Consider the following 144,179-nt stretch of genomic DNA (forward strand, 5'->3'; position numbering starts at 1 on the left):
ATCAGGCAAAAATAAGAATTAAATAACATAACCCTAACCTAACCCGAATCCTAACCCTAAAACCGAAATAAAGTAACCAAAAACTGGAAAAAAACGAACCCAACCCGCCCAGAACCGCACAAAAATTTCGCGCGCGCGTGCATGCTGCCATACCCTAGCTTTTGCTGAACTGACGCCACTGCTTAAGTTGCAATAAAACTTGTCACATTCATACAACTCAATGTTGTCATGTTTGCTCTGAACCTGAACTGCAACTCTCTCTCTCATACACACATCCAGGTTGCAGTTTCAGTTTGATGGCATCTGGAGTGCGCGAGTCGGCCGTACCTCTGGCACCGCAATAGAGATGGAGCTGCGTGATGGGGAGGCCATTGTTCAGGTTTCTGGGAAATGGAATACCAGAAACTACATCTATCAGGTCAGAACTACATCAGTTACTACATCTATCAGAGCAGAACCACATCAGTCTAGCTATAGCCTGACACTCAGCCTGAATATTCATTTTGTTTGACTCCACTATTCAGTCTGAAAGCCCTCTCAGTGCAGCCGTTTTCTGAGATTGGGGCGTGGCCAAAGTGGGATTATCGCGATCCCGATTGGGTTGTTTAGTTTTGCAAACGAGAATATCCCGCCTTCTACAGTGTCACCAGACCCTGAATTCAAGGCTAGCGATCTCAGGGGCTGGAGCCAGGCTAACATCAGTCACTACATCTATCAGAGCAGAACAACATCAGTCACTACATCTATCAATGCCACTCACACTGTGTAGTGTACAGTCCAAACACATTGCTATGGGTAACCCTACCCAATCTATTTCATGACACTGACTAGCTCTTTTCCTTTGTCACAAAATACTTAACAAACTACTATTTATTTCCCATGAAGGTAATTTGCTGTATTTCAACTTCTTCTAATGTGATGTACTGTAACTAGTTTTCAAAATAGCTTCCCCAACACAAGAAAAAAATACAAAGAAACAGCAATGAAGTGTATATGATGGTAATTTTAAAGTTTATGATTATGTCACAGAAACTGTGTAGCCTATTATGATTGTTTCTGTTTGCATGGTATACGTAATATATCGTCTCTGTCAGGTGGAAACCTCATATGTCCAAAACTATTATTTTTCAGGATTCAAATTCAAAAGCAGCAAATATAGCAGATCTACAAGCTCAAAGCGCGTTTCAAGCTGGCAGAACTGCTACTTTTGATGCTTTTGTGTGACGCTGTAGTATGGTCATTAATTTTCGGGAAAATACAAAAAGTTAAGAGGTTTCTGCCCGACAGCAAAGATATTCATATCTGTTAAGTTTTTATGCCTGGTAGATTTTAGAATTAAATAACCAATCCACTCCAGTCTGTCCATTCCGACACATTCCAAAGAAAGCAGCTCAGTTTGTCTGTCGACAACCTGTCCTCACTTTCTCCCTTCTGGGAAATCTGCTGCTTGACGTAATAACCTTCCGGTGGTTTACAGAGGAATTTAAAAGCAAAACCAAAGTCAAATTAACTTCATGAATATACTGGTTCACAGCACTGGAGCCTACACCAGTTCAATATACTGAGTTAACCCTTTAATTCCTGTTTCTTTTGCAGGTGCAATTTGTGACCAACAGGGGGCGCATCTTGACAGCTGGTCAGCCCACTGGCTATTCCTTCAACTTCTACCCAGATCACCCTGACGCTCAACTGCTGTTGGTCAGTGGACGCTACAGTGGTTCAATAACCTCCATCGGAGCTCACTGGGGCGTGATTTGCTCTGACTCCAAGAAGTAGTCCTAGATGTTGAATCACTGAATCAAACCGTCCACATCAACTTGTCTCATTTAACTTATTCATCACAACACCCATTTTCAAGTTTCTCTAGTTTTCATTTACAAGACTGTTCCATGTTCATATTATGTGCGAACTTTAAAACATTCTGACTGTGATGGTTCCCTTGTTATTGTTACTTTTTAAAATTAAACATATTTTCAGCGGGACATGTTTGATGTGTGTATCTTTCTGTTTCTATGTTTTTGTTAAAGACATTTTAAAAAGAAATGGCATGTTATGTTGGACTATGTTGTCCAATATAAAAAACATTAAAAAATGCGATGCTTTTACATTGGATGACATAATGTAGTGTAGCATCATGCTACACTACATTATGTCATCCAATGTAAAAAACTTTTTTTTTTTAAACGCCATGCTACACTATGTCGTCCAATGTGAAAACCATGAAAACATTCCATGCTACAATGTGTTGTCAAGCAGTGAGACAAAATGAGGATCTAAAGGGCGTTGCAGTTAACGGTACGGAGCATAAGATATGCTTTTTGCCGATTTGAGCAGCCAAATAATTCAATTTCTTATTTGGAAAAAATATTATAATGTTAGAATGAAGTGGAATGAACCCCCCACTGATGTCAGGACAGTCACTGCCCATCTTTTGCTGCAGGCTGAAAACCCATCTCTTCAGGAAACACTACCCTGACCCTTCCTCATAGCCTTGCCTACCTGTTGTCAATTATTTGTCCGAGCTCTTGTTTTATTGGATCTTGTTTATTTGAAACACTTATTTGTTTTAGCTCTTGCTTATTTGATTTTCCTATTTGTCTCATCTGTTTAAGAAAGTAGGTAGCTGATATATTGCACTTTTATATGTACCACTGGCCCTTTAAGGAAAGTGCATAAAGAGGGGTGGCCAGGTTTGTGGCCTCCTGTCTAGCCAGAAGCCTGGCTTGAGTGTTTGTGAGAGAGACCTGGAGGCATGAGGGGTACAGACTAATTCTCGGTAAGACTATCTGAAACAAATGACAAGGTTTTAATTTTTATAACTCATTGTAGCAATAGTATATATACTGTATAAGAGTTTAGATAGGCTGACAATATTAGGCCTGTTGTTAATTATACTAATATATATCTGTATTTCCAGAAGCCTCCAGGTCCTTTGAGCAGCAGTACCCTGTGGCTGTGCAGGCCTATATCAATGGGAGCCATGAGCATATATTGACTCATTGGGTATGTTTGTTATTTTGCTGTATTTTGTCATCTTGCTATAGGGGCCTAATGTCTGGGATGAATTGTTGGAGGGTTGGTCTAATGGTTTATTATTTGATTTTTTTGTAGGAGCTGAACTATTGTCCCACCGTGCCATATACAGTATACTATTTAGACTGGGTTTTTGCTAGCCCCTTTCGGGACCCTGTTTACCTTTTTTGTATTTGGGAAGACGGTAACCAGGGTCCCTTGACGCTCAAAGCACTCTCTCTCATATTCGCGGGTACCACTGTCTCGTCTCGGGCTAATAGCTCGTCGCTTGGAAGTTGCAGAGATTTCTCAAAGGTACCAAAAAGAGCAATACTAAACCGCGGTTAATCTGCATTAATGCGCTCGGATCGGCGCTGCCGTTTAACATTTTTAATCATTTAGTAAAGCTAAATTTCCTCTCTCACACTCTGCTCCACTTCCCATGTCCCGCCTCCCCGCGTTGTGATTGTCATGCAAGCATGTAGGAGCTCGCCAATCAGAGGCAGTACCGTAGGACCATAGAGGTATGCGTAGGACGCGCAGCTTGTCAGTCACCGCGGGGAGGCGGGACATGGGAAGTGGAGCATTGTTTGAGAGAGGAAATTTAGCTTTACTAAATGATTAAAAATGTTAAACGGCAGCGCCGATCCGAGCGCATTAATGCAGATTAACCGCGGTTTAGTATTGCTCTTTTTGGTACCTTTGAGAAATCTCTGCAACTTCCAAGCGACGAGCTATTAGCCCGAGACGACACAGTGGTACCCGCGAATATGAGAGAGAGTGCTTTGAGCGTCAAGGGACCCTGGTTACCGTCTTCCCAAATACAAAAAAGGTAAACGGGGTCCCGAAAGGGGCTAGGTTTTTGCTATTGGACTGTGTGCAATAGGGTTGACTGAGGACAGAGCTATACTGGGCCATTAAGTAGCATTGCATGATTTTGGTTTTGCGTATTTGTATTGTTTTGATTTGCTTATTTACTTTATTTGCTTTTGGTTTTGCATTATTTGGATTTGATTTGTTTAATTTCGGTATATTTAGTTTAGAGGCCCAAGAAGGCCCGGAAGCCCTTACCCTTATTGCTCCTTTGCCTCTTGAGTTTAGTCCCTTTTGCAGAACTCCCAGTAATACTAACCGCTTTCTTCCTTTCTGTATTTTAACCTGACTATTTTTTATACCAACTGTTTGAATAAACTTGACACATTTGATACATCAGCCTCTGGTTCTGTTCATTCTGAACCCGTACCTTTCTGGGTACCTTGTTCAGTCGTGTGTGTGTGTGTGTGTGTGTGTGTGTGTGTGTGTGTGTGTGTGTGTGTGTGTGTGTGTGTGTGTGTGTGTGTGTGTGTGTGTGTGTGTGTGTGTGTGTGTGTGTGTGTGTGTGTGTGTGTGTGTGTGTGTGTGTGTGTGTGTGTGTGTGTGTGCCCAGCCTGTTAGTGGGAGCCAATGGAAATGATCATGGTGAGAGGCACAGAATGCCATCAACCACGACTTAAGTCCTGTTTTATCGTTTGACTATTGAAGAAGCAGATCTACAAGCTTGTTGTGAGCTCATTAATAATGTCTGATGTTGTTAACGTGTATTAGACGTCTAATTAAAACTGTATAATAAAGTCTCAAGATGACAATCTGTCAGAGTTTACATTTGGAAGTCACTGTAATGTCCACACACATTGTGAGAGGCCTGAGATTGCAGGAATGCCCAGGCCAAGAGCGAAGGCGTTGGTTAAATGTTGTTAATGTTGGGGTAATTGGCAAATAATTGGCTTATAATAGATACCTGTATGGAGGAGGCGATGCTTCCTGTATGATGCGTGAACCGAGACGGAAAACTTAAGTTGTTGAGATTGCCAAACTTGTGCCTTAACTATTGTTTGTGTTCAAGAATGTATTGTTAAATGTGAACACAAATAAAGCTATCAAATGTGTGTGTGGGTGTAACACCGAAACGGGATACCATACCATTTACCTGTACGGAAGTTTATCAGTAGTATCTGTTCCACCAGTATGACACACCTGTCATTCCACTAAGACCAATCTGTCACACTTTGAGATGGAGAGAAAGATAGGAATAAGGATGTGATGCAAAATTAAAAAAACGTCATTGCACACACGCACGCACGCACATAGCTGTGTGTGTGTGTGTGTGTGTGTGTGTGTGTGTGTGTGTGTGTGTGTGTGTGTGTGTGTGTGTAATTCAGGGTAGAGGACACAGTAAAGCAACGTGCGGACCGAAAGGTCCACTCTTATTTCACTTTATCCAAAAGCCTCCATATTTTATGAAAGTGAATACAAACGTTGTTTGTGCTGGACTATTACGCTGGCCTCTCACACCTGGCTCAATCTTTGGGTCAAGAGTGCAAACCATTGCAAATCAATGGCTATTGTCTGTAGTTAACCAGCCTATCCAGTCTGTCCATTCCAAGTAACACATTCCAAAGAAACCAGGACACATTGTCTTTCGAAAAACCTGTCCTCTGTTCCTTTGTTCTGGGAAATGTACTGCTTGACATACTGTAACCTTACCGGTGGTTTACAGGGGAATTTTAAAAGCAAAGCCAAAGTCATATTAACTTCATGAATATACTGATTCACGAGAGGGTTGGGTGGGAGGGTTTGTGTTTGTCTTGTGCGTTTTTTTTTTTTTTTTTAGAAAACCTGAAGAGTTTCTTTATCACTGTTTATCCTTTTCGGTAAAGCTGTGACAATTCTTCAACAAAAATTATGTTAAAATAAAATGAATATACTGGTTCACAGCACTGGAGCCTACACCAGTTCAATATACTGAGTTAACCCTTTAATTTGTGTTTCTTTTGCAGTTGCAATTTGTGATCAATGGGGGCCGCTTCGTATCAGTAGGCCAGCCCAGTGGCTATTCCTTCAACTTCTGCCCAAAGCACCCTGACGCTAAACTGCTGTTCATCAGCGGACGCCACAACGGCAGCGGAATAACCTCCATCGGAGCTCACTGGGGCGTGAACGGCTCTGACTCCAAAAAGAAGTTCTAGATGTTGTATGATGTCAGTATCGTGTCAGCATCGTGGCAGTATCGTGGTCAGTATCATGGCAGAGGACCATGATGTAACTATTTTTAATCATCCTTTTTAGCAATCTACGCTCTTGCAAGGGCCCATGGTTCAGTTGCTTATGTCCTTCTCGGACCACAAACGGTTCATGTCCTGAATGGTTCATGTCTGTGAAGACTACAGGAATGAAACTGTTAAATCAGCTGAGGGCAGTGTGGATGGGGCATCAAGGCCACTGTGGCCTCAGGGCAGATCATTTGAAGGACAGAAGGCCAAACTGTGGGAAAACGGCGGCCATGGCCTTCATTGGCTATGAACTGAATACCAAGGACCTCAATGGAAATTGGAAACAAGACCGCAAGGACTTTTTTGGACGGACCTTTTAGACAAAGTATTATAAATTTAATTGTGATGTTTACATTTTTTGCTTAATAAAAGCAGTCCTTCTTTGCCTGTCATACCCTGAAGACCTTTTATTGTCAAAACGTTGGTAAAATAAAATAAATTGCATCGTGGCTACGAGCTGTGCGACCTTTCTTTGCAATAGTATCATGTCAGTATCGTGGACAGTATCATGTGAACAGTATCCAAGAAATGTACTTGAATAAAAGCTAAATATGTGTCTTGGAAATGTACTCAAGTAAAATACGTATAAAAAAAAGTACAGATCCTCAGAATCTGTACTTATGTACATTTACTCCGTTACTGTCCACCACTGAAAGTATTCAATCAAGTCATGGTCAGTACTGTGGTTAGTATCATGTCAGTGTCATGTCAATATCGTATCATCCTCAATTAACACATTAACAGGGTTTTACTGGGCATGTAATGCTGTCATCATAAAACACTTTAATTACAGCTATGACTACATATTTTGATGTGTCTCAAAAACATAAAGGAAAACCGCATGGCAGAAAAAGACTCACTCACGCATAAACTTTAAAGGAAGACTTCCTTCATACAGTAGTTTATGCAGCGAGCAAGTCTTTTTCTGCCAGTTTTACATATTTTATCGACCAGGCTATGCACCACAGCAGTAATTCATTGCCATCTTGACATTTGAAACCAGCTCTGTTAAAAACAGGTCTGTTAAAAAAAACAGTCCTGTTTCTTCCTTATGAGAAATACCCCTTGTCTTTTAAACGCCTACCAGGAAATGTCAGCACATAACATAGCATATATAAAGACAAGTGATTTCTGGTAGGATCAGTTACAGCACAAACTGAGGTCACAGGACTGACTTTGAATTTTCACAGACTGGCTGCAGACAGGTAAGCATGCAGGGAACAATATAGAATACAATAGAATAAAATGTAATAGTCACAGCTGTTTATTCACATGACATTAACAAGCAAGGTATACAACCCACACACACACGTACATGTGTGTGTGCTTGCGCTTATTAGTTTGTTTGCAAGAGACCTCTTCTCAGCTTGGCTGCTATAAATTACATTTGCATTGATGTTTCATAACTGCATTGTGTTCTTACAGTGGACAAACACTGAAATACATTGATGTGACATGTTTTACTGACTATCTGACTATCTCAGTGGATACATACTCTTTGTACATTGACTGACTGTATTGTATAGTGTACATTTTAGAATATTTAGAATTAGAATATTTGTGACACATTTGAGTGAAATCAGACAGATTTAACTGTAAACTGATTTTAAGGTAATGCACTATACTTTTTTTCCTATATTATAGGAAAAAAATATTTTTAGTTTTCTATATCCATTCCAAATATTCAGAGTCACATATATACACTACATGACTGTCAACACAGAGAGTTTGAGAGGTTTTGGTTCAAATTTAGGTTAAATCTTGTTAATTGCGTGCAACCTTGTTACAATCGAAACAATCGATATAATCACAATATACCACAGCCTCTTGTGTGTATGCACTATATATAGTGAAAATGTAATGTGTTAATAACTGGATAATTTTATCTTCTTTTTCCAGTGTCATTAACTCAGCAACAGCATGGCTCTGGGTCCACTGACTGTGATTGTGATTGTGTTGCTGTCTTCAGCATGGGCCAAACGTGAGTAGTAACTGTGTGTGTGTGTGTGTGTGTGTGTGTGTGTGTGTGTGTGTGTGTGTGTGTGTGTGTGTGTGTGTGTGTGTGTGTGTGTGTGTGTGTGTGTGTGTGTGTGTGTGTGTGTGTGTGTGTGAGAGAGAGAGAGAGAGAGTGCAATTAATTAAATCCTAGACAAATATTTATAATAATCTATTATAAATTCAAAGTCAAACTAGCTTTATTGACATGGCATACATGTGCACTTACTGTCAAAACAGAAATGAAAAAAAAAAAAGAATCATGTAAAACACAATACAGATATATATGTGTGTAAATGTAATGTACGCATATCGTCACCGCACGGCGCCGTCAAGGCCAAGGTTGCCAAGGTATTTAACCAGGTCTGAAATCAAGGGCAGTTGTTGCTGATGGGAGGTAAACAGTTATTTTGACTGTGTTTAAGAGGGCTGTTGATTTAGCCACCATACGTTTAACTGTTAGTTTAATTGTATTAATTATTTGTATGCTGGAGTGATTGGCACGAAAGCTACTAAGAATAAAGCGTTTATTTATTAACTTTACGGACGGTTTGGACTACAGTCTTTTTAGTACGTCGAAGCAACCCTGGCCGTCGACAACCAGTAGTGCCAGAAGTACAGGACTTTAGACACCAAAATAAGTGGCTCAGGGGTAGAGTGTCCGGGGTAGAGTGAACTGGAAACCGCAAGGTTCCCAGTTCGATCCCGGGTCAGAGTTAGTGTCGGAGTGTCCTTGAGCAAGACACTGAACCCCTAATTGCTCCCGATGAGCAGGTTGGTGCCTTGCATGGTTTCCTCTGCCATCGGTGTATGAATGTGAATGTAATGCACAATCTATGTAAAGCGCTATACAAATGCCCCATTTTATCAGCAACACCTGCCCTTGATTTCAGACCTGGATGAATACCTTGGCAACCTTGGCCGTCATCAAATAGAAAACAAGTCAAATGGCTCTTACATCAAAATATGACAGGTATGTCGGTGACTGGTGGATGTTAATATCAATCTCTCTCTCTCTCTCTCTCTCTCTCTCTCTCTCTCTCTCTCTCTCTCGCTCTCTCTCTCTCTCACTTTGTTTCTCCAGCAACCAACGGGACATACAGCTACTCTCTAGCAGTGGGTAAAGGGACAGGTACCTCCTACCAGACCAAGGGGGAGGGACACATCACAGCCATCAGGGTCTGGGAGGCCCATGCCGCCTACATCCATGGGTATGTACAGTTCACTTGTCAATAGTAGAAACAAATTATGTATGTATTGAGACGATGTAGGCATTTAGCAGACAGAACGCTGAACAGTCCTCCAGCTTGGCAAGGCGTCCCAGTGAACACAATTGGGTTCGCTGGAGAGTAGCCGGTGCCGTTCACAAGCTCACAACACACTGCAATACATTTCTGTAGTTCTGCTATTTTCTGCATGACATCCAGTAAATTAGGCAATACCCAGACTAACAGGTTGTTAGTTAGAAGATATATATATATATATACTGTATATAGATAAGAATGAGCACTAAAGTTCCATTAGGTTTCGTGGTATGTTGATCAGGAACAAAGACAACACAAAGTTATGAAGATGAGTGACTCACACGGAAGTAGAGTCTAGACAAGTTGTAAATTATCTTATCTCTTAATCTCTCTCAACACACACACACACACACACACACACACACACACACACACACACACACACATACACACACACACACACACACACACACACACACACACACACACACACACACACACACACACACACACACACACACACATACACACACACCTCTAGGATTCAGTTTCAGTTTGATGGCATCTGGAGTCCAATAGTCGGCGTAAAATCTGGCACCACAATAGAGATGGAGCTGCGTGATGGGGAGACCATCGTTCAGATCTCTGGGAAATATCACACCAGCAACTACATCTATCAGGTCAGAACTACATCAGTTACTACATCTATCAATACCACTCACACTGTGTGTACAGTCCAAACACATTGCTATGAATAAACCTACCCAATCAATTTCATGACACTAACTAGCTCTTTTCCTTTCACAAAATACTACTATTAACTACTATCTAAGTGGCTTTAGTTTATCGTCACACTATTTCCCTTGAGGGTGGATTGCTGTAGTTCAACTTCTTCCAAAGTGAAATAATTGATGTTATCAAAACAGCTTCCCCAACACTAGATACATCTGCATATTTAGCCCCATTAAAACCTCTCCCTGCTATGTAGCTCCGAGATGAGGTCCTACGGTGCCGTTTGAGCAGAACATTTTTCTTACCCCTTTCTGCACATCGTATCCAAAAAGTAAAGGTTTTCTGAAATGCTTTCAGATGTTTTAACTTTTAGCATGCAATAAAATCTATCCAACGATTTGGAAAAAAAAGTGTTTAAATAGCTTCTCTCCTCAGCCGGTTCCATAATATTATGCATTAGAAGATGCAATTGAACATTTGACCAGTAGAGGAATCAGTAATGTTGCCTCTGCAGGCGCAACGTCCGGGTATGTCTTAAAAACATTTAGGAGAGAAGCTATTTAACGTTGGATAGATTTATTGCGCGCTAGAACTTAAAACATGTGAGAGCATTTCAGAAAACCTTTACTTTTTGGATACGATGTGCAGAAAGGGGTAAGAAACATGTGAAGTGGAAAATATTCGAAAATGTCCTGCTCAAACGGCACTGACAAGCGTGGAACCTCACCTCAGAGCTATACAGCGGAGGGAGAGGTTCCGATTGGAGCTACTGTATATTCTAAGTTACGTATTCATATCTGGTCTGGTTTTTATGACTAGTAGATTTTAGAAATTAAAAATGTAATAACCAAATTGTCATTGAACCGTTGATTCCTGTTGCAGGTGATATTTGTGACCAACATGGGCCGCTTCTTGACAGCTGGCCAGCCCACTGGCTATTCCTTCAACTTCTACCCACATCACCCTGACGCTGAACTGCTGATGATCAGTGGACGCTTCAGTGGTTCAACAATAACCGCCATCGGAGCTCACTGGGGCGTGATTGGCTCTGACTCCAAGAAGCACTAGATGTTGAATGACTGAATCAAACCATCCACATCAACTCGTCTCATTTAACCTTGGTGTTGATTAATCACCCATTTTCATTCTCTCGTTTTCAGTCTCCTGGCATAACATTTCTCATAGTGCAAACAAAACAAAAACTGACTCTAATCTTGTTATGTTATGTTTACCACTTTTGCAAATTAAAAATCTTTTTAAAAGGGAGCTATTTGATGTGTGAATCTTCTTGTTTTCGATTCACCTTGTTTCCAAAAACAAGGGACCTGGATATTGAATAGGGAGCCGAGCTGAGAAACACTGATTTAACCAGTTAGCACACCAGAAAGCAGAACTATGCCGCTTTCTGGTGTGCTAACTGCTTCTCTGTAGCGAGTGAACAGTGCAGTCAAAGTGGGGTTTGGGGACCCCCAGGGGTCCTTGAGATGGTCCTCAGTTTAACCCTTTATTCTGTACAGTACATTGGCTATTTGAAAATAGCAGACAAGCTCACAACCAGTAACCAAAATGTAGGTTTAAATTGACCCAAAGTAGTTGTGTATACATATATACTCTATATACGTCTACTTCCAAACCAACCCATTAATAACATTTACCAAATGCTCATGCAAGGGAATCTTGTTGGTTTCATAGCAGCCTCTCTTGCCAGGCGGCATGAAGGCTTCGGTCTTGGAAATGAAGCCAATGCGGAGGTAATAAAAACGCTGCAGTTCTCATTAATGGAACTATGCAAAATAATTTTCATTCCATTGAAGTCAATGGGGATTTGACACGACTTTACACTTGGTTTTAGTAACTTAGTAAAAGTTTTCATAAAGACATGTATAGCGACCAGGATTGTGTTACCTAGTGTTAATTAGCTGGTGAAGTATTTTTTGAAATTCATATCTACAAATGTCTACGACAAGCCATCGAAGTCACATGATTGGACGCCATTGTTTAAGTTAATCAAAGGGTTTAAACTTGATACCTGTTGGTAAAATGTTAAATACATTAAAGCTTTGCTCTGTTGTTGCCTGACAAGAACTGAGAAACGTCACTGAAATACATGCAGTGAGGAATACAGACAGGGAGCATTTCTGTATTGTTGTTGTAATAAGTGGTGTAAAGTAACTAAGTACATTTACTCAAGTACTGTACTTAAGTACAATTTTGAGGTAGCTTTACTCTAATGGAGTATTTCCAATTTTTAGTACTTTTACTTCTACTCTGTACTGTACTTTTACTCCACTACAATTAATAATTATATCAATTATTATAAAACATACATTAACCACTTTAGCCCTATTTTATACCTAGGCTATTTGAAAATAGCCGATCTACAAGCTCACAACGTGTCGCATCGCACGGCATACTTTGTACTTTAGTTTTTTATATTTACCTCACTTTGCATCACAAACCATATTAGGTTGATCAAAGGGAGTTAGTATTTTTTGATATTTCTTTGTTTGTTTTGTTTTCATCACTTCCAACCTGCCAAAAAAATGCACTAATGAGTGTCCAAGATGAGGACACAACTGTATATCTGTTTCTTTAACTCTCTCTCTCTCTCTCTCTCTCTCTCTCTCTCTCTCTCTCTCTCTCTCTCTCTCTCTCTCTCTCTCTCTATCTCTCTCTCTCTCTATCAGAAAACTAGATCTAGACAGGAAAAACTGCTGTTTGTTAATTGTGAAATGCACGTGGACTATGTTTATTGTTATACTCTATCGTTTACCATGTCATGCCGTCTGACTATTTGCTAGTGTATTTCTTCTGTGAAATCCAGGTACAGTACAAGTGGTTTACCAAATAAACCTGCTGATTTTGTTATACAATGAGTGATGTATAACTACATTTTATACTCCTTATTAGATATTATTACAGTGACCTCAGTTAGGGTACATTCACACTAGGCACCTTTAAAAAAAAAAGAAGACACAGTTACGTTAAAACCCTATGAGAAACGACCAAAAGGCGACCGCATAGTGGCCGCGCTTTTCAAAGGCACTAGCCAGCGCCTTTTCTGACCGAGTAGAGTGCTTTTAAAAGTGGAAAAATAGTTTAACGCTTTAAGAAATGTGCTTATGATGTGGACCACTTTTTATCAGCTGTCCAGTCACACCTGTGCACAAACGCAGAGCTGCTCGTCCAAGCTGAATGGTGTCTCTATGCCCTGCTATCGGCCACGGAGGCACCCACACCCGACTACCTCTTCTGCCTTACAAACAAAGCATTATTCAACGTATTTACCTAATATATTGTATTTGCTATATTTTTCATTTAGTTGTATTTACTTAAAGGCAAACCTATTCATTTTATGCTGATTGACCAGCGTCAGCTGCACTGCTCAATACGGAGAAAAGCAGAAGCCCTGCCTGCCAGGAGAGAGGTGTCATCTAACAAGGACAAACTCAGACAAGTCGGTGTTCGCCTATATAAGTCTATAGTCTATATAAGATCGATACATTTAAGGCAAGAGATATGCCATGCAGTTGCTCAATCTTCATTAGTATCACATCGACAAACTCTTGACACATTTAAAACTATTGACAACAAAGTTTAAAACGTTGTTGTCAATATTTGGTACTTTATATATTGAGTTAATATTGACGTCTGTCCATCCCCCTTATTTTCTTTTACCTTATTTCGGTTTCTGCAGAAAAGATGCCGTAGGCAGTGCTTTCACTTCATAAAAGACACCTGAACGCACCTCAAAGCCAGACCGCACCAATGCTATTAGTCGCAACTCCTTGCAACAAAACAGTTTTAAGCCCAGTCCACACCTACGCAACTATTGCAACTGCAACTACTTGCAACCATTATCCCCAAATTGCACCAGTCTGCAACTGGTCAGTCCAGACCGCTGCAATTTCCTGAAAGGATGGCAAGTTGCGACTAGTCGCATTGGTGTAGACTGGGCTTTAGGCCACTTCAGTTATAATTTAGAAGGCACCGTAACACAACAGTATAGTATTTATCTGAACCAGGATTTTATCTGAACCCCCCAGCCCAGCAACAATGGAGGGTGGAACTTCCACCCAACTACCATGTCATGCCGTCTGACTATTTGCTAGTGTATTTCTTCTGTGAAATCCAGGTACAGTACTAGTGGTTTACCAAATCAACCTGCTGATTTTGTTATACAATGAGTGATGTATAACTACATTTTATGCTGGTCAATCAGCATAAAATTAATAGGTTTGCCTTTAAGTAAATACAACTCCACGATAAATATAGCAAATACAATATATTAGGTAAATACGTTTAATAATGCTTTGTTTGTAAGGCAGAAGAGGTAGTTGGGTGGAAGTGTGAGGTGCTCCATCGCGCTATGTAAATCATGTCACTTCCACCGTGGAAGTGACATGATTTACATAGCGCGATGGAGCTCCCTCAGTTGTCTGCAGAGGTCCTCCGCAGAGAACGACGGACATTTTTGAGCCGCATTGACCTCCAATTCCAACTGTGCGATCTCGTAGTTTCTCTGCGGTTTCAGCTTGTCTTTGCTGTATTTGTCCTGCAGCTCTGTGTCCCTCTGCTGAAGTTTGTGCTTTTCCTCCACACTCCACTCCGCACGGCGGTCATCCACGAGCTTCTCGGCGGCCTCGTACTGGCTCTTCTCGGCTTCTACCCTGGTTGCCCTCAGCTCCTCACAGACACTGTCCAACATCTCCCTCAGATGCTCGTTGGTCTCCACCAGATCGCTCTGAGAGCGGGACAACGTCCCCAGCTGGACACCCAGCCTCTGGTTCTGCTGTTCTAGTTCAACTATCTCATGTTCCATCTCTGCCAGGCGGTTCTCCAACCACGTTTTGTAGAACTCCTCCGCGCGGGTGGCCTGCACCTTCCGGATGAGCTCCATGTCTTTCTCAGTCAGCACCTCTTGCTCTCGCTGCAGCCTTTTCGCACTCTCTTTCAGAACCTCCACGTCAGACTGCTGACCGTCAGTTTGCGCCTGCGCCGTATCGCTCTCCCTCTCTGCCTCCGCTTTGGACCGGACACCGGCCGCCTCCAACTTGAGCGTGTGCTTCATGTTCTCCACCTGGCAGGTGAGAGAGTCGACTTCCCTCTCAGCCTCGTGTAGCCGTCCAGCCAGCCGGGTGTTCTGGGCACGGAGCTCGGCCACCTCCGCCTCCAGACCTTTCAGCCGCACGTGAAGCTGGACATTCTCCTCCTTCAGCGGAGCCTCCATGCGTTTCCCATCACGAGACGGGTCGGAGCGCTTGTCCTGGGCCACCGGACCCTCCTTATGCCGCTCCGGACGGGCTGTCTCTGCCTCAAAACGGACCTCCGTCTCTTCCGGTTCTCCTTCACTTTCTTCTTCACTGTCGTCGTCAAACTGGGATTTAAGGGAGATGTTTTCGCACGAAAGTAAGATGTGTTCATACAACAGCTTATTGTACTCTGACCTGTACTTCTCTATCTTCTCTTCCAGCTTGTGGAAGTGCTCTCTGACCGGCCCCTCCATCTCCTGCTGCAACTGGGCCCTGATGAACTCCAGCCGCTGAGGGGTCATCGCCTGTAGCCGCACCTCCTCCAGCTCCGTGGTCTTGTCCTGCAGCTCTCCTCGCAGCTGCAGCAGGAGCTCCAGGCTCTCCTGGTGAGACAGCTTGTCGCGCACCAGCTGCTTCAGTTCCCCTTGCCTCTGCGTCAGCTCGCTCTGCAGCAGACTGGTGTACTCGGCGTGCAAGTCCTTGTAGTTCTTCAGGAGGATCTCGCACCGCAACCGCTCGTCGGTCAGCATTTTCTGAAGCTCCATATCGGAGCCCAGCGGCCGTGTGGGACCCCCCCCCAGCGAGGCCGGAGGCTTCACTGGCCCTGGTCCCAGATTAGGGAGGAGGAGGAGGGGTCCCGGCTTGGACAAGGGGAGAGGGGCCCATTCCACCTCTATTGCAGACATTCACCTTGAGGCACACGGCACAAACACGTTTTGGATTTCTTTTATCTCTGTGTGACTCTGTTGCTCTCTATACAGTATACGGTGTGTCTCTCTCTCTAGGCCATCCTAGGACAAAATAGATCTCTATAGACATCTTAACCTTATATCTTCACTCTATATCTGGTCAGCCTGACATCAGACCCAAGCAAACCGTCATCATGACATCATAACTCAAACTATGATGAAAAATGTTTGTCGACTACCTTTTTTCACTGACAAAAAAATAAACAAAAACTAAACTAGAAAATGTGCTCCCCCGAGCACAGGTCTCCGCCAGTACTGTTCCTGATTAATCCTGTCTTACCTCACTTCAAAAGATATAAATGATCTTTTGAAGTGACATACCGAAATCTCTATTTCATCATGCGTCTCGCTAGCCAATCAAAGCACACCCTTTCAACATATTGTCACGTGTCACGTGAAGCTTGACCAATGTTAGCTTGGTGGACACACGGAAGGACGAGAACGAAAACATAGTCTCCTGGCGGAGACAATAAAAACTAAGCTACAATGACTAAAACTAGAACAATAGTCTGGGCAACCACACTAACTAAGACTAAATATATTGACAATTTCGTCAACAAATAAAAACGAGACTAAAATATTAGACAGGGACTAGTGGAGAAGAGATCCAGTAGAACTAAAAGACAAGTCATTTTATGTTTGGTTGCACATGGGTGTTGCGCTCTGAAAATAGCAGATCTACAAGCTCACTTTCAGCATGAACCAAGTGTAAAACCAGCCAATACGACACCATCAAGGCTCCGCCAAAATACATTCGACTTATAGTCGACTAAATCAACTGTTGATTTAGTCGACTATAATCTTATGATATTAAGTCGACTAAAACTAGACAAAAACTAAAACATTTAAGATGACAAAAATATGACTAAAACCTAATTGGATTTTATTCAAAAGACTATGACTAAAACTAAATCTAAATTTGCTGTCAAAATCAACACTGCTCTGGTCGTTATGGTTATTAGGCTACTGTGAGTCGGTCAGATAGGCGTTGACAGAACCACCATTCTGACCGCTATGCCCATATATGGTCATGTGCATGTATGGGACCGACCGACTTCAAACTCGGTGCGCGCATCGGCAAGGACTCAAGGGAGTGCGGCGCCCGCCATTGAGTAGTTCGGATATGCGGTTGTCCAGAACCGCTGACCCGACCAATATGTCCATATATAGGCATATATGGATAGCCAGTTGTCCAGAACCGCAGATACAACCATAATGCCCATATATGGGCATATACTGATGACATAAGGCATCTCCATATATGGGCATAGAAGGGACAAGCACTGACAGATACATAGATCTCCATATATGGGCACAAAAGGGGGCATGATCATTGCCCATATAGGGCATAGCAGTGGCGGCCATTTTCTGGTTCCACTCAAAAATAGTCCATGCATTTTTCCCATAGAGATTTCCAAAAATATTTATATCAAGCATCATTCCAATCCGTACACAACTCAGACATTGTATGTCTTGATGAATTGAATACATAGGCTTATTGTATAACTGTACCTTTTTGCAAACTGTTAAACCTTCGGGGTCGAGACACCCGTCTTTGACCTTTTAGGATAGTGTAAAAGTTAGAAATGTGTGCAGGAGTCAGGTAGTTAATTATTGTAGTAAATTATTATGGACAGAAGGTGGCGGTGATGCACACATTTCATCTAATAGTATTGGACAAATTTCATTGATTCCAAGGTACTCAATTTAGTTGAATACTTCGGTAACAATTTAATCAGGTCATTCCATGAGATTGTTATTTTACATTGTTATATTCTTATGTTATTTTTGTTTTAAATAAAGCAACCTATTAGATATAACACTTTAAACTTCCCAGAAAACATGGTATGGTTTTTTTCCCTCTACACCAAATCTCTTATGACATGTTGAGGTGTTTTTTTCTTTGCTGGAGTATTTCCAGATTTCAGTACTTTTACTTCTACTCCACTACATCTCAGAGGCAAATATTATACTTTTACTCCACAACAATTATTTGCAAACATTAGTACTTTGTAGATTTTGGTTGTTATTACAAAACATACATTAACCACTTCAGCCCTAACTTCTCAACCTTTTCAGGCAGTGAACCCCCAAAATAATCATATTTGAACTGGGGACCCCCCAGTAAATATTGTGAAATAGCGGATCTACAAGCTCACAGCGAGGCGTTGTGAGCTTGTAGATCGGCTATTTTCAAATGTTTTGCCTCTTTCTTATATTATTTGACAATTTGACAAGCACTACATAATATAATATATAATATATGAGCTCACAATGCAGCAGGCTTGCAAGGGAGGAGAGCCCCACACTACAAACATAATCAATAAATAGCATTTTAAATAGCATACATAGCATTAAAATGACAGTTCCCCCTAACCCAACCCGAGCATTTTGAAAATAAATTAAAAAATGCAAAAATCTTATGAAAAAGAGTTTGAAGATCGGCTATTTTCAAATAGCCAGAGTTTAAATAGGGCTGAAGTGTTTAATGTATGTGTAGCACTGGCCCTTTAAGGAAAGTGCATAAAGAGGGGTGGCCAGGTTAGTGGCCTCCTGTCTAGCCAGAAGCCTGGCTTGAGTGTTTGTGAGAGAGACCTGGAGGCATGAGGGGTACAGACTAATTCTCGGTAAGACAATCTAAAACAAATGACAAGGTTTTTATAACTCATTGTAACAATAGTATATATATAAGAGTTTAGATAGGCTGACAATATTAGACCTGTTGTTAATTATACTAATATATATCTGTATTTCCAGAAGCCTCCAGGTCCTTTGAGCAGCAGTACCCTGTGGCTGTGCAGGCCTATATCAATGGGAGCCATGAGCATATATTGACTCATTGGGTATGTTTGTTATTTTGCTGTATTTTGTCATCTTGCTATAGGGGCCTAATGTCTGGGATGAATTGTTGGAGAGTTGGTCTAATATGCTTTATTATTTGATTTTTGTAGGAGCTGAACTAACCATCACTGTTTTTCCCCACCGTGCCATAGATATACTATTTAGACTGGGTTTTTACTATTGGACTGTGTGCAATAGGGTTGACTTGAGGACAGAGCTATACTGGGCCATTAAGTAGCATTGCATGATTTTGATTTTGGTTTTGCTTATTTGCTGATTTGCTTTTGGTTACTTATTTACTTTATTTTGTTTTGGTTTTACATTATTTGGATTTGATTTGTTTAATTTCTGTATATGTTGTTTAGAGGCCCAAGTAGGCCCGGAAGCCCTTACCCTTTATTGCTCCTTTGCCTCTTGGGTTTAGTCCCTGTGCAGAGCTCCCAGTAATACTAACCGCTTTCTTCCTTTTTGTATTTTAACATGACTATTTCTTATACCAGCTGTTTGAATAAACTTGACACATTTGATACATCAGCCTCTGGTTCTGTTCATTCTGAACCCGTACCTTTCTGGGGAACCTTACCTTGTTCAGTCCTATGTATCTATATATATACAGTATATGGTTAATCTGTGTAAAGGATCCCTCACTCCTATATGTGTGGGTGGCGTAGTCATTGCTTTATATCGCCCTGCTACATGTTTTGTAATAATAATCAAAATCTACAAAGTAACTAAAGTTTTCAAATAATTATAGTGAAGTAAAAAATACAATATTTGTCTCTGAGAAGACTGAGATGTAGTGGAGTAGAAGTAAAAGTATAGAGAATTGGAAATACTCCAGTAAAGTAGAAGTACCTCAAAATTGTACTTAAGTACAGTACTTGAGTACATGTAATTTAACACTTTCCGCCACTGCACCTGTGTGTAAATAACCACCACCACTGATTGACAGTTTGCATGACATCACATGTCAGAGCCATATGGTCACATTAAAGACAACCATTAAAGCCATTAAGCAATTGTTTAAACATGACAGTAACTACTGTCATGTGGGCTACATTTACATAATTAATGGGGATGTTGTGTATTAGCAAGAGTAGTTTACCGTTCACCTCATGTGATGTAAGTTAGATCACATGACGAGGAAGGTTTGCAGTTAGCATGGAGAAGGTGTTAAGTCCAAGCATAGAGTTATAATAGGCATATGAGTTCAAGGCCTTCTGTCTTTAGCCCTGAAACATGACTGTCATGTCATGACAGTCATGGAACCACTTGTTCTTGGTTTTTGAATGGTCTCCATTTACAACCCGTACAACTACTTAAACGTTCAAATTTCAAAAATAAAGTTCTTATCCCAAAGCCACGGATGTAACAAGTTAAAGCGCCCGGGTCTAAGTACCAGTATTCAAAATGTCCTTCATATGCTTTCAAATACGTGACCCTATCGGTTGGGAGGTGTATTGCACTGTGATACATTATAACTCCATGAGAAATTGGCCGTCGATCGGATTAAAATGCTTTTTATTGAACAAAAAGGAAGATACGGGTACCAGGCGCTTTACATTTTTACATACGTGGCTTTGGGATAAACACTTTATATTTGAAATCTGAACCTTGATTTATGTATGGGTTGTAAATAAGCAGTTTTGCAAATACCGCCATCTTTGATATGCCCAACTGCATTGTGGGTATGTGCAAAGCATTATGGGATAAGAAAGGTCCCTACCCGCATCTCTTTGCTTTGATAGTCTTGGGCTGTGGTGCGCTATGATGGCAAGATGACAGACGAGACGATCATTTCAGTCATTTAACTGTTCTTCATGTAACCAGGTAGACATGTTACTATGGCAGCATCAGCCAGGTGCTCCTTGTTTCAAATTAAGGGTGGGGTTTGTTGTCACAGGAGATAAAAGGGCTGGGCTGTTTTCATTCAGGAGATCCCCTAGCTTGCTGTAAGGTTGGTGTACCTGAGGAGGACAAGAGCTGGAAGGCATGGCTTTTCTAAATGTATCGGCATATAGGTAAATTAGTAAGTATGGTACAAAGTATGCCCTTAGTCCATGCTGCTGTGCTCCTTCTCCTCCTCTGTTACGCCAGCCCAATATATGGTATTGTATGTGTTGGTTATTTATGATTGTGGTGTTTTAGTCTAGTGCGTATTTCAAAAGCTTGAATACTTTATGTACATGAAGGAATGTTGGATATTCATGAAGGATGTTTATGAAGGAAAATAATAAACAGCCTTTTTTTTATAAAGTCATTCTATGTCTTATTTCCATGCTCATCCTTGGTTACACAAACCTGTGCATTTCATTGTTAAAGAGGAAAAAAGGTGTCGTGGTCTAGTAGGCATTGTATATTTTATTATTAGTATTCCCTCTAAAAGTCCCCCCTGCTACATTCAGTTAAGACAGGATTTATTAGACCGTGATATTGTTGTTTCAAATGCATTAAAAAAAGGATTTAGTTGCCCGTTGCCGTGCAGGTGTTTTAAATCTCCAACCTAAGGCTACACCAAATTAAAACAATATGATAAAGAAATGGAGAACCACAGGCGGTCCAAATTGTAACTAAGTACATTTACTCAAGTACAATTTGAGGTATCTTTGCTTTACTGGAGTATTTCCAATTTTCAATACTTTCTACTCCACTACATCTCAAAGGCAAATATTGTAGTCTTACTCTACTACAATTACTTGGAAACTTAAGTTACTAGTTAAATTGCAGATACACCTTCAGGAGGCTGCAATTGGAAAATGGCCCCTGTCTAAGTCCTAACCTAACCTACCCCCCTACCCCCTACCCCCTCCCTCTCCTTCTTTTGTACATATTTCTCACTCTTCATACCAGTAACCTGTAAACTGATTGTATGACATTCTATAGTAGTTGTGTATATCTGTCTGTCTCTTAAATGTCATGATTTGTGTGCATGGGGAACTCATTTGAAACAAGCTCAGTGCTTTTGAGTCTTCCAGTTTAGTAGACCTCGTATTGTGAATTTGTACTTCCATGTACTGTTGTTCTCATGTCTCACTAAATAAAGTACATATTGTGAATTTGTACTTCCATGTACTGTTGTTCTCATGTCTCACTAAATAAAGTACATCAATCAATCAATTAATCAATTATTACATTTATAAAACATATATTAACCACTTTAGCATTAACCACCTATTTTATACCTAGGTTATTTGAAATAGCCGATCTACAAGCTCACACGTTGTGAGCTTGTAGATCTGCTATTTTCAAATAGCCTAGGTATAAAATAGGTGGTTAATGCTAAAGTGTTTAATGTAGTAATTTATACCTGCAAAGTAACTAACCAATCAAATAATTGTAGTGGAGTAAGATTACAATCTTTGCCTTTTGAGATGTAGTGGAGTAGAAACTATTGGAAATACTCCAGTAAAGCAAAGATACCTCAAATTGTACTTAAGAACAGTACTTGAGTAAATGTACTTAGTTAGCAATTTGGACCGCCTCTTGTTCTCTATTTCTTTATCATATTGTTTTCATTTGGTGTAGCCTTAGGTTGGAGATTTAAAACACCTGATGCACGGCAACGGGCAACTAAATCCTTTTTTAATGCATTCGAAACAATAATATCACGGTCTAATAAATCCTGTCTTAAAGGTAGGGTAAGTGATATTTTTTGGTTAAAACAAAAAGTATTTTGTTAAAAGGTTAAAATACTATATTCTGATAGTAATCATTGCTATATAGTGTTTTTTCAGTAACAGATGTCTCCCTGTCTCTCCAGCTCTTTAATAAACAGAAAATACATTTTTCGGTAGGTGTCAAAATCTCAGCCAATCTGGAGAAAGTACCCATTTTTAAGCTTAATTTGTATAGTGTTCCAGTTCCAATTTTGTCTGCTCATTTCTTAGTGCCATCACTTCCAATTTCACTTGTTTAATCTGTATCCTGATTGAGTTCTCTGTCCTGTTTGGATAAAATAGGAAATGAAACTGAAACTGAAACGAAAATGCATTTTCTGTTTAATAAAGAGCTGGAGAGACATGGAGACTCCTAATACTGAACAAACACTCTATAGCAATGAGTACTATCAGAATATAGAGCTATTTAACCAAAGCAAATCACTTACCCTACCTTTAACTGAAGAACAGTTAAATTACTGAAATTATCGTCTTGTCTGTCATCTTGCCGTCATAGCGCACTATAGCCCAAGACTATCAAAGCAAAGAGATGCGGGTAGGGACCTTCCTTATCCCATAATGCTTTGCGCATACCCACAATGCAGTTGGGCATATCAAAGATGGCGGTATTTGCAAAACGGCTTATGGAGACCATTCAAAAACCAGGAACAAGTGGTCCATGACTGTCATGATATGACAGTCATGTTCCAGGGCTAAATACAGAAGGCCTTGAACTCATATGCATATTATAACTCTATGCTTGGACTTAACACCTTCTCCATGCTAACTGCAAACCTTTCTCTCATGTGATCTAACTTAGATCACATGATGTGAACTGATGTGATCTAACTTAGATCACATGAGGAGAAAGGTAAACTACTCTTACCAATACACAACATCCCCATTAATTATGTAAATGTAGCCCACATGACAGTAGTAACAGAAATCGTTAAACGGTTGCTTAATGGCTTAATGGTTGTCTTGAACGTGACCCTATGGCTCTGACATGTGATGTCATGTAAACTGTCAATCGGTGGTGGTGGTTGTTTACACACAGGTGCAGTGGTGGAAAGTAATTAAGTACATGTACTCAAGTAGTGTAGTTAAGTACAATTTGGAGGTACTTCTACTTTACTGGAGTATTTCTAATTTTCTATACTTTTACTCATACTCCACTACATCTCAGAGACAAATATTGTACTTTTTACTTCACTATGATTATTTGAAAACTTGAGTTACTTTGTAGATTTGGATTATTATTACAAAACATACATTAAACACTTCAGCCCTATTTAAACTCTGGCTATTTGAAAATAGCCGATCTTCAAACTCTTTTTCATAAGATTTTTTATACATTTAAAAACTTGTGAAACGGGACATTCTGCATAATGAGTTCTTTCTAACCAATTTGACAGCCATTAAAGCCATTAAGCAACCGTTTAACGATTTCTGTTACTACTGTCATGTGGGCTACAATTACATAATTCATGGAGATGTAGTGTATTGGCAAGAGTAGTTTACCTTTCACCTCATGTGATCTAAGTTAGATCACATCAGTTCACATCAGAGCACATCATGTGATTATGTGATCTAAGTTAGATCACATGACGAGAAGGTTTTGCAGTTAGCATGGGGAAGGTGTTAAGTTCAAGCATAGAGTTATAATAGGCATATGAGTTCAAGGCCTTCTGTATTTAGCCCTGAAACATGACTGTCATATCATGACAGTCATGGAACCACTTGTTCTTGGTTTCTGAATGGTCTCCATTTACAACCCGTACAAATACTTAAACGTTCAAATTTCAAAAATAAAGTTCTTATCCCAAAGCCACGGATGTAACAAGTTAAAGCACCTGGGTCTAAGTACCAGTATTCAAAATTTCCTTCATATGCTTTCAAATATGCGACCCTATCGGTTGGGAGGTGTATTGCACTGTGATACATTATAACTCCATGAGAAATTGGCCGTCGATCGGATTAAAATGCTTTTTATTGAACAAAAAGGAAGATACGGGTACCAGCGCTTTACCTTTTTACATCTGTGGCTTTGGGATAAACACTTTATATTTGAAATCTGAACCTTGATGTAGATGTACGGGTTGTAAATGGAGACCATTCAAAAACCAGGAACAAGTGGTTCCATGACTGTCATGATATGACAGTCATGTTCCAGGGCTAAAGACAGAAGGACTTGAACTCATATGCATATTATAACTCTATGCTTGGACTTAACACCTTCTCCATGCTAACTGCAAACCTTTCTCTCATGTGATCTAACTTAGATCACATGATGTGAACTGATGTGAACTGATGTGATCTAACTTAGATCACACGAGGAGAAAGGTAAACTACTCTTACCAATACACAACATCCCCATTAATTATGTAAATGTACCCCACATGACAGTAGTAACAGAAATCGTTAAACAGTTGCTTAATGGCTTTAATGGCTGTCTTGAATGTGACCCTATGGCTCTGACATGTGATGTCATGTAAACTGTCAATCAGTGGTGGTGGTTGTTTACACACAGGTGCAGTGATGGAAAGTAATTAAGTACATGTACTCAAGTACTGTAGTTAAGTACAATTTTGAGGTACTTCTACTTTACTGGAGTATTTCTAATTTTCTATACTTTTACTCCTACTCCACTACATCTCAGAGACAAATATTGTACTTATTATTACAAAACATTCATTAAACACTTCAGCCCTATTTAAACTCTGGCTATTTGAAAATAGCAGATCTTCAAACTCTTTTTCTTAAGATTTTTTATACATTTAAAAACTTGTGAAACGCATATGAGAAATGCATAATGAGTACTTTCTAACCAATTAATTACGTTACGCCACGACATCAACGTCACTAGCGTTTGAACTTTGAACTGAAAGTTGTTTACAAATAAAAGCGGACCAATCAACGACCAGCTGACCAATCAACGACCAGCGACCAGCTGACCAATCAACGACCAGGGAAAGGACAGCCCGTGCAGGGCGCTGCCCCCACCTGCAGGTATAAAAAATTCAGCACGGAACTCAATCTTCAGAATGCTTTGAGACTCGACTGTCACAGCATCATTACTAACGGATCAGCGCTAACAGAGGATACATCGCCACTGAACTACTAGAGGATTCTCTACAGATTGTTGTCATCAGAAGCCAAGGGCTTTTTTTTATCAACGTTTTTCTTGCAGCAGTGTTAATATCTGTTGCTTTTCAACCAGCTTTTTGTTGTAGAAGAGCTTTTTCTTGTTTTGCTCTACAACTGTCAACTGGATGGAGCTGTATTTCATCAAGTTGACCAACGAGTCGTCTTCCTCTGGACGTGGAAGTAAGTTACTCTTTATTATTTGACCAATAATTAATTACTCAAATCAATTTCTGCTGTTTGATTTTTTCAATTTTAAATTTGGAATTTAACGAACATTTCAGCTAAGAAGAACGCTAATAGTAAACTAACATTGTGTTTTCCATTGCAGAGCGTTCCAGAAGGACTACCGGGTTCATTGACGTTCACGTGGACAACCTTAGGAACCGTCCCCTGTCCGATGACGACATGGAGGTCCTCACAGAGTGCATCCCTGAGCTGTACCGTTGCATCGATCAGTCAAGGGACCTTTCCTCGCTCACACTGGTCGACAAGCAGCTGCTGAGACCTCCAAAGGACTTCACAGTGGTGCCTCGTCAGATATACTCGTACTGTCGCTTCAGCAACACCTGGTCATGGCCCCCTCCTGTGAAGCCACCGGGGGTGAATCCCACTGCAGATACTGCTCTCTACCAGGTCTTTCCCGGGTCCCTGGTGACTCCGCCCCACCCCAACACCCTAACATCACCCTTCAATGGGTGGAGGCATGCCCGCAACCAGTACGACCTTGTGGAGGTCTCTGGTCAGCAGCTGCCCAGAGTCACCTCCTGTGTGGAGACCACATGGGAGAAGGGGGGACGGGTGCTCCAGCGCCAGTGGAGGGTGACCGTCTACAGGACAGACGGACAGATGATGCTCTCTGTGTTCTGCAGCTTCCCCGGAGATAAGGTACGGAGGCGTTTCGTGTTCAGCGACGGGGCGCCTTCCCCTTCTACGCGGCGGAAGAGGAAGAGTGATGTCCATGAGACCATTGGCAGAAGTCCCCCTCGAAGCAAGGCACGTCTAAGACTGTAACGCAGACAGACGTGGGATTGTTGAAACACCCATTCAAAGATGGAGGGAAACCAGTTAGAAGTGGAGGTGCATGGGGCACCTGGAAGGGGGCTGGCACCACTTGAAGGAGCGGAGGGACAGGAGGCGCCAGGACTGGAGTCCAGAATGCTGCAGCACGCCCGGTCTTCAACCAGCCAAAAATGTTCATGTCTTGCCCCTTTTCTACTCCCTCCATTGGCTCCCAGTTGCTGCCTGCACAGAGTACAAAACAATGATGTTGGCCTACAAGGCAACCAAAGGCGTGGCACCTCTACACCTTCAAAGCCTGATTCAAACGTACAACCCCTCCTGCTCACTCAGATCAGCGAACGCAAGAAAGCACGTCCCAGACTCTTCTCCCTCCTATGGCTCCGAAACTGTGGAACAAACTCACCATTGCAGTCAGAACTGCAGACTCACTCCCAAAGGTGGGCTAGGAGGTCCATAGCACTTTACTCTCCCTGTACCCATTCCTGTCACCTTCTGCCTCCGTTGATGCTAGGTGGAGGCAGAAAAAACATGAGAACGAATAACCAAGATATGTCTGCAAGGTAGCCCACCTTGCAGATATATCTTGTTTATTCGTTCTCATGTTTTTGTTACTTAGGCTTGTTTTTCTTGACAATGTTAAGAATGTAATTTAGATAGCAGGTTATTTAAACAGATGCTAGGTTCATCGTTCATAGTTTTATTATACAGATTATTTTTTGTTACTATATTTTTTAGACTTATGCTAGGATTACATTTTCAATTTTATTAAAGATCTTGGTTTACCTGTGATCCTAGTTTACTGAGGCACTACTATCTCTGCATTTGTATGTGTTGACCTTATTGTAAATTGCTCTGGATGAGAGCGTCCGCTAAATGCCCAATTAGTCATTGTAATATTGAAGCAATCTAAACCGTGTTTTAACATCTTCTCATGCACTTCTCTCAAGCATCATTTCAATCCGTACACAACTCAGACATTGTATGTCTTGATGAATTGAATACATAGGATTGTGTTATCCTTTTAGCATAACCGTTCACTATACTACCTGTACTGTTAATAATTGTGTTAATAAAGTATTCAGTCCAATTTGTATACAACTCAGACCACCAGAAGTGGGCTTGAGCCCTGTGGGGCTAGCCTTTTCTGGAGTTGAATCAGGAAATGGAATGTCGTGATTGTGCAACCGGTTGTACCAAATATTTAAAGCAGTGTGATATTTTCTTGGTTAAAAGGTGTTGAATAGCTATGTATTCCCATAGCAATCATTATGTTACGGTATGTTTCGATACATTAGTTTGTGAAACAAAAGTAGACAATCATTCTAATAACCAATCAGAAACTATTCATGTGACCACAATTTCATGTTCAAAATAAAGATTTCATTAATTAATTCATTCAATTGATTTGATTTCAACCATAATTTGAGTCCTCTTTTAAACACATTACATTCTGACTAAGGGCGGCCGAGCTTCTAGTATTTAAGAATTGATGAACTTGAGTTATATGGATATTTAGATGTTTAATATTACGAAGTAAATACTTGGCCTATTATTTTGATGATATACCTTAATGTATAATATAATTTAAAGGCCATATTTACGTTTGATATTTTATCTGGCATGATATTATAATTTGTTTCTTTGTCTTTGTTTAGAACCATGGCATCATCATGAAAACCTACTGTCATACAATTCATCAGTATCCGGCTAAATAAACTGGATATTTGATTGCAACCTTGTTTCCTGGTGGTTTGTGGCTCCAGTATGAACTTTAAATCCTAACAATTGCTATAGATTGTCTTTTTGATAACGGTCTCTCCGAATCTTCAGCTCTTTAGTAAAAATACAGTTTGGCACACCAATCCAATCAGGAGAGAGCGCTCATACAGGATAAACAAGAATAAATGACTGACAGTCATATTATTACCAGCTGTATGCTGTATTTGTTCTGTGTGTGGCTTTAGAGTCAGACTGGCCACGCTGTGAGACACCACGTAGCTCCAGCAGCCCATAGTTTCCCCCATAAACTTCACTTGAAAGTTACATTTAAGAAACTTTAATAATTATGACAACAGCAAAAGTTGTAAAGTAACATTGTCCGTCTTGTAGAGGAGCTCCTGTCTCTGCTGCTGTCTGTCCGTGTGCGACATGCAGTTATTAACGGAGCAGAGCTGCTTACAGTACTTAGTAAAATGGACCTGAGTTGCAACTGTACTTGGTATGCTTTTCTCACTCTACACCAAATCTCTTAGGACATGTTGAGCGCTTGTAGATCGGCTATTTTTGGTGTACGTCCCCCCCCCCCCCAGGGGGTTCAACTGGTTAAACTGTTGCCACAAGAAAACATTTAACACTCACAGTAAAACATTAAAAAAACACATGTCTGTAATACATAATTTATTCATATACTGCTTTAATGGGTCGCACTGCATGATGCACATTTTATAGACAGAGGATGAACAAATCATCCATTCAAAGTGAAAGTTAAAAGGCTTTTTTCAAAACCAGTATATACATCATTAAAGCTGCAATGCGTAAGGTTCATGTCCTACCTGGGATTCCAACCAGGGTCTCACACCTAGGAGACCAAACTTCTACCGTTCTTTCAAGAACCTGTCAACCAGCAGGTTGCTAACTCAGCTAGCCGCTCCACCTCAGACACCTTCTGCACCAGCCTATCAGAATGCTCCTATCAAATGCATCCTATCAAATGCAGCGGTGGCCTAGTGGTTAGAGGGGCGGCCTTGATACCGGAAGGTGCCTGGTTCGATTCCCCAATTCATCACATCAATCATGAATCACCGCTGAATAGCCCTTGAGCAAGGCTTCCATGCAGGGTCCGGCTGGAAACAAGCTTCGTGCTTAGTCCGACACCCTGGGTAAACAACCAACTTTGCTTTGCTTTGCTTCCGGCTGTAGTCTTTGGTCCGTCTCTACTGTGTGCTGCAGGGCTTGAAACTCTGCTGCCACCTGGTGAAGAGAGAGAGGGAAAGGCAGGAACATAGTGACCCTATGAGAAATAAAAGACGGTATTTGCTTATTGGTTGGATGGCAATGGTTTGAATTCCTGTAAGTAGCATTGTTTATGTGAGATAACACAGTCATCGTCTTATAAGTCTTGTAATACATACATTTGGATCCAATGTACTTATTTAGTCACAGATCAGCTATTTTCGCTACTTTTGCGCTACACTCTTGTACGATGAAGTAGGGCATTAATTTACGGAAGAAAAAAAATATATATAAAAAGTAGAAATAAGGAGATACAATGTTCCTGCAACGATAAGTATAATATTTAAGTATAATAAGTATAATATTTTGTGCCACATGATTAGTGATGCTGTAGTGCTCAAATTTGAGTTAATCTTCAACCTCTGCTCATGCAGACTCTGCATTGTGCTGCCACGATGACAGAGATGGGCTCAATCCCTCCTATCTGCTGTCTTTCCAAATTCCAGGCTCAAAGGCAAAGGCACACTGGTAATGCCCCCATTTAAGTGAAATCCCACACCTACCTCCTCCTGATGCGACACGGCTTGGCAGAACAACTGGAGTGACATGTAGAACCTCCAACTAGAGCACATGTCCTGCCCCATGCGCTCACAATACTGGCCAATCAGCTCCTCAGGACTGGGGAAGCCCTTCCCGCTCACACCTTGAAGGATGATTGAGGATTAAATGAGCAGTAGTAGTGAACAAAGTACTCAATCCCAGTACTAGAGTCAAAAGTATGGATACTCCTGGTCAAATATCACTCAACTGCAAGTGAAAGTTGCTCTGCCAAATTTGAACTCAATCTGTCAGTACTACTGCCTTGAACATGTTGCTGTTAGTATGAATAAATACAGAAGCACCTGGGAGGAAGTGGACTAAGAAATGGGAGGAGCCAAACCAGAGTTCCTGTTTTACACAAAAAAGGAGGTTGTGCCCTTACCGATAGGTTCCCAGATAGAATTTGTTCTGGAGTGAGTTCTTTTAAAAAAAAAAGTACATGCTTCAAAATGCATCAAAAGTACATTTATTTAGAAATACAAATTACAAAGCACATTTTATATTTAATATCAATGCATTACTCTTTTAAAGGCATTAACCCTCATGTCCCTCTAATACCAGCAGTTATCAGTAACTGGAGTACTGTGGTGGTGTTTACCTGCAACCTTTTGGTTGCAACTTTTTTTTTCTGTTTTGTGAACAAGGATTCAAGGTTTGTCCCAGGTTTGATTCCAGGCCAGGCTAGCAATGTGTCAATGTGTGTCCCTGAGAAAGACTCTTAACCCCTAATTGCTCCCGAGCGCCGAAGAATGGCTGCTCACTGATCCTCGTTGTTATAGGATAGATACAGAGGACAAATATCACATATATGTGAATATATATACATACTGTATACAGTGACAAAAAAATAAACTATCCTTCACTAAGAAGAAACATACTATAAAATAACGTTTGAATACAATTTTAAAAGAGTTAAGAGAATATAAAAGAATATTACTCACAGTGCAGATTGCAGAATGGGGCTTGAAGCACAGTGTGTTACTGCATATTCATCTTCCTCTTCAGAGTGAAGAGTGTCTGCTCCTCTGAGCCCATCACTGCATCAGGGGAGCTATGGGCATAAAACATTAGCACAAAAGAACATTAAGACATTAAACACATCATAAAAGGACATTTGAATACAATAAAAAGTTGTCCTGAAAGAGTTAAGTCAAGAGAATATAAAATTGTGAGTAAAATAATAGTATAGTAAACAAAGAAAATTAGGCACACAGATTGGCTGAGATCAAAGGTGGATTTTGAGATAATGGGCCCCTGGACATCATTTCAATGACCCATAGTTTGGTATTGAATTTGTTTTTGTGACCAAATCTTTATCGTTTTTTATATTCTTTTTTTTTTTACATCAGAGCAACCATTTGTTCAGCAATTTGGCTTGCCGTGTATGTAAGGACATACATACATACTAACATGTGCACGTATACAGCCACCATCACACACATGATTCACACTTATTTCCTTTTTGCTTTGTACAAAGGGCTACTGTGATGTCGATGAGACCAAGCAAGCCACGTCTAAGACTGTAACACAGACAGATGTGGGATGTTGAAACACCCATTCAGAGATGGAGGAAACACTGGAAAGAAACACTGTGGGGCAGGCACCATTTGAAGGGGAGGTGCAGTTTGTGAGTTGATATGATGTTGATATATTATTCTTCACATCATCTGTGAAATCTGCAGGTTCAGGTTCGATAGCAACTGGTACAGGTTGGTTTGGCGTGGATCTGGGAGGGACCCCCCCCCCCCTAAAAAAATAAAATAAAATAAAAGTGTTTGCCTGTCTATCTACACAGACTATTGTTCTCAGGTCTAGGACTACTCATTGTCATCTGTAAAAAAATTAAAAAAAAAATCACACTGGATGTACCAAGGTGACAGAGCATCAGATGACCCCACCCATGGCAGTAATGACAGCATTTTAAAAGTGGTGGTCATGACGTCGTTCCTTAATTTGCCCACAAGAGGGGGTGATTATTTAGGTAACTGCAGAGAAAGTCATACATGGATATAGCATGTGTGCATGCTGTTTTTGTGTATCCAGGTGTAGGCCTAAAGACTATGAAATTGACATCATATTCTATAATTTTGGGTGACCCGATAGCCGAGTGATTAGGTCGTGTTTCCTGTCTCTTTCCACAGAACCCTGTCAGATAAAGAAATCAGAACCCCCTGTCTTGTACTGTAAACTGGTGGAGGTGTGTAATTGATACACTAGTGTGGTAACTTATCTGTTTGAAGTCCAGAGGAAAAAAACAGTCTGCGTTTGTATTTTTAAATGGCTATGATGTACTTTCCTGCCCAGTCTCTCTCTCTCTCTCCGTGTGTGTGTGTGTGTGTGTGTGTGTGTGTGTGTGTGTGTGTGTGTGTGTGTGTGTGTGTGTGTGTGTGTGTGTGCGCGCGCGCGCGCTTGTTGTATATACATCTTGTCAATACATCTTTCAACTAATCATAAACATTTACAAAATGATTTATAGACTGCAAAACTGTAACGCATTAATTATAAAGGACAGGCTTCAAGAAGAATACACAAAGTCTGTCAATGAAAGAAAATCTGTCAATGCTTTCGCTGTCAATGTATTATTGATCCACAGTAGAATTCTTGGAATGAAAATGTCCATACTGTATGGGACAAATTATTCTGATGAAGTAGCATGCATGAAGTAGTGTGGATGAAGTAGTGTTTAGATACATTTGTTCCATTTTCTATTCATTTTGTACCAACAAAAGGCATCTGAGAAGCACCGGTTAGTTCCACCGCACTGGCTGATGTGGTTTGTGGCATATGGATGGATGGATCACCTATATGATGCATGTACATTTTGACTGACAAAATATTATCATTATTACATTTTCTGACTTGGAACAAGAGTGCAGGAGTTACCTCTTTCATTGATGTTACCATTGCACCCATGCATATAATTATTATTCTTCAGCAAGAATATAACATATAACAATATTGCAATTTCTGGTGGGTTGCATATCTGAAAGAGGAGTCATGACAGGGTCTTTCGAAGAGAAACTTTTTTATTTCATTTTTTAAGATGACATCAAACCACCCCTGTCAACCACGGTTGCATTCCCCATGTAAAACGCATTTGGCACATGCAACATGACCCTAGAACATTTATTGCACATAATTCCTCACAATACAGTCCCAGAGCAGAATACACAATAACACAACCATAACACAATCGAGTGTGCATTTCCTGCAGCTACAGCCCGAGGAAGGCCCTGTGTCCAAAGTTTGGTCCAAAGTTTAGACACAACTTGAGAACAAAGGGAGTCTACCAGTGCGCCTCAGCCTAATACGGCCAGTCCGGTGCGTCACAGGGGAGGGACAACAGATGTAGAAGAGATCAACGCTGGAGCAACAGTTTAAGCCTTCTATTGTTTAGGTGCAAGTACAAATAATGACTGACGTTTCGGTCTTACGACCTTCCTCAAAGGGCTCTGAGGCTTAAACTGTCCGTGTTGCTCCAGCGTTGATCTCTTCTTTAGACACAACTTGTTGTATGGATAGTGTGGCCCAGCATATTCTATTACTACTATAACTTCTAATGATATTTTATTTGAATTGCTTTATAAACATTTACAAAAAGATTTATAGACAGTACAACAATAATGGATTAAGACATGTAATGAATTAAGGCTTTGAGGAAAAAATACAAATAATAAAGAAAATAAAGCCATATATAAACAATATGAAAAGGTGTTTCAAAATATTGCAGAGAGATGACCAGTCCAATCTCTTCAGTAGGGTGCTTAAAAGAACAGGTTGATTCTTATTAATGGTCTTTGCTTTCAGTTATTTACTTTTACTAAGTAATAAAAAACATTTACATACGGTAGAATACATGGAATGAAACTGTCCATACTGTACAAATGATTTGTATGAAGTAGCATGGATGAGGTACAGTTGCGTCCAAATAGTTTCAATTTGCACCAATATAAGGAATCTGAGAATCACATGATGGTTCCTCCTCACTGGTTGACACATGTCCTTCCTAGTTTGGTCCATACTGTATCTCCTGATTCTCCTTCTGAGGAAGAGTCCTCAAATCCCATGACGTTCCTTGCTACTCCTTTCAATGTTCTGTTCTCTTCTGTAGGTGTGTTTGTTTTCAATGAGTACTCATTACAGTAGCTGCAGTGAGAGTTCAGTCAGGACAAAGAAAACATATGATCTAAGGACAAGTATTTATACTATTCACGATGTTTGTGAAACCACTAATGGCAGTGTTGGATCCAAATACCATTTAGTGGACACTTTAGTTCATACCTGTATGTATAAATCCTTAGTTCATGCTTTCATTCAGAGCAACGTACAAGAAGATAGCAGGTAGCCTACTGATTTCTCATTTGCTCAAGGGCACTTGGATACATGGCTGTTATTAGACACATATTAGCTGTTGTGGGAATACAACATTCAGAAATAGCCATGGTTTTGTCCCTTTGTCCTCTGTGGTATATTGGCCCTTATCGGCTTATAGTTATGAAACAGTATTCAAGTAAAACATCAGATAGAAATGTAATCTTGCTAAGTAAGAATTATGTATGTGTTGTGAGCCTGGTGTTTGCATAGGTAATCAAGGACTCTGGCTCTGCTAAATGTGAGTGGCATTTACATTCTATTGTTAAACCTGGCGACGTCAGGTCTGGCATTGTCTTCACACCCAAGCTCCCTCACGTACAGTTGCTAATCAGATCGGCCAATTGATCAAAGACATGAAACGGGTTGGGGGCTCTCAATGACCCTCACCCAATTGGAATATTACAGTAAAAAGCGAATTTAGGAGAATAAATTGGAATGTTATGAACAATGGTTAAATTTGATTTGTGCTTCATTCATGGCGGCTTAATTATTTGACTGGTCTTTAATGTATTGTTGTGATGTGCTGACCCTGTTGTGTTGAGATCAAGGTCTTTCTTCGAGAGATTATGACCTGGGTGTGCACGCCTGGTTTCTTTGGCCAAGAAACGGAATCGTTCATGTTCCCGGGGGAAGACTGAGGTTGACCACGACTGGAGTGGCGTGCCACGGCCATATATTGGATCGGTTAAATGGTTCTCTAGATATTGAGGAGACGAATGTGCTCGCGACACAAACGTGCCTTGGTTGATAGACATATTATTCAGTTGAACTAAGCCATGAGTGATGCGCAGATGGAGCTGATTTTAAAATTAAGGGTTTGGTTATAATAGAAGGTTAAAATGCAGAACTTTACTTAGAAGTTTCACAGGCTTTCTGAGTGCAAGGGTTCGGGGGCTTATTCCAAAAAGCATCTGAACTACGTGCGACAGGGAGATTTTTGTGATTCTTATCTTTGCTAAAGTGAATTAGATTTTAGTTTATTAATAGGATATCTTAGGATAGAACCATTGTGGCCTTTGATGGCCAAGAGAAGGTATTACACTTTTTCTTTCAGGTTTTTTTAAAAAACACAGACTTTTCTCTTTTGTGCTAAAATGTAACTGTAAATTTTGCCTTAATCGAGTGACAGCTTGTTGACAGTTCCCAGTCTGAGTCATTTCCCTTTTACATACCACTAATCGAGTAATATATAGAGCTTCGATAGTGGGCTAAAATACCTAATTCAGTGGTTCACCACTGGGGCTAGAAATAGGCTGAAATTTGTTTGTCTAGGGGAACAGAAACATATACAATATCCAAGCATTTAATAGGAGATGTCTGTGCCTTTCTTGAAATTACCACACCTCTAAATCAGTATGGCATTTCTTCTTATGTATCATTGACCAAATTTTCCAAAAATGTCCATATGTGGCAGTTGACCAGTCGTAGCACTAGCAGGTTCATCATCACTTTCATCTGGAGAAACCAATGGTTGCTTGGAAGTATCTCCTTCTTCAGAGTTGAGCCATTCAAATAATCGTCTGAAAGCATGACGAATTTCGTGATATAGTTCTCTGACAAATTTATAAAACATTTCCCAGGCTCTTCTCAGGAATGACTTGTCACCCTTCCCCGCTGATCCGACATCAGTTGTTGTCTCCTCATCAGTTCCTGGTAACCCAAGCGAAAGGTTCCTCGTTTTTTCTTGGCACATTTCTGCCATTCTGAAGATCTCAGAGGTGAAATACTGGCCACCATTATCTGCTACCATCTGATCTACTATATCTAAGAGCTTCCTCCCTTGCTGCTTGACATCTTTTGTCATGTTGTCAAAGCTGCAATATCTACCACCACATTTCTCAACAAATGTAGACACATGACTATCTTTCTTTATAATCTCGTTGAGGGATTCGTTTCCGAGCTTATCCCCGTGGGTGAACAGGACCACTGCATACTTTAGTGCATCTTCGCCAAATATTTTCGGTACAAGGTCAAGTAGTACAGAATCCACTCTGCGCAGTCTGCCTATCGGGACTACAATGACAAAAGCATGTGGCCCTGGTGTAGATTCCTTAACAGACTCTATTATATTATTGAATATGTCCTCTTCAGAGAGTGGAGTGGGTCCTCCAGGGCTCGTATCTTTGATCCCTGGAGTATCTACCACAGTGATTTTCCGTCCTGCCACCTCTGCTGAGTTAGCCTCACACTTGTCGGTGTGATCGCCAAAGCTACAGCTTGTGTTAAACATGTGTGATTCCAGGATGGTGTTGGCTGAAGTACTCTTCCCAACCCCAGCTAGGCCCAGCAGAATTATTCTCCTGTCCTCTCGGCTGTCACAGACGCTGGGAATACCTGGTGAAAAAGAGATAAAGCATTACATGAGTCTACATTTTAATAACCACCAACCTTCCCCACCAAACAACCAGAGGCAACTCATCCAACTTTTTTTTACTTTCTTCTTTGCTTCATGGCTCCAAATAAGTTGTCATACTGTGCATACACCAACCACACCAACATATTGTCAGAAACCTTGTATTGCAAAAATAAATAAATAAATCACGAAATTAAAAAAAGATTTGTCATCTAAAGGAGCCAATGTAGTTATTATTTAGTCACAAGCTGGTGTCACTATTTTGGACATGTTGTGAGCTTATATCATATATCTGTACAGTCATGTTGCATGATGTAGAGACTCATTATTTGAGTTGTTTAGGGAAGGGCACAGAAAAGAAAAGAAAAAAAAAAACACTAGCACCAAAGATGTATTATGTAAATCACGAATTAATAAATATGAATTAAAAACAATTCAGATAATATGAATACAAAAGTTTTGAAAAGCATTTCTTACCAGTTGTGAGATGACTGGATTTCCTCAGTAATTCTTTCACCTGGTCTCGTCCCCCGTTTTTATTGTTGAACACGTGAAATCTTTCTGCAAATATCTCTCTGTCAGAGACCACATCTCGAAGATAGCACGACTCTGGCTCCTCCTCTGCACAGATGAAATCTTTCACTGTTAACTGTTCATTTAAGTCGTCACCCCTCGTGAAGAGCATGTAACTCCGTTTTAAGCCTTCAGGTCCTAGTACATTCATGACGCTCTCAACAGCTTGTTGATCATCTTTTGTGAACCTGTCGATTTTGACTACCACCAAAAACAGACAGGGTATGGAGGACTTAAGCTTCTCTTCACACAATATTTTAATTTCATCCTCGTGCTTGAAGATTCCTGGTGTGTCACATACTGTTATTTGTTTTCCAAAGATGATTGCAGTTTTATCAGTGATTTTTTTGGTCACTGAACTGAAGGTCTTCTTTGATTCAAAAGCATCTTTATCACCCAGTATGGTGTTCCCTGAAGCACTTTTGCCAACCCCTGTTTTCCCCAGCAGGACAATGTTGAGGTCTGACTCTGGATTCATCCTGGAGAGACAAGACAATGGAACAAATACAGTTAGGTTTGTTATCAGGTGTGGGTGTATTTATTATGTATACAGTAAATGAGCATTTGTGTATGGGGTCAGGGTGTACAGTAGAAGAGCTGGAACAATTGTGACATCTTTTTATATATCATAAAACTAGAAAAGGGTGCTCCTTGGAGCACAGGTCTCCGCCAGGCCAGGTTGCCTACCCAGGGCCCGCAAACATAAAAGGCTTGTGAAGCAGTAGAAGAAAAAAAAAAAGTGTTTTGCAACAAAAAAAAAAGCCGGGGGAAAACTTTTGATTGTAGGACCTACGGTTCAAGAGCCAAAACGTGAATCGGTCTGTTATAGCGCCACCATGAGGCTGATTTGAAAGATGGTGGCATTGGAAACTTATACTGTTATACTATTATTCTGTGTTATCATGTCAAATAGACATTTTGAAAACTGAGAACTTCTTCTTTCTTCATTTTAAAACCAAGTAGCCGAATTTTGGATACTTGGTTTAGGCTATAGTAGACTATTTTACAGTTCCATCAATTCGTTTTTCCATTATTGTTCAACATGCATAACACTTTCTCAAGTCAGAATTTATTGCACTGCTGCACACATTAATGTTGGTGATAACGTTGTTTTTTGTAAAGTATTTAAAGTAAACACAAGTTGTCTGGTGATAGCTAAAGCTCTATTGACATGGGACTACTTGGTAACACTTGCTCATAAGGGGCCAATTCATAGATGTAATTAACACTTAATTAATGATTAACTCATACTGATAAATAGAATTTCATCTTTTATTTTCATCATTTGTATGTTTAGAGTGTTACTACAGAATTGTCTCGTCATTAAAGATACAGTTCATAATCTTATTTGAGTTTCCATAGCAGTAACCTTGCATGTGTCTGAAACTGTGTTTATCAACTTACTTAAAGATGATATCATATTGTCTTAACCCTGTGATGGCCAGGTGCCAGGTACAGAAAGATATGGTCAGAGCACAGGCTCTTTTCTCTACAATGATGTACCAAGCTCTCTCTCCCTCCCTTGATGAGAGTGACTTACTGACTGTATGTAAACTGTTGCTTTATCGTATGTCTCAGAGTGCATTCTCTGAATAAACCAATTTATTAAAAAAAAAAAAAAAAAAAACTCTGTATTTTCTTCTCATATTTGGTTCCGCGTCATGGTAACTTTAACTGAGTATTTCAGACTCAAGATTTTCCTAGCTATCAATCACATACATGAATTCATCAATAATTTATCAATTTTATAAATAAATCATAATTTCATGGGCGGGCAGGATTAGTGAGGCTAATCGGTCTCTGGATAGTCATGAAACTGTGCACACACCCTTCCTGGAGGCCAGAGCAGAACATCTGCCTCCTACCGATTTTGTCCAAACATCACCAAAATCGGTACACATTATCTGTATATATATAGTAGGTCATGTGATCAAGACGGATCAAATCTGTCCGATTTTTCAAATTCTATCCTGATTGGATAAGATTGGTTTCCAAAGTTTGCAGGAGTGGCCCGTTTTGAACAAAATGACTCAAATCATGAAAGCAGCTTCTGTGAAACTTTGCACGCATCTTCCCACTATATAGGCACGGAAGAACCTCCACATCGGCCTCATGGTGGCGCTACAACAGCCAACTTTACATTTTGGTCAATAACTCATAGTGACTTAACCATTATTAAACATGAATTATTGATTAATGCATGATGAATTAATTTATGAGACTGAGTTAAACATTAATTAAGCATTAATTACGTCACGTGCATGAATTGGACCCTTGTTATGAGCAAGTTTGTGCGCGACACGTGAATGGAAACACATTTATTGTAAGTCTGTCTTTTTGGTTCTATTTCCCCACCAACATAACAATCAAGACAGATAATAAATAAAAACGTAAAATGTCTAGCGTTAATCTATAGAGATAGCCTAATAAATAAAAACATAGGAGTTCATATTATTTTCAGAGCACAACTAGGCTACTCTACAGTACAGTCTATGCGGAATTACAAATAGAAAATGGCTCTTCTGAGACGCGCACCTGCTTTTGCCACCGGGCTTGGACAGATGGCTGCGATGTTGAAGGACAACAGACGCGCGCTTATGAGAAATAACAAAAATAAAACCTGGCGAAAACATGAAACAAATCCCTCGAACATTGGGTGCATTAGCGCTTATGAGGATAAAGAAATTCAGTCTAAATGTCTACTTTGCTAATTCACAACTATGCTATTAAATACTTTTGTTTTTCTAAATATACATTTTCACGACAGCCTAAGTAGGCTACAAATATAATTTATGAAAAGGCTACTGGCTAATGTGAAGTCGTTATTAGTAGGCCTAAATTATGTTTTACTAATAATGTATTAGGCTACTTAGATATTGGTAGCCTATAGTGAGCAAAACCTTACCTAACTATACTAGCCTACATTGGTTAGCTAAATTAATATATGATAGCCCTATAGGCAGGTTTTTACATTTTTGAGACATTTCGTTATTTTCCTATCTAAGCTGATTTTCATTATTTCCAAAAAGAACACAAACAGTCAATAGCATATTAAAAGTGATGTAGCCTAATCTTGAACCTAAACGACGCAGTGACTATGGGGCGTCGGCGTCGCCAAGTTGAATCAGGTGGAAAGCACTGCAAAGCAGCTCGCGAAACTGATAAAGAAAGACACAACTAATTCACATTATACCAAGTCAGCCTATATCAATAACACAAATGTAGAAATGTGTTACAACTAACCTGAAACCGGACCGGCAATTGTGTGATTCACCTCAGTGCAAAATGCAAATGCTGTTCAGTCCTCTCCTCTCTCCTCTCCTATCCTGTCCCCTCCTGTGACACTCTCTCTCTCTCTCTCTCTCTCTCTCTCTCTCTCTCTCTCTCTCTCTCTCTCCCCCTCTGGTTGATGGAATGGCGTCCAACTTGAAAGCAGGACCCAGTCCCAGTAAGTTTGTTTGTTGTAATTGTTGCTGTTGATGTTTAATGTTTAATTTTACTTTACATGTGCTATATTGTAGTTGACTGCACATTTAGGCTAAGGTAATCAAACAGCTGGAAACGTTTAGCTACTGTTCAGAACTTCAGTCATGCGCGGAGCACTGCGTGCCCTGTGCTTCAGCACCTCAAGGCTGTTGGATAAGCCACCACTGCCAGTACTTTTTAAGGTTTATACCATTTTTAAATGGTATGTCGTTTTATATAATGGCATATAGGCCTACCGTTTTTTTAATGGTGGTATGCCACTATAAACATCATGAATTGTAACTTTTTGTCAACATTGAAATGTTAGTGTCTTTAATTTTACTTTAATAACCCTCCTCCCACCCACTATGTATATTTGTGTGTGTGTCTGTCTCTCGAACAGATCCAAGAAGAAGATGGAGTCTAGACATTCCCCATAATTGTCAGTGAAGTTGTTTATCACCATACTATTTTTTTTGATGCAGTTGCTTGAATAGGCTATGTTGGAACTGAACTGTGTTTTAAATCAACTTTATTTATTTATTTATTTTGAACATTAGTGACATAGGATGCATATCTCTTCTTTTAACTGCAATGATGGGCCTGCATAATTAAGGATATCCCAAACCCAGTGGTGGAAAGTAACTAAGTACATTAAGTACTGTAAATGTTGCACATTTTGCGTAATGAGTACTTCTACTTTCGGTAATTTAAGTATATTTTGATCCCAATACTTTTGTACTTCACTCAAGTCAATTTTTAATTCCGGACTTTTTTTTACTTGTAATGGAGTATTTTGTCTACATTGCAGCATTGATACTTTTACTTAAGCACAATATTTGATTACTTTTTCCTCCACTGCCAAAACCTCACTAAAGAGTGATAGTTAAAATGTGATTATCAGTGTATTATTGTGCTACAAATTAATTAGTGTGAAGACCCAAATTAAAGGTTGGGTTAAGTGATATTTCTTTGGTCATTAATGTTTTTGTTTTTGTGAAAAAGGTTAAAGAACTTTATTCTGATAGTAATCATTGCTACAGAGCGTTTGTTTGGTCACAGGGGTCTCTCCAGCTCTTTAGTAAACAGAAAGTAGTACATTTTCAGGTAGGTGACAAAATGTAAGCCAATCAGGAGAGAGCACTGAAAATGCATTTTCTGTTTAATAAAGAGCTGGAGAGACATGGGAGACTCCTTTTACTGAACAAACACTCTATAGCAATGAGTACTATCAGAATAAAGAGCTATTTAACACATATTTAACCAAAGTAAATCACTTACCCTACCTTCAACTCTATCATCATAATTATCAACATTAGAAATCAATGTTACCATTAAAAATAACCAAGACTAGTGAAAATAGCTGATCTACAAGCTCACAACGCATCACATCATGACACCTTGTGAAGTTGTAGATCTGTTATGAATGATGATTAGGTATGGCTGATCTGCCACTAGACACTAGTATTATTTGTTATAAACAGTGAACAACAGCCCTTAATACAGTGAGTTTTATATGTGAGTTTTAACAAGGTTGGGACATTAACACAGGCCACTTGACATTGTACAGTTCGTAATGGTTGGTGAATTTGTCTGCTGTCCCAGACACTCTAAAAACACACCCACCGGGGTCAACAAACAACACAGTTGTTTCCTGCCTTTGTTACTTTCTTTCAGTGGCGCGGGAAGGGGGGGGCTACGGGGGCTGCAGCCCCCCTGGTGATGGGAAGGGATTTTTTTTTTATTTTTTATTTTTTTATTTATGAGAACGAGAATTAAATAACGTAACCCTAACCCTAACCCTAAAACCGAAATAAAGTAATGGGAAAAAAGTGCCAAAACCCACCCAAACCCGCACATTTTTCGACCCGAAACCGCAAAAAAATCGCGCGCGCGAACGGGACGCATGCACGCGCATGCGTCAAGCGGGTTCCCCCGACGCTCAGCCCCCCTGACTATTAAGTACTTTAGTTACTTTCCAGTTAATGTATTATTCTATTCTATTCTAAATCTTTTCTGGGTGTATAAGTCCGCAACCTCAGGATGGTGTTGGTGGGGAAGACAGGATCAGGGAAGAGCTCCTGTGGAAACACGATACTGGGGACTAATGCTTTCAAATCAGCTGTCAGTCAACACTCAGGTACGATCTTTACAAAACATTGCCAAACCGTGTGTGAACCCGCTGATCTGTATATTAAACCAAGTTTTAAAAACAAATTGACCACCACACACTGTTAATGAACAAAAAGAAATACTCAATTGCCTTTATGCTGTTTTATCTTTGAACATATTGACACAATTGGACTTACTAAAATGTTATGGCCATAGTTTAAAATAAAGCTGCTCAGGAGTTGCATTGCAACTCTTTCACTTCATTTCTTATTCGTAATATTATTATTCGTAATATTATATTCTTCAAAAGTTGGGTTATCATTCATTCATAGCATCATATGGTAGCAATAATTTTCTCTTGCAGTTTTCTTAGCAAAATGTTGTAGTCAGGTAAAGGTTTTTTTGGGGTTAAGATATCAGGGAAAGGGGGTACTGAAGCCAAAAGCGTTTGAGATAGTATATAAATATAGATATTATATTATTTTGTTATAACTTGGATGTAATGTGACTCCTCAGTAACCAGAGAGTGCTCCAAGCAAGAAGGGAATGCGTACGGCTGTGAGGTGACACTTGTTGACACACCAGGCCTCTTTGACACCTTCCTCCCAGAGGAGACCATTGAGAGGGAGATCTCCAAGTGCATCAACATGTCAGCCCCGGGCCCCCACGCCATCCTCATCGTGGTCCAGGCAGGGACTTTCACCACAGAGGAGCGAGATGCTGTGAAGAAGGTGGAGGAGATCTTCGGGAAAGACTGCTGGAGGTACACCATGATGCTCTTCACTCACGGTGATGAGATCGACATGGGGGCTGGTGGCATTGAACAATGTCTGAAAGACGCTGGAGAGGACCTCAAGGACATCCTCAAAACAATGGGAAACAGGTATCATCTTTTCAACAATGCCAACGTCAACCAACGTGAGCAGGTGCTGCAGCTACTGCTGAAGGTGGAGGAGATGGTTGATGAAAATAAAGGGCAGTGTTACTCCAACCCCACCTACCTTGAAACGGTCCAGATGTTGAATGAGAGAGAGGCAAAACTCAGAAAATTGTATGAGAAAAAACTGAAAGAGGAAAAGAAAACCCTCATCGCTGAGTATGAGACAAAGCTGAAAGGGTCAGAGCTAGAGCAAAATAAGCTGAATAAGCTGAATAAAAGACTGGAGATGGAGAAGGAGGAACTGAACAGGTATTATCACGCTTTGGAGAGCGGTGTCCGGTATGTTGTAGAGCAGGTCCCAAGACAGGACTCCTTTGAAGAAACTCTAAAGTTTTATGAGACGCTGAAGCTGAATTGATATTAGAGATCAATTGGTGGTAGACTATGATCATTTCTGGTGCTTAATTTGTCTATACAGTGTCATGTGGTTCAGTGTTGACATGAATAGTGTCAATGCTGTCAATTGAGTAGAGTTATGGAAAATGTTGCAGTCAGGTGACGACCCATATACCTATATAGGTCTTTAATCTGGTAACAACTGTTTAAAAAAATAATTACATCTGTATTGTGTATACTGTAATTGTATTTTTGTACATTGTATATTCTGGCATGTCAATTACCAGTCTTTTCTTCTTTCTTTCTGTCCAAAGTCCAAATAACAAACCCATAATCACAGCATGACATTAAGTGTAAGTTCATCAGCCTTTGAGGGCCAATGTTTGTAATGTGAATATCCAGAAGGCTTCCCTTCTCTTTAATAAAAGGTCAATATCACTGCGTCTAGGTGGCATCTAGATTTGCTCTATCCCATGGAATCTGTAGGATGATATGTCATGTTTCGCATCATTAAAATGAACAGCCACACGTTCCTGCGGACGTGTTCGAGGAAGTGCCGACGTGCCGAAACACGTCCGCTTAGATAGACTGCTGCTGCTGTGAACCTATTAAAAAATAAATGAAGAAATAACTGAGGAGAGTGGGGATAATCCTTTCATTGTATATTTCCTCAAGCATCTGCACCCAGTTAAACTATAAGAGACTATTCCTCAAGACTCCCCTTGAGTAGAGCATGCCTTCTCCTGACGGTATTGATCCAGTAGGAGAGTTTCCTATACAGTATGTACACACACATCCAACAAAATGTGACAAACTTTCTTCATTGTATTTATTTTATTTTAATAAAGTGATAATTTCTGTCCGTGTTTCACAAAATAAATAAAAAACAAAAGTTGCACACAGAAATAAAAGTCAATATTGTTTCATATGGAGCAATTTTATTTACATACCTGGGAATCTTAGAGGTGATCTGTTCTTCACACTCTTATTTTGTCATTCTCAGGGCTCTGTGGATATGAAAGTTGTCTTCATTTGTTCATGTACATCCTTCAATTAACCAGATCAGTCCACGGAGAATAAAGAGCAAACATTTGGTCCATCCCCAAATGTTCAGATGGCCTTGAACCATTGCCCCTAATGAATGCTTGTAGAATAAATCTGAAAGAAATAAAATTAATTAAAAATGAATACAATTTGACTATGAACCAAGTCCAAGGATGAATTGTTTCCTCAGATAGAAGATCTGGTCAGGATGATGTTAATGGCTCCTGTTTCCTCTATACAGGTTAATGTAGTGTCCTGAGAAAACAGAATCCACAATGGCACAAAAAGACTCAACAAGGCTGTTGTCTGCCACTGCCGGTGCATATAATATATATAATACATATACACACACACATACATATACACACATATACAGTATACACACACACACACACACACACACACACACACACACACACACACACACACACGTGTGTGTGTGTGTATATATATATATATATATATATATATATATATATATATATATATATATATATATATATATATATATATATATATATATATATATATATATATATATATATATATATATATATATATATTGTCGCTGAGGGCGAGGTCTGCATCAGTCGAGACCCTCGTCTGAGAGGACCCACTGCTACCAGTGGCCCCCCGTCAAGCATTTTGTCTAAACTGACTGCACATGTAGTGCCTAGCCAGAGGAAGCCCCCAGATGATGCAATGCCCCACCATAGCCAGCTTCAGCGTTCAGTATTGCCTCACATTGACATATTCAGCAGGCCCCAAAGCTCAAGTGCACTGTTGCCCAATATTGACAGGCCAAGGCCAAGTTTAGCAGACAGTATGCCTAGAGCTATGATGCTAACAGATGAGGCCATCAGCACGCTAACAGATGAAGAGCTAGTAGAAAATGTGGTGGCTTCCATGCAGGCTGGAAATGTAATCGCCGCCCTTAATGGAATGTTAGGAGGAATAAGGAGAGATAGAGAGCGTCAGGGGGCAGTGATAGAAATAAGTGTCGATGAAGGAGAGGAGGTAGAGGGGTTGCAGCAGGAGAGAAGCGAGCACAGTGAGGGGGAATTAGAGGAGCAGGGTTCAGATTTGGATGAGATGGACCTGGAATACCTGACCCGTCGACGCCATAGGCTTATGTGCTTTCTATGAGTGAATTGAGGGTTTATAGTTCACTAGGATAGGAAATTACATGTTAGTCAGAGAGCCTATACGGGACGGACGTACCTCCGTAACCATATATATATATATATATATATATATATATACACACACACACACACACACACACACACACACACACACACACACACACACACACACATATATATATATATACAGTATATACAGTGGTGGAGTAAATGTACTTGAGCACTGTACTTAAGTACAGTTTCGTTTCTATTTTCGTTTGTATCTGTTTTTCTGCAGGCTTTGTATAACATAATAACATAGTGGTTCTACGAGCACATGCAGTGCATGTGGTTTCACTTCTCTGAAGCAAGAGTTACAAGATCCTTTAAATTCATTGTGAAAACATTGCAGTTAACGGTTGTGCGTGTGGGTGCATATGAAACTGCAGACAACAGCTTCCTCTTTCCTCTGCTCTCATGAGAGCAGAGGAAATGACAGATGTTGAACCTTCAACCTAGCCACATGCCTTGCAAACAACACATACCTCTCTGCAACCACCATCTCTGCAGGCATGGGTGCCGATTTATGTTTGTTGGGTAGGGTACTCAACGACAAGTCACACACACATCAACCAAGTTTTAACCCCTTAATCAGAAAACCATAATAGGAAATATTAAATTTGTATGTGGTGTCATAATTAAACTTGATAAATTATATGGCACACTGGCTATCAAGAAAATGAAAACATTGCAATTCATGTCAAAAAGGTTGCCGACTCCTGCTGTAGACTGTATGTGTAACACTGTAGTTACTACAGTTACTTAATCCATACACATACTACAGTGTAGTACATCGAACCTATACACTGTATGAAGTAGGCTGTAGCACATAACAACTATACTGTACCAATGAGGTAACACTGTAACACATCAAGACTATACTGTACAAATGAAATACACTGTAACACATGCATCAAGACTATACTGAATGAAGTAACACTGTATTGTACATCAAAAGCATACTGTGAAAAATGAAGTTTTTCTGTGTAGCACATCAAAACCATACTGTTCAAACGAAGTAACACTGTAGCACATCAAAACTATACATGGCAACTAGAATTAAAGAATCCCAACCATTTCCTTTACAAATAGTATTCTCCATGTGGGAAAACATATATTACGTTTATTGAAACATATATGTACTTTCTCCAAATGTTATTTTGATTTAATTGCATATACATTTTCTTAAGTGTACCTCTGAAATATAGAATAGAATAGAATAGAATAGAATAGAATAGATGGTCTCTTCTACATCGTCACTACATACAACCTCACACAGCGAGAAATCATTCAACTTTCTCTTCTTTATGAATTGCTGTTTACTTTTATGTTATATACAAACTTATATGCACTCTACAAACTACACATGATTATCATCTCTTGTTTCATACATCTTCCCCTAGAGGGCACCATTTACTGAAGTTTGTACAGTCACACACTGACAACTGTGCATCAGAGCACACACGCATACACAACACACACAAGTGGGATCCAAAGCTATATCAGAGTCCAGGTAAATTCAGTCTGGAGTTGAATGGAATGTCATGATTGTGCAACCGATTGTAACAAATGATATTTGAAGTTTAAAGCAGTGTGATATTTTCTTGGTTAAAAAGTGTTAAATAGCTATGTATTCCCATAGCAATCATTATGTTACGGTATGTTTAGATACATTAACTTGTGAAACAAAAGTAGACAATCATTCTAATAACCAGTCATAAACTATTCATGTGAGCAGTTGATTTGATTTCAACCATAATTTGAGTCCTCTGTTAAACACATTACCATCTGACTCTAGTTTTAGATCCGTAGGCAAAGAGTTCCAAAGTTTGACCCCCTTTACTGAGAAGGCAGACAGTCCAAATGAGTTCTTGCACATGGGAACAATACATTCAGCATTTGTTGAAGCTTGTGTAGTTGCTCTAGATCCATCAGAATCAGGTTTATTGTCACATCACAGGTTTACAAGGTAAAACAAGTGATCCATCATCATTCATTCATTCATTCATTCAGATCATTGCTATAGATTGACTTTTCAGTAACGGTCTCCTCGACTCTTCAGCTCTTTAGTTAAAATACAGGTTGGGACACCAATACAATCAGGAGAGAGAACTCATACAGGATTTTTAAAAAGTGGAAGTGATGGAACAAAAAATAGGCTGATAATGGTCTTTGTTATTTTGTTTTCTAACAAAATATCACTTAAACCCCTTACTTACTTGCAACTGTACTTTTTCACTCTACACCAAATCTCTCATGACATGTTATGAGCTTGTAGATTGGTTATTTTTGGTGAACGTTCCCCCCCAGGGGGTTCAACTGGTAAAACTGTTGCCACAAGAAAACATTTAACACTCACAGTAAAACGTTAAAAAACACACATGTCTGTAATACATAATTTATTCATATACTGCTTTAATGAGTCGCACTGCATGATGCACATTTTCCAGACAGAGGATGAACAAATGACAAATTATCATCCATTCAAAGGGAAATTAAAAGCTTTTTTCAAAACCAGTATATACATCATTAAAGCTGCATTGGTAAGGTTCATGTCCTACCTGGGATTCCAACCAGGGTCTCACACATGGGAGACCAAACTTCTACCTTTCTTACAAGAATCCCTGTGAGCTTCAGGCAGTACTACCTGTCAACCAGCAGGTTGACAGGTAGGTCTCCATGTCACAGTGGGAGAGTAGAGAGACCACCTCCACCCACTGCAGGTGGGTGGAGTCCCAACAATCCCAGACTTTAGTGCAGTGTTTCTCAAACCTTTTCATTTCAAGAACCCCCAGTTTGATGTGCATTAGGCCACGGACCCCCATTTGATAACATTTTGGGACCCTAATCTACACCCCAATCTACACTGTAGCCCCACCCAGGACCCCTGGGGGTCCCTGGACCCCATTTTGAGAACTTAGTGTGTCTCTATTAAGTGTCAGAGTTAAACAGCCTGAATCCCTCCTGAGTAGCAAAGTCCCATGCTAACTCAGCTAGCCTCTCCACCTCAGACGGTGTTCACTCTCCATTCCGACATCTCACCACTCCGACTAGTGGCTTCCGCGTGCGGTTAGGGTTAGGGTTAGGGTTAGGTATAGGGTTCGTCAACGTCGGAAAGGCGACATGTCGGAAAGGAGAAATGCACCCACCTCAGACACCTTCTGCACCAGCCTATCAGAATGCTCCGGCTGTAGTCTTTGGTCCGTCTCTACTGTGTGCTGCAGGGCTTGAAACTCTGCTGCCACCTGGTGAAGAGAGAGAGAGAGAGAGGGAGAAACATTAGTGACCCTATGAGAAATAAAAGACAGTATTTGCTTATTGGTTGGATGGCAATGGTTTGAATTCCTGTAAGTAGCATTGTACATGTGAGATAACACAGTCATCGTCTTATAAGACTTGTATTATTAGTGATGCTGCGGTCCTCAGATGTGAGTTCATCTTCAACCTCCGCTCATGCAGACTCTGCATAGTGCTGCCATGAGAGATGGAGGTAGTGATGTGTCGTTCATGATCGCTTCGTTCAAAAGAACTAGTTCATTTGCCGTGAACGTGAACGAGCTACGTTCACTTTCTGAAACCGTTACGTTCACGCGGGACGTAAAAAAACCCGCTCCCGCGATGGTGTTTTACACACATTATAAAACATACATTAACCACTTTAGCCCTATTTTATACCTAGGCTATTTGAAAATAGCAGATCACAACGCATCACGATCGGCTATTTTCAAATATGTTAGTACTTTTACTTTTGGTACTTTAAGTATATTTTGATGCCAATACTTTATTACTTTTACTCGAGTACATTTTGAACACTAGAAAATAGCGCTACTGAACGAGAACGTGAACGAATCATCTGAACGAATCATTGCCGTGAACGTGAACGAAATCGTTTGTTCACTGAAATGAACTTTTTTTCCCACCACTAGAGAGATGGGTTCAATCCCTCCAATCAGCTGTCTTGTCTCCAGGCTCTGACCGGGGTCTTCAACTAGCTGTCAGCACAGCTGCTCTCTTGACTATATTTACTGGGTCTTTGCAGAAGAGTTGTGCTTAATTAATGGCCTTGATCAAAGGCACACTGGTATCCCACACCTACTATACCTCCTCCTGATGTGACACGGCTTGGCAGAACAACTGGAGTGACATGTAGAACCTCCAATCAGAGCGCATGTCCTGCCCCATGCGCTCACAATACTGGCCAATCAGCTCCTCAGGACTGGGGAAGCCCTTCCCGCTCACACCTGAAGGATGATTGAGGATTAAATGAGCAGTAGTAGTGAACAAAGTACTCAATCCCAGTACTTGAGTCAAAAGTATAGATACTCCTGGTCAAATATCACTTGACTGCAAGTGAAGGTTGCTCTGCCAAATTTGTACTCAATCTGTCAGTAGTACAGTACTACTGCCTTAAACATGTAATGTTGCTGTTAGTCGGAATAAACACAGAAGCACCTGGGAGGAAGTGGACAAAGAAAGGGGAGGAGCCAAACCCGAGTTCCTGTTTTACACAAAAAGGAGGTTGTGCCCCCAGAGGCAAAAACAACAACAAATGATTTAGTTTTTTTACCGATCGGTTCCCAGATCGAACTCGTCCTTTAAAATTGACACGCTTCAAAACGCATGAAAAGTACATGCATTAAGAAATACTTCAGTATTTAAAAGTACAAATTACAAAGTACATTTTGTTTTTAATATCAATGCATTGCTCTTGTAAACGGTATTACCCCTTATTTCCCTCTAATACTAGCAGTTATCACCCCCCCCCCCCCCCCCCCACCCCACACACACAGATGAGGGAGTGGCAGCTCTCTTGCCCTTCCATCTCTCTCTTTCTCCCACATAAAAGCAAGTGAGCACCAAACAACTGTGACAGTTTTATGGCACAATCGATCAGTTTGTGGACACTCACTCACTCACTCACTCACTCACACACTCACACTCACACTCACACACACACACACACACACACACACACACACACACACACACACACACACACACACACACACACACACACACACACACACACAGAGAGTGGTGGAAGAAGTATTCTAAAGGAGTTGTTTAGCCAGTTGCACTTACATAGATCAGGATCCACACATCTACTCTTGTCGGTTGGCATTTAAATCATGTGATGTCTTCATGAGTTATTAATCAATGTTATACTGATGTGCATGGTGCAATGTTAGAAACATTGCCCCACAGTATTCTTACACTTTAATCGACATTGATTCCCTGTTTTTAACAATATTGTGTGTGTGTGTGTGTGTGTGTGTGTGTGTGTGTACCGGCCAGCTGTGAGCAGCATGCGATCACATCTAGTAGTGGGTCTCCTATGGCAGCGTGGGTCCAGTCCACCACACACACAACCTCCCACTTGTCTCTGTGGAACACAACACTGCTGACCCTGGATGGACAGACAGACAGACAGACAGACAGAGAATCCATCTACCTTCATTTCCATTCATTTTCCAAAAACAGTGACGACAAGAAAAAACAGGCAAGACGTTCAGAGTAGTATGAGAGTCAACGCTTTAGTCAAAACTAAAGCATCCTGTGTGGACTTTGCACGTTCTCCCCGTGTCCCCTAGGGCAGTGGTTCTCAAACTTTTTCATGTCAAGGACCCCCAAATTGACACTTATTAGCCCGCAGACCCGCATTTGAAGAGATATGCCAGGGACCCCCAAAAGAGAAGATTTTTTACGGCTCTATAGTGATTCTCAACCATTTTAATTTCAAGGACCCCCAGTTTAACATGCTTTAGAGGCTACAGACCCCCATTTAATGGCATTTCTATCTCTGGGACCCCAATTTATATTGTAAAATCAATGTTAATTCAACTCCCATTTGTACACTCCATTTGTACAGACCCATAAGGGTCCATTTGGTTCCTATCCATCATTCAGCTGGGGACCCCCTGGAACCCCCTCAAGTATCCCTGGGGGTCCCGGGACCCCACTTTGAGAACCAATGCCCTAGGGTAGGTACCCTCACAAATGCAGTAATCCTGGTCTCTATACTGCCTCCCCCTGGTCAGCCGGGGCGCCTGATGGAGGGGAAAGGAACTGGTTGGAATAACGTGTTCCTTCCACGCGCTACGTACAACAGGGGAAATTCCCCCCTGTCGGTGATAAGAAGGCTTGTTAGCTCTCATGCATTGAAGGAGGCATGGGCTCGGCTCTGGGCTCTCCCTATAGGCTGGCAGAGGGAGTGTAGCGCCCGGGATTACTTCGACAATTGACACTGGGTGAAAAAAATGGGGTTGCAAAATTGTGGGATAAAAAACAAAACAACTAAAGCATCTGATTGTATACGTGTGTATACCTGTAGTCACGGTGCAGTTGTGTGTGTGTGTGTGTGTGTGTGTGTGTGTGTGTGTGTGTGTTTACCTGTAGTCTCCATGCAGTAGTGTGTGAGTGTGTTTGGAGGGCAGGTGAAGTGGCAGCCAGGTGCACAGTCTCTCCATGACTGTCTCTCTGGATTCCTCCTCATGAGCTGTGAATGTCTGACTGGAGCTCTGAAGAGCTGCGCTTGGTTTATCTGAATTCTGAAGCTTTCTGTAACGCTGTGTCCACGTCCTCACCTTCTGGTCAACAGATAGAACTACAGGAGAGGAGAGGCAGACAGAGTTTGGGAAGAGGCTGGATTTGAAATTAGATTTTATTTTTTCTAAAGTTTGAAGCTGGGCTGGTGTGTGTGTGTGTGTGTGTGTGTGTGTGTGTGTGTGTGTGTGTGTGTGTGTGTGTGTGTGTGTGTGTGTACCTGATAGACCAGCAAGGCGTGTGTGCAGTGTGTGTTTGTGGATGCGGCAGAGGGCATCGATCGTGGCCTCATAGACTGCTCTCCTGTCAGAGGGGGAGTGGCCTAACAGGGTGACATCAGTCAAAAACCGCCCACCCCCACCACACACCTCCATCACCTGGAATGGCCCACCTATCACACTGACACACACACACACACACACATTGTTTTCTGTTTTAGTTGTTTTGAGGGCTTTTTTGACATTTTATTTAATACAGTGGATAAAGGTACAGTGGAGACAAGAAGTGTCATGCTGTGAGCTTGCATACATAAATAAATAGCCAACTTATAAAATATGGAAAAAGTGGTTAAAATGATTGCAACGCTGTTTTAACACCCCTTGTGACCCCCCCAAGGACCCCTGGACCTCACTTTGAGAACCACTGCTGTATATACATCATTGTTCGTGATGAGGCCTGCTAACATGGTGTCATCTGCATGCTTGATCAGTCTGACTGCTTCAGTCACTAGTGTTGTTTTGTTTTGGTTTGAAACCTTTGTTACTTTTCAAATAGCGTAGGTAGGCAAAATAAGCCTTGGCTTCAGCCTACGCCTTTCAGGGCCACTAACATTAGTAGACTTAACTGTATGTATATCTGTTCTGTTAAACGGACCGAAATAATAAAAACAACTAACTAACTAACTAACTAGTGTAGTGAAGAGCGATCTACAAGCTCACAATGAGCTTGTAGATCGGCTATCTTCGACACAAGACAAACATTTGGTGTAGAGGGGGGAAAAGGAGCGTACCTACAGTATAGACCAGAGCCCTGTGGGAACCAGTGTTGATTTTGACAGCACATTTTTATTTAGTTTTAGTCATAGTCTTTTGAATAGAATTCCATTTAGTTTTAGTCATCTGAAGTTTTTGTCTAGTTTTAGTCGACTAAATATCATAAGATTATAGTCGACTAAATCTACAGTTGATTCAGTCGACTAAAATGTATTTTGGCGGTGACTTGATGGCGTCGTAATGGCTGATTTTACAGTTGGTTGCATGCTGAAAATAGCCGATCTACAAGCTCACAACGCGTCGCAGCGTGACGTGTTGTGAGCTTGTAGATCTGCTATTTTCAGAGCGCAACACCCGAACGCAACCAAACATAAAATGACTTGTCTTTTAGTTCTACTGGATCTCTTCTCCACTAGCCCCTCACTAACATTTTAGTCTAGTCTAGTTTAGTTTTAGTCACCATAGCTTGGTGTGTGTGTGTGTGTGTGTGTGTGTGTGTGTGTGTGTGTGTGTGTGTGTGTGTGTGTGTGTGTGTGTGTGTGTGTGTGTGTGTGTGTGTGTGTGTGTGTGTGTGTGTGTGTGTGTGTGTGTGTGTGTACATTCTCACCGTGGATCCTGACAGTGGTGGATAAGGACTGGTACAGGAAGACCAGAACCACTGAGGGTCTTCAACACCCTGGAGACATTGTGTGTGTGTGTGTGTGTGTGTGTGTGTGTGTGTGTGTGTGTGTGTGTGTGTGTGTGTGTGTGTGTGTGTGTGTGTGTGTGTGTGTGTGTGTGTGTGTGTGTGCGTGTGTGTGTCACAGACAGAGAAACACAGGTCAGTTGTGTTGTATGTTGTATTCTCCACTCTGCTCCTCCTGGTTCCTTGTCTCTCTAATACTGTCCAATCAAACTAGACATAAACATGTGTAAATACAATGAAAGATGATACATAACAAACATTAATATCTGCCTGCACTTTATGAAAATGTCCCAGAAACTGACTGTTATTTCTAAGCATCGTCAACCACTTCACAGAACTCTTTATTTATGAAATAGTCAAAATAGGCGATCTACTGTATCACAACGTGTCCCATTGCAACGTGTTGTGAGCTTGTAGATCGCCTATTCTTTGGGACTGCTACTTTAGGTGCCGTTCACACCTCTCCAAATGAACCGGACCGAAGAAGCAAGCGGACCATGATCCCTTTAAAACGAACCAAACAGTCCCGGTGTGAACGAGCCCTTAATCCTTGTTTACTAATTAATGGGTTGGGTTGTTAAGATCATATTAACACATATCAAACTAATTGATTAATCAAAATGCCAATTATTCACTGCAAGTCTGATTAACGTGAATGTCTGTGTGTTCATTATTGGAACTTACATAGTCAAGACAACTGCAAATCAATAAAAAGATTGGTAGATGACTTTTTATTTCTTTTCTTTGTTTATATGCATGAGCCAGAGTTAGGGCTGACCTGAGTTCTGTGTCAAGGCAGGTTGCCCCCAAAGGCCCTTCCTGTTGGGTTCTGATGAGGAGCTGCTGCCCTCTAGAGGACAAGAGGTGTAATGTAGGCCTGATCTGCTGTAGGGATACTGCCTCTACAATAACAGTAACATTAAAGAAGGTGTAAGTGATATTTGTTGTAAACAAATGGTGTTTGTTGTAAAAGAACAAATGTTAAAGCTCTATATTCCATCTCTCCTGCTCTTTAGTAATCAGAACTTACTTTTTTAGGTTGGAATACCAATTTTAGAGAGAAGAGAGAGAACCCCACGCATGTGCGTGCGTCTGTTCTAATCTCGCAAACCGCTGGAGTCATCAGTGCCAAATTTCTTGTGCACACTGTCAGTAGGCCAACTTTAACTTGCCGAGATCCACACAATTTTTATTAATTCAATATTGGCAGAATCTGCTTTGTTCTTTGAATTGTTTCTGCGCTAAAAGTGATTTGAGACCTGTTGTGTTACATACAATGAGAGTATAGACGGAGAGACAGATGAGAGATACCGGTAAACAATTTAGACTTCTATCATGGTCATGTTGTCTACACAATCCAAGGTTTTTCCAAAGTTCAACATCATTTTAAACCTTAGCATCCATATTCTGGGGGCAACATCTGCCCTAAAAAAGCAGATTTGCTACGCGTTGTGAGCTTGTAGATCTACTATTTTGGAAAAATCATGAAGATTTGTGCAAATCTTTGCTTCTGGGGGATTCTACAAAATGTCTTCTAAATCCTAACAGTTTTTTGAAAAAACACATGTTTCTATATCAGTGGTTCTCAACCTTTTTTATGTCAAGGACCCCCAAAATTATGTATTTGGCCACGGACCCCCATTTCAAAATATTTAGTTCCAGGGACCCCCATGAAGCAAAGATTGGAGTTAAAAATGTTTGATTTGATTTGAGCTACGCACAAAAAAAACAAAAACAAAAAAAAAGCAGATCTGCAAGCTCATAGCGCGGCACTCGGTATGAGCTTGTATATCTGCTATTTTTTAATAGCCAAAGGAATCTTAAAAGTGACTCTTTCATCCATATTACCTGAAATGTCCAGGTGTCGCTGTGATCTGAGGTAGTCTGCCAACCGCTCTTTGATTGGCTGGCTGGCTGTCAGGTGCCATCCAATTGGCTGAGAGTCAGACGGCTGACCTCTGATTGGCTGCTGAGTGGAGCGATGGGGCGTGTCAGGGGTCACGGTCCGTAGAGGGAGACGCAGCAGCTCTTCCAACTCCCGCACTGCTGTCGCTGCGTCTGTCACCTGGTGAGCAGGGTTGCCAGATCTGCTTATTATAATTTCCCCGCAAGATTGTATTTGAAAATAGCCGATCTACAAGTTCACAACTGCGACGCGTTGTGAGCTTGTAGATCTGATATTTTCAAATAGCTGATGTATATGTTAAAGTGCTCATGTGGCCCATAGTCGCTTCTTTTGGGCTGGTTTTCCTAGACCTGGTTGCTTGTTTCTCTCACATAATCTGGCAACACTGCTGGTGAGATGAGATATCATCATTTAAGCATCCAATCAGGATAGCTTTATTCAGACAATGTAAAGGCAATGTAAACATATATTCTTTTCATGCCAATAAAGCCCAGTTGAATTGAATTGGGAGACAGTGTAGGAGAGACAGACAATAGGAAAGCTGAGAGGGAGACAGTGTAGGAGAGACAGACAATAGGAAAGCTGAGAGGGAGACAGTGTAGGAGAGACAGACAATAGGAAAGCTGAGAGGGAGACAGTGTAGGAGAGACAGACAATAGGAAAGCTGAGAGGGAGACAGTGTAGGAGAGACAGACGATAGGAAAGCTGAGAGGGAGACAGTGTAGGAGAGACAGACAGCAGGAGAGCTACGAGGGAGACAGTGTAGGAGAGACAGACAGTAGGAAAGCTGAGAGGGGGACAGTGTAGGAGAGACAGACAGTAGGAAAGCTGAGAGGGAGACAGTGTAGGAGAGACAGATGGTAGGAAAGCTGAGAGGGAGACAGTGTAGGAGAGACAGATGGTAGGAAAGCTGAGAGGGAGACAGTGTAGGAGAGACAGATGGTAGGAAAGCTGAGAGGGAGACAGTGTAGGAGAGACAGACAGCAGGAGAGCTGAGAGGGAGACAGTGTAGGAGAGACAGACAGTAGGAAAGGTAGGAAAGCAGAGAGGGGGACAATTGTGTGCGTGCGTGTGTGTGTGTGTGTGTACCTGTATGGTGGTGATGCCAAGGTGGGCGGCAGCGTTCACGTTGAAGATGAGATCATCGAGGAAGATGGCGCGCTCTGGGGCCACGCCCAGTCTGTTCAGACAGAGCTCAAAGATCTGGGGGTCTGGTTTACTGACCCCCTCTGTCACTGACTGGACTACCTACACACACACACACACACACACACACACACACACACACACACACACACACACACACACACACACACACACACACACACACACACACACAGGTTTACACTTACAATTAAGGCATTTAGCAGATGCTCTTCCATCCAGAGTGACTTAAAAGTGCGAGATTGGAATAAGCAGAGTAAGCTAGTTAATAAACAAGGTAAATAATCACATAAATACATTAGAGTGCAGGGAGAACAATGTAGAGCTTCAAAGAAACTAGGATATCAGGTACACAATGAACCTACAGTAGCATCTGTCTAGACAACATGGTATCTACATTCTGTACATTTGAAACTATATATTTACCGGGTAAACTATGAACCCATCATCAGATCGCATCAGAGAACATAAGAACACACACACACACACACACACACACACACACACACACACACACACACACACACACACACACACACACACACAGTGTTGATTTCGTCGACTAAAACTATGACGAAAAATGCTCGGACGGAAACTAAATAAAAACTAAATAAAAACTAAGCTATGATAACTAAAACTAAGACTATATGTATTGACAATTTCGTTAACAAAAACAAAAATAGACTAAAATGTTAGTGAGGGAAGTAATTTTATATTTGATTGCACTCGGGTGTTGCGCTCTGAAAATAGCAGATCTACAAGCTCACAACGCGTCGCGCTGCGACGCGTTGTGAGCTTGTAGATCGGCTATTTTCATTTTCACCAAGTGTAAAATCAGCCATTACGACGCCATCAAGGCACCGCCAAAATACATTTTAGTCGACTAAATCAACTGTAGATTTAGTCGACCATAATCTTATGTTATTGAGTCGACTAAAACTAGACAAAAACTGAAAACATTTCAGATGACTAAAATATGACTAAAACTAAATGGAATTTTATTCAAAAGAATATGACTAAAACTAAATTAGAAAAATCACACCGTGTGAAGTGAGTGGTGCCTTTGATGAGCCCCGTATTGATGTTGTCATCAATGTTTGTTTATTGGACATACATACGGACGGACACACAGACAAAGTCAGATATAGGAGTGGTTGGCACCACTCAAAAATTGCTGACAAAATCAACACTGACACACACACACACACACAAATGTATTGCTTTGAGCGAATAGGACTGATTGCGTATGAGGAATCCCACCACATCAAAGGCGTTGGGATCTAAGGGCATGAAGGGTTGCCCATTAGGCAGCAGGAAGTTATTGGTAAGCAGCGCCGTCTTCAGACCACTTCTGCGGATGCCGTGTACCGCCTCTGACATCACCGGAATAGGCCTGCTCATTGGCCCACTGATGAGGGCAGAGTAGAAGTAACCAATAGGAACCGGGCACCCTGCCTGGGGGGGGTGGGGGGGACAACAACACGAAGATGTGGGTTAGGAAAACTGAAGTAACAATATTGTGTTTTTGTTGTCCTGTTGAAATGTTATCTTCAAGGCATTGCTGCTTTAAAAGTCATGTCTCCGAATTAATTTCACCAACTCCAGCTCCAGTTCATAGGTGGCAATTAAAGTGATTTGGATTCTGTCACATAATGTGTTTAAAATGTTTATTTTATATTTTTCCGACAATGTAGTCTTCCTCAGGGTTTAGACTCTAAACCCTCAGGAAGACTACTTGTCGAAACGTTGGTTGTACTTTTTAATAAACTTTTACATCGTGGCTAAGAGATGAGCGGCCTCATCCTTGTCAACTGATTGATTGATTGACAAATACAGAGGGATCCCAATGTTGTGGTGCATCTTAAAGACCAGGCCCATTACATTACTGATGAAGGGAATACACAGAAACTAAGAGAAACTCTCTTACAAGACTGGTGATGAGAAATGAACTCACCAGGTCAGAACAGAGCTGGCTGAAGGCCTGGATGAAGTGCTGGACTCCTATCTGGCCTCTCATGAAGCGGTGCCACACTCCGTCCCGCCCCCCCGCTCTGATAGCGCGGCCCAACGTACCGTGAGGTACACCATACTGACACTCAAACTCTGGACAGGAATGAGAGAGAGAGAGAGAGAGAGAGGGGTGGGGGGGAATAATTGCAGAAATTATTTGATTTTAGGGTTGCAGCTATCAATTATTTTCTTAGTGATTATTCTATCGATTGCGTTTACAATTAATCAAATAATCGAGAAGGCTATCTGATTTCCAATAACATAACATTTTAGTCTAGTTTTATTTGTTGACGAAATTGTCAATATATTTAGTCTTAGTTTTAGTCATCGTAGCTTAGTTTTTATTTAGTTTTTGTCAGTGAAAAAAGGTAGTCGACGAACATTTTTCGTCATAGTTTTAGTCGACGAAATCAACACTGTTGCGAAGGCGTTTTAACAGTTGTGTGTGTACTGTGTAGCAGAAATATTATCACGCTCCGTTTGGTACAACCTGTTGCCAAAGCGACAGGCGACGGCAGGAGGACTCCATACATGTCGAAGATGACCGCCTCGTAGGGGGGCGGGGACGGGGGCGGGACAGAACAGGAGGAGCGGGAGGAGGAGGTGTGCGTCAGCGGACGTCCTGTCCAACGCAGGGACCTCCTCGAGGAGCACAGCCTCACAGCGAGATGATCACCCTGCACACGCGGCGCCGCCATCATCATCCTCACAAAGTCAACTCCCAGCGCGGGCATCTTCATCCTCTGAGGGAAGTGCAAACAGAGTGATCAGAAGCAAGTAGAACAGGGGTGATGCAACTTTGATGATGGAGAGGGCCACTATGTTTCCACACTCGCTCCAGAGGGCCACATTGCATATACTGTCCGAGGGCAGACATCTCTTATCTCCGTATTTTACCTTTTTTAGTAAATGAATGCTATTAAAAATAGCAGTGCGACGCATTTTGAGCTTGTAGATCTGCTATTTTTGCTATTTTTGAATTGAAATCCTGAATTAGTTTGGCTATTTTTGAATTGGAATCCTGAAAAGTACCATTTTGATTAAATTCAAATGCATTTAGTTATACTTATTTTATGGTATACATTTATGTTAACTTTATGAACTTCCAACTTTATGAAAATACCAATATATTGGACATAAGGCAGTTTTGACTTTAATACTAGTCATTAAGCTACTAATATAGACTGAAGTAATTAAAGCAGGTCATGTTTGCATGTTTGGAATTGTAACAGCTGAAATCAATAATATATCAGTATTCCGATATTAACCTGCGGGCCGCATTAAGTGAAGGTGGGGTCCGCCAGTTGCCCATGTATTAAGTAGAAGAAACTAGCAAATTAGGGCTGTCACGATTAAGGAATTGTACTTGACGATAAATTGTCACTCAAATAACTGCAATTGAAGATCATTGTGTATCTGCTGTTGAACATTGGAACATTATGAATAAAACATACATTTCTGTTTGGCCTTTAGGCTACCATAAATAAAAGTTGCACTGGGCAATTACTTTATACTTAAAAAAAAACATTCAATAGTGTAAATAGACGATCCATGCCTTGTAGATCTGCTATTTCCAATATTTCCACAATATTTCCACTGTGTGTTTAAAAAATATATATATGAACATTTTTAAGGATCTTTCTGGAAGAGCAGGTAGACCAACTACAACCACCGCATTTGTGTTAGTTATTGATTATTATTATTATAAACATTTTAAAACCTGTTTATTGAATTCTCAATTGACAAACATATTCGTACAGATATTTTTCTATTGATTATTAGATATTGTATTAACATACTCTTACCATACAGACTGGATAAAATAATGTTTTATTCACACAAAAAAATATGGAGATTATCAGAGAATCGACAATGTATGCCTCCAAGCTGATCAATTATTTTGTATTAATGCCGGCATGTTTTTTCTGACAGTTTCTCATTGCAACACAATGGTGTCATGTGTCCATGCTGCTGCAAAGGTAAAGATATGGAGCACCGCTATTCATTTTAAAATGTTGCCAATTACAATTGGCAACATTCAAGACATGGTTATTTTCCCTTCAATGCTACCTATAGGAACGCTGCATTTATCTTATTTTGTACTAATTTGTATAATTTATTTCAAAAAATCCTTAAATGTTATTGTTTTAACAAATGTTTTCCAAATAAGTGTATCAAGAGAATGCTGACATGACTGGACTGGATGCATAAACTGATCGTATATAGTGAACCTCATGATTCAAATGTAACACAAATGTGTATCCCTGGTTTTTCAGTCTGCAATTGATCTGTCCACACCCTAGGGTAACCATGGTAATGACCTTGAGTAGTGATCCTCAGCACCTGAGCTGAGGTGATCAAGCACCCTATAAAAGCAGTGTATTTGTCTGTGTTCCACCATTGTAGCACTGACGAAGGTCCTGGGAGGACTGAAACGTTTGCTTTTTTAATCCACTGAGCACATTATGGGCATCTTAAAATAAAGAAAATGTTTTTTCTTTAAGTCTTGTCTAAGGAGTTTTTTTCCTTAACATCCATGCAGTGAGCGAGTCAACTTCAGTCAGTTTACCTTTATGTTTTTTTGAGACCACCGCACCTGCAGTTAATCTTCACCAAAAGGACAAAGAAAGGCCGACAGTTCTCCTGTTCTTTGCCAATTACAATTACAATTTATTGGCAGACACTCTCAGAGTGTAATGTTCAAAAGTTATCGGCTAGGCATGCATGTCTTTTACGGTGTGGCACATAGGGTCCGAGCCGTCTAGAAGTGTGTGTGTGTGTGTGTGTGTGTGTGTGTGTGTGTGTCAGAGATAATAAATAAAAGAGTTGGAAAACAGTGCAGGCCTACCCTTTTTCCACACTGAAAATGTATCAGGAATCAATAAAGGAATCGACAAAGAATTGGACCAATAAGCAGAATCGTTAATGCCACTGGTATCGACTATCAATAGTATCATGCTATCGTAATAACATGAATGTATTATCAATTCCCATCCCTGCACACCAAGGTTCAAGGTTCAAGTTCAATGTTGCTTTATTGTTACACTGTGTATGGTACGGCTGTCCTACAAAGCCACAGTGCAGTAACTATGGGGGAAAAAACATGATAAATGGGTTTAAAAGTGTTTCAACCGGTCATATACAACAATAATTAATAACCAAAGAATAGCAACACTATAAGACAAATAACAGTTTGTCCATTGGTCCTAATGCTTAAGGTGCTTGTAGGTTCACAACACACACACACACACACACACACACACACACACACACACACACACACACACACAAACAAACAATGTGTTTAATAACTAGTACTAGGATGACTAGTACTAGGATTGACACCCTAGTACTAGTTATTAACCACATTAACCATGTCTCTATTTCGGGCATGTGATCTTCAAACATGTAAAATACCACAAATACCACATCTGCAAGACTACAAAGCAAATACAACTGTTTACTTTACTCTTCAGAAACACGTGTACTGTGTGTGTGTGTGTGTGTGTGTGTGTGTGTGTGTGTGTGTGTGTGTGTGTCAGTCAATCATTCAGCCAGCAGCATCTCCATTCACACAGTATGTGTGAAGCTCTAATACTTTACCACTTACTTTCAGCACTGTCCTCTCTGAGTTTACATTTATTTAGCTACAAAACGCAGAGACTGTTTATCTTTGGTAAAGCTTCTCTGTTTACGTCTAACCTCGCATCGACAAGGCTTCTGGTTTCTAATTACTGTTCAGGGCTCAGATCCGGTATAGAGCCCGCATACCGTATCCGGTCATTTCTAAGAACACACTGCACGCACTTGCAGACTATTTCGGTATCTTCTCTAGACCGGATCTGCAAGCTGCAAAGTGAATAGACTTATGATCTATGCTTGGATGATGGACTTCCCACCTTTAGACTGGTCACGTGACCCTCCCACGTATACCGAGGGACCGGACGGGGTGACGTCACTGAACTTGGTACCAGCGTTGCCATGTCTGCTCATTTATAAGCTGTGTTTGGCCTTGTTTTTCTGTCAAGTTGCTTGTAAATAATTGTAAACAGTTGCAGGTTGCATTTTTTTGGGGCTTGTTTCTTAAGTGCAGTTGCTTATTTGTGCGGGGGAAACAAGACCAAATATATATTTTTTAAAAGTGGTTCTCAAATATTTTAATGTCATGGACCCCCAAATTAATTTGTATTTGTCCCTTAACCCCCATCTGAAACTGTTTTGTGCCACCAAATTTGTGTTCACCTTTTCTCCACGATTATTTGGAAAATAGCAGATCTACAAGCTCACATTGCGACGCGTTGTGAGCTTGTAGATCTGCTGGGCTTGTTTTCATAGACCCGGTTGCTTGTTTCTCTCTCAACACCTGGCAACACTGCTTGGTGCCGCTGAGGTCTTCTTCTTGCAGAGAGAAGAAACGGACCGCTGGCTGAAGGTTGACTTCTGCAACAATCTGTGTCCCGTTGAGCCGTTTCAAATGTGTCCGCAAAGGTAAAGCAACACCTGCATGGCATGTAGAGAGAGAGAGAGAGAGATGGAGGGAGAGAGAAAGAAAGAAAGAGAGAAACAAACCGCAAACCAATGAATGGTTGACACACACAGTCACAAACTTTGCCTGCCTATTAGCTGGCTGGCTGCCTGCTGGAGCTTTAGCTAGCGGCGTTAGCATGGTGCTAACTGGCAGGTCAATGGCTATTTGGTTGCTAACTGCTGGCACGATCAGTGGCTAACCTGCACACAGTATTAAGGTTAGCATGGTGCTAACTGGCAGTTTAGGGGGTAACCTGCACACAGTATTAAGGTTAGCATGGTGCTAACTGGCAGATCAGTGGCGAACCTGCACAGTTCTAAGGTTAGCATGGTGCTAACTGGCAGATCAGTGGTGAACCTGCACAGTTCTGAGGTTAGCATGGTGCTAACTGGCAGATCAGTGGCGAACCTGCACAGTTCTGAGGTTAGCATGGTGCTAACTGACTGATCAGTGGCGAACCTGCACAGTTCTAAGGTTAGCATGGTGCTAACTGGCAGATCAGTGGCGAACCTGCACAGTTCTAAGGTTAGCATGGTGCTAACTGGCAGATCAGTGGCTAACCTGCACAGTTCTATGGTTAGCATGGTGCTAACTGGCAGATCAGTGGCTAACCTGCACAGTTCTATGGTTAGCATGGTGCTAACTGGCAGATCAGTGGCTAACCTGCACAGTTCTATGGTTAGCATGGTGCTAACTGGCAGATCAGTGGCTAACCTGCACAGTTCTGAGGTTAGCATGTTGCTAACTGGCAGATCAGTGGCTAACCTGCACAGTGCACACACACAGCGTTAAGGTTAGCATGGTTCCAACTGCCATTTCAAAAGGCTAATCTGCACAGGATTAATAGTAGCATGGTGATACATTGGCATGTATAGCAGGTCAATACTTGTGGAGAACTGGCTGCATACACAAAGGTCTCATCTGGAATGTGCTGTTAATGTTAGTACACCATGATCCGTTTACCAACAGGCTCAGTCAGCCCTGTTTAAATGAATACATTTATATCAATCTATATTGACAACATAATGAATTAAACTGTATTATGTTACAAGCAGCTGATCAGTTTGACAGACACTGATCCGGATGAATGAATGTAAACGGGACAAGACTGAACTGTCTGTATGGTTATTGCTAGCTAACAGTTGGAACCCGGGCTAAGCTAACTCAGCCTGAAGTGTTAACATTATTCTGGTTCAGTGACAGTGTTGCCATATTTGGTGAGAGAATCAAGCAACCAGGTCTAGGAAAACAAGCCCAAAAGAAGCAACTATAGGCCACATGAGCACTCTAAAACCTATATATGCATTGGCTGTTTGAAAATAGTAGATCTACAAGCTCACAACGCGTCGCAATGCGAGCTTGTAGATCGGCTATTTTCAAAAACTCTTGCAATAAAATGTGGAATATTTGGAATATTTAAAAAAACAAAAACATTCTAACAGAAAAGCTCCCTGGCACAAAATATTTTCATGAAATATATGAGAACCACTGGTTTAAATATTAATTTAAAAAAAGCTGGAAGCAAGCTTAAATAAGCAAGTACACTGCTTGTGAGCTTGTATATCTGCCATTTTTGAATAGCCAACGCAAAAATCCAAAATGACACGGATGCTTTCCCGGTCTTAATGCATAAACATACACATAAGTGACATAACATGCAGTACAACACAGACTGCCAACACATTGCTAGCTACCCCACAAGTAACACTGAGCAGAACGTGTCGGCAGTGGCTTAGGGGTAGAGCGGACGGATGGGAACCGTGAGGTTCCCAGTTCGATCCCGGGCTCCCCCAGAGTTAGTGTTGAAGTGTCCTTGAGCAAGACGCTGAACCCCGAATTGCTCCCGATGAGCAGGTTGGTGCCTTGCATGGTTTCCTCCTCCATCGGTGTATGAATGGGTGAATCTATGTAAAGCGCTTTGGATAGAAGCGCTATATAAATGCACCATTTACCTTTTAACTCTAATGCTCTGTACCAGAGTTCACGAGCAAAGAAAAAAGCTCACTGAAATACCTCAGGAGAGGTAATATGTTTGCCAACTCAATTGTTGATGTATAAAGCCAGTAGCCATGTTACAGTCAAGTCATAAAGTTCATGATGATTTGGTGACATGATGGTGTACTTATTCTGTTGAATGATGGGTCGCATTTGAATCTGGGTCATTGCTCTCGCAAGGGAGCACATTGTCTGGAGGATTAACTGCCTGCGACAGGCACCCTCAGTTTTATTTCTTAGTGATCTTCTTGAATCAGCTCATGCTGTTTTTTTTTAAAGAAATGTTGAAATCTTCTGAAGTTCACTTCAGAATGACATAGTAGCATATACATGGTGGTTATTGATTGATTGATGGAATACTTTATTAGACAGACATGTACTATACAGCACAAGGTACTGTCAAAAGCTTGGCCTTAAAAAGTGATGGGGACTTGTTTCCATTGTGGTCCTATTATCTTTACATTACATTGTAATTTCTCGTGAACAAAAATAAAAACAGACATTTTAGTATCATCAGGGGATATATTCTGTTACTCAGGATTAGGAACACAGTATGTGGGTGATCTATTGACTTGTAGTCCTCTTGTCTTATCTGTAATTTATATCTTGTATTTATCTGTTGTGAACCAGGCAAAATGAGCAGAAAACCCCCCAACAGACCTGGAATCAGTTTTGAGGTGGGAGCCAAAGTGGAAGCACAGGACTACCTGAAGAAATGGTATGGCACTAACACTGGAGTATTACCATAGATAGAATTATAAACGTGACCATAATCCTATTAGTAATATACACAACATTAGAGATAGTGTGGTGACAAAGTATGAATTCATTGAATTGGCATGACGATGCCCATGACAACTGTTATAACAATATTTGAGTCCAGCAACTGTGGTATTATTTATGGAAACATAAGAAATGGCGCAGTGATGCAGAGTGGGAGATTATGACCTCTCACTGGGGCATTGTGTACTAGTGAAGCTTCTCGCAGGGGAAATTATTACAGCTGTGGTAGAAATCTCTGTACCTAACTTCACTCACTGTCCCTGACTTTCTTAATATCTACAAAGGAGTAAGCCTGAAGCCAGGCCGGCGTACTCTTTGCAACTTATACATGGTCCTGACAGAGACAGCGCAGTTTGTTTTATGACTGTGATGTGAACGCCTGGGAACAAGGTTAATTGCAGCATACAGGCCAGCTTTTGGACTATATTGATTCACTGAATATAGCCTCTGACAGCTCCATAATACAATGTTCCATTGTTTTGTTGATCTTCACTCCTTCGTGTTTGCCCGGGGTATGTAAACACCAGAGTGTGCCGAGGAAGCGGAAAAGCCCCTTGCATTTTAACACTACCAGAACTCTGTAGCCACTTTCAACCTGGTGTCCCTGTTTTAGGCATGTCATTATTGGGCAAAAAAAAAGTGAAAATGGGCTCTACATCACAATGCGTTGAGAACTTGTAGACCAGGGGTGATGCAACTTTGATGATGGAGAAGGCCACTATATTTCCACAATCACTGCAGAGGGCCACATTGCATAAACTGTCGGGCAGACACCTCTTATCTCCGTATTTTAACTTTTTTCCTAAATGAATGCTGTACTTCGCCATTCTTTGTCACACAAAAAGAGCAAAGATAGCCGATCTACAAGCTCGGCTTGTAGAGCCGATCTATGGCAACCTAGATCGGCTATTTTTGCTATTTTTGAATTGGAATCCTGTAAAGTAACATTTTTATTTAATTTCTAATGCATTTACCGTAGTTATACTAACTGTATGAACTTAAATACAAATACATTGGACATAAACAAGAATTATAGAACAACAATAGAAGAATTTGTATACTAGTCATTAAGCTACTAATATAGACTGAAGTAATTAAAGCGGCTCATGTTTGCATTGTAACAGCTGAAATCAATTTTATGACAGTATTCCGATATTAACCTAAGGGCCGCATTAAGTAAAGGTGTGTGCTGCCAGTTGCCCATGTATGTTGTAGACTGTCTGTCTATGTTCACTGCGTGAGACCATTGTACGATGAAGTATAAAATGAGACTTAAGTTGATAAACTAGCTATGCTAATCCCCAAAAATGGTCTCAAGCCTAGTTCACGCCAGAACTACGGTTATGCCAAATGAGACAGTTATACAGTACTATATGGTGGGTTCTCTGCAAAGCCGCTCACGTCTCTCTTGGTGCTAGCGACAGTAGGATCTATGCAACTTTTCAAAAGGACAGGAAATCACGGGGCACAACGAAGCAGGGCTTTTGGACACAATTTGTTTCTTCTTTGGAGCATTAAACCACACGTAATTTAGTGTCCCTATTCTGGGGCGAGCATTCAGTTTCGTTGTGAAGTTGTAGATGTGCTGTTTTCAGCAAAGAGATATGATTGTAGATGGGGGGGGGGGGGGGGGGAGGTACAGGAGCCCTGGGGCACCCAGTTCAACTAGGTATATAGGGTTTACGTGTTTAATTCTCCTCCACTCCTTGTAGAAAACAACTTCCATTAGGTTCACTCAACACTGTATCATTCCTGTGTGTGTGTGTGTGTGTGTGTGTGTGTGTGTGTGTGTGTGTGTGTGTGTGTGTGTGTGTGTGTGTGTGTGTGTGTGTGTGTGTGTGTGTGTGTGTGTGTGTGTGTGTGTGTGTGTGTGTGTGTGTGTGTGTGTGTGTGTGTGTGTGTGTTGTGTGGTTCAGGTACCCAGCCCATATAGAGAAGCTGGAACCAGAGGACGGCAAGCTGCTGGTGCATTTTGAGCGCTGGAGCCATCGCTACGATGAGTGGATCTCCTGGGACAGCAGCCGTCTCCGGCCTCTCGAAAGACCCTCGCTCCGCAAGGACGGGCTAAAGGACGACGACAACAACAAGACTGTACGACATGCATACGCACACTGTCACACACAAACATCCAGTGTCTTTCCTTTGCAGGTAGAACCTTAACAAATATACACACAAACAAACAAACACAGATGTCTCATGTATTGATGCATCTTGCCATGCATCAAGGCTTATTGATATCATGCATACTTGAAACATGGTCTGACACTGTGATTGGACTCTCACGTGGATTGACCGGCTTGTTTTTTTGGTGATGCATAAATATGCCTTTATGCAGGAGTTGCGAGATGGTGAGGAGGTTCTGGCTCGCTGGACAGACTGTCGCTACTACCCTGCAAAGATCGAAGCTGTCAACAAAGAGGGTGAGCACTAGCGAACTACAGTTAGCCTAATTATGCTTAGCCTAAATCTAACTACAGGATTGTTAGGGCGATGTTTCTCAAATGGGGGTTACCCCTAGGAGTACTCTGCAGTACTCCTGGGGCTACTCAGAACATCTCTTAAAACTGTGTGTGTGTATGTACATGTGTGTTGTGCAGGCATGTACCGTGTGCAGTTCTATGACGGTGTGGTGCGCAGTGTGAAGAGAATCCACATCAAGTCCATGCCAGAGGACGCCAAGGGACAGGTCAATGAATTTTAACTGCTGCCTTTGTGAGGGACCGTGGTCCTCTCCTACCCTCTCCTCTGCTTTTCCTAATCTGTAAATATAGTTATTTGTTGATGACATGTATTAATGCGTTAATATACTATGCCCTGTTGAATGAATTGAATACATAGGACCACAATGGAAACGAGTCCCCATGACGTTTTGGTGTTATCCTTTTAGCCGAAATGTTTTACTGTACAGTACCTCTGTGCTGTTTACATTTTAATAATAAAGTATTCAATCAACCCTCTCCTCTCCTGTGTTAATGAACAGTGTGTATTAATGTGTATTAATGTGTATTGCGTTGCCTCCGTCAGGACTGGGTAGCTCTGGTGAAGGCGGCCACAGCCAGTCGCTCCAGTAACTCCAGTAAGCCGCGGACCAGCAACAACAGCAGCCGCCTCAGGCCCGACATCCAGGGCGACGAAGATGATGATGATGATGATGACGAGGATGACGAGACGGAGGAGGACGAGGGCGACGAAGAGCGAGGCGGGGGGAAAAGACGAGAGGGAGAGCATAAAGACCCGCCCACGATCCCTCCGGTAGTCAACTATGGGTGGTTAACCGCGTTAACCCTGCCGTTTAAACCATTGGTTCTCAAAGTGGGGTCCGGGGACCCCCAGGGGTAGCGTCACAATAATGTTAACCTTTTATACTTTGGCTATTCAAAAATAGCAGATATACAAGCTCATATCGCGGCACCGAGTGCCGCGATATGAGCTTGTATATCTGCTATTTTTTTTAAATCGTGGAAGATTTGTGCAAACCTTTCAATATATATTTTTAAGCGAACATTTCTAACTCAAATTTTTGCTTCTGGGGGTCCCTGGAGCAAAATATTTGAGATGGGGGTCCGCGGCCAAATACATATGATTTTGGGGGTCCTTCTTGGTATGAAAAAGTTTGAGAACCACTGGTTTAAACCATTTAAGCCCCATATGCTCCCCCATGGGTCTATACTTGGTCCCCTCCCCTTTTTCCCCTCTAGAACAAATCTCCAGATTCTTCTCTGCGGTGCTCCACCACTTTTATATTGAAATATTAATTCCTGTAGGAATGGATGCGACTAGAGGTGGAAAATATAATCCATTCAGCAATTAATCGCGATTCGGACATGGATTCACAAATGTCAAAAATCGATTATTTAAAATAAAAAACGTGGTAAGATTTTTTTTTTCATCATATCGCTAATTGCACAGAGCAGCAGCCATATTTTGGTTGGTTATCAGAATATTGAGAAGCCTTTGTTATAAGTCAGTATTCTTTTACAAAAAATGACTTCTTGTTGGTTTTCTGCAATTGTTGATGTTGGCAAATATAACCTTCAGCTGACAGTGACACATCTCTTCCATTAGTTTTTATTTTCAATAAAAGATAATGGAAGTAAATGAATTGCCAGTCATCGCAATTTAATTGAATCGTAGCTCTCGGAATCGGAATTGAATCGTCCGGTACCTACCAATTTGCGCCCCTAGATGCGACACAGTAAAATCCTCAGTGTTAAGTTAACCCAGAGAGTGTGCAAATGTTACCGTTATCCCTGATTGAGGGTGTTGACACTGTGAAAATACTCACACGTGTGTGTGTGTGTGTGTGTGTCAGGGCGTCTCGGCAGCAGGGTGTGTGAGCAGTGGAAGTTCAGTGAAGGATGAGCCTCAGTCAGACTCTGACACGCCCCCCTTCACCACAGACAACAAACACAACACAGGTATGTTCTAATCATGGCTGCTTTGTTCATCATTATTACCACATACTGTAGGTGAGGGAATTTTTGTCTGTCTGCGCGCGTGTGTGCGTGCTCTTCTAACTACTAGAAAAAAAGCGCCCTGTGGGCAATTGGCCCCATCCTATGTCAAGGTTCAAGTTTGTGCTTTATTGGTACATAAGAGTACAACTTTGTTTTGTTTGGCTTCCTTCAGACAATGCAGCAGCCTAGGTAATAACAATAGTAAAAAGGAAGAGAGGGAGTGCAAAAAAAAAAGAGAGCATCAGCGTATGTATACGTGCATTATGATCTTGGTATGTTATATACTCCAACAGCATGTTTTCAGTAGCTGCCACATTACTTCATGTAAACAACTTCACAGTATCTTCTACAGCCGTTCAGGTAGGAACAGTTCAAGCATGTTAAAGTGCAAGAAAAGGGCAGGGGAGGGAGGAGGTGTGAAGCACCCTCAGCATAATCCCCCCTCCCCCATACCCTGTATCCCCCAACTCAATTCAATTCAATTCAAAGGGCTTTATTGGCATGAGAAAACATACGTTTACATTGCCAAAGCAGAAAGCACAATACAACAATACAGCAATACAATCAAAACAAAAAATATGTATATTTGAAAGTCAGACATTTTTAAAAGATCAATTTCTATGTACCAAGATCACTGGGTGCAGGTATAGTGCAGGAATATACACAATGATTAGTCTTTAGGGTGGTTGTGTTCCGTTTGATATCCTTCTCCTATCACAGCAACTCACGAATCTTGCTGCTGTGTTTGCACATTGTTTTACTTCGCCCAGCAGATATGGGAGTTTTTTGTCATTGGTCATGTTTTCAAAATCTCTGTGAGTGGTTGTAATCTGTGGGAAGTATGTGTCTCTGATGTCTTGGTACAATGGACAGACGGTTAGGAAGTGTAGCCCACACCCCATGACACCCCATGAAAGTCAGAAGACTCTGACTTTCAAATGTACATATTTTTTGTTTTTGATTGTATTGCTGTATTGTTATATTGTGCTTTTTGCTTTGGCAATGTAAACATATGTTTTCTCATGCCAATAAAGCCCATTGAATTGAAAAATTGAATTGACCCTGAATTTGAGCATGCCATTGTTGAACCATGTTGAATCATTTTTCAAACATTTTCAAAGCATTTAAAATATTCTAAAATGTATCAACAAGCTCACAATGTGACGCCCTGTGAGCTTACTGTTATGGTGATATTGGATACAGTAAAATCTTGATTCATGATGATTGTATGAGATTCCATTTGCTCCACACCCACTATTGTGGGCAGCCAGTTAAGTGTCACTCCTTTGATAAGGAGATAGAGAGGGCCACAGGCAACCCGTATGAACAAAGCCCAGTTGGTTCCGTCCTGGCCAGGGGGGTTATGACACCCCCTTTGTGTGTGGATTCCTGTATTGTTGCTTCCTCCTTAAGAAGGGTGACATTGCTACAGAGAGGGACTTCTTTTTTGGAGAGCTTGGAGGTGACAACAGCACGGTGAGAGAGGGAAAGGTATTTGGCTCAGGGAACAGGCCCTCTTGGGACATTCAAGAGAAACACGCTTGTTTTGGAGGCTTTTGGATTCCACAATTAAGAAGGGTGACATTGCTACAGAGAGGGACTTCTTTTTGGAGAGCTTGGCGGTGACAACAGCACGGTGAGAGAGGGGAAAGGTATTTGGCTCAGGGAACGGGCCCTCTTGGGACATTCCAGAGAAACACGCTTGTTTTGGAGGCTGTTGGATTCCACAGTTAACCTGAATTGTAATCAACTTCATTCAGAATGGACAATATATATTTCCCATCACACTTGCAGATCGGCTATTTTTGCTATGTTTGTTTTATCTTTTTTTCATCCCATTAAAACCCGGGAAAGCATCTGTGTCATTTTAGATTTTTTGCGTTGCCTTTTTCAAAGATAGCAGATATACTGTACTCAGGTCTTTAATGGGTAAGCCATTTCACAATAGGGGGGCCGCAGTCAGAGGCTGTGGCTAATTTGCGGGTCCTTGAGCCATAGAAAGGTTTGGGAACCCCTGTGACAAGACTTCTATAGAACTCCCACAAACGTCTGAAATAGACGCACCCGACCAAGCGGCGACATAATGAGGAGTTTTTGGAGTGCAAATGCGTTGCGTGTGCAAACATACAGTACCTGGCAATGACAATGATTGTGATTTCTAATTCCACTTTGTTTTCCTTCTCCTTCCAGGTCACACCGACTCCGCCCCTTCCTGCTCTCTCACCTGCAGCCAGAGGCGGCGCTCGCAGCGCCTAGCACCCGCCTCCGACCCGCCCTCCTCCGACCCCGCCCACCGCGAGCCCTGTCCGCCACAGCCTGCGTCGTCCCAGACACCAAGTGAGACACCCAAGTCACAAAGATAATTATGTAACATCAAATATACAAACAATACTGCCAAAAATATAAGGGAAGGGAAAATCTGTTGTCAAAATATATGTTGTGATATGAGACTATATATTTTGCTTCCGGCATTTTGAATATTGTGACATGTTTAGGGGTGTGCCGATACACTAATTTCACCAAACGATACGATATTTGGCTCACAACTTCGATACGATATCGATACGATACGCACTTTTTTTATTATGAAAATATATGGGGGAGAAAAAAAGCAAATGCAAACAAATAATTCTGTTTTTGCATTATTTAGACATGCAAACTTGTAGCTTTTCAGCTACAATAGCCGTTTTTAATCCAAATAGGACAATAGTGTGACACCTGACCCAGAAAAAAAACCTCAGGGCTGTTTGCATGCCTGATTATTATGATTATAAAAAAAAAAAAATGTTTTTTTTTCAAAACGATATTTTTCCCCCCCAAAACGATACATATCGTCACGAAAACGTATCGCGATATATCGTGGGACGATATATCGGCACACCCCTAGTTGACATTGTAAGAGTTGTCCTTTCCTGGTTATATCCACTTTAAACCTGGTGTCCCTGTTTTCGGCATGTTATGGGCGAAAAATGTCAAATGAAAATGTCAATACATTTGTGGTTAAAGGCTCCATTACAGAAAGGTGGATAGCTGTTCTGTCATTTGCCATTATATCGTCGCTGTCGGGTTTAAGCATGTAGTTTGAGCTTGTAGATCTGCTAGTTTCGCTACTTTCGTGTAACACAAAAGTCGTAAAACCATAACAAGTTAAAATATGGAGATGAGAGGTTTCTGCCCGACAGCAACAATATTATATAGGCATTAATGATGATTATTTATCCCATTGTGTAATGATTATTTTTTGTGAAAGCACCAATAGTCATCCCCACAGTATCATCACAAAATCGATATCAAGACATTTGGTGTTTGATTTTGTCCAAAACACTCATCCTTTGTGGACTCTCTTAAAGGGATTCTAGGCAACATTGAGCCTAAATTTAAAAACAAAATATATATATATATTTTGCATTTTTCCCCCTCTATCAGCCACTATATAATGATGCTGGGGTGTTTTCCTGCATTGAAACACAGTCCTCTTTCTGAAATCCGTGTTTTCCCTACTGTTTATGTTTGTCCGGGGCGTAAATTAACGCACGCATGTGCGCGTCGGTGCGCGGCCGTGTCCGTGTGAACTTTTTACTTTCGGGTTTAAAACGCTCTCAAACTTCGTTTTTGAGGCACAGAATTTACTTTTAAGATAGCGTTTGGATAGAATTTAGTTGTTTAACTTCATATATGTGGTCAATTTATCATGAAAGCCTATTTAAAAATAAAAATTCAGAGAACCAGTAGGGGCGGGCAGTAACACGCATTGGATCCGAATAAAGCAACCTATTTTCGGCATGGCCCCTTCAGAAGTCTGCTTAACTCTATGGAAGTCCCTCCTGCGTCACCCCCTGGTGGTCGGGGAAACAAACTGCTGGAGGCGCGGTGTTTGTTTATCTTATCCTGCCGTCAATCCCTTTAACTGCTTGGATCATATTAATCCACTAAGTCCTGTGATTTGAATTGAGGTTACCTGTGTGTGTGTGTGTGTGTGTGTGTGACCAGGTGCATCAACGGAAAGGGAGGAGTCAAGTCACCACAACTACTGCACCTGGGCCCCGCCCACAACGCTAGCCCAGCCAGCCATGGAACAGAACCGTGTGACTGACAGCCTTTCTACCAATTATATTGTCCTAGAAGAGAAGTCGCCGCCCCCTATCTCAGGTAACCGTCGTGAAGCGGATGCTCGAGCTGCTCGGCTCAACAAAGATACGTCATCGCTGTTACATGCCTATCTATTGCTGTTTTGACATTGCATTGAATCGTCGTGAATATGTATCAAACTATCTGCTTCATATGAGGGAATTATGTTCTGAATTACTGCAAGCTGGTGAAGTCAATTATTGACAGTGAAACCTGTACGTGTGCACATAAAGCTATGCATCCAAAACGGTGCATTGCAGTGTGAAAACAGCCTTCCTGTTTTGCCCCTCCATCTTGTGTTGTTGATGGCATGAGAGTGTGTTAAGCATGACAGAGACTAGCTATACGAACACCTAAACCGGTTTATACTTGGACACCACAGGAATAGAAACCTCAGAACATTTCTAGGCATGGCAAGTTTATTTGTATTGCACATCTCATACACAAAGGCAATTGAAAGTACTTTACATGAGGCAACAAAAAAAAGACATTCAAAGCCATAAAAGGTAAACGCATCTTTCACCTGTATTTTGAAATGAAAAGTAATTGTTTGCTCCAGTCAGTTCCCAGACCGCCTGAGACTTTTTGACGGTTCTTGCAAGTCAGAAATGTGTTTTGGCTCAACCATTTAGTGATTTTAAAAGACAACATTTTAAAATCAATTCTATACCTCACTGTGTTAAAGGTAGGGTAAGTGATTTACTTCTGTCAAAATAAGTGCGAAATAGCTCTATATTCTGATAGTAGTCATTGCTATAGTGTGTTTGTTCAGTAAAAGGAGTCTCCATGTCTCTCCAGCTCTTTATTAAACAGAAAATGATGCATGTTCAGTGCTCTCTCCTGATTGGCTTACATGTTGTCACCTACCGGAAAATGTACTATATTCTGTTTACTAAAGAGCTGGAGAGACCCCTGTGACCGAACAAACGCTCTGTAGCAATGATTACTATCACAATATAGTACTTTAACCTTTTTAACAAAAAGAAATACCAAACAATATCACTTACCCTACCTTTAACCTAAATCAATTGTGAAACTCAGTCATTGATAACTGAGTTAATAAGAACTTATCAATTCTGAAACTCACAGTCAACCAGTGAATTGAAGCAAGGACGGGTGTATTATTTATGGTTGTGTTTCTTGATATTGGTTAACAGACTAGCGGCTACATTTTGCTGATTTCTTAAAAAAAATATATATATATATTTGTACATGGAAGATAGCTTTTTTTGTACCGAGTCCAGAGTACAGGGAATTACAGTAGTCTAAACTTAATGAAATAAACGCACCAATGACTTTTCAAGCTCTTCAAATGATAATAAGAAAGACCTGCATCACTGGCTTTAGCCCATTAAGACCTGGAACGCATCTGTGTCACTTTAGATTTCATTGGCTATTCAAAAATAGCAGATATACAAGCTCATAGCGCGGCACGAGTGCCGCGCTATGAGCCTGTAGATCTGCTATTTTTTTTAAATCTTGAAAACATTTTTTTTAGATTTTTTTCAAAAAACTGTTAGGATTTAGAAAACCTTTTTAAGAATCGCCTCAGGTCTTAATGGGTTAGTAATAGTAGTAGTAGTGATGATAATAGCAGCAATAGTAATATACTGTAGGTTTTTAACCTGTTGTGTGGTCCTCTCCAGCTGTGGGCGTGAGGAGCTCTGCTGTCAGGACACCCAAAGCCAACAGACACGCCAGAGAACCCAGTACGTACTTCCACCTTCACCTCACCCCCCACCCCCCCTGTGGCTTCCAATAGCATAGACTGCTATGACTGAATGAGTGTAGAACATTTGAATGTAGGCTACATGGTTCAGATGTGAACGTGTCTTCTTGTCACGTCATCTTTGACACAGACATTTTAAGTGCCTCTTGTTCAGGGGACCTTTTTGATGTTTCTAACTTTTAACCACTTAAAGGGATAGTTCACCCAAAAAATAACTTTTTCTATCGATTAGTCACCCCATGGAGACTTGAATTCATGGATATATATATATATTTTTTGTCGCATTCCTAAGCCAATAATGTTGTTTTAGACAGATGCTAGGTTCATTGTTCACCTGGTATCCTAGTTTATTTAAGGCACTACTACACTGTTCTCTCTGCACTCTTATTTGCGTGATCATTTGCCTTGTGTATTGTAAGTCACTCTGGATAAAAGCGTCAAATGTTTAGGTACTTTTACTTTACTGGAGTATTTTCAATACTTGTACTTCTACTCCACTACAATTATTTGAAAACTTTAGTTACAAGTTACTTTGCAGATTATTTTCTTATACAACATACATTAACCACTTTAGCCCTATTTTATACATAGGCTATTTTCAAACATTTTAGTACTTTTACTTTTGATACTTTAAGTATATTTCGATGCCAATACCTTTTGTACTTTTACTCAAGTAACAGTGTGAACACAGGCCTTTTACTCGTATAACAGAGTATTTCCCCGCCGTGGTATTGCTACCTTTACTTATGTAAAATATCTTGAGTACTTCTTCCATTTTACTGGCTAAAATGCCTTAACCCATTAAGACCTGGAACGCATCTGTGTCGCTTTAGATTTCTTTGGCTATTCAAAAATAGCAGATCTACAAGCTCATAGCGCGGCACCGAGTGCCGCGCTATGAGCTTGTAGATCTGCTATTTTTGAAAAATCGTGAAAAATATTTTTTTATATATTTTTTTTCCGAAAAAAATGTTAGGATTTAGAAAATGTTTAGAAGCGGCCTCAGCGGTCTTAATGGGTTAAATTGTCAATTCTTCTCTCTCTGTCGTCCCCGTCAGTCCTCTCGTCCCTGCGCGCCCCCGAACCTCCGTCGTCCTCGGGCGAGGAGCACCGGCAGTTCCAGTGCACGCTGCCCGGCTGCGCCAAGTCCTTTCGCAAAGCCAAGCTGCTGGACTACCACCTCAAGTACTACCACAGCAGCAGTCCTCCCGGCCAGCAGGGGGGGCAGCAGCAGCAGCACCAGCACCACGCCCTGACCCCGTCCCCAGACAGGGTGGTCCGGACCCGGGCCACCTCCGCCTCCCTGCCCCCCTCGTCCACTCTCGCCTCCGCTCTGGAGCTGCACGACTCCAAGAGGAGACGGACCGTGTCTTCCTCCTCGTGTAAATAGCCATGCGCGCTCAGCGCACACACACACACACACACAGACACACACACACACACACTTAATATATTTATTTATGTTCACATTTTACAAGAGAAATTCTTGAACAAATAGTGGTAGATGCACATACAAGCTCAGAATCTCATTGACATGTCTGATCTGTCTATGGATATAGGAAGCAGCGTCTCCCACATATGTGGCGGCTGCCTATTATCACAGATATCGAGCAGAATTTTGCTAATGCTTTAGCTTTTGGCTTTGGAATTCCTGCCATCTGCAAACCCCTTACAACTTGTCTGTGGACGTTGCCAAGGCTTCCAAATATAAACACAAGTAGTTTACACCTGTACCCAAGTTTTTCAATCTCATTTCTGAGAGGTTGGTATTTTAAAACCTTGGCAAGGAATGTCTCCTCCAGACTATAGTCAAACGTACAGCCTACTTCTAAGATGGTGACTTCTCTGCTTTCTTCGTCAACTACAACAACATCTGGTGTATTAGCTGTCACATTTGAAAAGATCTCAGTTTCGTTATTGCATAGTATGAACATGTCAGATGAAACCCTTGTGTGAGTATAAACTTCACGCACGCACACGGACGCACAGGTTAATCATTGTTTCTCACAGTGGGGTTCGATCGGTCTATAGCAGGGGTCTTCAACGTTTTCAGCCCAAGGACCCCCTAGCTGAGAGAGAGAGAGAGAGATGAAGCAGGGACCCCCTACTCTATATTGTATAAAATTGTGTTTACAGATTCGTTTTTTTTTTTACTTAGTCTGCTCTTTTTTCCCTCTACACCTATAGCCTCTTTGCCAAAAAATAGCAGATCTACAAGCTCTCAACGCCTCGCAGCGCGAGGCGTTGAGAGCTTGTAGATCTGCTATTTTTGGCAAAGAGGCAGATCTACAGCTTGTAGATCTGCTATTTTCGGCTAATGTGCAGAAAAGGAATTCTAGGGTTCAAGTGGTTAATGTAAAAAACTAAATCCTATCACACAAAGATTTGGCGGACCCCCTATAGTAGCTCTGAGGACCCCCTAGGGGTCTGGTCTATAGTCTTCAAGCTTGGATCAAAGTAACTAACTTACATAGCGTTGCTGCCGGCCAGAAACCAGCCAACTCCATTTTTGAGCTTTTTCCCATTTTCTTTTCATAAATCAGTGCTATTGAACACCCTTTACTGTGTCTGTGTGTTGGTTAAAAAATATTGAACCAATGAAAAGTATTAAAAAGACAAAACTAGCACCAACTCCATTGGATGCTCAAACTTTCTGCTAAACCAACTTAACTCCACCAAAAGGGGGTGGAGTTAGCTGGTTTTGCTGACTCCAGGCTCCACCCCCTCTTGACCACCAATCCTCGTTGTGAGCTTGGAGGTCCATTCAGCTGTTCTTATCAATGATGAACAAAACCTCCTAACTTTTTTTTTCACTTCCTGAAAAATGATCATTTCGTATTTAAAAAGAAAAACAAATATTATTTTTGTATTCATCTCATAATATCAATACAATCTTAGGGTTTTGGCAATTATTTGGGGGCCCAAATACAAGACCTTTTTGAGTTTGAGCATCACCGCTGAGAATCACTGCTCTAAATCGTGTGTGTGTGTGTAGCGCTCTCTCCGCAGGCCTTCCAGCTGGAGGACGTGCGGTCGACGGTCCGGTCGTCCGGGAAGAAGAAGCGCTCGTCCACGTCCGTGAGCTCGGACAACAGCGCGGAGCTGTGCTCCTCCTCCCTGCCTCCTCTCCCCCCTCACCCCTCCTCCCTGGCGCTGTCCCCTCCTCCTCCTCCCCCCAGGGAGCTGAGACTGGAGCCCCCCCAGTCCCACCCCCACCCCCACCCGCACCCCCACCCTGGCCAGCTCAGCAACCCTCTACAGCCAGGTAGGTACCAGCAGTTTAATCACATTGAAGTCTAGTGATGGGGAAAAAAGAACGTGAACGATTTCGTTCACGTTCACGGCAATGATTCGTTCACATGATTCGTTCACGGTCTCGTTCAGTATCGCTATTTTCTAGCGTTCACAATTGACTCGAGTTAAAGTACAAAAGTATTGGCATCAAAATATACTTAAAGTACCAAAAGTGAAAGTGCTAACATATTTGAATACAAATACTCGGTGCCGCGCTATGAGCTTGTAGATCTGCTATTTTTGAATAGCCAAAGTGTAAAATAATGCTTTTTTTTATCTCAAACCAAAAAGTGACACAGATGCGTTCCAGGTCTTAGTGGGTTAAAGTTATTTGTCTGCCTTGCCGAACGGAAAGGTACTTTTTTTTTTGTTTGTTTTTTGTTCCAATGTTCAATGACAAAAACTAAATTCAATCGCAATTTGTTCTGTGTGACAATTAATCGTCAAGTAAAGCTTTGTGATCGGTACAGCCCGCCAAGGTGTTTCTGTAATGGTCGTCCAATCGCCCAGAGTTGCCCACGCTGGGCAAGACCTGGGATGTTGGTTGTCTAGGAAGTTGACAACCGGAAATGGTTGAATTTGCCGGAGGTACTGCCCAAGGAAATGACGTTGATGCTTTACAAATCTGTTAACATTCTCCGTGAATGAAACGAGTGTTGTGATTGGTCAAAAAATATCGTTTCCGGGGGAAACGGAAATCCCGTCCACTCAGGACTTCCTAGACACTCGCTGCTTTAGGTCGTGACCAGGCTCTTCTCTTCGCAGATGAGTGAGGCTGGGACCGAGGCTAAGAGTTGCCTAAACCTGGCGACGTTCCATTTGTTTTGAATAGCAGATCTACAAGCTTACAACACGATGCATCGTGAGCGTGCAGATAGGCCATTGTCGCTATTTGCCAGACAACGGAAGTACATGGGGTGTAATTGTATCTCCGCTTGTGTTTCGTAATCAAGTCGCATTCCATCATTGTAATCAGTTGTTGCCTGGAAATACACACTGAATGTAAAGTCCCCATTTCTCTAGTGCAGTGGTTTTCAACCAGTGGTCCTTGGGGAAGTACCAGGAGATCCCCAGCTAAATAAGGTTAACATGGCGTCATAATCATTTTAACCACTTAGCTTTGGCTATTCAAAAATAGCAGATATACAAGCTCATATGCCGCGCTATGAGCTTGTAGATCTGCTATTTTTGAAAAATCTTGAAAATGTGTGCAAATCTTTGTAAACATATTTTTTTAAAGCGAACATTTTTAGCTTTGGCATGAAAAAGGTTTGAAAACCACTGATCTAGTGCACTGGTTCTCAACGTGGGGTGGGTCCAGGGATCCTCGGTGGTTCCTTGAGGAGTGTCCAAATGGACCCTTATAGGTCTGTAACTCTTGATAGTGTGCAAATGGAACCGAATGGACCCATTTGCACACTCTTCAGAGTTATGAAATTAAAGAAAAGTTTGAGAACCACTGCTTTAGTGATTTGATTTGCCAGAGGGTGACATTAACCCGTTAAGACCTGGAACTGTGTCATTTTTAGATTTGAGCTAAAAAGCATTATTTTACACTTTGGGCTATTGAAAAATAGCAGATCTACAAGCTCATAGCGCGGCACCGAGTGCCGCGCTACGAGCTTGTATATCTGCTATTTTTGAAAAATCGTGAAAATTTGTGCAAATCTTTGAATATATATACTTTTAAAGCGAACATTTTTAACTCAAATCTTTGCTTCTGGGGGGCCCCTGGAACAAAATATTTTGATGGGGGTCCGCGGCCAAATACATATCATTTTGGGGGTCCTTGACATGAAAAAGATTGAGCACCACTGATATGGAAACATACGTTTATCAGAATACTGTTGGGATTTAGCATCTCAATGGGTTAATCTGTGGCTAAAGTTGAGAAGAGGTTCAGTTTGGGAGCGCTGTGCGTCCTGCCCAGACCCCCCATCCCAGTAAACCACAGAGAGAAGACGCTGACACGTCACCATGTCGAACAAACCAAATCAATAGTCTGTGTGCTGACACAGAATGGTTGATAAACCATAAGTCAAAGGGCTCGTGATAGTGATGAACCTGTGTGACCTCTGACCTCTCCTCCTAGGTTTAATCAAGATGGAGAAGAGACTGAAAATGGACGCAAAGCACCTGAGCTTAGGTCTGTGTGTGTATCTGTCTGTACCTGGCTGTGTGTGTGTGTGTGTGTGTGTGTGTGTCTGTGTCTGTGTGTCTCTCTTTCTGTGCCCGTGTGTGTGTGTGTGTGTGTCTGTCCATGTCCATCTGTCTGAGTTTGACTGAGTCTTGTCCGTCTGTCGGATTGCTAATGGAGTCTGTCTGTCCACAGGGAGGAAGAAAGACAGAAGAGATCGGAGAGACAGAGACCCGTTCAAGTTGAAACAGAAGAAGAAGAAAAAGAAGAAAAAGTCAAAGCAGCAGCACTGTAAATATTCGTCTACAACTACATTACCCACAATTCACCAAACAGCTCATAGACTGGCTGTCATAGACAGACTGACAACAATAACATACAGTGAATGTTCCAACCAATATGTTCTGGTTATTGATACCAAATAAAATTCACTTGTTGGTCAGCTGGTAACGTAGTGAGCTCGCCGTGTTCGTTTTTTTAGTTTTTGGGGTATTCGTCACTGTACACTTTGCAGCAAACATACATGAAATTTTCCATCTGCATTGACCCAAAGTTTACCCTAAGTCAGTGGTCTTCAACGTTTTCAGGCCAAGGACCCCCTAGCTGAGAGAGAGGTGAAGCAGGGACCCCCTACTCTATATTGTATAAAATTGTGTTTCAGATTAAGTTTTTTTTTTTACTTAGTCTGCTCTTTTTTCCCTCTACACCTATATAGCCTCTTTGCCAAAAATAGCCGATCTACAAGCTCTCAACGCCTCGCAGCGCGAGGCGTTGAGAGCTTGTAGATCTGCTATTTTCGGCTTAGGTTCCCCTGAGAAAAGGAATTTTAGGGTTCAAGTGGTTAATTAAAAAAATAAAAAATCATATCACACAAAGATTTGGCGGAGGACCCCTAGGGGTCGCGGACCCCCTGTTGAAGACCTCTGCCCTAAGTATTACAAAAGAGGCCTTATGTGCCACGAGGAACGAAGTGAATAGGTAACATCAACTATTATCTAAATGTCTGTGTGTGTGTGTGTGTGTGTGTGTGTGCGTGCGCGTGCTTGCCTGTTCTGACCCAGGCTACCATAACTACGATGACCTGTCACTGTCGTTACTGGAGCATTCGTCTCTGCATCATCGTCACGGCAACTCCTTCTCCCTGCCTGCCTCTTCCTCGTCCTCTAAGCACCTTGTTTGTCCCCGTGCCATCCTGCAGGTGGACCTCAGTGGAGAGAGTACGTACCCCCCCCCCCCCCCAAACAACCACACTTCCTGTATGAAGCCCATTTCATATTTCGTCGCACGATGGTGGCACGTGTCGAAAATAGCTCACTTTACAAGCTCACGACGTGCCGTTTCCACGAAGCGTTTGCGGCTGCTTTTAAAGTTAAAGTGACGCAGAATGGGCTCTATGCACAGCAGCCATATTGGGAATGAATTGGGCCCCTTCCGTACTTCCTTCACAGGTGTTACCAATGATACTTATTAACACATTGGCTGCCATGGACGCAGATCTGCGTTCTTTTGCGCAAAAGACCCGACGCTGCCAAGAACGCAGATCTGCGTTCTTTCAAAAAAAAACATTTTTTCAAAATACGTTTTTTTTTTTTTTTTTTGTAATTTGACCCAAAGACCAAGGAGATATGATTTTCCGAAGATATAGACTCCCATCCACTTCCTTGTATCTTAAAACTTAAAAATTCTGTATCTCGGCTCCTAAGTACTTTTTTTTTCTCATTGAAAAAGTCTGGCAGTCTACTGTAGGGAAAAAAAAAAAAAGATGGCAGCCAATGTGTTAAGGCTCTGTTCCATTTAGTGTGGCGAAGTGGTTGTCTTATTTTCAAGGTGTGTAACTCTGAGAGCGTACAAATGGAACCAAATGGACCCTTACGGGTCCATTTGGTTCCATTTGTACGCTCTCAGAGTTACACACCCACCATAAGGGGCCATTTGGGAACCAAAATGGAGTGTTTCTAGTGAGCCAACATGCACGATATCAGCACCCTGACCAGAATGGAACAGAGCCTTCGTTAGTATCATTGGTAACACCTGTGAAGGAAGTAAGAAGAGGCCCAATTTATTTCCAATATGGCTGCTGTGCATAGAGCCTATGGATATAGATAATTATTTTATAAAAAAATAAAAAAAAGGTTTGTCATGTTGAACGGACAATATATTTGTCTCGCCTGTAACAAAGCTTTACGAAGCTCGTTCATAAAGTTAATACAACCACAACCACTGCAGCCTCCCATCATGTTTGTCATATTCTCGCCAAACACACAAGTAGTCATTTCGGGAAGGCGACATTTTAACACAATGAGTTAACCCATTAAGACCTGGAACTGTGTCATTTTTAGATTTGAGCTAAGAAAGCATTATTTTACACTTTGGCTATTCAAAAATAGCAGATCTACAAGCTCATAGCGCGGCACCGAGTGCTTTGATTTTGGGGGTCCCTGGAACAAAATATTTTGATGGGGGTCCGCGGCCAAATACATATCATTTTGGGGGTCCTTGACATGAAAAAGATTGAGCACCACTGATATAGAAACATAAGTTTTTCAGAAAACTGTTGAGATTTAGGAGACATGTAGAATCGGCTTCAGGTCTCAATGGGTTAATATGAGTGCCAAAACCGGCTATAGCGGAAATATTCTGTATCTCGGCTCCTGTGTTTTACAGTGTATTTTTTGGCAAAACATGCTATTTTCAACTGGCTGCAATTACTTTTTCCCCCCCGATTCTACAAGACCCCTGTGTGTGTAATGAGGGGATCACTTAATGAGGGCGTTTTGAACGAATTTTCAAAACGCTTCTGTTGCTTTTATATAAAGCTAAAATCTAAAATGACACAGATGCTCGGGTTTCGAACCCGCGACTCGCTGTCAGGCTGTATCAGAGCCTTGTATGTGGTATACTATGCACCTTAACCACTAGGCCGTTGGCGCCCCTGGAGGAGGCAGATCTGACAGAGAAGGGAATGCTGTTCCACAGCTTCTGTTCCAAAGGCGCGGTCGGGCGGTCACCCATGAGCTCATAAGTTTAGCTACTCTGTAAGGGCCAGCGTTTCAGACAATAGGTTCAGGGCAGGTAATGTTTTTTTTTTTGCGCATCGACTGTTCCTTGTAGAAGATATATCAATATCGTTCTATTAATATCATTGTTGTTGTTTTTATGGCAGATCTGTCAGAGGGAGATTTCCCTGAGGATTCCACCACAGAGTCGTTGCCGTACAGCACAGAGGAACTGGAGCTGGATCTGGAGGAGGAGGAGGAGGAGGAGGAGGTCCCACCGGAGGAGGACCTCAGCGAGGCCAGTCAGGAGATCGTGCGCTGCGTGTGCCAGATGGACGAGGAGAACGGCTTCATGATCCAGGTGAAACCCCCACGCACGACCGGTGTTGCCAGATTCTGTGAGAGAAACGAGCAAGCGCAACCAGGTCTAGGAAAACTGGCCCAAAAGAAGCGACTATGGGCCACATGAGCACTTTAACATATACATCAGCTATTTGAAAATAGCAGATCTACCAGCTCACAACGCGTCGCATCGCGACGCGTTGTGAGCTGGTTTTCAAATAAACTCTTGCGGGGAAATTATAATAAGCAGATCTGGAAACCCTGCCCTCGACCCCCCCCGCCCCCCCAACATCACCATGACTGACTGACCCACAGTATTGACCTGCCTCATGCTAACTGTGTGTGTGTGTGTGTGTGTGTGTGTGTGTGTGTGGTAGTGTGAGGAGTGTATGTGTTGGCAGCATAGTGCGTGCATGGGTCTCCTGGAAGACAGCATCCCAGAACAGTACATCTGTTACATCTGCAGAGATCCTCCAGGTAACGCACACGCACACACACACGCACACACACGCTGACTCATCCTCAACACACATTGAGTGCCAATCGCGTATATCTACACGAACCTAAATAATTGCGCAGCGTGCCAGTCGCGTAGATCTACGCGAAGTGGTCTTTTTTTTGTTTTTGTTTTCCTCGCAGGTTCACATTACAGTGTAGGCCTCGTTCGCCACGACACATTTCATTGTAGCACCACCGGATTTTAACGGATTTAGCAATGTCTGTGGCGATGTGAAAACAATAAATAAATCGCTGGCACTGGCGAGTACATTATGATCAGGGGTGCACATAACTTTTTAGGTCTGGTACGCAGAAGAGCACCTGGACATGTGACCTGGTGCGCATGGCGCCCGTCCCGTTTTGTCAACGGGGGGGGGGGGGGTTCAGCCCGGACAGTTTTGTCAACGGGGGGGGGGGGGGGGGGCGGTCAGCACGGTGCCCACCGGACAGTTTTGTCAACGGGGGGGGGGGGGAGAAAAAAAGGACGCTCTGCTTCTAAATTCTGCCGATTTTCGCCGTTTTTTTTTCTCACGCTGTTAGATAAAGCCCCCAAGGTTGGTGCCCTGTGCTGCTGCGCTGATTTTATCCGCCAGATTGGGACGTTCACGGCATATTTTGCACCATTACGGTGCGTTCATCATCGGTGACGAGTGCCTCTAACAGCCGCTGCTGGCTGCGTGCACGCATCGAGGCAATGCGAGGCGACGCGAGTCATATCTCTACCCCTGTGCCTAACGGCTGTACATGGGGCCGACGGGTGCTTTAGAGTGATTGTGCGAGTGTGGCTTCAGGAAGTAAATTCCTAGCCTCGATCTCCAGGCTTTTATTTTTTAGTTTTGCTAAAAAATAAAAGCTTGGAAATTCCTGTCCCAGCTGTTGGTGCGCAAAAGCGCCTCGCGTCGCCTGATGTGGTGCGCATTTTTTATTTTGGGTGCGCATGCGCACCTGCGCACCAGTTATGTGCACCCCTGATTATGATATTAAACTCTGGCGTGGAATGTGTTAAAGGAGCAGCTTCTGTTTGCTGAAGCTGAAATGTTTTCAGTGATTCTGTCTACTGTGACAGCTAACGGCTTTAAGCTGTGACTTCCTACATCAAAACAGTCACCATACCAACTTTGATGAGGCAGTATTGTGCTGTTCTAAAAACCTGTTTTTTTTTTTTAATATCATGAAAAGTTAATATTTAGGACATAGCTGTTTTTTGCCCGACAGCAGAGATATGTTATATACTCTATATTCTTGAAGTTATATAGTGTCCGCGTTATGTCCCACAGGCCAAAGGTGCAGTGCCAAGTACCGTCACGACCGCGATTGGTTGGTGAAGGGCCACATGTTCGGCCTGTCCGTCCTAGCGGAGAACTACTCCAAGCAGAACAGCCAGAGGATAGTCTCCACCCACCAGCTGCTGGCAGACCTGTTCAGCCTCAAACACGTCCTGCACGGCCTCACCCTGAAGATGGACATACTACAGTAAGACATATTAAGCCAGTGGTGGAAAGTAACTACAGATGTGCCACAAAACTTCACACGTTACTGTTCTTTCCCTGAAAGTGCCCTGAAAATGCATTTTTTCCTCCCTGTTCTGCCCTTAAAAGTGCACTGTTTTGCCCCTGAAAAGAAGTTGTCACTACACACCCCCGTTTTTCCCTTCAACAGACATCCATATACATGAGAACAAAATAATGTGTGTTGAAGAAGGTGTCAGACTCATTATGAGGCGAAAGGTGATTTGAAGAGGTCCTTGACCAGTTGCTCAAATTAATTAGCATCATAAAAGCAGTGATCATCAAAATAATTCAGCATTTTAAATGCCCTTCTTTGTCCCTCTTATTGCCCTGGGAATCCCCTGAAAATGTACTGTCTTGCCGATGGCAGGACATTGGAAGTTTTGAAATGGCACATCTGTAAGTACATTTACTTAAGGACAATTTTGAGGTATTTGTACTTTACTTTGAGCATGTCCAATTTCCAATACTTTTACTTTTTCTACTCCACTACATCTCAGAGGCAAATATTGTGCTTTTACTCCACTACACTTATTTGAAAACTTTAGTTACTAGTTACTTTGCAGATATAAACTATGATGTAATGAAACATACATGAACCACATTAGCCCTATTTCATACATAGGCTATTTGAAAATAGCAGATCTACAAGCTCACAACGCGTCGCATCGTTGTTTTTCCACCACTGATATTAGCACACGCACACACACGTCCCGCATAGTCTCACTTTGAATTGAAGATGGATATTTTACACTAAGACACAACACACACACACACACACACACACTCACTCACTCACTCACTCACTCACTCACTCACTCACTCACTCACTCACTCACTCACTCACTCACTCACTCACTCACTCACACACAATATAAAAATACTCTGTTACAAGAAAACGGCTTGCATTCAATATTTCACTTGAGTGAAAGTACTACATTATTATCAAAGTAGAAGTACTCAAATGTTTCATGTTTGGTGAATGTTTTCAAAAATAGCTGATCTACAAGCTCACAGCGCATTGCGATGCAACGTGGTTGAGGCATTGCTTTATTTATTTATATTTGATTACGCACCAAAAATATCAGATCTACGCACAAGCTCGTAGATCTGCTATTGTCAGTTTTAGGGTTATAGTTAAGAATGTCAAATAAACAAAATCTAAATTGATAAAATCGGCGTCCTAAAAGGTTGATGTCCTCACAAAATATAGCAATAAAAACATGCGTGCGTGTGTGTGTGTGTGTGTGTGTGTGTGTTTGTTTGCTCTCCAGGGACTGCCACAGTCCCAGCCTGCAGCTCTGGGCGCGCTCCTGGGTCAACTCCGACGAGCACCAGCCAATGGGAGGCCTGCCCGACTGCCTGCACTTCCTGGACCCTTGCCTTTCGTCGTCTTTGCCCCCGCCTCCTCACCTCGACTCCCTCCTCCCCCAGCTGCTGCACCCCCCCCCGCCGCCCGCCCCCTCCTCCGACGCCCCCCTCCTCCTCCCAGACACCTACATCACCAGTGAGCACAGCTACCAGAAACCGGCCGACCCAGTGCACAACCCTGAGGGCTCCCTGCACACCACGGGGCCAGCCGGAGACTCTGCAGGCTGTAGCACGCAGCACACGCAGGTAAAACCGGACACTGTGCATCGTTGGTTCTCAAAGTGGGGGTCCGGGGACCCCCCCCCACCAGGGGTCCATGGGCAAAATGTGTTAACACAGGGGTCTTCAACAGGGGGTCCGGGACTCCTAGGGGGTCCTCAGAGCTACTATAAGGGGTCCGCCAAATCTTTGTGTGATAGGATTTAGTTTTTTTTTTACATTAACCACTTGAACCCTGGCCTAGAGTTACTTTTCTGAGGGGAACATCAGCCGAAAATAGCCGATCTACAAGCTCTCAACGCCAAAGCAAAGAGGCTATAGCCAAATTCCATTCCCCAAAGCTCGGTCACTCGCTCACTCTCCTCGCTTCCTCCACTCGCGCCTAAGCCCCGCCCCTGCGAGGAGCCGAGGATTATTTGCGAGGACGAGTGGTCGAGTGGTTGCCCTCAAAGGATCGGACTACACTCAGCGCGTCATTTCAAAGCGACGGCAAATTCCGCGATCACTTATGACGTCTCACACAGTTGGACCAGAGCAGCAGAGGCGTGGATGAAAATATACTATGCATAGAATAATATGCAGGTATAGAATAATACAGAATATAAGAATAGACAATTCATCAATGTGGATGGATGGCCACATCGTTATCTTTATAGTTACATTATTGTGCAAAGCCATTTATTCCTGAAATAGTGAATGAAGCGCCAGGATGAGAAAACTTACATTTATTGATTTAATCCTGACCTGTCCCTCTTTTTGCTCGTACAGTCCCCAGAACCCCAGTACAAAAATGTACTCCATGAAGTGTAGATGCGTGGCAAAAAGGAAACGTCGCAGCCAAGGGGCGCACAGAACGGTGGATGCAGAAACCGGTTCACATTTAACTATAGTCGTACTCATTCAATTCTGAACCGATTCTTAAAATGTAAAATTCTCTATTTAGCTGTGAAGGGTCTTCTTTCATGTGTATCAGTCATGATTGTTTCACCAACAAACAATATTAAATATCGGCGCGTCCTTCTTCTCCATCGCGCTGTTCGCGCACCTCTCGTCCTAAAACACCTCGCCCCAGGTCTAATCCCGTTGGCCTCGGCCCGTGAAAAAAATGGGGTAGAGTGTTTTAGGACGAGCGTTCCGGTTTCCTCCCGTTTTCTTTTTTTTTCTTCGTCCTAGAAGTTAAAAATGTTAACATAATCTTTGTCTCAGTCATTTATAGTAGTCCGTGTACTGCATTGAGGCATGCACGAATAGAAACAGCTTTTGAGACAGAAAGTGTGCACAATATATTACAATGTATAATTGTATTATGCTTTATATCATTCAACAACGCAATAAAGCCAGTGGCTTGTTGCGGTCTTTTCAGTTACTTTACACTGTGTGTGTGTGTGTGTGTGTGTGTGTGTGTGAGATGCGCAACGAGTGAGCGGCGGGGGCGAGGGGGGGGGGGGGTGCGGCCGGTGTTTTCGGCACATGTGGAGGATGAGGACCATGTAAACGTCACGGGAGAAGGGGAAAAAAACAAAAAAAAGTGTACACGTGATGCGGAAATCTGCCGCGGAGGAGCTGTTAAGAGTGGTCGAGGATACACTTCATGTAGTGTATCCTCGCTCAATGCGGAAGTGGAGAGCCTCCTCGCCGACTCCACTCGACTCCACTCGCCTCCTCCAAGAAGCACATGAACAATTGGACCGCGACTACTTCCGGTTCGAAGTCGGAGTGACCGAGTGGGAGTGAGCGAGTGGCCGAGATTTTCGGTATTGGAATTTGGCTTATAGGTGTAGAGGGAAAAAAAGAGCAGACTTAAGTAAAAAAAAATCTGAAACACAATTTTATACAATATAGAGTAGGGGGTCCCTGCTTCATCTCTCTCTCAGCTAGGGGGTCCTTGGCCTGAAAACGTTGACGACGCCTGTGTTAACACATTCACCGCCCCAGAGTGTATTCATAATGTACTCACCCAGCCTGCCAGACATTTGAGTTTTATAGCCTTTTGAACCGGTCACAAAAATGTTATATCCATTCAAATCCGCGATCGGATGGTGTTTATAAGCGACGATGACGGACGTACGAGCCCTCATAGTGTTTAGGTTTTTCTTTCTTCTTCTGTGATATCGGCGGCTAAAACAGGCTGCAAACGTCATATCGGTTTGGCTGTGATGTGATTATAGCAGCTCTACTATCTTGTATATCTGCTATTAGTATATGCGTTCCCGGTCTGCATGGGTTAACTGAAATAGAAATAAAAACTTGTGGAGGGTGGGGCTTAGTATAGACTCCTGGGGGACTTTGGTCAACAAAGTATACAGGGTTTGTCATATTTTCAATAGTGTGTGTGTGTGTGTGTGTGTGTGTGTGTGTGTGTGTGTGTGTGTGTGTGTGTGTGTGTGTGTGTGTGTGTGTGTGTGTGTGTGTGTGTGTGTGTGTGCAGCAGCAGACCACAGTGGCTGTTCCGTGTCCAAACTCTGTGGAAGCTGGTGAGACACCAGGAGGTCCAGTAGAACCTTCCAGAACGTCCGTCAGTCCAGCGAGGCTGTCACAGGCGGAGCAACAAGCCAGAGCCAGGTACAGTACAGTACGCTCCCCTAGAATCAGGGGTTCTCAACCTGTGGATCAGAGCAGTGTTGATTTCGTCGACTAAAACTATGACGAAAAGTGTTCGTCGACTACCTTTTTTTCAGTGACGAAAACTAAACAAAAACTGGATAAAAATTAAGCTATGATGACTAAAACTGAGACTAAATATATTGACAATTTCGTCAACAAATAAAAACTAGACTAAAATGTTAGTGAGGGACGAGTGGAGAAGAGATCCAGTAGAACTAAAAGGTTGGTTGCTCTCGGGTGTTGCGCTCTGAAAATAGCAGATCTACAAGAGATCGGCTGTAGATCGGCTATTTTCAGCATGGGACCAAGTGTAAAATCAGGCCTTACAACGCCATCAAGGCACCGCCAAAATACATTTTAGTCGACTTTATCAACTGTTGATTTAGTTGATTTCAGATGACTAAAATATGACTAAAACTGAATGGATTTTTTTTCAAAAGACTATGACTAAAACTAAATCAAAATTTGCTGTCAAAATCAACACTGGGGTCAGGTGAAGGGTTGACAGTGAAGTGACAATTATAAGGACCTTTAAGACCGTTTTGATACCTCAAAAAGAAAGAAAAGAAAAAAGACCATTATTGCATCAAAGGTAATCAACAAACTTTAGTTAAAGTTTAAACTGGTCTGTGGTGTTTCAGGACCCGAACGTGTGTCCAGTGGCAGATGAACCTGCTCACCCACATCGAGGACGTTCAGAACCAACTGGCTTCCAGAATGGACTACATAGAGAAAGAACTGGATGGTAAGAAGATGTCAAAAGTGCTTCAAGAATACATGTGATGAAATTAATATAATGGTTGATTTTGTTATGGGAATGTTTTTTTTTTTTGTAACCTTTGTGTTTATTTAGCATTTTCAGACAGTTAGACAGAGGAAGAACATCGTTCCATCATATCATTTTTTGTTTAGATTTTTTTCCCCTGAGAAAAACATCATACTGGTCCATACAGACAAAGCAAAGTAAAAAAGTAAATAAACAAAGTGAAAAGTATAAAAAACTAAGCATATGTCACGACATAGTGAATTGTTGAAAACGATACTAAAGATACTAATGAATACAAAAAAAATAAAAAAGGTCCCCTCCCTGCTATGGGAATGTTGACGTGAATGTTGCAGTGTGCTCGCTGGGAAGAGCCCACGAATGATGTTTCCCCCTTTTTATTATTATATTTATTTATTCTCCCAAAAATCTTAGGTGAACCTAGTTCACCTACAAACCTTTGGACCCTGTTTCACCTAGAAACTTCATTCAGACTTAAAAATGGTCAGCTTCCTTGGGAATTGTGGCCGTCTCGTAAAATGCTTTGAAATGTTTTATACTTTTTTTTGAAACTTTTAACGTTTTAAAACTTCAATTTTATACTGATAGTCAACGGAGAGGCCAACATGAAGCCATGTGGGACTTCTTATCAAGGACGTCAGTATGGCGTGAGCAGGAACAGTTCTTTCTAGTGGGTTAATGGACCCTTCGCTAAGCCCCACCCACTCCACTCTGTGACTGGTGGTGCGAAGTTAGTCATACCCAGGCCTGGCAGCGCCCGGCAATCTCTGCTTCTCACCCATTGACTTGCATGTTAAATGATGGCTTTTCCCCTTAAAAATAATCGATCATTTCAGGAGCAAGAGCTTCAAAATCTCTTCTAAATCTAGTCAACAAGGCCTGCAGTAGGCTATGCACTGGACAAATGTGCATGACATTATTTCAATAAACTAAAAACATGGGAAATGTTAGAGGGAGTAATAGCCATGGATACACGACGGTCGACTGTCACGACCGTCATGGATGAACTTCAACCTGGTGTTTGCACTTTCTCCATTTATGGCCCGTACATCTACATAAACGTTCATATTTCAAATATAACGTTATATAATGTTACGTGTATATACGGGCTCTCAGAAGTACCCGTATCATCCGTATTGTTCAATAAAAAGCATTTTAATCTGATCGGTGGCCATTTTCTAAATGTGCTTTCAACTGAGTGACCCTATCGGTTGGTAGGTGTATTGCACTGGAATACATTATGAGAAAATGGCCACTGATCGGATTAAAATGCTTTTCATTGAACAATACAGAATATACGGGTACTTTTGAGAGTCCCGTGCATAATTGTAACATCCGTGGCCATGGGGTAAGCACTTTAAATTTAAAATCTGAACGTTTATATAGATGTACGGACCGTAAATGGAGAAAGTGCAAACACCAAGTTGAAGTTGATCCATGACTGTAACAGGAGTTTTCATGTACCGCAAGGTAAAGACTGCAGTAGCAGTTAATAAATAGACGAACAAATGAATTAATATACTATAACGTGCGGAATCCAAAACAGGCAGCGCTGTGATTCTGAATTTTGTTACGATTACGGTGATTAGTAGCCTATTATTGACACCACCTGGGCGAGTGAGTCGTGTAACTTTCCTGACGTTAAGCTGTGTACATGTTCAACAACACAGCCATGAAGCCTTGCAGTTTAAGTGCAGTCAGATTTCAGCTTGGGAAAAGCAGCCTCCAACGGGGTTGGGTACGTGGTTCATAGTCACCATTACGTTATCGTGGTATTCCTATTCTTGCCATTATGTTGCAAATTATTCTGTGTGTGCGGGCGATATAACAGTGACATCTATGGCAGGTGACGAAAGCTTGCCAGACCTATGCCAGGCTAACAACGGTTGCTAAACTGGCATTGGACAATCGATTTTGGGGTGGGGTTTAGCGAAGGGTCCATTTCTAGTCTGAAAACAGCTGATCAAGCTTGTAGAACGGCTATTTCCTTACGACAAAGTATAAGTCATGGCTTTGGTTTTCCATCCGGCATTTTGTCAGCTGGTAATATTTATAGTAATGACATTAATAATGTGGCATTGATACTCATGTGGTGACATCACGCTCCTCCTTCCCTCTCATTGGCAGTTCTAGAATCCTGGCTGGACTTATCAGGAGGCCTAGAACCGCCGGACCCTTTGGCCCGCCTCCCGCAGCTCAAGCTGTCAATCAAACAGCTTCTGGCGGACCTTAGCAAGCTGCAGCATATTAGTACACTCTGCTCTGTCTGACACGCTCGCGCGCGCACACACACACACACACACACACACACACACACACACACACACACACACACACACACAGTGACAAACTGTCAGACCCACTAGCCTTTAGATTGTGTTATTTAAAGAGCGGCTTCATCGATTTTTAACCTGAATACTGTCTTTCTATTTGTGAGGAGGATGCGGAAACACTTCCCTTTGTGTTCACTACGTAGGTGCTGGAAGAACTCTGTTTAACGACATAACCACATGAACCCTTGCGTCTCTTATTCTGGGCATGTCATAATAGGCGAACACTCAGCCAAAACGGGGGAACGATTCTGCGTAAATAGCCAATTGGCTATTTTCAGCAAAGATATTTGGTGTAGAGGGGAGGAAAAAAAGGAGGGGCCCGAGGATAGATCCCGGTCAGTTGAGTATACAGGGAGGTGGTTAAAACGAGATGTTACGGGAGGTGTTATGTCAGATTTTGCAGTGTGAAGATGGCGCCATCCTGTGGCGACGAGGCTCTGGCGTTCATTTGTCTTGTCTTAACTGTTCTCTTCTTGTTAAATAATATCAGAGCAATCCACTTTTCTATGTACATACACTATGCCTGCATGTACTCATGACAATAAAGCAAGTAAGCAACCACATTATCATACTAGTATGTCCTCCTCAACAATAGAACGGTAGGATTCTGGTTAAACATCTAAGCTCTGTTTCAAAAGTAGCCAAAATAGTCGATCTACAGGCTGTGCTCACAACACGTCCCAATGCGACACTTTGTGAGCTTGTAGATCGGCTATTTTTGAAACAGAAACAAACAACAAAAAAATGTTCAAATTGGCAAAGATCCCCGGCTTAAAGTAAGGTGGAATGTAAAGCTTAATTTATAAATGAGGCTTAACCCATTAAGACCTGGAACGCATCGGTGTCACTTTAGATTTCTTTGGCTATTCAAAAATAGCAGATATAGAATCTCATAGCACAGCTTGTATAACTGCTATTTTTGAATAGCCTAAAGAAATCAAAAAATGACACAGATGCGTTCCCGGTCTTAAAGGAGAATTTTGGACTAAGGTTTTCTTACCTTTTCTATGATAAGATATCTTAGGATGACTGGTACAGTAGAAACATTTCATAACTCCATCCCAGGTCCGCCATAGCTTAAAACGTGCGCGGATAGGCCTAGCGTTAGATCGCGTATTTTTATTTTTTTATTTTTTTTGTGAGATCTGACCTTCATAGTGACAGAACAGTCAAAAAAACAACAACAGAAGTCTCGCTAGACGAGATTGAAATCTCGAGATTTCAATCTCATCTAACGAGACTTCTGTTTGTTTGTTTTTTTGGTTGCATAGTGTTTGTTTTGTCACTAGGAACGTCAAATAAAAAAAAAAGCTATTAAAATATGCGATCTAGCGCAAGGCCTACCCGCGCACGTTTTAAGCTGTGGCAGGACCCGGGATGGAGTTATGACATTTTTCTACTGCGCCATTCATCCTAAGATATCATAGAAAAGGTAAGAGAACCTTAGTCCAAAATTCTCCTTTAATGGCTTAAGATCAGGCGCTCCTCACGTGAGTTCACATGGTTGATGATGATGCCTATAGTTGAATGTATTCAGGCGAGTCGTTGGATAACCTTAAAACCCAAATCTCAAGCAAGTTTAGTCTAAGCCCAGCCTAACCCCCCCCCCCCCCCCCCAAGCCATTTACACCCCACACGATGAGACTCAAACCTGTGACGAGACGATATGGTACTGTAAACCACCACTGTCCCTGCGATGGTTTAATCTTCTGACGTGGCAAATAACAAGGAGAACAAACCAAACAAATGCTACACAATCAAAAGCCTTACACGATGCAGCAAGAGAAGTATTGAATATATGAGAAATCCAATCTCATTGTACGTGTGTACGTCCAGTAAGTTACTTAAATTATAATTTTTGACAATGTTTTCAAAGTTGGAGATCTGTGATTATTACAGATCATAACGGATCATAACGCGCACGGAGCAACCAACAGAGAGATGGCTGTTGTTCTCTAGACCGATTTGAAGTGGACACCCACATGACTGATACTCACACATCATGTGCGCACACGCATGTACGTGCACACATGCACACACCAACAGGCCGATGCATAGATGGTTATGTGTATGTGTACTGTACACACACACACACACACACACACACACAATTCAGCGTGACAGCCCCGCCCCCTGTACAGTATGTATGTGTGTATGTGTGAGATAGAGCGAGTGATGCCGCGCAGGCTGTAGATTTACGTTTGTACAGTTTTCTAAAGTTAAAAGAGTTAAAAGTGGGAAAGATAAACTCTTGGTTAACAAACAGAATAAAATGAACCTGAAGAGAGAAATTAACATGTTCATTTAGTATTTTGACACCTTGTATAAACTTTTTTTTTTTTTTTTTCAATATTACATATACAGCTGTACATTGCGTTTTATTTAAAGGTCATTCTTATGAGATTTCCTACATGCACATGAGACCAATAAAAGTATTCTGGATAATGCGGCGTCTTGTCTTCTCTGTCCAGGACACGTGGTAGGGAGGAATAGAATAGAATGTTAATTACTTTGTGATGCTGGATAGCTTAACCTGTTGTAATTGTTGTTGTTTTTCGTAAATTAATGCCCTGCTTGATCACACTACACAGCGTCACACAAAAGTATCAACATTTACAAGCTTGAAACGTGACTCGTTTTGAGCTTGTAGATCTGCTATTTTTGCCAATTGTTTTTATTTGAATCCTGAAAAGTAACAGTTTTGGACATATGAGGTTTACACCTGACAGACGTTAAATATCATTAATCAGTTAATGTATATGTTGTATTAATAAGTAACTAGTAACAAAAGCCGTCAATTGTAGTGGAGTAAAAAGGACAATAGAAGTATAAACAAATTGAAATGGAAAAAAATATTAGAAAAATAATCAAGTACTACCTCAAAATAGTGCTTGAGTACTTGAGTAAATATACTTAATTACATTCCACCACTGTTAAAAAACATCTTGCAACAGAGCCTGGCTTGCGAGGCTATCTTTCTATCTTCACGTCGCTGGCTTCCACTGAAAAATAATGGTAGCCTAGTACTGTATATTTGTAGCTGCCAGTGTGAACTCAGCATTAGCCGTCAGATGAGATGTGTTCGCCAGAACCGTCTTCCACAGAACTAGTCAGGTGCTTGATGTGTCACAATGTGATTGATTGATTGCCTTTGATGAGCGTTCGCATGGAAGTTATATATTGAAATACCGCAAAGTACTGTTGTTGACCCAGAGACAACACGGAACTGCTCAGTGCACACATCCTGGTGGTGTTTGATTTTGATCCCATCTTGTCTGCTTTACGGTAATAATGTGTTTATTAAGTTGTTCAGGTGAACTGTGCCCTAATGATTCGTCATGAAGGTTCTTATTTGACTTGGCCTCTTCCATGCCTACTCTGCCTCAATGATAAACACACACACGCACGCACACAAGCACAAAAGCACACAGACACTAATTGAGCCAAAATGTGGGGACGTTGCATGACTTATCCATTAGGACCTGAGGCCGATTCTACAAATGCCTTCGAAATCAGTAGCTCTTTCAAGATAAAATAAAAAAAAAGATGTTCAAAATTGTACAAGCAGATGTACAAGCTCGCAGCTGTGGGTTAATACAAAATAACATTTACATTTAATTTGCAGTAGTTGGAGGTGGTCTTCTTACTCTTCCATCGAGCCTTTTAGACCTTGATTGATGTCTGGTAGGACATCATGAAGTCATTAAGTTAGTTCATAAGCGCAGCATCTCCCTGCTGCCTCCATTTGTATTGTAGGCCTACTGTATATCATGGCTCTATGGCTTGTTATGTATTTGCACACTGTAAAATCCTCTATTTAAGATTTAGAACCATATCTAATTTTTTTTTTTTTTAATAAATGGAAAGATGTACCTTAATTTATTTTAATTTAAAAATAAATTAAGGTACATTTTTCCACTCAGGACATTCTTAACACTGAGGATATAAGGTTATGTATTTGTAATTTGTATCATTTCATGTACAGTATGTGCTATGTATTTGTACGTAATCCTGGCTCCTCTTAGCTACGTCGCGAAGCGTCCTTGAGCAAGACATGGAACCCCTAACTGCTCCTGATCAGCAGGTTGGTGCCCTGCGTGGTTTCCTCTCCTCTGTCGGTGTGTGAATGTGTGTCTTAATGTGTGTGTGACTACGTGAAAGTGAAATACATTTTATTGCTTTGAATGGTCAGAAAGACTAGAAAAGCTCTGTATAAATGTCATTTACCATTTCTTTGTGTATTTGTTGTACATTATGTATGTGTGTATTTGTATGTATTTGTTGTTTTGCAATCTGGGAACCCATTCGGTTAAAAAGAAAAGGGAAAAAAAATGTTTTTCCCCCTTTTGTTTTTGCAAAGGAAACAGGAACTTGGTTTGGCTCCTCCCCTTTCTTAGTCCACTTCCTCCCGGGTTTATTCCTACTAACAACAACAATACATGTTTAGGGCTGTGGTGCTGACAGATTCTGCTGCAGTTCTTTAGTGGTATGTATTTGTGAATTTGTATGCATTTATTTGGTATTTGTATTTGCTCTCTGAGAAAGAGAGAGAGCTCAATTCAATTCAAATAGCTTTATTAGCATTACATATAACATAAAACATCACAACATTGTGTTTACAGTATAATAATCTAAAGAGATAAGATAACCAACATCCTAACACTGATGATGAAAACAAGTGATTAACAAACATCCCAACAATGATGATAATGAAAACAAGTGATTAACAGGGGTCCGGGACCCCTAGGGGGTCCTCAGAGTTACTACAGGCGGTCCGCCAAATCTTTGTGTGATATAATATATTTTTTTACATTAACCACTTGAACCCTAGCATCCCTTTTCTGAGGAGAACTTGAACCAAAAATAGCCGATCTACAAGCTCACAACGCCTCGCAGCGCGAGGCGTTGTGAGCTTGTAGATCGGCTATTTTTGGCAAAGAGGTGTAGGTGTAAAGGGCAGACTAAGTAAACAAAAAAAGTTGAATCTGAAACACAATTTTATACAATATAGAGTAGGATGTTAGAGTAGTTCTGTAGGGAAGAATACCATCTGTCTGTCTTACTTGTTGTTTGTCTGGCTTACTTGTTAACTAGTTGTACGAACTCTTTTTTATTGTTTTATTGTTGTACTGTTTTATTGGATCTTGTTTAGTCGATACACTTTTTGTATTAGCTCGTGCTCATTTGATTTTGCTATTTTGTCTCATCTGTTTAAGAAAGTAGGTAGCTGATATATAGCACTTTTACCTTAGCGCTAGGTATACTCTTGGTTGCTAGTTTTTGCAGGAAATGCACTTAAGACTTCTGGTGATTAGTAGTTTCGTTCCCTACCTATGTTGAATGCACTTATTGTAAGTCGCTTTGGATAAAAGCGTCTGCTAAATGACTGTAATGTAATGTAATGGAAGAATGATGCTCCAATATCTTTATTTCTCTTTCTCTCTATCTCTCTCTGTCTCCTTCAGGTGATCAAATAGTGAATCATCTGATTACCTCACTAACAAACACCCCAATATCCAATATATACTTTTCACCCACCGTACAGTAAATACAGTGTGTATTTACTCTAACATGTATCCTCCCCCCTTTCTCTACTGCACATACAGTATATAAGTGTCTCTCCATCTCTCCATCTCATTGGATTCTCACCAGTCTCCTCCAGGTATCGTATGAATGCTACTGCTGCTCATTCCAGTGTTAGTTTTGTCGACTACGACTTAAGACCAAAAGACTAAAAGACTTAAGGTTTTGATATTTAGTCGACTAAGACTAAATAATTTTCAGAGGCCTAAAATAGGACTAAAACTAAATGGTGTGTTATTCAAAAGACCTAAGACTAAATCAAAATTTGCTGTCAAAATGAACACTGGCTCATTCCCAACCTCTGTGCATTTATATTATAGAGTTATAGTTCAGATGAACTCAAAGCACAAGGACAAGAAAACATTACATTAATTGTACTTATTTTATTATTGAACCACTCAAGCCATATGTTATGCTTTAACGTGTTTTATAGTAAAAATCTAAATATCTGCCTTTTTATTACACCATGTTGAAAGTTGTTAAAGGGGCTACACCATGAATTTTAACTTTTTCTTCATTTTTGTGTGTTTTTGGTCTCCCCCACCTCTCTTCTGTTCCAACACATACCCGACTTCGAGCATGCAGGCTTTCATAGGCTATCTGTGGTTTTTATGTAAATTGGTCAGAAAACGGTCCATCAGATTTGTTCCCCCTGCCTACGTCACGTCTGGGAACAATTCCTCCCGTTTTTCAGTTCTAACCCCCCAAAAAAAACGTTTTTTTTTATTTATTTATTTTTTAAATGTTCTCTTATTTTATTTTTTTTACTTTTTCCACACAGAACCAGGACATAACATGCATACAAACTGGCTCAATAGTGCCCCGTGCCAAACAGGACAATGTGGTATTGCAGGTGAAAGTGCTTTATAAGCCAGAGAGAAGTTAGTTGGAATGAGTATAGACAGGTTTCCTGTTAGTAAACATGAGAGGATATGACCGCGCAGAGGAGGGGGTAGCCTATAGAGGGCGCCATTACCCGCAGCAGCTCTGGTCAAATGTCCATTCATAAAAGAAATGATCTTCACCGGGTTTAATGAAAGTAGATTAAATTATGCAGTTTGTAATACCTTTACTCAATAAAAATGATTTGTCGGAAGTTGGATCTGTTTGTATATAATAGCAGCATTATGCCTATTATGCCTATAATAGCAGAATTATGGCTATCTAACTCCCGAACATAACAACAGAGTGAACGGCGTAACAATTCGTTTCCCCCGAGCATGCGCAGATTGCGCATTCTGCTCTGTGATGACGTCGCGCGGAAATCCGTCTATATCTGAGGCTCAAACCTTTTGAAAAACGTTTGAGGGACATAAACAATATGATATTAAATATTATTTTATTTTTTTTAATTCATGGTGTAGACCCTTTAAACATTTTGTCTCGTCTACTACTTACACAAATTATAACTTTTAATGGGACCTTGATTCATTACATGTAGACTATTACTGTAGAGTTAAGAATGGACGCTGTGTCTGTCTCTCTCTCTGTCTCTGTCTCTGTCCCTGTCACTGAAATACAGTGAGAAATACAGACAGGGAGCATTTCTGTATTGTTGTGTAATAAGTGGTGTAAAGTAACTAAGTACATTTACTCAAGTACTGTACTTAAGTACAATTTTTAGGTAGTTTTTCTCTACTGGAGTATTTCCAATTTTTTGTACTTTTACTTCTACTCCACTACATCTCAGAGGCAAACATTGTACTTTTACTCCACTACAATTATTTGAAAACTTTAGTTACTTTGCAATTATCAATCATTATATTATAAAACATACATTAACCACTTTAGCCCTAATTTATACCTAGGCTATTTGAAAATAGACAATCTACTCTAGCTTGTAGATCTGCTATTTTCAAACCTTTTAGTACTTTTACTTTTGGTACTTTAAGTACATTTTGATACCGATACTTTTACCCAAGTACATTTTGAATTTCGGACTTTTACTTGTAACAGAGTATTCCTATATTGCAGTATTGATACTTTTACTTAAGTAAAATATCTGAGTACTTCTTCCAACACTGGTTGTAATCTAACTACCCGGCACACACTAATGAGTGTCCAAGATGAGGACACAACTGTATATCTGTTTCTTTAATTCTCTCTCTCTCTCTCTCTCTCTCTCAGCCATGGGCACGAGGTCACTTCTACTGTGTGTTGCTGCCGCTGCTGCACTGTTCACAGGTGCGATGTGACTTACAATTTACACTTTGATTGCCTTTTTGCTTCACTTGAATGACTTCACATTACATCAGTGGTTTTCAACCAGTGGTCCGGGGACCACCAGTGGTCCTTGGAGGGGTACCAGGGGGTCCCCAGCTCAATTAGTTAACATGGCATCACAATCATTTTAACCGCCTATAGCTTTGGCTATTCAAAAATAGCAGATATACATATTTATATTTCTTAAAGCGGAAATTAACTGATATCTTTGCTTCTGGGGGTCCCTGGCACAAAACATTTTCAAATGGGGGTCCGTGGCCAAATGTATATCAATTTAGGGGTCCTTGGCATGAAAAAGGTTGAAAACCACTGCATTACATGATATTATGTGCTCAAACCAATCTCTCTTCCCTTCCCTTCCCTTCCCTTCTCTTCTCTTCTCTTCTCTTCTCTTCTCTTCTCTTCTCTTCTCTTCTCTTCTCTTCAGTGTGTCAGAGTTGCACTGCTGGTAGAGAGTTCATCACAACATTTCTTCCAAACTACGGCCATACCCGCCAAAGACTCTGGCTGGTTCTAGCTGCCCAAGGTTCTGCAGCCAGAGTCAAAGTACAGGTGTGCAGCAAATCAACTGCTCATAATCATGTATTTTTCATGTTTCATAATGATGATTTTATATTTTTTACACAACCGTGAATAGTTACCCCAAAACCCAGCCAGGTTTTGGGGCAACTATCACATGCAAGTGTGTGTAACACACACATACTGTAGCTAAGGTGTGAATAAGGGCAGGTGAAATTGTAGCATGGGTCACGTTATGGAGCCCATTGGTGTATCATTTTGCTCCTTAGATGAAATAGCCTGCCTGCAGTGTCAGTTAAATGTCTGAAAGTTTGTATTCACACACAAAGGCATTGCAGAGTGAGAGTAAGGCATATAAAAGCATTTAAGATACAAACTAGAAAGGGGTGCTCTGCGGGGCGCAGAGCCATTGCTTTTAAAACAAGCTTGTTAACTTCTAAACTTAAATGAACCACCAGACATGAACCACCTGGAATACGACCAAACTATGTATGTAAAGCCAATAAGAAAGAGTTTCCCGGAGGACCTAGAGCCTAGGTCTGAGCCAGATCTGCAATCTTATCTGAATGACTGTTAAAGCACTTGTTTAAATGGGTGAATGATTAAGCGACTAACCTATAACATTGCAAATAGGCTATGTTAGATTGTTTCCATCGCTTGATTTTAATTGCTTGTCATTGTCCCTTGGAAATAAAATAGGCGTGCATGCATGTCCATGATGTATGCCTTTAAAAATGTTATATATTCACAGGGAGTATTTACTAGTGTGTTTAGATGTCAGATGTTCAGACAGTCAGACAATGCTGCTCCACATGTCTACGATGGAACAAACGGGTGTAGATAAATCCTACACGTCACGCAGACCAGACGTGAGATCTGAGCGGGCCGTACGCTCAAGTCAAAGTCATGATAGATTGATAAATGCCGATAATTGTGGTGATCTCACAAGTGTAGCATGGATTCCACCTGAGAAAAAAACAAATTGAGCAACATTACGCATCTGCTAGTTCAGATGGCGTAGCAATCTTTACTGCCTTTCTGATGATGATGATGCTGACGGCGATGCTGACAATGATACTTATTATAAATCTGCAGGTGGCTTCAGCAAACTTCGCCCAGAGCTTTAATTTACCCCCAAATGAGCACAAATGGGTTAGGCTGCCAATCAAAGCGCAGCTGCGTTTGTCTGGCGGGTTGCCCAGCTCAGCAGTGCGGATCTCATCCAGCGAGGACATCACTGTGGTGTCTTTCAACAGTGCCTACAAGACGGGAGACGGCACAGTGGTCCAGCCTATCTACGAGCAGGGCGTGGACTATGTGGTCTTTACGCCACATTCACCGTACAATCAACTCATGGCTGTGGTCAACGGCGACAGCCCCAACGAAATCACCTTCACCCCTTTTCACACTGTCAAGCTAGCAAGCAGGGACGTTTGGCGCAAAGGACAGAAAGTGAAGGTGGACTTGAAGCCTCACGAAACGTTCCTCGTAGAAAGCAGCAACGACCTAACAGGCACGCGGGTTCAGTCCCAGAAGCCTGTGGCAGTGTTAGCGGGCAACAAGTGCTTCGCAATGGGGCGTAAGTGTGAGCACGTGTATGAACAGCTCCCCCCGGTGTCAGAGTTGGGTAAAGAGTACATGGTGCCCAGTATGGGCGGTGCCAAACAACAACTTGTCTACGTAGTGGCTGCTGAAGATGGCGTCACACAAGTGGAAGTGCTGGGAGAGACAAAGTAAGAAATAGCAGCAGATATTAGATATCGTCGCTGTCGGGCGGGAACCTTGCATCTCGATATTTCATCTCTTTTCCTTCATAAATGAATGTCCTATTTTATACTTAAAGGAGACACACCATGAATTTCACTTTTTTTTATTTTTTTGGTATTTTTTGGGCTCCCCAGTGTCTCTTGTACCCCAAAAAATATTTTTTTTTAACATTCAGTCATTCATTCTCATTTCAGAGATTTTCAGAATGGGCGTGTCTGAACAGGCCATCTCAGAATGGCAAGTTTGCTTACATCACGAACCATTCTGCCCATGTATTTTGACAGACAGAATTGCTCAGTAGCACCCCTCTGCCCAACAGGACGTTTTGGTATTGCAGCTGAAAGTGCTTTATAAGCCAGAGAGAAGTTAGTTGGAATGAGTATATCTGAGGCTTGATTTAGGCTCAAACCCTTTGAAAATGGTTTGAAGGACATACACCATATGATATTAAATATCAAATATTTTTTTTAAATTCATGGTGTGTCTCCTTTAATATTTTATACTTAATCATACGACAGTGCCATGCAAAACGAGTGATAATAGCCATTCTACAAGCTGACAAGGATGAACTGAATGTTCCTTTTTTTTTTTACAAATGTAGGCTGTAATGACTTGGCCAAAATAGGCCCACCAGGTTGAAAGTGGTTAAGTCTGTCTGAATTCAGTCAGTATTAACAAGAACAAGAGACTAATTAGGCCCTCCAGAAAAATGCGATTATGCGATCGCATAATTTACCGCATAATCAGCAAAATTGCGCATAATTATGCAGGGGTAATGTTTTTTTGAAAAAGGCTGCATCGCATAATATGCGCATCGCATCGCATATTTCCGCAACTTTTCACATATTTCAATATTTCGCATATTGCTGCATATTTCACAACTTTCCGCATATTTCGCAACTTCCCGCAATTCCACCTCATAAAATTGCAAAAAACAACAACACATATTTCATCGCAGATCAAGGATTTTAGCCCGCGTTTTTCTGGAGGGTCTAACTAATAGCTACTTCGGATCCAATGGAACACGGGTTATTTTTCCCATTTCTCAAAAGTACCTGTTTTTGACATGCGTGATTTCCACCCGACAGCGACGATATGTGTCAAATGTGTAGGAATGGGGTATATTCACGGTCAAATAATAAATACTACTATCTAAAAAATATATCGCATGTGGGCAACAGTAATGCTCTCCCCTGTCGGCAGGTTTGAGCTGCGTTTGGGTGAGAGCAGGAAGGTGTCGATCAGGGACAAACACCCAGTGGTCGTCAAGGCCACCCAAAAGGTGCTGATGATGTCCCTTAGCAGCAACGAACCGTACGACCCGTTCCTGACCACCCTGATCCCCTCGTCCGGCCTGTCGGACGACTGGGCCGTGGAAATGTTGATCAAGATGCACGGCTACGCCGTGCTGCTGTCGGAGAAAGAAGGCTCGGACAGCGTGCGCGTGTGCGTGCAAGGGAAGTGCTCGGCGCCCACGTGGAGGGACTTCCCGGCCGACGCCACGCGGGTGTGGTCCGAGGTGTCGCTGGCATGGCCTTCGACACGGCGTCGGACTCACGTGACGGTGGAGGGCGACTCCGCCATGGCGGTGTACGTCTACGGCGGAAAGGATCAACACGGATACGGCACTGCGGGAGTGTGTTATGAGGGTACACGCGCACACACACACACACACACACACACACACACACACACAGAGTCTCAATACAAACCGTCAGTATCTTGTGATGTATTGAGATGTTATTTGTTGTTGTGGTGTGTGTGTGTGTGTGTGTGTGTGTGTGTGTGTGTGTGTGCGTGTGTGTGCGTGCGTGCATGCATGCGTGCGTGTGTTTCCCACAGCCGCGGCTACAAAACCCCCTCCGACGCTGCCCCCAGACCCCTGTGATGGAATAACGTGTCAGGAGAAGGAGAAGTGCGTGAAAGGTGTGTGTGTGCACACTTCCACGGGGACGTGCCATGCGGTCGGGGATCCCCACTACCAAACCTTTGATGGACGGGCCTACGACTTCCAGGTACCCTCAAACTAAAGCTACGTTCATTTTGACGGGATGTATTTTGGGGAGCTGTGATGCCGTCATAACTTCCAATTTATACTCAGCCGCGTGCCAAAAGTAGCCCATCTACAGTACAAGCTCACAACGCTGTGTGAACTTGTAGATCTGCTATTTTCGGAGAACGACACCAAGCATAACATTACTACGGATCTCTTCTCCACTCGTCCCTCCCTAATATATTCGTCCAGTTTTTTTTATTTTTTTATCCTACGATTTTTGTAACCCTATTTTTTACACCCAGTGCCAATCTCTATGTAATCCTGGGCACTACACTCCCTCTGCCAACCTAGGGAGGCCAGGGCCGAGCTCATGCCTCCTTCAATGCATGAGAGCCAACTGACCTTCTTATCACCTGACAGGGGAGAGTTTCCCTGGTTGGACGTAGCGCGTGGAAGGAACACGTTATTTCCAACCAGTTCCTTTCCCCTCCATCAGGCGCCCCGGCTAGCCAGGGGGAGGCAGTATAGTGACCAGGATTACTGCATGTTTTTGTGAGGGTACCTACCCTAGGGAACACGGGAGAACATCAGTTTTCATTTGTTGACAAAATTGCCAATATATTTAGTCATAGTTTTAATCATCATAGCTTAGTTTCTCTTTAGTTTTCCGCAGTGAACAAAAGGTAGTCGACGGACGTTTTTCCTCACAGTTCTAGTCAACCAAATGAACACTGCTGGGGACGTCAGGTTGAACGTGGATCGTGTCTGTTCTGCAATGTCCCGGTCCATCATTGCTGTTCGTTCTTTCCAGGGCACCTGCACCTATGTCATGTCAACGCTTGCCAAGAACGCCACCGGCCTCACGCCCTTCACCGTGGCAACCAAGAACAATCACCGTGGTAACCGCCGAGTGTCTTTCGTGAGGACAGTCACGGTCAGCGTTTACGACCAGATAATCACCATCGACAGTCACAGAGGGAAAGTGCTGGTAAAGTAATACTGTACTGGCTTCCTGTTATATCTTCTCCTCTCTGTTCATTGCTTTAATATAGTTATATTTCTTATTTCTGGCTTTTCTTTGATCAGGTGAATGGTGAGCTGGTGTATCTGCCTGTCAGTCTGTCAGGCGGTAATGTGTCCGTGAAGCGTAGTGGTTCCTACGCCGTTCTCACCACCGACTTCAACCTCGAGGTCAAATACGACTGGAACTCCAGGCTTTACATCACCGTGCCCTCCTCCTACTATCGCCACCTAGGGGGCCTCTGTGGGAACTACAATGGAGACAGGAAAGATGACCTGCCCGAACCCACTGGTGAGAGAGAGGGATGAATGGATGGATTAGAGGGAGGGAGGGATGGAGAATAGGGATGAGAAGAATAAAAATAACTAGGAAAAGTGCTCCTCGGAACCCTAACCCTAACCCTAACCCAGGCCAGGTACTGTAGTAGAAGTCAATGTTAGCCAATCAGGATGAAATATAAAAAATCAGACAGGTCCGTCTTGATGACATGACTATAGAGATAATGTGTACCGATTTGCATGAGATAATGTGTAGCTATGTGCGTGATGTTTGGACAAAATCTGTTGGAGTGATATAAAGAAAAATGCGTTGCGCAAAAAAACGGCCTCCTGGTGGCACTATAACAGGACAATGTGAAAAGGGTGGCATGTCTTCCTCGGCTTAGTGGGAATGTGCGTGCAAAGTTTCACGGCAATCGGACGCTGTGTTCATGATTTGCGGCATTTTGTTCAAAACAAGCTACTACTGCAAACTTTGGAAGCCAATCTTAGCCAATCGTCCATGAGTTCAGCTGTTAGCAGAGAAACCGTCCATGAGTTCAGCTGTTAGCAGAGAAACCGTCCATGAGTTCAGCTGTTAGCAGAGAAACCGTCCATGAGTTCAGCTGTTAGCAGAGAAACCGTCCATGAGTTCAGCTGGATGCCGATGTCCCCATGCTTATAGTCTGTTCTGTTATTGAACATCAGTATGAGTATCCAGAGTGCAACACCTGAACCCTAACCCTAACTTGACAAAATGACACAAGAGGGTGACAAGTGGGAACACATACATGTATGGGGAAGGTTATTTTGCAATTGGCATAACAACCAAGTCAGGAGACAAAACATTTTGCACGCACGCACGCACGCACGCACGCACGCACGCACGCACGCACGCACGCACGCACGCACGCACGCACGCACGCACACACACACACACACACACACACACACACACACACACACACACACACTCACACTCACACTCACACTCACACTCACACTCACACACACACACACACACACTGGTCCTTGTGTTTACTCTGTCCATCCATCTACTTCTTCCTGTCTTGTTCACCTACCATCGTCCCAGTGCTGACCTGCTACACTGACAAGGGCGAAAACTATCGCGGGACGGTTGCCAAGACGAGATCTGGGAAAACCTGCCAGAGCTGGTCGGCCCAGAAACCTCACGAACACACCCGTACACCCGGAAGATACCCACAATCGTAAGAATACCCAGCCAAACATCTATCTGTCTACATTATCTAGCCATATATCTATCCTTCTATCTAGCTGTCTGTCTGCCTGTCTGTTGGTCTGTCTACTAGCTATACTGTACCTAACTACATATTTTTGTCAGTGGCCTGGAAAACAACAACTACTGCCGTAACCCAGACAATGCGAAGAGGCCATGGTGCTACACCACTGAAAGTAAACGCTGGGAGTACTGCTCGGTCCCCAAATGTGATGCTGGTCCCAAGATGGCTCCTGAGATGGGTAGGTTTGACCACTTCAATTCAAGACAATGATTGTATTGATTGCTTTCAGGGCATTTCTGCTGAGGATGAATAACAAACCCTCATCTCTCTGTGACTTAAGTAACATTATGAGGTATTTGTACTTTACTTGAGTATTTCCAATTTCCAATACTTTTACTTCTACTCCACTACATCTCAGAGACAAATATTGTACTTTTACTCCACTACAATTATTTGAGAACTCTAGATACTAGTTACTTGTCATATATCAATTATTATATTATGAAACATACATTAACCACTTTAGCCCTATTTTATACCGTGGCTATTTGAAAATAGCCGATCTACAAGCTCACAACGCGTCGCGATGCGACGCGTTGTGAGCTTGTAGATCTGCTTTTTTCAAATATTTTAGTACTTTTACTTTTGGTACTTTAAGTACATTTTGATGCCGATACTTTTGTACTTTTACGCAAGTACATTTTGAATTCTGGACTTTTACTTGTAACAAAGTATTTCTATAATGCAGTATTGATACTTTTACTTAAGCAAAACATTTGAGTACTTTTTCCACCACTGACAGGGCTTAAGCAGAATTATACACTATGGGGATAAAAGGATAAAGTGTCGATGGAAGGGGAAGACCTAACATTCAGGACTAAACTAGAAAAGACATGATGATGCTGGGCCAGGCTAGTCTAAATATGAGGAATGATGATGGATTGAGTGTGAGATTAATTTACATCTACAGCAGGGGTCTTCAACGTTTTCAGGCCAAGGACCCCCTAGCTAAGAGAGAGATGAAGCAGGGACCCCCTACTCTATATTGTATAAAATTATTTTTCATTTCATTTCATTTTTTCCCTCTACACACCTATAGCTTCTTTGCCAAAAATAGCCGATCTACAAGCTCTCAACGCCTCGCAGCGCGAAGCGTTGAGAGCTTGTAGATCTACTATTTTCGGCTAATGTTCCCCTCAGAAAAGGAATTATAGGGTTCAAGTGGTTAATGTAAAAAAAATCACACCCAGTGTGAAGTGGGCGGTGTGTGGTCATCACTTGACTCACTTAAAAAAAAAAACATAAATGTCTTTTTTTTAAGTGCCATACTGCTATTCATAGGGCTGCACATGTGTCATGTGTTTTGCTAGCCAATCACAGTCCTGAATAGAGTCAACCAGCCAATCACATTACAGCTATAGATTTGCATTGAATGTGTAGGGGTTAGGGGTGTAGACTGGTATTTGCATTGACTGTGGAAGGGTTAGGGGTGTAGACTGTGTTGTAGACTATTGGTGAATCACGGTGCAGGATTAGTCAGTGTCCAAACCTCACTTATAGGGGGCGGTTACACCGCCCCAAAAGCTAAATCTTATCACACAAAGATTTGGCGGACCCCCTATAGTAGCTCTGAGGACCCCCTGTTGAAGACCCCTGATCTACAGGAACCATGCTCTCCAAGACATGAATGAATGTTGTGTTGCTTTGTCCCTTGCAGGCTCCCATATGGCCGTTGTCCTGAAGATGATCCGGCAGTGGAAGGTGAAGGATTCGGACCGCTTCTGCACTGATGACTGCGGGGGGCGCTGTCCTTACTGTTCACCCAAGCAGCAGACTCACTACCAGAAGCCCAGCCTGTGTGGAGTCCTCACCCAGAAAGATGGACCTTTCTCAGCCTGTCACACAACGGTGGACCCTGCAATGTACCGTGACAACTGTGTCTATGACGTCTGCATCAATAAAGGTATATAGGAAGACCAATTAGAAGCCGAGGTGACATTAACCCATTAAGACCTGAGGCGATTCTTTAAAAAAATCGAGATCCTAACAGATTTTTGAAAAAAATATTTAAAACATTTTTTTAACGATTTTTCAAAAATAGCAGATATACAAGCTCATAGCGTGGCACTCGGTGCCGCGCTATGAGCTTGTAGATCTGCTATTTTTGAATAGCCAAAGAAAGCTAAAGTGACACAGATGCGTTCCAGGTCTAAATGGGTTTTAAATGAACCGACACATACTGTAATAGGACAGTCTGACTGTTTGTCGCAGTGATTCTCAACCTGTGGGCCGGGGGCCCCACTGGTGGGCCATGAGGATATTGCAAGTGGGCCCCCAAATAGGGCCCCCAAATATTTGGCAAAACGCAAAATAAATACATTTTAAAAAGTAACTGTATTTTTTCTTTAAAACCTTGAAATTAGAGTTTTCGCTGTGACAGCGAAGAATAATAACTTAAAGTATACTCTGTCTGTCTGTCTGTCTGTCTGTCTGTCTGTCTGTCTGTCTGTCTGTCTGTCTGTCTGTCTGTCTGTCTGTCTGTCTGTCTGTCTGTCTGCCTGCCTGCCTGCCTGCCTGCCTGCCTGTCTGTCTGTCTGCCTGCCTATAGGTGCCAGGCAGTTCCTGTGTGATAACTTAAAGGGCTACAATGACGTGTGTCTGTCGGAGGGCGTGAAGGTCGATCCACAATGGAGGACGATTGCCAACTGCCGTGAGGAAACATCCCTTCTATTCTATTCTATTTTGTGTTCTTTTTGCCCCTTTTCCTCCCCAATTTAGTCATTTTGCCAATTATTTCCTCCCCACACACATTTCTCTGTGTTGTCACCGCTGTATATATAAATATATGTAAATATAAAATATAAAGTATTTTGCTGTTGACTGCATGTACAGATGAAACCTATAGCATATATGATCTACAAGCTCCCAACGCGTGGATCAGCTATTTATCGAAGAGATTTGGTGTAGAGGGGGGGGGGGGGGAGAGAGGACCAAAGTACAGAGGCGAACCCTGTCAACTAAGTATTACTTTACTAAGTATAGAAGGATTAAAGTGGTTAAAAAGAGGACTCTCACTAAACAAAATGTTACTTCTGATCAGCCTAAATTTTAGCTTATTTGTATAATTCAAATGAGTTCTATGGTTGATTTTAATTACATTTTTATTTTTTTAAACGTTTAAGAACAAAACATACATTCGTATGGACATGACAGAAAAAGGAAATAAAAAGACAATATAGTAAAGGACAATACAGTAAAATAAAAGAAAGGGGGGGGTAGACACTATTTACTCTTATACAAATACCATTTCTCCCAAAGTTTTTCAAATATCTCTGCTTTAGTCCTCAAATTACAAGTCATTTTTTCCATAAGACATATTTCTTCAATAATATCAAACCAATGCTCCTCTCTAGGAGGATCTGTTTTCAGCCATTTTCTTGTGATGGCTTTTTTAGCCGCCAGTGTCAAATTTTGAACAGGTATATGTCCTCATGTCCTATTATGTCCTCCGGTGTCAATCCCAGATATAAAATCCGGGGATCGCAGACAATCTTGTAGCAAATTGATTTTAATTAGAAATTCTTAATCCGTTAAAGTTCAATTTGAACCTTTTTTTTTTATTGTGCACTGATAATCTCGCTTTCTATGTGTGTAAAACGCACAATTTAGTTTTCATGTGAACCATGACAATGGCGAATAAACCTAAACCTAAACATGACCCTTAGATTGAAAGGCGAATGAATGTGAGTCGTCACTCAAGGGTCCGTCTGGTCGATCGACACGGTCACGACTTTTTTCTGTTCTGGCCCCACAGTGGTGGAATTAGAGTTGATTTTGATAACAAATTTTGATTTAGTTTTAGTCATAGCCTTTTGAATAAAATTCCATTTAGTTTTACTCATACTTTAGTCATCTGAAATGTTTTTGTTTTAGTCGACTAAATATCATAAGATTATAGTCGACTAATTCTACAGTTGATTTAGTCGACTAAAATGTATTTTGGCGGTGCCTTGATGGTGTCGTAATGGCTGATTTTACACTCGGTTGCATGCTGAAAATAGCCTATCTACCTATCTAGCCTATGTCAGGACAGCAGAGTCACTGCCCATCTTTCGCCGCAGGCTGAAAACCCACCTCTTCAGGAAACACTACCCTTCCTCTTTGCCTGGCCTACTTGTTGTTAACTAGTTGTACGAACTCTTGTTTTATTGTTGTATTGTTTTATTGGATCTTGTTTAGTCGATGCACTTATATGTTTTAGCTCGTGCTCGTTTGATTTTGCTATTTTGTCTCATCTGTTTGAGAAAGTAGCTGAAGGTAGCTGATATATTGCACTTTTACCTTAGCGCTAGGTATACTCTTGGTTGCTTATTTTTTGCAGGAAATGCACTTAAGACTTCTGGTGATTAGTAGTTTTCGTTCCCTACCTGTTGAATGCACTTATTGTAAGTCGCTTTGGATAAAAGCGTCTGCTAAATGACTGTAATGTAATGTAATGTAATGTAATGTAATGTGAGTCACGTCCGTCTTTCAGCCCTGCCCTGTCCCACCGGAAGTCACTATGAAGCCTGTGGTTCAGCGTGTCCGGCGGTCTGTGGCTCGGACCCTGAGTTGCAGTGTAGAGCCCGCTGTGTGGAGGGATGCCAGTGTGATAAGGGCCGGGTGCTGAGTGGAGACAAGTACGTTTCAGGAAGTGACAAGTAACATCTTAATAGAAACAAGGCTCAACCAGTGGTGGAAAAAGTACTCAAAAGTTTTACTTAATTAAGTACAAAAGTATCAATACTGCAATGTAGAAGCACTCCGTTACAAGTAAAAGTCCGGAATTCAAAATTTACTTGAGTAAAAGTACAAAAGTATTGGTATCACAATGTACTTAAAGTACCAAAAGTAAAAGTACTAAGATGTTTGAAAATAGCCGATCTACAAGCGCACAACGCGTCGCATCGCGACGCGTTGTGAGCTTGTAGATCGGCTATTTTCAAATAGTCTAGGTATAAAATATGGCTGAAGTGGTTCGTGTATGTTTTATAATGTAATCATGTATATCTACAAAGTAACTAGTAACTAAAGTTTCAAATAATTGTAGTGGAGTAAGAGTACAATATTTGCCTCTGAGATGTAGTGGAATAGAAGTAAAAGTATAGACAATTGGAAATACTCCAATAAAGTAAAAGTACCTCAAAATTTTACTTAAAGACAGGGTGCCGTGATTTTCAGTGATTTTTTTTTTCCCCTCCTAAAACATAATCATCAGGTATTATGGTTATACTAGGAGGAAGATTTTTTTTCAAAAAAGTGTACAGAAAGTGTTAAAATTATGTTTTTATGTGGACACGCCTCCAGTCCATTAAGTATACCTGGTTCTCACCTTAGCACCTCCTCCACCACCTTAGCACCACCCACCTGTCCTAGTCCCTCCTCCTCCTCATGCCCACACCTGTTGTGTTATGATAATGAGGGGTGAGGGTATGTTTTCACTAAAGCGCTGTTTTTCTATTGGCACGTTTGACCCTCAACGTTTCAGCCTCCAGGTAGTCTTGGGTAGCCAGACAGCTATTCCACAATATCCGAATGCTATATAGAGTCTGGAACTACAACTCCCGAAATCCGATTGAGGAAACTGGCACTTCCGTTCACGAAAATATATTTTAAAATATCTTTACATTTTCTTTTTAAATTTCCATTTCTGCTAAGCAGCAAGCTAAATATACTTAAATGATTTTGATTTATAGTCGGATAAATTTGCGCGACTGTAAAGACGAAACGGAAGTGGGGAGGAAGCTTCAAACATCCGGTTTATATTCTAATCATGATCAGAGCTTCCGAGTCCCAGACTGTATGACCGGAAACATTTGAGAATTGTGGGAGGCAACAGTCTGGCCACGCGAGACTAGCCTCCAGGTAGAAACTCAAAATAGTCAGAGAAGACATAAAACACCATAAAAACACCACCAGGGGGCTTAATGAAGTTCTATCAACCTCATAGACACATGAAAAACAGAAAAAGTGCAAAACCATGGCACCACCTCTTTAAGTACAGTACTTGAGTAAATGTACTTAGTTACTTTACACCACTGCAATCGACCTTATTGACGTGTGTTCATTTTGGTCAAAACATAATTTAATTTGAGCAAGTTGTAAAAGCCTGACGTGTGCGTGTGCGCGCGTGTGTGCGTGTGTGCGTGTGTGCGTGTGTGCGTGTGTGCGTGTGTGTGTGTGTGTGTGTGTGTGTGTGTGTGTGTGTGTTTTCCAGGTGTGTACCTACGTCTAGCTGTGGCTGTCAGCACCAGGGCAGGTATTACCCACCAGCAACCACGTTCTGGGCTGATAAGAGCTGCACCACCAAATGTAGCTGTGACCATGGAAAGGTAGTGTGTGTGTGTGTGTGTGTGTGTGTGTCTGTGCGTGTTATATCATAGTATTGTAGTAAAACACTAAAGGTTCATGCTGAGTATATATGTATTTTAACACATTGACTGCCAGAGTTTATTCATAATGTACTCACCCACTGCCAGCATTTTTTATTATTTTTTTATAGAAACAATGTGAATTATTTGTTCGTTTATTTTTTAACATTGAAGTGAATGGATTTTTTTTTCATATATATATATATATATATATATATATATCCTAATTTGTTGTGAATAACGAAAACAAATGTAATACTAAAAAAATAGAGAAACATTTTAGAAATAAAAAAAAAAAAATGTGAATATAAAAAAGTGATTATTAACTGGTCAACGTGCACTCTCTCTCTTCAGGTCGCGTGCAGGTCAGTTAGCTGTAAGAAGAATGAGCGCTGTGCCGTGAAGGGCGGAGTCAGGAACTGCTACCCGTTGTCCTTTGCAACGTGCTATGGCACGGGAGACCCTCACTACCGGACCTTTGACGGCCGTCGGTTCGATTTCCAGGGCACCTGTACTTACGTGCTGTCTCAGCTGGTCAAGGGCTCTGACCCAGGTACTGGTACTGATGTTGATTTAAGTCCTGGAACGCATCTGTGTGACTTTTTCATTTGAGCTAAAAAGCATTATTTTACACTTTGGCTATTAAAAAATAGCAGATATACAAGCTCATAGCTCGCCACCAAGTGCCACGCCACAAGCTTGTAGATCTGCTATTTTTGAAAAATCATGAAAATGTGTGCAAATCTTTGAATATATATATTTTTAAAGCGAACATTTGTAATTAAAATCTTTGCTTCTGGGGGGTCCCTGGAACAAAGTATTTTGAGATGGGGGTCCACGGCCAAATACACATACATTTTCACATACCATATTTCACATACTGTACTATCCATCATTTAGCTGGGGACCCCCTGGAACCCCCTCAAGTACCCCTGGGGGTCCCCGGACGCCACTTTGAGAACCAATGCCCTAAATATTCGGACTCACTCGTTTGTTCTCAAGTTGTTGTTGTTGTTGTTTTAGGTTTGTTTCTTGACCACAAATATGTTTTCTGTGAATTGTTTTGCAGATCTGGTTCTGTTCCGAGTGTTGGTCGAGAACAACAACAGAGGGAGGAACAAGGCTGTGTCTTACACCAAGTCTGTCTCAATAACTGTATATAACAACACCATCAGCATGAGCACTGACAACCCACGGAAAGTTCTGGTAAATATCCAGTACCTCTACCTGTAAGCCCGACAATTTCATTTGGTCAAAACAGACGACGTCACACTGATAAAAAAAACAGTATGCGTGCAACCAGTATGCGCGCAATGAAACCCATTCTGTCAGGTCTCGCTAGGACGCGCCTCACTAGCCAACACACAAGTGGGGGTTGGGGTGTGCTGAAACCAGCGCATCCCAAAACAACATGTTAGGAATTGCGTGAAACAATCACCTGTACGTCCTGTCTCAATCAAGGGCGTATGGTCACTGGGGCCAGCGAGGCCATGGCCCGGTCTGTAAAAACCATGCTTGCCCCTGTGTAGGGCAAGATCCGCCAGAAAAAAGAAGAAAAAAAAATCAACATAACAACATTAGCAGCCCCTCACCCTTTAAGTCGCCTTTGTTTTCAAATTGGGCTCATTTGCATTCGGCCGAATTGTTAATGAGTGGCCATTAAAACCAGTTTAGCCGTCAAACCGGTTCTCCATTGCGCAGAGACGCGCACCTCTCCATTCAGAAATGTAATAGAACAACCGTCGTCCTGAAACACCCTGCCCCGCGTCAGACTCGTTCCGCAGAAAAAAATGGGGCTGTGTGTTTTGGGACGAGCGTTCCGTTTTCCACCCGGAATGGCCCGGTAATTCTCAATAGACTTATCAGCCGTTGTTGTGCGACCCCCCCCCCCACCCCCTCGGGGGGGTTAAGATTCTGGCCTGGTCAACCTTAGAATTCACCATACGCCAGTGGTCTCAATGTTAGTAAACAAATAATTGGTCTGTAGAGTTCAATAACAGGGGTTCCCCCATCTCTCCATCTCTAAGACCTGGAACGCATCTGTGTCATTTTTAGATTTGAGCTAAGAAAAACATAGCAGATCTACAAGCTGGGGGTCCCTGGAACAACATATTTTGAGATGGGGGTCGGCGGCCAAATACATATTATTGAAAAATACATGAAAAAGTTTGAGCACCACTGATATAGAAACATACGTTTTTTCAGAAAACTGTTGGGATTTAGAAGACATTTTGTAGAATCGGCCTCAGGTCTTATTGGGTTAATAAACAGAACATTTTCAGCCAATCAGGAGAGAATAGAGTACCCAATTATCAGCTTAAAATCTATAGCGTTCCGATTTTAAATTTGTCTGTTAATTTCTTCGTGTCATCCCTTCCAATTTCACTTGTTTATCCTGTATGAGTTCTCTATCCTGATTGGATAAAATTGGTATCCTGACCTGAAAATGCATTTTCTGTTTTTTAAGAGCTGGAGAGACAGGGAGACTCCAGTTATTGAACACTCTACTGTATATGAATTATTTAATTTAACACTCATTTTAAGAAAAGAATATCTTTAACCCTTATTTAAAACCAACAACAGTATGAGTATATTTCTGTCACTGTATTTAATTATGCTATCATTATGAGTAGTCACATCTATAGTAGAGGTAATGTAGTTATATAACCTCCCATAGACATAACCATGACTATGAACCCAACACTAACCTTAACCGTAACTCTTAACTTAAATCTAACCTGCTCCAAGTCTGTCTCTATTACTGTATCTAACTGTACAAGCATGAGACTCTTATCTGGTTCTTTCAGGTCAACGGTCGGTCTGTCAACCTTCCGTACTCCACGCCGGATGAGGCGCTGTCCATATATCGGAGTGGTTACTTTGGCGTTGTGCAGACTGCTTTTGGTTTGACACTGAAGTTCAACTGGGGAAGCCATGTCAGGCTGACTCTACCCAGCATTTATTCTAATGCCGTATCTGGTAGGTTTGGGAATTTGTTGGAATTTACTTAGAAGATGAACCCTTTTAAGACCGGGAACGCATCTGTGTCATTTTAAGATTTCTTTAGGCTATTAAAAAATAGCAGATATACAAGCTTGTAGATCTCCTATTTTTTTGAAAAATCGTGAACATTTTTGCAAATCTTTTATATACATTTCTAACTCAAATCTTTGCTTCTGGGGGTCCCTGGAACAAAATATTCTTAGATGGAGGGAGTCCGTGGACAAATCCATATTATTTTGGGGGTCCTTGACATGAAAAAAGTTTGAAAACCATTGATAATATAGCAACATAAGTAAAAAAAAAAAAACTTTCGCTTTAAAAAAAGTATATATATGTTCAAACTAAATATTTGCACACATTTTCAAGATTTTTCAAAAAAATAGCAGATCTGCAAGCTCATAGCGCGGCACTCGGTGCCGCGCTATGAGCTTGTAGATCTGCTATTTTTATATAGCCAAAGAAATCTTAAAATGACACACTCTACCCAGCATTTATTCTAATGCCGTATCTGGTAGGTTTTGGAATTTGTTGGAATTTACTTAGAAGATTAACTGACATTAACTGACCGGTTGTGCAATTATCAAATTGTTATGGACAGCGTTTGGTCCGGATTGGAACAACAGTGTGCCTGTGGCCCCTGGGAGCCCCCAACGTGGCCTCCGGGGGCCACAATGTTTGTGCCACGTTTGGTGCGGATCGGAGCAACGGTGTGCTTCGCGAGTTCCGGATGTTACGTGGTCCGCGGTTTGATCGGGTGTGTTTATGGTTTTGTTTGAGTCAGAGTGACGTTGCCGTGGTCCTGCCTATATAATTAACACTAGGTAACACAATCCTGGTCGCTATACCACCTCCCCCATGACAGCCGGGGCGCCTGATGGACATGGACGTGCACAGATAGACTCTAGGTGGTGCTCGAGCACCTGCCCTTTGCCCTCTTGACCAGAAGTGCCCTTTTGAAAAAAAGAAGAAAAAAGTTGGGTTTTTTCAGTTTACAGCAGGGGTCTTCAACAGGGGGTCCGGGACCCCCAGGGGGTCCTCAGAGTTACTACAGGGGGTCCGCCAAGTCTTTATGTGATATGATTTTTCTTTTTACCACAACCACTCGAAACCTAGCATCCCTTTTCTGAGGAGAACTTTAGCCAAAAATAACAGATCTACAAGCTCACAACGCCTCGCGCTGCGAGGCGTTGTGGGCTTGTAGATCGGCTATTTTTGACAAAGAGGTATAGGTGTAGAGGGAAAAAAGAGCAGAGCAAGTAAACAAAAAAAAAGTATAATTTACTTAAGCACCTGCCCCTCAAAATGTCTGTGCACGCCACTGCTGATGGAGGTGAAAGGAACTGGTTGGAATAACGTGTTCCTCCCACGCGCTACGTCCTACCGGGGGAAACTCCCCCCTGTCAGGTGACAAGAAGGTCAGTTGGCTCTCATGCATTGAAGGAGGCATGAGCTCGGCCCTGGGCTCCCTAGGCTGGTGAGGGGAGTGTAGTGCCCAGGATCACTTAGATAATTAGCACCGGGTGAAAAAGGGTTACAAAATCGCGGGATAAAAAATGTAATCTGGCATGATGTTTGGTTGGAGCAAAAACCTATATACACTTGAATACATTATTTGACAACATATAAACTTTCCACCATTCTTTTAAATGTATTTGTGGCCCAGACTGAATCACAATATATCGGTTAGGTCTTTTATTAAATCAAGTCAAATATGTTTATTTTGACTGAAAGCCAAGTGAACCTATAGAAATATATAGACCTTCTTCTTCTTGGCAGGGCTGTGTGGGAACTATAATAAAAATGGTAAAGATGATTTCCAGAAACCTGACGGCTCCCAGGCCAAAAACACCAACACCTTCGGACAGAGCTGGGAGGTAAGACAAGGCAGTGTTTGAGGTTGTATGGATGGCTGAATGAAATCTATACATTTGTGCGTATGTAATCTATCCATCCTTGTATGTAATATAAATGTCTACATTTCCCTTGAAATGTAGACATTTCCCAGCAGAAATGCTGATATCACACTGTAGCTCTCACGATTAACGATCACCGTGTCTTCAGTTTTGAAGAAAGGTATCATGCTTCTAAGTTCTTATTCAGCAGGTCTCTCTTGTTCCAAATCATGTTTAAATCCATTTTCCCAATGATTTCAGAGGGAGGAATCTGGTCATAGTCAGGGACGGGGTAGTGCTCGTTTAGTTTCGTTCGACGTCCTGTGCATCATGTGCAATTTCAAAACCGGCGATAACCTATTCCGTCAACCGCAGCTTGCCAAATTGGATGCCAAATTCGACTACTCGTTGACGCATGAGGCCATCGACTGCTCAGCGCGAGCACTCGCTCACCAACGGCTCACTCAGGGACACCTCACAACGAGGCCCAATAGGCCTCGCTGTCTGTGCACCTGCCTTGTTTTCAAATGTTGTAAAAAGTCAAGCATGTTAAACCGTTCTTTATTCGTTTGAGAGTGAAATAAAACGAGCGCTCCCCCTCCCTGTGGCCCATCTAATCCCCCCCCCCACACACACACACACGTTTCTCAGTCTGCTAGGAAATGTTTTACATTTTCCTGGAACTTTTCCCACAATTCCTGTTTTCCTACAGTTACCATGACATGACATACAGCAGTGGTTCTCAAACTTGTTCAGGTCAAGTACCCCTAAATGAATGTGTATTTGGCCGCGGACCCCCATCTGAAAATATTTTGTGCCAAGGACCCCATCCAAGATTGAAGTTAAAAATGTAAAAAATATTTAAACATTTTCAAAGAATGTCAAGATTCTTTTGAAAATAGCTGATGTATGTAGGGCCCTGGTGGTCCCCGGACCGCACTTTGAGAACCCCTGCATTAGACCACGGACCACCATAACTCTGAGAGTGTACAAATGGAACCAAATGGACCCGTAAGGGTCCATTTGGTTCCATTTGTACACTCTCAGAGTTACGGCAACATAAGGTTCCATTTGGTTCCTAACTATCCAACATTTATCTGGGTACCCCCTGGAACCTGCTCAAGGACCCCTGGGGGTCCCCGTACCCCACTTTGAGAACCATGGACATACAGTACATGTGTGTTTTGGCAGGCAGGAGGCGCTGTTGGCTGTACCAGTGAATGCGCCGGTGGAAAATGCCCCGAGTGTGAGCCTGCAATGACTACACTCTACCAGAAGAGGCAGTATTGTGGCATCATCTCTGACCAGGCTGGACCTTTTAAGTAAGTGCTCAGATCTCACATAATATGACATTTTCAGAAACACACAAACACTGGATTTGCACAGGAGGATACGTACTGTTTTCTTGGTTTAAAATGTGTGTGCAATATGCAAGTGTGTCACGGTGCCTGGTAGTGCAGCCTACTGGCCAGATAAACACTTGCTTTAAATTAAATCCCCCGTCCCCTATATATGTCGCCATGTGACGGAGAGCGGAAATAGATTGTGTAGATTGTAGTTGTAGACAGTGGCGTGCACAGACATTTTGAGGGGCAGGTGCTCAAGTAAATTATACTTTTTTTTTGTTTACTTGGTCTGCTCTTTTTTTCCCTCTACACCTATACCTCTTTGCCAAAAATAGCCGATCTACAAGCCCACAACGCCTCGCAGCGCGAGGCGTTGTGGGCTTGTAGATCGGCTATTTTTGGCTAAAGTTCTCCTCAGAAAAGGGATGCTAGGTTTCGAGTGGTTATGGTAAAAAGAAAAATCATATCACATAAAGATTTGCCGGACCCCCTGTAGTGACTCTGAGGACCCCCTGTTGAAGACCCCTGCTGTAAACTGGGGGGAAAAAATGTTTTTTTCCTTTTTTTCAAAAGGGCACTTCTGGTCAAGAGGGCAAAGGGCAGGTGCTCTAGCACCACCTAGAGTCTATCTGTGCACGTCCCTGCCCTATATATGTCGCCATGTGACGGAGAGCGGAAATAGATTGTGTAGATTGTGGTTGTAGAGTGTTTATTAAAAAAGATTTCCTTCTGTCTGTCTTTAAATGTCTCTCTCTCTCTTCCCCTCTCTTTATTTTCCAGACAATGTCATTCCAAGTTGGACCAAACTGAATTCCTACATGACTGTGCTTATGACATGTGTGTGGACAAAGGCCACGCCTCTGCCCTGTGTAAAAGCCTATCAGCTTTGAGCACTACCTGCCAGGAGGCGGGAGCTACTGTGGAGACATGGAGGACTAAAGATTTCTGTCGTAAGAGAAACGCACACACACACACACACACACACACACACACACACACACACACACACACACACACACACACACACACGCTTGTGATTCAATTAACCTAATGAATGCCTGTGTCTCTCCTTCTCTATCACTCCTCTGTATTGTCTCTATTTTACTCTCTGTCTGTCTGTCTGTCTGTCTGTCTGTCTGTCTGTCTTCTGTGTCTCTCCCTGTCTCTGGCTCTCTCTGTCTCTCAGCTCCATCATGTGGTCCTAACAGCCACTATGAGACGTGTGCAGCTCCTTGTCCTCAGACGTGCAGTGGTCTGGTTTCTCCTCAGGGCTGTGAGGAAGCAGATATCTGCACTGAAGGCTGTGTTTGTGACGATGGCTTTGTGCTCAGTGATGACACGTGTGTTCCAGTGGCAGCGTGTGGCTGTCAGTATGAAGGACAATACTACCACAAAGGACAGGTACTGTAGGTGTAGTAGCAGTGCCAGTAATAATAATCATGCATCTTCTATCTATATACAGTTGAAGTTGTCTGTTTGTGGTGTTTGTCTGTGTGCCCGGATTCCAAACATGGACTCTCCTCTCCTCTCAGGTCTTCCGCCCCTCTTGCAGCACTAAGTGTGAATGCATGGCTAATGGACAGATGATTTGTTTAGTGTTCGACTGTTCGGCCAATGAGAAGTGTGCCATTGAAGGGGGCGTTGCTTCCTGTGTACCAGAGAGCATCGGGTCTTGCTCTGTGGGTGGAGCTAGAGCAGTGAGGTCATTTGATGGACAGGTAAGGGAAACATCTTCAACAAATAAAAAAAAAAAAAAAAATATTCAGCAAGTTATTTGAATATTTACAGCATCTGCTCAGTTGAATAATACCGGTATGAAATATCAGTAAAGAGCTTTAACAAACAGTGAAACATCCCTCAGTGGAACTTTTAACCACTGTGGTACCTCAGGGCTCTACAGTATACTGTATACTTTTTTTCCCCTTAACACCAAATCTCGTGTTGCAACGTGACATGTTGGAAGCTTGTACAGTAGATCGGCTACTTCGCCCCCAGAATAGGGACACTAATGTTAATATTAAAGACGGAGTGCTGTGATTTTCAGTGATCCCTCCCCCCCCCCCTAAAACATAACATAATCATCAGGTATTATGGTTATACTAGGAAGAAGATTTTCTTCAAAAAAGTGTACAGAAATTGTTAAAATTATGTTTTTATGTGGACACGCCTCCAGTTCATTAAGTATACCTGGTTCTCACCTTAGCACCTCCTCCACCACCCTAGCACCACCCACCTGTCCTAGTCCCTCCTCCTCCTCATGCCCACACCTGCTGTGTTATGATAATGAGGGGGAGGGTATGTTTTAACAATGTCACTAAAGCGCTGTTTCTCTATTGACACGTTTGACCCTCAAGGTTTCAGCCTCCAGGAAGAAACTCCAAATAGTCAGAGAAGACATAAAACACCATTAAAAACACCACCGGGGGGCTTAATGAAGTTATATCAACCTCATAGACACATGAAAAACAGAAAAAGTGCAAAAACATGGCACCAGCTCTTTAAAATATATAGATTTTTTTGGCTTTTATGTCTTTATTCAGGGACGTGCACAGATAGACTCTAGGTGGTGCCAGAGCCCCTGCCCTTTGCCCTCTTGACCAGAAGTGCCCTTTTTCAGTTTACAGAAGGGGTCTCCAACAGGGGGTCCGGGACCCCTAGGGGGTCCTCAGAGTTACTACAGGGGGTCCGCCAAATCTTTATGTGATATGATTTTTCTTTTTTACCATAACCACTCGAAACCTAGCATCCCTTTTCTGAGGAGAACTTTAGCCAAAAATAGCAGATCTACAAGCCCACAACGCCTCGCGCTGCGAGGCGTTGTGGGCTTGTAGATCGGCTATTTTTGGCAAAGAGGTATAGGTGTAGAGGGAAAAAAGAGCAGACCAAGTAAACAAAAAAAAGTGTAATTTACTTGATCACCTGCCCCTCAAAATGTCTGTGCACGCCACTGTCTTTATTGACTCCTCCTCTCCTCTCCCAGGTGTATTCTCTTAGGGGAGACTGTGTGTTCACCCTGTCAGAGGTGAAGGAGAGGACCGGTGGAAGGGCAGCCTTCTCTGTGTCGCTGCGCCAACACACTGACCGGGAGGATGGCAGCGTGAGCCGCAGTGTGGAGGTGGAGGCCTACGCCTTTAAGATCTCCATGGACAGCGGCGTTGTCGGGGAGGTCAAGGTATAACGTCTGTAAATACATCCAAGTGGTGGGAAAAGTACTCGAATGTTTTACTTAAGTGAAAGTATCAATACTGCAATGTAGAAGTACTCTGTTACGAGTAAAAGTCCGGAATGCAAAAATTGACTTGAGTTAAAGTACAAAAGTATTGGTATCAAAATCTACTTAAAGTACCAAAAGTAAAAGTACTAAAATGTTTGAAAATAGCCTATGTATAAAATAGAGCTAAAGTGGTTAATGTATGTTTTAAAGAATTTATATATGCAAAGTAACCAGTAACTAAAGTTTTCAAATAATTGTAGTGGAGTAAAAGTACAATATTTGCCTCTGAGATGTAGTGGAGTAGAAGTAAAAGTATAGACAATTGGAAATACTCCAGTAAAGTAAAAGTACCTCAAAATTTTACTTAAGTACAGTTCTTGAGTAAATGTACTTAGTTACTTTACACCACTGAATGTCTTACATAATAAGTATATATCCTTGCTCTCGGGCAGAAACCTTGTATCTCCGTATATTTTTTTAAAAACGTTTTCTTCGTAGATTAATACCCGACTTTGTCATACTACAGTGTCACTTAAAAGTAGCAAAAATAGCAGATCTACAAGCGACGTGTTTTGAGCTTGTAGATCTGCTTTTTATGCTGCTTTTTAATTTGTGTCTTGACAAGTATTCGTTTTGGACAATGGACATAGAGTATGAGTTTTCCACCCGACAGCAACAATTTACATTGTTATCCATACATACAATAGTAGTTTTGGGTATTCCTCTGTGTCTCAGCTTGATGACGTCAGAGCCAGCCTTCCTCTCTCACTGGCCAATGGGAAAGTGAGTGTTAACCAGAACGGCATCAACATCGTCGTGGAGACAGACTTCGGCCTGACGGTGACCTATGACACCACAGCGGGCGTGGTCTTACGGCTGCCGTCCACCTATCGCGGCGCTCCGCGCGGTCTCTGCGGCAACTACAACGGCAAATCCTCCGACGACTTTGTTCTGGCCGATCAGAAGGAACCTGCACCGCTGGAGGCGTTTACCGCAGCTTGGACCGACGTCCCCTGTCAGACAGGATGTGGCGAGTCTGGAGACACTCCCTGTCCAACACCAGTAAAACCAAAAGTTCCGATAGATAAGGATGTCTGTGACATCATCAAAGCTCGCCAGGGTCCCTTTGCGGGCTGTCATGCCGCAGTGCCGCCTCAGTTTCACTATGACAGCTGTGCCACGTAAGTCTAACAACAGAGTTTAAGATCAAACTTTGACTTTTACGGCTCTAGCAGTGATTCTCAACCATTTAAATTTCAAGGACTGTTTGACATGCATTAGGCTACGGACCCCCATTTAATGGCATTGCTATCTCTGGGACCCCAATTTATATTGTAACTATCTATGTTAATGTAACTCTGAGAGTGTACAAATGGATGGTCCATTTGGTTCCATTTGTACACTCTCAGAGTAACAGACCCATAAGGGTCCATTTGGTGCCTAATCCATCATTTAGCTGGGGACCCCCTGGAACTCCCTCAAGGACCCCTAGGGGTTTCCGGACCCCACTTTGAGAACCAATGACTTAGACCACACAGACCCCCATTTAATACAACCCAATCCACACTGTAAAATCCTCAGTGTTACTTCAACTCTGAGAGTGTACAAATGGACCCCATGTTGAGAACCAGTGCCCCAAACTAATGTAAATGCAACAGAACAGGAAATGTCCAAATAATTTGTTGGAAATAATAAAAAGCTGTTTGGAATTACAAAGTAGTAGTCTATTAAAAAAAAATATAGCCTTCAATAAATGAAACGATGAAAGTATGGAATATAATGTAACATTTTTAATCTGATTCTGATCAGTCCAATGTTTGGCTTATACAGAATTAAATTAGTTCTATGATTGCATTTTTGATTATTACTTTTAATCTGTTTTAACAAAAGCTGAGATTTTGTTTTATTGTGCACTGATAGTAAGAAATTGACCTAAACCTATAATACTAAACAATAATTAGCACATCATTGTTTAACTATACTTGCCACATTGTAGTTAAACAAAAACATATGATTAGTGTACCTTATTAAAACCAAAAACATTTACCAAAGACAAGTGACATTGTGTAAAAAACTCTAACCAGAACTTTTTAATATTGTGATTTCTTGTAACCAGGGATATAGCCACAGGCGGGGGAGGGCGGGACATCCTGTGTCGTCACATCCAGGCTTACGTCTCCTCCTGTCAATCAGCGGGTGCCACGGTAACCAGCTGGAGGACGGACAAATTGTGTCGTAAGTGTTATCTGAGTGGTGGAGAGAATGGAGCATGCTGAGTGGCTCAAACCATATTGTATACACGTCACTGGAACCCAATCTGGGAACCCATCGCCAAATAAAAAGGAAAAACAGCGCCCTCTGCTGTTTTTTACTCTTTCACTTGGCTCTGGGGGGAGCTGAACGGAGCACCCGTGCACAAGGAAACCGGGGTTTTGGTCTGCCCTCAGCGCTCCACTTCCGGTGGTGCGCTTATGTTTTCATTCCCACCAACAATATTTCTACACGGAACACTAACACCACTTCTCCCAGAGAACATGGATCGTTTTGGTTATAAGCCCACTTGTTTCTATGATGAAAGAGCAAGTTAAAATGTGAATATCTTTCCGCGGTTTTGTCTGCTCCGAGGACGCTATTTGTAAATGAGTTTCGGTTTGTTTTCAGTGGGAAGGGAGCGCACAGACAGTAAACCACTACATTTGATTGGGTAAAGCGCGCCCTGCTTCCTGATATGAAGGCACGCCCACTTGTAAGCTAACACGCACACGTTCTGAACGAGGCTCTCGATAGATTCAGTAGCGTAGCTCTGAATCTGTTCTTGAGAGATTACTGGAACCATGTGCCTAAACATACGCAAATGACCGACTTAAACTTAGATAAAAATGCTAACGGTGCTGGACAGGAGCAGAACTTTTGCTTGGTCATTTCATACACAACCCACCAATTTGTATTGATGCAAGAATAGTGGCTTCTATTTCAGCATGCTTTTTTTGTACTTTTTCAATTCTCCTTACAAGTACTCAAATATTTTACTTAAGTAAAAGTATCCATACTGCAGTGTAGAAGTTCTCTGTTACAAGTAATAGTCCGGAATTCTAAACTTACTTCAGTAAAAGTACAAAAGTATTGGTATCAAAATGTACTTAAAGTACCAAAAGCTCTCTTTTTCAAGGACGCCCTGATAACAGCATATAAAATACAAAATACATACATAATGAAAAACAATAACAAACATTTGAATCACATTACAACGTCACATGATGCAAATAAACGTAGTGTTACATGAAACGGGTGCAGTCACTATGTAGTGTGTCCTCAAGAAGCACCCTGAATGTCTCTATTGAGACCAATCGCACCAGTTTCAGAGAGTCCTGAAGTTTGTTCCATTTTGTGTGGAGCATAACACATGGAAGCATGTCTTTCCTTGTTCACTGCACTTACGTGGACTGGTATATCTAATGCAGGGGTCTTCAACAGGGGGTCCGGGACCCCTAGGGGGTCCTCAGAGCTACTATAGGGGGGTCCGCCAAATCTTTGTGTGATAGGATTTCGTTTTTTTACATTAACCACTTGAACCCTAAAATTCCTTTTCCCGAGGGGAACATTAGCCGAAAATAGCAGATCTACAAGCTCTCAACGCCTCGCGCTGCGAGGTGTTGAGAGCTTGTAGATCGGCTATTTCTGGCAAAGAGGCTAGGTGAGGCTAGGTATAGAGGGAAAAAATAGCAGACTAAGTAAAAAAAAAAAAAATTTAATCTGAAACATAATGTTATACAATATAGAGTAGGGGGGTCCCTGCTTCATCTCTCTCTCACCCAGGGGGTCCTTGGCCTGAAAAGGTTGAAGACCCCTGATCTAATGTGTGTTTGTGAACGTGTTGTGAATGTCCAGTAACCTTTTTAAAGGAAGTTTATTTACCTCACTTTGTCTGTCCTTGCAGCTCTGACATGCCCAGCGGGGAGTCACTATGAGCTGTGTACAGACACCTGTGGTTCCTCCTGCTCCTACCTGGTGACTCCTCGCCGCTGTCCTCTGTGCCACGAGGGCTGTCAGTGTGACGAAGGCTTGGCGTTCGATGCCGGACGCTGTGTTCCCGTGGAGAAATGTGGCTGTGTGGTGGATGGAATGTACTATAAGGTGACAGTAATAACACACGTTCTATTAGTCCTATTAGTTGTCTTATGCCTTGTAGATCAGTGTTTCAGAGACAATGGGTCGGACTCTGAACCCACTTTTGGGTCACGGGGTAAATCTAAATATCCCTTTTTTGAGCTTGTAGATCAGCTATTTTCACTACTAAATAGGGCTGAAGTGGTTAATTCGTAATTATATTTTTGTAAGTTTGGGTCCCGGGGATACATAACATTTCTCTATTGGGTCTCAAACTAAAACGTTTGGGAACCGTTGTAAATGATGGTTATCTATGGTTGCTGGTACAGCACCAAGGCCTGTGTCACTAGTTCAGGGCAGGAAGGCCGCTGGTTCGACCCCCGGCTCACCCAGAAGTGTCCATGAGCAAGACAAATTAACCCCTAAACAACTCCTTCCCATGCAGGGACGTGCACAGATAGACTCTAGGTGGTGCTAGAGCACCTGCCCTTTGCCCTCTTGACCAGAAGTGCCCTTTTTTTTCAGTGTACAGCAGGGGTCTTCAACAGGGGGTCCGGGACCCCTAGGGGGGTCCTCAGAGTTACTACAGTGGGTCCGCCAAATCTTTATGTGATATGATTTTTCTTTTTACCATAACCACTCGAAACCTAGCATCCCTTTTCTGAGGAGAACTTTAGCCAAAAATAGCAGATCTACAAGCTCACAACGCCTCGCGCTGCGAGACGTTGTGGGCTTGTAGATCGGCTATTTTTGGCAAAGAGGCATAGGTGTAGAGGGAAAAAAGGGCAGACCAAGTAAACAAAAAAAAGTGTAATCTTAAACACAATTACAATATAGAGGGGGCCCTGCTTCATCTCTCTCTCAGCTAGGGGGTCCTTGGCCTGAAAACGTTGAAGACCTCTGGTTTACAGTATGTAGCCCATGGTGACATCGACGGAAATCCTGTCCACTCAGGACTTCCTAGACACTCGCTGCTTTAGGTCGTGACCAGGCTCTTCTTTTCGCAGATGAGTGAGGCTGGGACCGAGGTTACATCAAAGCTATCTGAGCAGCTGTCAGCTGGCTGGAGCTGTAAAAGTAACTTCCCCCAACCCAGGTACCAGCAAGTACTATCCCTTCCCCCTCACTCATGAATCTATTGCTCCTCTCAGTCAGGTGTGACGGTGTTACGAGACGGCTGTTCAGAGAGCTGTGAGTGCCAGTCCGGTCGCTTCAGCTGCAAAGAACACAGTTGCCAGAAGGGGGAGGAGTGTGGTGTGAAAGAAGGGACGCTAGGATGCTACACGCCGGGTAATTATACCACCATGATGTGCAGGGGTGATGCAACTTTGATGATGGAGAAGGCCACTATTTTTCCACACTCACACCAGAGGGCCACATTGCATATACTGTCGGAAAGACACCTCTTAGCTCCATATTTTAACTTTTTTCGTTTTTTTCGGCTTTGAGCTTGTAGATTTTCTATTTTTGCTATTTTTGAATTAAAATCCAGATTCTTTTTTTGCTATTTTTGAATTGGAATCCTGTTTTTTTTTTTTTTATTTAATTCAAAATGCATTTAGTTATACTTATGTTAACTTTATGAACTTAAATACAAATACATTGGACGTAAAAAAGACAATAGAATTTTCCAGTCATTTAAGCTACTAATAAAGACGTAGAAGTAATTAAAGCGGGTCATGTTTGCAGGTTTGGAATTGTAACAGCTGAAATCAATAATATATCAGTAATCCGAAATGAACCTGCGGGCCGCAGTAAGTGAAGGTGGGGGCCGCATGTGGCCCCCGGGCCGCCAGTTGCCCATGTATGATGTTGTGTGTATCTGTGCTCGCTTACATAAAGTCCCCCCATTTGTGTGAAATGTCTCGTCAAGCACAATTACGTCATGAAGGTTTTGCGTGTGTGTGTGTGTGTGTGTGTGTGTGTGTGTGTGTGTGTGTGTGTGTGTGTGTGTGTGTGTGTGTGTGTGTGTGTGTGTGTGTTTTTTTATCTCTCTCATGGAGCTACTTGCGGATTATACCAGGGTCAGTCCACCTTAGGTGGACACGCACTGACCTTTTGCACCTTAATCCCATGTATAACGCACTGACTTTCTGTCTTTTTTTATTGTGCTCTTTTTTCTCTAAGCACCTTAACGTCCATAAGTATATCATGCACAGTATACATACATTGCTGCTGCTATGCTCAGGCACCTTAGTTTGTTTCTTATCTCAGGTACTTTGTAAATATGTAGATAACTTGTTTGGCCTTCTGTTGTTCTCTTGTTTTATCTCCTTCCCACTTGCCCCCCTTCTTCTTCTCCCTCCCCACTCTTCTTTCTATGGAAATTAACGTTGCGATGGGAATGATGTACAAAAACAAATATCACCCACTTTTTTTTACCTTGTAAACCTGTGATGTGACAATAAACCTGTGTGTGTGTGTGTGTGTGTGTGTGTGTGTGTGTGTGTGTGTGTGTGTGTGTGTGTGTGTGTGTGTGTGTGTGTGTGTGTGTGTGTGTGTGTGTGTGTGTGTGTGTGTGTGTGTGTGTGTGTGTGTGTGTGTGTGTGTGTGTGTGTGCTCGTTACAGACCCCTGTGCGGAGTTTGAGTGTCGCGAGAAAGAGCGTTGTGAGGTCCAGGACGGCGAGGCAGTGTGTGTGGCCCAGTCTAAGGCTGTGTGCTGGGCCTTTGGCGACCCACAGTTCTCCTCCTTCGATGGCTTCAGGTTCTCCTTCGGGGGAACCTGCTCCTACGTCCTCGTCAACACCACAGGTGTGTGTGGGTGTGGTTCTGTATGCCCAGGGAGTAGGGCATGTGTTGCCAGATTCTGTGAGAGAAACAAGGAACCAGGTCTAGGAAAACCAGCCCAAAAGAAGCGACTATGGGCCACGTGAGCACTTGAACACATACATCAGCTATTAGAAAATAGCAGATCTACAAGCTCACAACGCGTCGCATCGCGACGCGTTGTGAGCTTGTAGATCTGCTATTTTCTAATAAAATCTTGCGGGGAAATTATAATAAGCAGATCTGGCAACCCTGAACCCCTGAATTAACCTAAAAATATACCAAAACTGATGTTTATAACCAATAACCGACTTGATCTTGCTAATGTAGAGTAGGTTAATCAAGAAACAGGTGTTTTAATATGTAATTATTATTTTTGAATTTCTTGTGTATCAACGAATTGACACGAAAAAAAAAAAATAGATGTTTTTACAATGGACTAAGTGTCATTAACCACGTAAGACCTACTGTACTCCGTTGTACAATTGAATAATTGTATGTAATAGAAACTAATAATAATGTAATAATTAGAGAGAGAGAGAGAGAGATATATTTATATATAATATAATGCATTTCTTTTCTCATGGCTGGTGGGGGGAGTGTAGCGCCCAGAGATTTATATAATGCATTTTTTTTACATTATGCACAGGCAGACCCTTATAAAGACAGACAGACATTTGATAATATAATATATTTATACAGCTTCTCTTATTATGAAATCACTAGGTGACGACCCCACCCTGCCCGAGGTAACCGTGACAACTAAGAACGAGCTCCGTGGGAATGACCTTGGCTCCTTCATTCAGTCAGCCAGTGTGGACCTCCTGGGCCACCGTATCACCATCATCAAAGGACATGATGGCACTGTGGAGGTTAGGCTCATTTTAATCTAAACCACATGAACCCTAGCTTCCCTATTCTGGGTTTGAACATTTGCGAGCTTGTAGATCTGTAGGCTATTGTCAGCGATTCAGAGATTTGGTGTGTTATAAAGGAAACATTTTTGGACCTGGATAGTATAGACCCCTGGGGGATGCCAGTCAACAAAGTATATAGGGTTAAAACATTAAAATAAAATAAAAACACTTCCACAAGCATCTGAACTTAGTGTTCAGATTGTGTAACACAGTGGAAAGTGACTTAATTTTCTGTGTATTATTTAGGACTGTATACCTGTATCTGCCAGGTCTCACTGGATCACAGTGGTTCTCAAAGTGGGGTCTGGGGACCCCCAGGGGTCCTTGAGGGGGTTCCAGAGGGTCCCCAGCTAAATGATTGATGGTTAGGAACCAAATGGACCCTTTCAGCTCTGTAACTCTGAGAGTGTACAAATGGGACCAAGTGCAGGGATACGAGGATTCACTTTCCCTTTCTTATTTGCATTTAAATACAAGATATTGACACTTCATAAGCTATGGCACGGTTTATCTCTTGGTAAGTCAAAGTCAAAGCATTTTTTGTTCGGAGATTCTCAACTTTTTTTTTAATTTCAAGGACCCCCAGTTTAATGTGCATAAGGCCATGACCTGATATACTTTTTTTTTTTTGTACCATTGATGAAATCATTATCAACACTTCAAAAGGGTTGTGCGATGGAGTATAAGTGGTGTATGTTATGTACGTAGTTGGTCCCCCTGCCCTTGAGAGATGTATATCCTGTGGTCGGGGAGGACCACTACTGGTTGACAAAGTGGTAATTCCCATGAAGCTCAAAATGTAATGTATCCTCTATACAAATAGGCTTTCAGAATCCACTTTATTCTGATTCTGCACCTGGGCTCAGTTCAAGCTACAGATTGCAACTTAACCACTTGAACCCCTGCATCCACATTCTGGGGGGAACATTAGCCAAAAAATAGCCGATTTACAAGCTACGGCACGTTGTGAGCTTGAAGATCGGCCAATCTTTGGTGAGGTGCTTTGGTGTGTAGACGGAAAAAGCGGTCCAGGTTCAGAGACAGTCTAGAGCAGGGGTCTTCAACAGGGGGTCCGGGACCCCTAGGGGGTCCGCAGAGTTACTACAGGGGGTCCGCCAAATCTTTGTGTGAGAGGATTTTTTGTTTTACCTTAACCAGTTGAACCCTAGCCCTTTTTCTAAGGAGCACTTTAGCCAAAAATAGCCGATCTACAAGCTCACAACGCCTCGCGCGAGGCGTTGTGAGCTTGTAGATCGGCTATTTTTGGCAAAGAGGTATAGGTGTAGAGGGAAAAAAGAGCAGACCAAGTAAACCAAAAAAAAAGTTTAATTCTGAAACGCCATTTTGTACAATATAGAGGGGGGTCCCTGCTTCATCTCTGTCTCAGCTAGGGGGTCCTTGGCCTGAAAAGGTTGAAGACCCCTGGTCTAGAGAAAGTCAGCTGATAGCCTGTCTCTCTCTGCCTCTCTCTCTCGTCTGTCTGTCTGTCTGTCTGTCTGTCTGTCTGTCTGTCTGTCTGTCTGTCTGTCTGTGGTCTCTCTCCAGGTGGATGGCGTTAATACTAAGCTCCCAGTCCAGCTAGAAAAAGACAGCATCTCTATAAAAGAGTTGGGAGTGAGGGGCAGGGGACGGCTGCGCACAGACTTTGGAGTGGAGGTGGTGTTCGACTGGAACACCCTCCTGATGGTGACCCTCAGCAGCAGCTTCCATGGCAACGTGGGCGGTCTCTGTGGCAACTACAACGGCAACGCCACCGACGAGCAGGCCACGCCCAGCGGCACCCTGTCGGCCAGCGTGGAGAAGTGGGGGAAGTCGTGGCGCGTCCCTGGCGTCTGTTAGACTGGGCAAAACCTATAACAATTCGATACAAGGGTGTGTGGGGCTACCTTTAAAAAAAATTATGATCACATGTTGTACTTTACTTTCCACCAGTGGTGGGAAGTAACTAAGTACATTACCTTAAATACTGTACTTAAGTACAATTTTGAGGTATTTGTACTTTACTTGAGTATTTCCAATTTCAAATACTTTTACTTCTACTCCACTACATCTCAGAGGCAAATGTTGTACTTTTACTCCACTACAATTATTTGAAAACTTTAGTTACTAGTTACTTTTCAGATATAAACTATGATATAATGAAACATACATACAAACATACATTGTATTTTACTTTCCACTAATGCATAGTAATCTATGTATAATCAATGATGTAAATCAGTCCATACATATTTCAGCATGAATGAAATGTATTTGGAAGATGAGTTGAGATTATTGACACTGCTTTGAATCAATTGTGCATGTGAGTTATTAATCAATACATATTAAAGACATTAAGCAACATATTCAGCTGTTTTCTCTTTCAATGAGATTAATTATCCCTGGGATTATTAACCACTTCAACCCCAGCATCCATATTCTGAGGGGAACATTGGCCAAAAATCGCCGATCTACAAGCTCACCACGTTGCGCATCGTGACGCATTGTGAGCATAGATAGACTGTATAAAAAAATATGGACTAAGCCGGTATCGTGACGTCACCCATTGATTTCTACAGACAACGGGTCTGTAGAAATCAATGGGTTTGAAGCCACTAATTCAGCGAAAAATGACCACCAGTGCAACCGCAACCGGTGTGCTATTGGTGGGTAAGAGAGCAAGGGGTGGGTCTTCACTCATTATAACCCAATCACAGCCTGGCCCGAAAGCATACCCTGCTTTATCATCCATTTAAAAATGAATACAACCATCATTTAAACTATTGATTGAAAACATGTCTTTATGAAAACGTTTACTAAGTTACTAAAACCAAGTGCAAAGTCGTGTCAAATCCCCATTGACTTCAATGGAATGAAAATGATTTTGCATCTGGAGGGGGGCAATCGGCGGCAGCTGCTGGGCCATTAATGAGAACTGCAGCGTTTTTATTACTTCCGCATTGGCTTCATTTCCAAGACCGAAGCCTTCATGCCGCCTGGCAAGAGAGGCTGCTATGAAACCAACAAGATTCCCTTGCATGAGCATTTGGTAAATGTTATTAATGGGTTGGGTTGGAAGTAGATGTATATAGAGTATATACTGTATGTATACACAACTACTTTGGGTCAATTTAAACCTACATTTTGGTTACTGGTTGTGAGCTTGTCTGCTATTTTCAAATAGCCAATGTACTGTACAGTATAAAGGGTTAAACTGAGGACCACCTCAAGGACCCCTGGGGGTCCCCAAACCCCACTTTGACTGCACTGTTCACTCGCTACAGAGAAGCAGTTAGCACACCAGAAAGCGGCATAGTTCTGCTTTCTGGTGTGCTAACTGGTTAAATCAGTGTTTCTCAGCTCGGCTCCCTATTCAATATCCAGGTCCCTACTTGGATATACCCTTGAAACAAGAAGATTCACACATCAAATAGCTCCCTTTTAAAAAGATTTTTAATTTGCAAAAGTGGTAAACATAACATAACAAGAGAACATTAGAGTCTGATTTTTTTTTGTTTGCACTAAGAGAAATTTGATGCCAGGAGACTGAAAACGAAGGAATGAAAATGGGAGATTAATCAACACCAAGGTTAAATGAGACGAGTTGATGTGGATGGTTTGATTCAGTGATTCAACATCTAGTGCTACTTGGTTCCACTGCCTTTCCCTGGTTTCACTGTGACTGGGGCGTCTGACTCCTTGGAGTCAGACTCCTTGGAGTCAGAGCCAATCACGCCCCAGTGAGCTCCGATGGAGGTTATTGCATGACCAGCGAAGCGTCCACTGATCATCAGCAGTTCAGCGTCAGGGTGATGTGGGTAGAAGTTGAAGGAAAAGCCAGTGGGCTGACCAGCTGTCAAGAAGCGGCCCCTGTTGGTCACAAATATCACCTGCAACAGGAATCAAAGGTTCAATGACAATTTGGTTATTACATTTTTTATTTCTAAAATCTACTAGTCATAAAAACTAGACCAGATATTAATATGTAACTTATACTATGCAGATGTATCTAGTGTTGGGGAGGAAGCTGTTTTGATAACATCAATTATTTCACTTTGGAAGAAGTTGAAATACAGCAATCCACCCTCAGGGGAAATAGTGTGACGATAAACTAAAGCCACTTAGATAGTAGTTAATAGTAGTATTTTGTGAAAGGAAAAGAGCTAGTTAGTGTCATGAAATAGATTGGGTAGGTTTATCCATAGCAATGTGTTTGGACTGTACACTACAAGTGTGAGTGCATTGATAGATGTAGGAACTGATGTAGTTCTGACCTGATAGATGTTGTTGCTGGTGTGATATTTCCCAGAGATCTGAACGATGGTCTCCCCATCACGCAGCTCCATCTCTAGTATGTTGCCTTTCTTTGTGCCGACTACCGCACTCCAGATGCCATCACACTGAAACTGAAACCTAGAGGTGTGTGTGTGTGTGTGTGTGTGTGTGTGTGTGTGTGTGTGTGTGTGTGTGTGTGTGTGTGTGTGTGTGTGTGTGTGTGTGTGTGTGTGTGTGTGTGTGTGTGTGTGTGTGTGTGTGTGTGTGTGTGTGTGTGTGTGTGCGTGCGTGCGTGCGTGCGTGCGTGCGTGCGTGCGTGCGTGGATATTAGACGGGTGCTAGATATTAGATACTTATAGACACTTGACATTGGCAGATTGATAGATCTTATTGCATTTTGACTGAAAACAGCTACACGTTTTACAACTTGTCTAGACTCTACTTCCGTGTGAGTCACTCATCTTCATAACTTTGTGTTGTCTTTGTTCCTGATCAACATCCCACGAAACCTAATGGAACTTCAGGGCTCGTTCTTATCTATATACAGTATGTATATATATCTTTTAACACCCTGTTAGTCTGGGTATTGCCTAATTTACTGGATGTCATGCAGAAAATAGCAGAACTACAGAAATGTATTGCAGTGTGTTGTGAGCTTGTGAACGGCACCGGCTACTCTCCAGTGAACACAACAAATTGTGTTCACTGGGACGCCTTGCCAAGCTGGAGGACTGTTCAGCTTTCTGTCTGCTAAATGCCTACATCGTCTCAATACAGGAACATAATTTGTTTCTACTGTTGACAAGTGAACTGTACATACCCATGGATGTAGGTGTTATGGGCCTCCCAGACCCTGATGGCTGTGATGTGTCCCTCCCCCTTGGTCAGGTAGGCGGTACCTGCCCCTTTACCCACTGCTAGAGAGTAGCTGTATGTCCCGTTATGATGTCCCGCTGTATGTCCCGGAGAAACAGAGAGAGAGAGAGAGAGAGAGAGAGAGAGAGATTAACATTAACATCCATCCATTCTTATGTGTACATTACATTTACACACAAACAATTCTGTATTGTGTTTTTCTTTTCTTTTCTTTCATTTCTGTTGACAGTATAAGTGCACATGTATGCTATGTCAATAAAACTAGTCTGACTTTGAATGCATAGTAGATTATTATCAATATTATTTAGATTGAATGAATTGCATTCTTTCTCTCTCTCTCTCTCTCTCTCTCTCTCTCTCTCTCTCTCTCTCTCACACACACACACACACACACACACACACACACACACACACACACACACACACACACACACACACAGAGTGGTGTGTTCTAGATTTTTTGGGAGAGTATACTATAACTATTCCCCCCCTAGTTCCTCCCAGACGCACGGCACGCACGCGCGTATAATTCATCAATGTAAAAAAAAAATGTGCGCGCTCCGCGCTCGTTTCTGCCCCTCACAAACTCGGCCGGGCCCACTCAGGCCCATTTTCACAGTAACACTGAGTACACTTACAATATGCTTTAAGTACTGATTTTCTACTGTTTCTAATGTTAATCACCCTGTAACCTAACCACTTCGGAGCTTGATTGATTGATGTACTTTATTTAGTAAGACATGAGAACAACAGTACATGGAAGTACACATTCACAATACAAGGTCTACTAAACTGGAAGACTCATAAAAGCACTGAGCTTGTTTCAAATGAGTTCCCCATGCACACAAATCATGATGACATATAAGAGACAGACAGATATACACAACTACTATAGAATGTCATACAATCAGTTTACAGGTTACTGGTATGAAGAGTAAGAAATATGTACAAAAGGAGAAGGAGAGAGGGGGGGGGGGTAGGGGGGTAGGTTAGGTTAGGACTTAGACAGGGGCCATTTTCCAATTGCAGCCTCCTGAAGGTGTATCTTTAGGGCTGTTTTGAAAGAGAGTAGGGTTTTACACTCCTTTACTCCTTTTGGTAGGGCGTTCCACATTTTTGATGAATAGCATGAGAACGAGTTACTTCCCTTTGTTGAGCCAAAAAAGGGTTGGACGAGGTTTGTGGAGCTGCCTCTGGTATTGTGATCATGGACATCATTAACATTTTGGAAGTATTTTGACAAATAAAGGGGGATCCCAATGTTGTGGTAGATCTTGAAGACCAGGCCCATAGCAAGTTGCTGTACTCTGTCCGCAACCCTAAGCCATCCAATCCTATCAAAATGATCAGGGGTTAGATGGGTTTTGTAATTGAGGCCAAGAAGTAGCCTTACAAGTTTGTTTTGGGATGTTTGGAACCTTGTTTTTAAGGCCTTGGTGGTGTTGTGATACCACGAAGTACATGCATAATCGTAATGACCTTGTATGAGGGCCACTGCAAGAGTCTTCAGAGTCTTCTTACTGACTTTACGATCAATACTCCGCAAATAGCGTGTTTTTTTGTGGACCGTTTTGATCGTTTTTTCAGCATTTTTGTCACCAGAGAGGTCAGCCTCCAAGATAGAGCCCAGGTAGGTAATTTCGTTTTTTCTTTTGATGATATCATCACCCGCTTTGATCGTGAAGCTCTCTGCCTTTCTGAGGTTAGGAGTGGACCCAAAGAGGATGCATTCCGTTTTGCCCAGGTGTAAGCTGCTTTTAGCCTTAGATGCATTTTCCATTTTTTTTATTACCATAGAAGTGCAAGGATTGTTATAAATAAATGCTGGTTAGGCTTATCAGATATAATAGCAGTGTTAACAGCAAGCATTCCTGTATATATTACAGAATAGTATTAACTTGGCATTGAAGACACAAACTGTTCAATAAAGAGAATGGCAGGTCGTTGTGTGTGTGAATTCCTTCACCAGTAGCCATTAATTATCACCTCAAGAACAACAGCCACACACATGATAAGCCTTCACTTCAGAGTTAGACTAATGATCAGACCACATTCTTACTGTTTGTATTGCTGTCCCCCCAGCCCAGCCACCTGGGTGCATCGTATCAGATGCGGAACAACATATCAGATACGCTGTTTCGAACTGTTTTAGAATGTATACGGTGGTCTGCAGGCCATACGGCGTACCACGGTAGAACACACCACTGCACACACACACACACACACACACACACACACACACAGCGTCTGGTACTCACACAGTGTGGCCCATGCTGAAGACAGCATCACAATCACAATCACAGGCAGTGAACCCACGGCCATGTTGTTGCTGAGTTAAAGACACTGGAAAAAGAAGATACAATTATTATAAAGTTATTAACAAGTACAAATTCACTATATATAGTGCATTAACACACAAGAGGCTGTGGTATATTGTGATTATTTCACAGCTACTGTATGTATGTTGTTGCCTTATTAAAACACCTACAGTATTCTACCACCTCTTGTGTATAATAAGGTTGCACGCAATCAGGGGTGCTGATTTATGTCCGCGCTGGGTGCGCAGCGCACGTGCATGTGCGGCCGGGGGTTATTTTCCGGGTTTGTTACCTTTTTGGGGGGGTTTTGTTACTTTAATGCGGTTCATTCGGTTAATTTGGTACCAAAAATGTACTCCATGAAGTGAAGATGTCGGTGTTTTTTTCTTTTTCTTTTTTTGTGATGAGTTTGTGATGGGTGCTCTTCATTTCCCCTGGGTGCTTTAGCTAGCCCCCCCGAGGCACCCACAGTATCGGCGCCCTTGCACGCAATTAACAACATTTAACTGAAAATTGAACCAAAACCTCTCAAGCGTAGACTGTCTGTGTTGACAGTAATGTAGTATTTACAGTGTAGGCCTATATATGTGACTCTGAATATTTGGAATGGACATAGAAAACTGAATCAAATTGTTCCTATATAGTGCATGTATACTTAAAATCAGTTTACAGTTAAATCTGTCTGATTTCACTCAAATGTGTCACAAATATTCTAATTCTAAATATTCTAAAATGTACACTATACAATACAGTCAGTCAATGTACAAAGAGTATGTATCAACTGAGATGTCAGTAAAACATGTTACATCAATGTATTTCAGTGTTTGTCCGCGGTAAGAGCACAATGCAGATATGAAACATGATGCAAATGTAATTTCTCATGTTTCCTGAATAAAAATAAACTGAGAAGAGCTCTCTTGCAAACAAACTATTAAGCACGAGCACACATACATGTACGCGTATGTGTGTGGGTTGCGTGTTATACCTTGCTTCTTAATGTCATCAATGTCTGAATAAACAGCTGTGACTATTACATTTTATTCTATTGTATTATATATTGTTCCCTGTATGCTTACCTGTGTGCAGCCCGTCTATGAGAAAAAGTCAGTCCAGTGACCTCAGTCTGTGCTGTAACTGATCCTACCAGAAATCACTCTTTATACTGTATATGCTCTCATATGTGCTGACGTTTCCTGGTAGGCGTTTAGAAGGGGAGGCATGGCATGCGTTAATCCGACAGACCTTTTCTCCGACTATGTGGCATCCGCGTGCGGTTAGGGTTAGGGTGCGGGTTTGGTTCGGGTTTACTGTTTAATGTCGGAGCATTACTGCTGTGATGATGAATTACTGCTGTGGTGCATAGCCTGGTCGATACAATATGTAAAACTGTCCTCACTCAGAGTGGGTAATTGGTTGCCATTATTGACAGATATACAAATATAGGTACAAAAAACAGCAAGAATACATCCAAAAAACCTACTCCCTGGCAGGGCAGGAATTTCATGGAGGCCATGAAGGCCATGGCCGCCATTGCCCCTCAGTTTGGCCTTCTGCCCTTCAAAACATTATCTGCCCTGAGGCCACAGTGGCCTTGATGCCCCATCCACACTGCCCTCAGCTGATTTAACAGTTTCTGCTAAATCATCTGTTTACAGCAGGACGCCGTCTTTACGGATTATCCAGGTATCCAACAAACTAACTCTATGAAAATCGAGGTTCACAGTGAACTTTAAATGTTCTGAGGAAGAGTTTAGGAAATTACAGAAAGATTGTAAAGGGTCAACAGAGCCTCTTGAAGAGGCAAAAAATATCGTCCACATACGTGTACCTTCTATAAATCAACAAGTTGGAAAAGACAGGATTGACAACACTGTTAAGATTTGTTACGTCTGACTCCTTGGAGTCAGACTCCTTGGAGTCAGAGCCGATCACGCCCCAGTGAGTTCCGATGGAGGTTTGTTGCGTCTGACTCCTTGGAGTCAGACTCCTTGGAGTCAGAGCCGATCACGCCCCAGTGAGCTCCGATGGAGGTTATTCCGCTGCCGTTGTGGCGTCCGCTGATGAACAGCAGTTTAGCGTCAGGGTGCTTTGGGCAGAAGTTGAAGGAATAGCCACTGGGCTGGCCTACTGATAAGAAGCAGCCCCCATTGATCACAAATTGCAACTGCAAAAGAAACACAAATTAAAGGGTTAACTCAGTATATTGAACTGGTGTAGGCTCCATTGCTGTGAACCAGTACATTATTTGTTTTAATGTAGGCAGAGAAGGTGATGTCATAATAGACACAGGTATTTAAGGCCTTCTGAACAGGCAGCTAACAGGTCAGTAATCTGTGGGTCCTCAACAATGCTGGTAGCATGTTGAGAGGAGGATGTTTGAGTGTTGACCTGTTAACTTGGTAAGCCTGTGTTTGTTTTTTGTATCCTCGCTTTTATTGTTGTATTCTATATGATACAATGAATGTTTTTATATCATCAGGTCTTTGATACTCACTGTTGGTGCTTTGTGGTGCCTGTCCAGTGTTCAGCAATTGTTTGGGGTGTGGCCTAGTCTCTGTGAAATAGGCATGTAACCCTTTAAACTGGAGATATGTGAGTATCAGATTATGTATGTGCAAAGGAGAACAAATGTCTATGTAGGTTTTGTTGTTCATGATTTTGTATGACATTTTGGTTTAACTTATATCTGTTGTCATTGTATAACTGGTGCAGACAGGGGAGCGTGATGTGTGAAAACATTGAGAGGCTTCTGATGTGTGTGTATATAATAA

General features: G+C 41.9%; 8 protein-coding genes across 12 annotated transcripts in view; 5 read left to right on the top strand and 3 right to left on the bottom strand.

Annotated features, from left to right (window-relative positions):
• LOC311038413 (zymogen granule membrane protein 16-like) overlaps nucleotides 1-11,257 on the top strand; it is a 28,953-nt gene extending 17,696 nt beyond the window's left edge. For both annotated transcript variants that reach the window (XM_084047929.1, XM_084047930.1), the window contains exons 4-6: nucleotides 280-418; nucleotides 1,597-1,792; nucleotides 11,151-11,257. In XM_084047929.1, the coding sequence (XP_083904055.1) occupies nucleotides 280-418; nucleotides 1,597-1,776 (319 nt within the window). In that variant the 3' untranslated portion in view covers nucleotides 1,777-1,792; nucleotides 11,151-11,257. The remainder of the gene's footprint in view (nucleotides 1-279; nucleotides 419-1,596; nucleotides 1,793-11,150) is intronic.
• On the top strand, nucleotides 7,160-11,257 carry LOC311038402 (zymogen granule membrane protein 16-like). 2 transcript variants are annotated; one of them, XM_084047910.1, is made up of 6 exons: nucleotides 7,160-7,306; nucleotides 8,001-8,082; nucleotides 9,181-9,307; nucleotides 9,882-10,020; nucleotides 10,955-11,110; nucleotides 11,141-11,257. In XM_084047910.1, the coding sequence occupies exons 2-6, from the start codon at nucleotides 8,022-8,024 to the stop codon at nucleotides 11,153-11,155; spliced, it is 498 nt and encodes a 165-aa protein (XP_083904036.1). In that variant the 5' UTR covers nucleotides 7,160-7,306; nucleotides 8,001-8,021; the 3' UTR covers nucleotides 11,156-11,257. The 2 variants fall into 2 exon arrangements, with proteins under 2 accessions (XP_083904036.1, XP_083904035.1); XM_084047909.1 differs by having other exon boundaries at nucleotides 7,162-7,306; nucleotides 10,955-11,257.
• A 24,781-nt stretch (nucleotides 11,258-36,038) lies between these two features.
• On the bottom strand, nucleotides 36,039-40,962 carry LOC311038545 (GTPase IMAP family member 8-like; the record flags this gene model as incomplete). Its single annotated transcript, XM_084048118.1, has 3 exons — nucleotides 40,833-40,962; nucleotides 37,494-38,068; nucleotides 36,039-36,997 (listed from the first exon to the last, which is right to left on the bottom strand). The coding sequence occupies exons 2-3, from the start codon at nucleotides 38,065-38,067 to the stop codon at nucleotides 36,039-36,041; spliced, it is 1,533 nt and encodes a 510-aa protein (XP_083904244.1). The 5' UTR covers nucleotide 38,068; nucleotides 40,833-40,962.
• A 501-nt stretch (nucleotides 40,963-41,463) lies between these two features.
• Nucleotides 41,464-45,030, top strand: LOC311042120 (GTPase IMAP family member 4-like). The gene is made up of 3 exons (XM_084052678.1): nucleotides 41,464-41,496; nucleotides 43,084-43,194; nucleotides 43,683-45,030. Exons 2-3 carry the CDS (start codon nucleotides 43,098-43,100, stop codon nucleotides 44,462-44,464), a joined length of 879 nt encoding a protein of 292 aa, XP_083908804.1. The 5' UTR covers nucleotides 41,464-41,496; nucleotides 43,084-43,097; the 3' UTR covers nucleotides 44,465-45,030.
• A 3,937-nt stretch (nucleotides 45,031-48,967) lies between these two features.
• On the bottom strand, nucleotides 48,968-63,666 carry LOC311041565 (acyl-CoA dehydrogenase family member 10-like). Its single transcript, XM_084051986.1, has 14 exons — nucleotides 63,581-63,666; nucleotides 60,461-60,713; nucleotides 59,915-60,063; nucleotides 59,221-59,415; nucleotides 57,886-58,044; nucleotides 56,739-56,955; nucleotides 55,669-55,792; nucleotides 54,813-54,881; nucleotides 53,434-53,612; nucleotides 53,061-53,274; nucleotides 51,959-52,077; nucleotides 50,772-50,911; nucleotides 49,820-49,915; nucleotides 48,968-49,676 (listed from the first exon to the last, which is right to left on the bottom strand). The coding sequence occupies exons 2-14, from the start codon at nucleotides 60,708-60,710 to the stop codon at nucleotides 49,602-49,604; spliced, it is 1,986 nt and encodes a 661-aa protein (XP_083908112.1). The 5' UTR covers nucleotides 60,711-60,713; nucleotides 63,581-63,666; the 3' UTR covers nucleotides 48,968-49,601.
• A 687-nt stretch (nucleotides 63,667-64,353) lies between these two features.
• phf20l1 (PHD finger protein 20 like 1) lies at nucleotides 64,354-98,121 on the top strand. 3 transcript variants are annotated; one of them, XM_084053824.1, is made up of 22 exons: nucleotides 64,354-64,458; nucleotides 67,124-67,211; nucleotides 69,193-69,424; nucleotides 69,612-69,696; nucleotides 69,874-69,962; nucleotides 70,301-70,528; nucleotides 71,589-71,694; nucleotides 73,924-74,070; nucleotides 75,724-75,882; nucleotides 77,508-77,570; nucleotides 78,649-78,972; nucleotides 80,586-80,855; nucleotides 82,977-83,030; nucleotides 83,217-83,312; nucleotides 84,083-84,238; nucleotides 86,185-86,378; nucleotides 86,737-86,836; nucleotides 88,135-88,330; nucleotides 89,640-89,982; nucleotides 92,384-92,517; nucleotides 93,201-93,304; nucleotides 95,471-98,121. In XM_084053824.1, the coding sequence occupies exons 2-22, from the start codon at nucleotides 67,129-67,131 to the stop codon at nucleotides 95,611-95,613; spliced, it is 3,306 nt and encodes a 1,101-aa protein (XP_083909950.1). In that variant the 5' UTR covers nucleotides 64,354-64,458; nucleotides 67,124-67,128; the 3' UTR covers nucleotides 95,614-98,121. The 3 variants fall into 3 exon arrangements, with proteins under 3 accessions (XP_083909950.1, XP_083909951.1, XP_083909952.1); XM_084053825.1 differs by having other exon boundaries at nucleotides 92,387-92,517; XM_084053826.1 differs by having other exon boundaries at nucleotides 69,193-69,367.
• Nucleotides 98,122-101,328: 3,207 nt separating this feature from the next.
• LOC311039989 (IgGFc-binding protein-like) lies at nucleotides 101,329-136,305 on the top strand. Its single transcript, XM_084050037.1, has 30 exons — nucleotides 101,329-101,338; nucleotides 103,387-103,443; nucleotides 103,910-104,034; nucleotides 105,097-105,734; nucleotides 106,972-107,417; nucleotides 107,611-107,783; nucleotides 108,576-108,752; nucleotides 108,851-109,076; nucleotides 110,136-110,271; nucleotides 110,406-110,542; nucleotides 112,022-112,267; nucleotides 112,913-113,014; nucleotides 114,839-114,983; nucleotides 116,561-116,675; nucleotides 117,069-117,267; nucleotides 117,784-117,920; nucleotides 119,522-119,693; nucleotides 121,494-121,591; nucleotides 122,801-122,931; nucleotides 123,736-123,905; nucleotides 124,142-124,356; nucleotides 124,488-124,673; nucleotides 125,936-126,127; nucleotides 126,905-127,350; nucleotides 128,286-128,404; nucleotides 130,107-130,303; nucleotides 131,428-131,566; nucleotides 132,846-133,028; nucleotides 133,770-133,915; nucleotides 135,506-136,305. Exons 2-30 carry the CDS (start codon nucleotides 103,389-103,391, stop codon nucleotides 135,797-135,799), a joined length of 5,745 nt encoding a protein of 1,914 aa, XP_083906163.1. The 5' UTR covers nucleotides 101,329-101,338; nucleotides 103,387-103,388; the 3' UTR covers nucleotides 135,800-136,305.
• A 1,278-nt stretch (nucleotides 136,306-137,583) lies between these two features.
• On the bottom strand, nucleotides 137,584-139,150 carry LOC311041706 (zymogen granule membrane protein 16-like; the record flags this gene model as incomplete). Its single annotated transcript, XM_084052185.1, has 3 exons — nucleotides 139,035-139,150; nucleotides 138,214-138,352; nucleotides 137,584-137,829 (listed from the first exon to the last, which is right to left on the bottom strand). Exons 2-3 carry the CDS (start codon nucleotides 138,283-138,285, stop codon nucleotides 137,584-137,586), a joined length of 318 nt encoding a protein of 105 aa, XP_083908311.1. The 5' UTR covers nucleotides 138,286-138,352; nucleotides 139,035-139,150.
• Between the last annotated feature and the right edge of the window lie 5,029 nt (nucleotides 139,151-144,179).

This window comes from Gymnoscopelus microlampas, assembly GCF_963454915.1.
Source record: "Gymnoscopelus microlampas genome assembly, chromosome: 3".
NCBI classification, from domain to species: domain Eukaryota; kingdom Metazoa; phylum Chordata; class Actinopteri; order Myctophiformes; family Myctophidae; genus Gymnoscopelus; species Gymnoscopelus microlampas.

Excerpts from the sequence above, each read along its gene's own strand:
- LOC311039989 (XM_084050037.1), top strand. The coding sequence starts at position 103,389 with ATGGGCACGAGGTCACTTCTACTGTGTGTTGCTGCCGCTGCTGCACTG. Across the intron at positions 108,753-108,850 it reads GTCACAGAGGGAAAGTGCTG|GTGAATGGTGAGCTGGTGTA; the intron begins GTAAAGTAATAC and ends TTCTTTGATCAG. Across the intron at positions 126,128-126,904 it reads GCGTTGTCGGGGAGGTCAAG|CTTGATGACGTCAGAGCCAG; the intron begins GTATAACGTCTG and ends TCTGTGTCTCAG.
- LOC311041565 (XM_084051986.1), bottom strand. The coding sequence starts at position 60,710 with ATGAAGATGCCCGCGCTGGGAGTTGACTTTGTGAGGATGATGATGGCG. Across the intron at positions 59,416-59,914 it reads GCCAGCTCTGTTCTGACCTG|GCAGGGTGCCCGGTTCCTAT; the intron begins GTGAGTTCATTT and ends CACCCCCCCCAG. Across the intron at positions 55,793-56,738 it reads GCGACACCTGGACATTTCAG|AGGCAGTATCCCTACAGCAG; the intron begins GTAATATGGATG and ends CTGTTATTGTAG.
- phf20l1 (XM_084053824.1), top strand. The coding sequence starts at position 67,129 with ATGAGCAGAAAACCCCCCAACAGACCTGGAATCAGTTTTGAGGTGGGA. Across the intron at positions 74,071-75,723 it reads TGCGTCGTCCCAGACACCAA|GTGCATCAACGGAAAGGGAG; the intron begins GTGAGACACCCA and ends GTGTGTGACCAG. Across the intron at positions 75,883-77,507 it reads GTCGCCGCCCCCTATCTCAG|CTGTGGGCGTGAGGAGCTCT; the intron begins GTAACCGTCGTG and ends GGTCCTCTCCAG.
- LOC311038402 (XM_084047909.1), top strand. The coding sequence starts at position 8,022 with ATGGCTCTGGGTCCACTGACTGTGATTGTGATTGTGTTGCTGTCTTCA. Across the intron at positions 8,083-9,180 it reads GTCTTCAGCATGGGCCAAAC|CAACCAACGGGACATACAGC; the intron begins GTGAGTAGTAAC and ends TTGTTTCTCCAG. Across the intron at positions 9,308-9,881 it reads CATGCCGCCTACATCCATGG|GATTCAGTTTCAGTTTGATG; the intron begins GTATGTACAGTT and ends ACACACCTCTAG.
- LOC311042120 (XM_084052678.1), top strand. The coding sequence starts at position 43,098 with ATGGTGTTGGTGGGGAAGACAGGATCAGGGAAGAGCTCCTGTGGAAAC. Across the intron at positions 43,195-43,682 it reads AGCTGTCAGTCAACACTCAG|TAACCAGAGAGTGCTCCAAG; the intron begins GTACGATCTTTA and ends GTGACTCCTCAG.